The sequence below is a fragment of the Oncorhynchus keta genome, chromosome 14, assembly GCF_023373465.1.
Source record: "Oncorhynchus keta strain PuntledgeMale-10-30-2019 chromosome 14, Oket_V2, whole genome shotgun sequence".
NCBI lineage: Eukaryota > Metazoa > Chordata > Actinopteri > Salmoniformes > Salmonidae > Oncorhynchus > Oncorhynchus keta.
This window is the reverse complement of record NC_068434.1, coordinates 21,674,455-21,778,094: the sequence shown is the minus strand read 5'-3', so window position 1 is coordinate 21,778,094 and position 103,640 is coordinate 21,674,455. Positions and strand designations below refer to the sequence as shown.

General features: G+C 42.2%; 2 protein-coding genes and 1 pseudogene across 4 annotated transcripts; 2 read left to right on the top strand and 1 right to left on the bottom strand.

Annotated features, from left to right (window-relative positions):
- The first annotated feature begins 31,370 nt into the window (after positions 1–31,370).
- LOC118392976 (transmembrane channel-like protein 2-B) lies at positions 31,371–52,729 on the top strand. Of its 3 annotated transcripts, XM_035785062.2 has the most exons (20): positions 31,371–31,512; positions 32,034–32,075; positions 32,555–33,065; positions 34,487–34,636; positions 35,065–35,155; positions 37,558–37,639; positions 37,741–37,847; positions 38,011–38,109; positions 40,696–40,838; positions 40,952–41,099; positions 41,343–41,537; positions 41,951–42,130; positions 42,328–42,486; positions 42,705–42,833; positions 43,261–43,328; positions 43,426–43,665; positions 43,753–43,878; positions 44,079–44,157; positions 44,321–44,447; positions 49,398–52,727. In XM_035785062.2, the coding sequence occupies exons 1-20, from the start codon at positions 31,467–31,469 to the stop codon at positions 49,625–49,627; spliced, it is 2,952 nt and encodes a 983-aa protein (XP_035640955.2). In that variant the 5' UTR covers positions 31,371–31,466; the 3' UTR covers positions 49,628–52,727. The 3 variants fall into 3 exon arrangements, with proteins under 3 accessions (XP_035640955.2, XP_035640952.2, XP_052317255.1); XM_035785059.2 differs by having other exon boundaries at positions 43,426–43,878; XM_052461295.1 differs by lacking the exon at positions 32,034–32,075 and having other exon boundaries at positions 43,426–43,878; positions 49,398–52,729.
- Positions 52,730–60,405: 7,676 nt separating this feature from the next.
- LOC118394210 (cytochrome P450 1A1) lies at positions 60,406–66,888 on the top strand. Its single transcript, XM_035787436.2, has 6 exons — positions 60,406–61,318; positions 62,974–63,097; positions 63,484–63,573; positions 64,411–64,534; positions 64,679–64,765; positions 65,610–66,888. Exons 1-6 carry the CDS (start codon positions 60,458–60,460, stop codon positions 65,890–65,892), a joined length of 1,569 nt encoding a protein of 522 aa, XP_035643329.1. The 5' UTR covers positions 60,406–60,457; the 3' UTR covers positions 65,893–66,888.
- Positions 66,889–79,274: 12,386 nt separating this feature from the next.
- Positions 79,275–97,842, bottom strand: LOC118394040 (uncharacterized; annotated as a pseudogene).
- Positions 97,843–103,640: the final 5,798 nt, after the last annotated feature.

The following is a 103,640-nucleotide window of genomic DNA, read 5'->3' as shown; positions in this document are numbered from 1 at the left end:
CACACATACACAGAGGGAGATACACACACACAGAGGGAGATAGACACACACACAGCATGTCTGGCGTCTGTGTATAACACTGTTGATCACACACACACACACAAACAGAGGGAGATACACACACACACACACACACACACACACACACACACACACACACACACACACACACACACACACACACACACACACACACACACACACACACACACACACACACACACACACACACACACACACACACACAGACACACACACACACACACACACACACACACACACACACACACACACACACACACACACACACACACACACACACACACACACACACACACACACACACACACACACACACACACACACACACACACACACACAGAGGGAGATACACACACATTGTGGTAGACACACATACACAGATGGAGATACACACATAGAGGTAGATACACACACAGAGGGAGATACACACACACATACACACACACATACAGAGGGAGATACACACATAGAAGTAGACACACACACACAGCATGTCTGTCTAGCGTCTGTGTATAACACTGTTGATCAAGAGGTTGGTGAAATGGCAGCTTAACCATGTTGTGTTGTGCACAATAAGCTCTTTACTGCACAGGACAAATGCCACTGCCACAACAGTTCATCCACACCCCACTCTGTCTATGCAGCCTCAGTCTGAGAGGGGTTATAGGTGGTGGGGACACACTAAAGGAGGTGCAGAAAGGTTTCAATATGTTTAATCAGATTACAGAGGGGGTCTGTTCATTTTGATCATTGGCCTTATGAGGGAGAGCTTGATTTTTATAACTAAGGTGTTCTCCAGTGCATTTTCCATTCAAGTTTTTTTAATTCTTGCACAACAAAAAGGTTAGACATTCCTTGTTATGACAAAAGAAAAGAAGAGAGCGCTTGTAAGAGTGAGAGAGAGAGAGAGAGAGAGAGAGAGAGAGAGAGAGAGAGAGAGAGAGAGAGAGAGAGAGATAGCCAGTGAGTACATGTGCTTGTGAAAGAGAGATGAGTAAAGAGAGGGGAGGGGGATACAATTATATCTGAATGGAATGTGATTTGCTGACTCGGCACCACTTGATCTCCCTCTCTCCCTCTCTCTCGCTCTCCCTCTCTCCCTCTCCCTCTCCCTCTCCATCTCTCTCCTCTCCATCTCTCTCTCCTCTCCATCTCTCTCTCCCTCTCTCTCTCTCTCTCTCTCCCTCTCCCTCTCCCTCTCTCTCTCTCTCTCTCTCTCTCTCTCCCTCTCTCCCTCTCCCTCTCCATCTCCCTCTCCCTCTCCCTCTCCTCTCCCTCTCCCCTCTCCCTCTCCATCTCTCATCTCTCTCTCTCTCTCTCTCTCTCTCTCTCTCTCTCTCTCTCTCTCTCTCTCTCTCTCCCTCTCTCTCTCTCCATCTCTCTCTCTCTCTCCCTCTCTCCCTCTCTCCCTCTCTCTCTCCTCTCCCTCTCCCTCTCCATCTCTCTCTCTCCCTCTCTCTCTCTCTCTCTCTCTCTCTCCTCTCCCTCTCCATCTCTCTCCCTCTCTCCCTCTCCCTCTCCCTCTCTCTCTCTCTCTCTCTCTCTCTCTCTCTCTCCTAGAAACAAACAGCAGAGTTTGTTTGCCGCTGGGCTGAAACCCTCCCTGCTCTTTCATGCTTAGTGTCAACAACTCCTTAGCACAGCATTCCACAGTGAAAGGTCACTGGTTATGAGGTCCCTAACACACAAATAAACACTGGCACACACACAGACTCACGCATCAGCCCGACACTGCTTTAAAGGCAAAAAAAATGGAAGAAAATGGACCGAACCAGGGAAGGACGATCTTTCAGTTGTGTGCCCTAATGAACACCAACCTGTTTTCTTTTAATCTGTGTACACCACACACCACCTTTTTCTGTTGAAGTTTATTCAAGAAAGAGAAAGTCAGTAAGATAGTTCAAAGTTGTTCTTCCCCCTTCCAAGGAATCGATATGTCCTTTTCAGAAAAACTAGACTGGTTGTAATCCAACCAAGAGTTTACTCTGTTAGAGTTAAGTGTCTGTTTGGGAAAATGCCTAAAGGGTAAACTATTCCCTGTAACACATCTGTTGACACTTTTAACTCCTTGAATCAGTCCACTGATGACTGCATTTTGTTTTCTATTGATCTCACTAAGATGCAATATTCAAAATTCACAATATTGACTCTCTGTGTCGTTGTGATGGATTCTATTGCCACTGTGACCCATGTCATGAGATATATGAGGATAACAGACAGCTAATCTGTGTGAAATCTGTTGTTTGAATCAATAACTACATTCATTATGCAGTGATCACTACCCCCTTAACCCGCTTATATGATCTAATGATTCACAATTTATCACTTGCTCGCTTACACACACACACACACACACACACACACACACACACACACACACACACACACACACACACTTGATGTATAGTAAAAATAAAGAAAAACCCTTGAATGTGTAGCTGTGTCCAAACATTTGACTGGTACTGTATGTATGTGTGTTTTGTATTTGGCTAAGGTCATGGGGGTTGTTGTGGGATAAAGGGCTAAAGGGCTCAGGTTGCATTGAGGACCCCACTCAACCTCTCCCCTATGTTTGTAGCTAAGTTGACCTGCACACAATCTCTCCAACCAGTGTAATATAAGACAAACGTTTTAGCCTACATACTCATGCAACATCATAGTACGGTCCAGAGGTGTATCTTACAAAGCACAAAACAGTAGGTTACATACGAAGTTCAGGGATAGGTTCTTTGTTCTATCATATCTACATTCAAAACAATAGGTATTTGTACAGTGAAGCGAAAATATTAAATGTCTCTCTATACTCCAGTATTTTGGATTTAAGATAAAATGTTTCATATGAGGCGATAGTACAGTGTAATGACGGGTGAGTGAAATGAGTGAGGAGTCAGATGCAGAGAGCGAAATGAACGGGAAAACGCTTTATTATCCTTCAAATCGTAACAGGTCCAAAACATGGGTGAATGCCCAAAACACTGGCGCTAAACCAGCCCAAAACACTGGCGCTAAACCAGCCCAAAACACTGGCGCTAAACCAGCCCAAAACACTGGCGCTAAACCAGCCCAAAACACTGGCGCTAAACCAGCCCAAAACCGAGACGCACACTGGCCAGCGAAAAACCCAAAACCAAAACACGATACATCACCAAACGTAACAACCAACAAGCCGGCACAAACACCAGCGGGCAAAGCGAACTTAAATAACACCCATCCCAAAACCCCAACGAGGAACAGGTGAAAACAATTAGACAAAAACAAACGAAAAGGAAAGAGTGATCGGTGGCAGCTAATAGACCGCCGAGCGCCACCCGAGCAGGAAGGGGAGCCACCTTCGGTGGTATTCGTGGCATACAGATTGTCACCTTTTTTGTTGTATTTTCATACATACAGTACCAGTCAAAAGTCTGGACACACCTACTCATTCCAGGGTTTTTCTTTATTTTTACTATGTTCGACATTGTAGAATAATAGAGAAGACATCAAAACTATGAAATAACACAGACGGAATCATGTACAGTAGTAACCAAACAGTGTTAACATTTTAACGACAGTCCATCATTACTTTAAGACATGAAGGTCATTCAATCCGGAATTTTTAAAGAACTTTTAAAGTTTCTTCAAGTGCAGTTGCGAAAACCATCAAGCACTATGATGAAACTGGCTCTCACGAGGACCCCCACAGGAAAGTAAGACCCAGAGTTACCTCTGCTGCAGAGGATAAGTTCATTCGAGTTACCAGCCTCAGAAATTGCATCCCACATAAATGCTTCACAGAGTTCAAGTAACAGACACATCTCAACATCAACTGTTCAGAGAAGACTGAGTGAATCAGGTGATATGCCATCCCATCTGGTTTGCGCTTAGTGGGACTGTCATTTGTTTTTCAACAGGACAATGACCCAACACACCTCCAGGCTGTGTACGGGCTATTTGTCCAAGAAGGAGAGTGATCGAGTGCTGCATCAGATGACCTGGCCTCCACAATCACAATCAATCAATATTTATATGTATTTTAGTTGTCTCAATATTTGTAGAATGGCTGCTGGAGGTATTGACATATGGCATTGTGTCCATGTCAGGAAACACTCTCATCTCTGCTGTCCACTCTTATTGCCTACACCCATGTCACACGACACTGTGCACTCCTTGGTCCACCTCTCACGACCTATGTCCCGAATTACCACCGGATTAACAGGGATCTCTGACTGTCTGCATCTGAGAGGGAGGGAAGAACGGAGGTAGGGAGGAGGAGAGACAGAGAGAGAGAGAGAGAGAGAGAGAGAGAGAGAGAGAGAGAGAGAGAGAGAGAGAGAGAGAGAGAGAGAACGGAGGTAGGGAGAAGGAGAGAGAGAGCGAGAGAGAGAAGAAAAGGAGGGAGAGAGCTAGGGTGGGTGGTATGTGAAGGGATGAAGTAAAGTGACCAACATGGACAGGAGTCGCGGTAGATCTCTGTCACCTACCAATTAATTTGTTTCCTGTTTTCTATTGTTTGATATAATATTATTGTTTGAATATAATATTATTGTTTGATTATAATATTATAAAGACGACTACCAGATCTATGTTTTGATGAAGAGGACACAGTTATTGACTATGATGTGAGGCAGGAGAGGGCAAAAGATGAGGAGAGAAAGAAAGAGAGGGGCAGAAAGAAAATAATAAATGGAAGGAATTGGAGGACAGACTAGAAAGAGCGGAGAGTAAGAAAAGAGGAATAAGGAGGGGAAATGGAAAGGGGAGAGGATGAGAGGCAGGAAGAAGTAAAGAATGATTTAGTTGCCAAAAATACAAAGAATTTCAGGAATGAAAGAACCAGAAAACTGGCGCAAGAAGAGATGGAGGTTGTAGGAGAGGAGGATGGGGATGCGAGGGGAAGAGGGAAAAAGATGATAAAAAGAAGGGAAAAGGGAGCTTGTTTAGGATGTTGGAGAAGCACATAGTAACCCAGAGCATTGTGTATGGGGCAAAAATAATTATGGTTATTTCAATTGTACCAGTACCAGTAACTGTACATTTTCCTGCCTCATATTTCACAGGGTGTCCCAGGTGTTTGTGGAGAAATATGAGGGATCTCTTGGGAAAGGAAAGTGCAGAAAGCTGTATGCGTATAAAGGCATGGTGTGGGGGGAGGACAGAGTCCTCGGTTGGTGACAACCCACTGGGCACACACTGGTTGAACCAACGTTGTTTCCATGTAATTTCAATTAAATTACGTTGCACCAACGTGGAATAGATGTTGAATTGACGTCTGTGCCCGGTGGGAAGGACATTAATTTGTCGATACTTGGACCAAAGTTTTATGTGTTCTTTATTGCGTGACATATTACAGTTTTTCTCAATTGCTAAAACACTAAAACCCATTGGCTGAACAATGTTTTCAGTTGCCTGGACTCATTTAGTTAATTATGCAGTCTGTTGTCAATACCTTAAACAATTTCATATGGTAAAACACAATTTGCAAATCTCACTTAGACTTTTCAGCAAAACTCTAAACACATTCTCATTCTCAAAACACATTCTGCACTCTCATGCACATGTCATCCATACTGGTAAACACAAGTGGCAACAATCAAATACAAATAGAGAACCCATGTCATTGATTGAACACAATCACTCAAATTTGATTTAACCTGTTTCAAATGATGCGACACAACCAATATAAGCCAGTTCAGAGAGCAAACAGGTTGTTGAAGGTGGGAAGGAGAAAGTCTGAGAATGGATAGAAGAAACAATGTGAGAGGACGAGGATGAGTGCGTATGCGAGGTGGGCGATGAGGAGGAAGAGGAGGAGGAGGGCAAGAAAGAGGAAGAGGAGGACGAAGAGGAAGACAAAGAGTGGAAATATCTGCTGAAATTCGAGCAACAGTTATAGACCATGTTCTTGTCCATGAACTGACAATGAGGGAAGCAGGACTTAGAGTGCAACCCAATTTGAGCCGATTTTCTGTGTCCACCATAGTAAGGACATTCAGAGAAGAGAACAGGTACAGGATACTACTGTATTTTTGTAATTGCAAATTTACTGTACTACACTATATTCAGCTGTTTCAATAGACATTTGTAAAGTTAATCACTGTATGTATTGTACTGCATTAATATGTTTTGCAACTGCACAACTACTTTTTGTAGAATTGCAAGGCTGCCACATGCAGGTGGAAGGACAGCTATATTCACTCGGGAGCAAGAGGCCGTTATAGTTGGCATGGTCCTTCAAAATAATGCAATACGACTCAGAGAAATCCAGGAACGAGTGATACAAGACAACACACACTTCCAGGGAATCGACAGTGTGAGCATTTCCACAATTGACCGTGTCCTCCATCGTAACAGGATGCGAATGAAACAAGTATACAGAGTACCTTTTGAGCGCAACTCACCAAGGGTGAAAGATCTGCGAGTTCAGTATGTGCAAGTAAGTGTACATTCAGAAACATTTACTGTAATCCAGATTGTCTACAGTACTAACACATACTATGTGAATGACATTACACTTCAGTACATACAATGTATGTAAATCAGAAGCCTAATTGTACTCTACAGTATAGCACTGTCTCTGTACGACTTACAAAATCCTACATACAGTATATTGTATTTCTACACAGACAATATTTGACTTGGAATCCTTGGACAGACCCCATGAGTTCATCTTTGTCGATGAAGCAGGCTTCAATCTAACAAAGAGGAGAAGGAGAGGCCGAAACATGATTGGACAGCGGGCCATTGTTGAAGTCCCTGGTCAACGAGGTGACAATGTCACAATCTGTGCTACTATAAGCAACCATGGTGTTCTACATCATCATGTTACACTCGGGCTATATAACACCCAGCACCTTCTAAGATTTTTTGCCAATCTAAGAAATATTTTATTTGAGCAGCAGGTTCAAGAGCAGCAGGGTCATGAACTAAATGAGAATCCTATTCACACCTATGTGATAGTGTGGGACAATGTCGGTTTCCACCGAGCTGCTCAGGTAAGGGAATGGTTTAACATCAATGGGCAGTTTATGAACTTGTCCCTCCATACTCGCCTTTAATGAATCCGATTGAGGAGTTTTTCTCCTCTTGGAGATGGAAAGTGTATGATAGACAACCCTACACCAGAGTAAATCTGCTGCAAGCCATGGATTTAGCCTGTGGTGATATAGGTGAGGAATCATGTCAGGGCTGGATACGACACACAAGAGGCTTCTTCCCCCGTTGCCTCAGGAGGGACAATATAGCTTGTGATGTCGATGAAGTGCTCTGGCCTGATCCAGCCCAAAGACAAGAAGAAGCACATTGATCACATGTTTACTCTTTTGATTTTTGTCCCTTTTAGTATTGTATACTGTAGTACAGTGCATTGCAGGCTGTATACTGTAGTACAGTGCATTGCAGGCTGTATACTGTAGTACAGTGCATTGCAGGCTGTATACTGTACAATGGACAAATTGTATGGCCCTGAACATTGTACTTTCCATTTATTAACAGCACAATATATTTTGACTGGTTGCAGGTTCATATCAACAAAGACCAAGAATTACAGGACAAGGACAAGTTTGTGAGATGCAGGGTACAGTACTGTAAAAATAGGGGTACAAGGAGGAGGAAGAACAAAAAACAAAATTGCAAAGAGCAAAGCAGAGTAGTAATTTCTGATCAATTTTGAGCAACTATGATAGAACATGTTTTCGTTCATCAAAAGACAATGACGGAAAAATATGAATATTTTTTTAGATTAAAAATGTACTTCTCCCTAAGAATTATATGTTTTGAACAATGTGTTTTCTATTTTTCGGTGTATTGTTTACTGACTGCTTGAGAGTGTATATCATGTTGATCACTTTGTTTATGATTTGAGAGCAGGGTTTGATTTTGAACACAGGTAAAACTGTTTTGAGGCGAATGTTTAATTTTGCGAGAGGAGTCAGAGGTTATTTATATAGTGGTTGAAGATGAGGTTTTGTGTTTAATGTTTTCAGGAAATGGAGCAAGGTTTCAGAAATTGTGTTTTAGCAATTGAGAAAAACTGTAATGCTACCAGTTATCTATGATCCTTTATAACACAATTATAGTCAGCAGACCTTTGTGGGATCTAATTCATGACATTGCTAGTTTTGCTGTTAGAAATGTGTTAAGTTTCAGCGGGACTTTGAAAATGTAAAAACTGCCATGTAAAAAATGTCTCTTACCTCTCCCTGTCTTTGGTATCCTTGCAAGGTTTTGTTTGTCCTCCCTGAATGTAATTTTGTTTCAACTTCCCTTAGCACACACTTACATCTGTTCCTCACGTCTGACAACAATTTTGGCTCCTAATTTATCCCTTGTTTCAACCTCCTAATTTGGGTATCACTTTGTTGAGGGTCCTCTTGCCGACCTCCTTGGAGTCTTTGCAAGTCACTCTGTGAACCCCTGCTTTAACTCATTCTCCTCAGTGGGAAGAAACACAGCCTGAAGGCCATTTTGGCTCCTTGGTTGCCTCCTACTTCATATTCCTGAGGTGAATGTATGGAATCAACATTATCCTGTTTGGCCTGTTTGGTCATGGTGCCAGAGGTAAGAGGCTGATGTTAGGCCTGGTCATGGTGCCAGAGGTAAGAGGCTGATGTTAGTCCTGGTCATGGTGCCAGAGGTAAGAGGCTGATGTTAGGCCTGGTCATGGTGCCAGAGGTAAGAGGCTGATGTTAGGCCTGGTCATGGTGCCAGAGGTAAGAGGCTGATGTTAGGCCTGGTCATGGTGCCAGAGGTAAGAGGCTGATGTTAGGCCTGGTCATGGCGCCAGAGGTAAGAGGCTGATGTTAGGCCTGGTCATGGTGCCAGAGGTAAGAGGCTGATGTTAGGCCTGGTCATGGCGCCAGAGGTAAGAGGCTGATGTTAGGCCTGGTTATGGTGCCAGAGGTAAGAGGCTGATGTTAGGCCTGGTCATGGCGCCAGAGGTAAGAGGCTGATGTTAGGCCTGGTTATGGTGCCAGAGGTAAGAGGCTGATGTTAGGCCTGGTTATGGTTACAAAGCTAAGAGGCTGATGTTAGGCCTGGTCATGGTGCCAGAGGTATGAGCACACTTCATCTTCAACTCAGAATTGGGGCCAGTATTTGAAAATAAGGATGGTCCAACTTGGGTCATCATGGAGTTACAGTCAAGCCTTCCAACTTCTCCTGTATCACTCTTGTGCTCCCCACAGCCCAAGAACCTTGGAACCCATGTTTTGAATCCCATTGTCAAAAACTCCCTTAAATCTGGTCCCAATTCCTTCTCCCATTAACATATTATAATTTCTTCCCAGCGTCACAGATTGACATATTGATCCAATTCTGGCATAGGAATGGTCTGGTGACCTATTTGTCGATAACACATTAGTATCATGCGATACTCTGATGGTTGACCATAATATTCCCAATACCCACTTTTTTTTAGATACCTGCAAACTCGCAGCTTCGCCAAAACATATTTCCCTTCATTTCCACTCAAGCCCACTAAGTGGCCAGTTTGGAGGTGCTTAGATCTTAACCCGTATCTGAAGGGCACAATCTCCAGATTATATGACATAATACAAAACATTGATCAGCCTTCCTTTGCAAATAAAACATCCGCATGGGATCACGACATGGGTGGCGAGCTACCTGATGATATATGTCAGACACAGTATTAAACGTATCCACACCTCATCATTTTGCATAAGGCATGGTCTCCTTCAGTTCAAAGTTTTGTACTGTCTCCATTACTCAAATGACAGATTGGCAAAAATATATCCAAATGTTGACCCCAAGTGTTTGAGATGCCACCAGAGTCCAGAGACTGCGGGACACGTTTTGGTCATGCCAATCTTTGAGTGGCTTCTGGGACCCCATTTTTGAGGCACTCTCACATATGTGTAATACAACTGTTAGCCCCAACCCATTCACTCCCATTTTTGGGGTACTTCCCCTAGACCAGAATGCTACCGCACATCAGGCGAATGCAATAGCATCATTGCTAGCTCGCCGCCTTGTCCTCTTTCACTGGAAATCTGTAAAGCCGTCCTCCTTGCAATGGGTCAAGGAGGTCATATCATCTCTGCCTCTTTTTACATTTTTTATTTTATTTCACCTTTATTTAACCAGGTAGGCCAGTTGATAAAACGTTTTCATCAACAACTGCGACGTGGCCAAGATAAAGCAAAGCAGTGTAACAAAAACAACAACACAGAGTTACACATAAACAAACATACAGTCAATAACACAAAATAAAATAAAAATCGAAAAATCTATGTACAGTGTGTACAAATGTAGAAGAGTAGGGAGGTAGGCTATAAATAGGCCCTTGAGGCGAAAATAATTACAATTTAGCATTAATACTGGAGTGATAGATGTGCAGATGATGTTGTGCACGTAGAGATACTGGTGTGCAAAAGAGCAAGAGGGTAAGTAATAATATGGGGATGAGGTAGTCGGGTGTGCTATTTACAGATGGGCTATGTACAGGTACAGTGATCTGTAAGCTGCTCAGACAGCTGATGCTTAAAGTTAGAGAGGGAGATATAAGACTCCACCTTCAGAGATTTTTGCAATTCGTTCCAGTCATTGGCAGCAGAGAACTGTAAGGAAAGGCGGCCAAAGGAAGTGTTGGCTTTGGGGGTGACCAGTGAAATATACCTGCTGGAGCGCATGCTACGGGTGGGTGTTGCTATGGTGACCAGTGAGCTGAGATTAAGCGGGGCTTTACCTAGCAAAGACTTATCTGAATTTTTTTTTTTTTTTTAAATAGATGACCTGGAGCCAGTGGGTTTGGCGACGGATATGTGGTGAGGTCCAGCCAACGAGAGCATACAGGTCGCAGTGGTGGGTAATATATGGGGCTTTGGTGATAAAACAGATGGCACTGTGATAGACTGCATCCAGTTTGCTGAGAAGAGTGTTGGGGTCTATTTTGTAAATGACATCGCCAAAGTCAAGGATCGTTTTACGAGGGTATGTTTGGCGACATGAGTGAAGGAGGCTTTGTTGTGAAATAGGAAGCCGATTCTAGATTTAATTTTGGATTGGAGATGCTTAATGTGAGTCTGAAAGGAGAGTTTACAGTCTAACCAGACACCTAGCTATTATAGTTGTCCACATATTCTAGTTCAGCACCTTCAAGAGTAGTGATGCTAGTTGGGCGGGAGGGTGCGGGCAGCAATCGGTTGAAGAGCAGGGAGGTGTTGAGGGATGGGAGGGAGGTGGAGGTGGAGGGAGGGGTAGAGGGAGGGGTGGAGGTGTGGAGAGAGGGCTAGAGGGAGGGAAGGATAGATGGGAGAATGAGGGGTTGGGTGGAGGGATGGGAGGGAGGGAGGGGTGGAGGGATGGGAGGGAGGTGTGGAAGGAGGGGTGGAGGGGTGGAGGTGTGGAGGGAGGGGTGGAAGTGTGGAGGGAGGGGTGGAGGTGTGGAGGGAGGTGTGGAGGGAGGTGTGGAGGGAGGGGTGGAGGGATGGGAGGGAGGGGTGGAGGTGTGGGAGGGAGGAGTAGAGGGATGGATGGGAGGGAGGGGTGGAGGGAGGGGTGGAGGTGTGGAGGGAGGGGTGGAGGAAGGGAGGGGTGGAGGGAGTGGAGGGAGGGGTGCAGGGATGGGAGGGAGGTGTGGAGGAAGGGATGGAGGGAGGGGTGGAGGTGTGGAGGGAGGGGTGGAGTTGTGGAGGAAGGGGTAGAAGGAGGGGTGGAGGTGTGGAGAGAGGGGTGGCGGGAAGGATAGATGGGGAATGAGGGTTTGGGGTTGTACTGTTTTTATGTTCTCATATCTGAAAATCTATAAATAAAGTAAAAAATATATCATAATTGGGCCCAGTTTTTTGTGTGACTTGGGTGTGGACATGATATAAACCACATTTCCTCACATTTGATAATACAGAGACATTTAGTATAAAATATTTTATATGTATTTATAAATGAGGCCCCAGGCTTTTGAAGCACCTCAAGGACCTACAGATACTGTAACTCTAACTTGATTGATTTCTGTCTCTGATGGGCAGGCTGTATGGTAGCATGCCCAGAAAGACTGTCACTAGTGTGGAGGAAGCCAAAGCCATAGACTTTGCTGTGTTATGGGACTTTGGGCGTCATTCATAATTTTTTTCACTTGTGTAACGTTACCACTAACCTGACTCTTTTAATGTGTGTTCACCACACAGTGCGCATGCTTTGTTTTTTAAGTTGTCGAGAAGTTGTTACTACTAATTGAAATCTGAATCATAATTGTTTGTCCCAGGGCTACGCCCAGTATTCTGTACCCTTCTATATATGGCTAATACAACAGCCAGCGCACCATCGGCTGGCTCAAGTTCGGCATTCCCCTCTCCTACTTCCTGGTTGCCATGGGAACTGTGGCCTACAGCTACATGGCGGTGATAAGGAAGTGAGTACCTTTATGATTACTGCTCTCACTGGTCCTCAAAGTGGTCCTCAAAAATAAAACAAATGTACTCATTAAAATAATATATTTAATGAAAACATGTCATCAATCATTTTATTAAATGTTGGCAACCATTTAGCCTAATTATAAAATGGGTTGTTTGGATGCTGGATGCTGATTGGTTGATAACAAGGAGTTGTCCGTGATAATCCCTGGGTAATGCCTGTTTACAGTTCATTTTGAATGATTAATGCAAAATGTTCTTACATGTCTCTGTGTTTGAGTGTACATTCATTTATTAATGTATAGAGAGCAATAGTGGCTTTTTGTAGGCACTAACTCCACCATGGTTCGTTGGACAAGGCCTATGGGAAAACATTTTTTGTAGGGTTTTTGGATAAAAGCCCAAAATAAGGTCGGTGGTAAACACAGGTTTAGGAGATCTTATACGTTTTGTGCTATGCGATCATTTGAATCAGCTAACATCACTTTTTGTGAATTTTGAAGCATTTATGTGATTTTAAAAAGCACATAAATCACAAAAAGTCTTCATAATTCATAAAGATCATATTAACTGACTGATATTTTCTCATAGAACAAAACGTATAAGATCTCCTAAACCCGTGTTAACCTCAGACCTTATTTTCAATGTATATCCCAAATTGAAAGTGGTACTCAGTAATGTGTTGTTTTGGATTTTCCCCAAAAATAACACTTTGTGTTCAGGACAAAAAGTAAATCGATTTGTCACATTTTTTCCAGTATTTTGTGCCTTGTTGCAAACAGGATGCATGTTTTGGAATATTTTTATTCTGTACAGGCTTCCTTCTTTTCACACTGCCAATTAGGTTAGTATTGTGGAGTAACTACAATGTTGTTCATCCATTCTCAGTTTTCTCCTGTTTCAGTCATTCAACTCTGTAACTGTTTTAAAGTCACAGTAACAGGACGCCTGTATCTTTGTAGTGACTGGGTGTATTGATATACCATCCAAAGTGTAATTAATAACTCCACCATGCTCAAAGGGATATTCAATGTCTGCTGTTTTATTTTGACCCATCTACCAATAGCTGGCCTTCTTTGTGACGCATTGGAAAACCTCCCTGGTTTTTGTGGTTGAACCTGTCTTTGAAATTCACTGCTTGACTGAGGGACTTTACAATTATCTGTATGTGTGGGGTACAGAGGGGAGGTAGTCATTCAAAAATCATGTTAAACACTATTATTGCACACAGAGTCCAAGCAACTTATTTTGTGACTTGTTAAACTAATGTTTACTCCTTAACTTATTTAGCCTTGTCATACAGATGGGTTGAAAAGTTATTGACTCAAGACATTTCAGCTTTTCATTTTTTATTAATTTGTAAAGTACAGATACCCCAAAAACGACTTAAGTAGTACTTTAAAGTATTTTTACTTTAGTACTTTACACCTCTGGTTGAGACTGCATGTGTCAATGTACCTGAGATGCTGGGCCGTCATGTGCTGTAACGTTTCCTAGGAGAAGGTGTTCAAGGCGTCAGGCTCCATCAACTTCTACATGGCTTTGCTACTGGTCACCCTCTTCTGCTCAACGCTGCCGCCATCTATACCATAGTCACCATCCCCCCTCTTTCCACTGTGGCCCCTTCAGGTAACAGAGAAACACCTGTATTCTGTATATGACAAGACACACATGTAAACATGCACGCACACTCACACACACACACACACTTGCACGCACGCACGCACGCACGCACGCACGCACGCACGCACACACACACACACACACACACACACACACACACACACACACACACACACACACACACTTGCACGCACGCACGCACGCACGCACGCACACACACACACACACACACACACACACACACACACACACACACACACACACACACACACACACACACACACACACACACACACACACACACACACACACACACACACACACACACATCTGATTTCCCAGCCTGGTTTGGAAGGTGTTCAGCTACACCTCCAACCCTGGCCTGGTGCTGCCTTTCCTGCTGCTCATGGTTTGAGTAGTCAGGGCTATTGCTTCACATGGCAGTCCCCAGGCTATAGAGTGTCTACCTATTCTATGTGGAATATATACAAGATGCAATATAAAAAATAATATTTGGTGTTTGTTTCCCCCCCCCCACACACAGAGTTATGCCATTTATTTCAGCAGTCCACATCCAGAAGCTACAAACAAGCCAACCAGGAGTTAAGAAAGAAACTTCAAACTGGTAGTCTTAATAAAAAGGTTCTCACACTGTCTTTATCTATTTTAGCCAGTGTTTGTGGTACTTGCACTGACATAGTCTGTCCACCAGAGAGCAGCAACTGCCAGAGTATTTCATTTCACTGTTCCATAACAAGGGTCCCACAGTTTACCTGCATGCAGTTTACATTATCTGAAAATATAGTTTATAGTTTACCAAGTTACCAATTACTTCACTCTGGAAGAAGTTAAAGCTACCCTTAAGAAAAATATAGTTTAATTAACTGAAGTTACTTTGAATGTCATAGACTACAAATTGCAAGAACCGAACACAAAAACGTTTCAAGTGAGAATTAGGCAGGTCTGATGGCGAAAAATATAGGAAATTCTTGCCTACTTCCCTCATATTTTATTTTTGCCAAAAAGTAGTGTGTAGTTCCAGTAGTTACAGCTACACCCCTACATGGCAAACAAGTAATTAACTTCTGAAAACACTACCTAGATTTTAATTGAGTTAAACTACCACCAAGCTACTGCAAAATGTAGTTAAATTACTAGTTGAACGGTATGACAGTATATCTAAACTACAATATTACAAATATCAAAAACATAAGCAAGAGGCAGACAAGTAGCATTTTGACATATATTTTTTTAGGTGGGGAATTGGAGGAAGTTATGGAACCACAGCCACTGGGTAAACACGTGATGTGTTCCCTGTAATATTGGTCATAAAGTTTGGTGCCATTCCTGTACAGTAGCTGCTTTTGCTCTCCAGCAAAATAAAGAGAGCAAGAAGAAGAGTAAAATAGCAGCCCTGAAAGGAGGCTTGAAAAGCTGGGTTAGAATCGCCACGGCGACAGAGAAACAACAATGCCTCAGCAATCTCATAGGGGTGAAAAGAATAGCAGTGGACAAGTCATAATACCCATAAAAACATGGAAATGGTTCCAATGGTTTTTCCACCATTCATTTTTCACATTGTGAATTCAGCAAAAAATGTGAATTCATTGTGTGTTTGGTGTAGGCTTACCTTGGCGTGACATTTTGATAGCTGTGTAATTCTCTCTCAGACACGGTGACTATTATAAATATATTTGCCTCAATTTACTTGCAAATATTCGTAATGCTAATTGTTGATAAAAGTTCCCTTGTCTGACAGAGATTTGCATGGTTATCAAAACATCACGCCAGGGTAAGCCCGCACAAAACACAGACCTTACATGAAGTAGTTCTAAAATCCCAGATGGAAAAATTAATTGTGAAAAAATGCTTAATTAGCGGTTTTGTATTTGCTTCTGAAACTTTGATTCACACCAAGTTATTACATAATTCATGTTCTCTCCTTTCTTCTCCTCTGTTTCTTTCTAAGGAGATAGAGGAGAAAATGAGGATGGAGAAAGAGCGGCTATCATATTCCCCCTCCTGCCACCAGATCCACAGAATGCCTGGGACCCTACCAGGTAATCAACTGCAACCAGCACGCAGAGTTCAGAGGGTCCCAAACTCACAGAGACACTTACAGAGTATGACTGCTGTCACAAATGTGGAAATGGCAAGTACTTTATAGAGACACACACACACACACACACACACACGCACACCAGCCCTGCATTCTCTGATGTCAGAGACAGAAAGTATAAGACACTTAAAGTGACTTTAAAATCAGCAACCTGTTCTCAGAGCATTTCGTATTATTATGTACATAAATCCATGACATTCCATTTAGTATGATATGTATTAATTTGTGGATGTCCATCGTCCATTTTGTATGATATGTTACGAATTACATTTCGTATGATATGTTGCGAATTGCAATTTGTACAATATGCTACGGATTTTCAAAACATATGATATTTATTTTTTATTTTTTATTTAACCTTAATTACATGTTACAAATTCCAATTTGTTTTTGCTAACGTTAGCTAGGTGGCTAGGTGGCGAATGCTAACGTTAACTAAATGGATAATGTTAGCTAGGCTAGGGGTTAGGGTTAGGGGCTGGGTTAAGGTTAGGGTTAGCTAAAAGGGTTAAGGTTATGGTTAGGGGAAGGGTTAGCTAACATGCTAAGTAGTTGCAAAGTAGCTAAAAAGTAGTTTAAAAATGGCTAATTTGTTAAAATCCACCCCAAAATCTCTAACTCTGTTGTAATTAGTGGCCTTACCAATAGTGAGTTGGATAATGAACTCTCTGAATATCTCAAAACTCATGGGTCAATCAGTCGTTTTTTCCGTGTGGATGACCCAATGTCTGAGTTCCACAAACACATGATACGGCACATCTAAGAAATTGTTAGAACCCATATTGCTTCTCAACTACAAGAGCCCTAGCCAAGTTGATGTTGTCTACCATGTGAAGGCTTTAGCTAGTGTACACCCGCGCTGCAAGTAGTGGCGCCACCAAGAGCTATCTCCAGGAACTGCAGACAATTTCCAAGTTGAGTGATCAACCTTTTGACGAGGTACTTCAAGAGGAATCATCCAAACTTAGTAAATCTGCCATATCTCCCTTGCCTGACAAAACTCCAAACCATTATACCGAGACAGATCCTGAATCAGAAGACTTAGCACCTGCACAACTGTATGAGAGCGGAACCCTGCCACACTCTGCTCTGCCTACAACCCAAAATCTGACCAATCCCATCTCATCACCAGTTACTCAACCGGCTGATGTAAAAATTAAATAAACATTTACTGTAAGTGACGCCAACCCCCCTGATGTGCAAATGGTCGTTGTTAGGAATGAGGAAGCTACGTTCCATCACCATGCATCGTCAAGACTCAGAGCATTCTCTGGTAGATCTCCGCATCCAAACAATGAAGCTGATTTTGACACCTGGGGTGCTAATGTAGAACTCATCTTAAGTGACCCTGGCATGTCAGACCTTCATCGTAGTAGAAGAATCCTTGATAGTCTTCTGCCACCAGCTGCAGACCTTACAAAGCATTTGAGTCATCAAGCATCAGCCACTGATTACCTTCAGCTGTTGGCCCAAGATGTCAATGTCTGTGGAGGAGAAGATTAAGATCTGTGACCGCTGTGTGCGACGTAAAACCCTGCCAGAGAAAGCTGCACCTCTAGTTAGCATTAAGACCAGCAGGCCTTTGGAGCTAGTATGCATGGACTTCCTTTCTTTGGAGCCTGATCGTAGTAACACAATGGATATACTGGTAATTACAGATCATTTTACCAAGTACGCAGTGGCCATACTGATTCCCAACCAGAAAGCCTGCACCGTTGCAAGGTCTCTCTGGGACCACTGTCATGAACCGGCTCAAAGCCCGTAACAAAAGGGAGACAACGTGGAGATAAGGAGTAACAAAACATATATTTATTAAATAAAGTAAACTAAGTACAGTATACAATGGTGTGTGTAATCAGTAGCGTAAGTGAGTGTTTTGCATGCATGAATGTGATAATGCAGGGTGTTGAAAGGTGCCAAAGCAAACAACCAAAAGGCCACCAAAGATACACAATAACATCTGTAAAGGTGTCTGCATGGAGAGAGTCTCTTCCTAGAATGGGGAAGTGATGTATTTATCCTGGGACACACCGGGCCCAGGTGTTTCCCATGTAGCTGACGACCCTCCCAACTCCGCCCACCGGCATCCTAATAAGGAAACAAGAACAAAGAGAGAATACGGCAGACAGAGTGGGAGTGTCGTCACACCACTTCATTGTGCATTACGGCTTTCCCGAGTGCCTCCACAGCGACCAAGGTCCTGATTTTGAATCATGAACAATCAAAGAACTGTGTGAGATTGCTGGAATCAAGAAAGTGAGAACAACGCCATATCATCCAAGAGGAAATCCTGTTGAGCGTTTTAACAGGACGCTACTCCAGATGCTTGGTACTCTGAGCATGCATGACAAAACTCACTGGCGTGACTTCGATAAACCACTTGTACATGCATACAACTGCACAAAGAATGAGGTCACCGGCTACACTCCATATGAACTCATGTTCGGGAGACAACCTAGACCACCGGTTGACATAACCTTCAATCTACCTGTTGATGACCAGAAGAAATTGCATTCACAGTGTGTGCAAGACTTGGAGAGTCACCTGGAAGAAAGCTACGGGATAGCCACCGGGAACGCTCTCAAAACAGCTGACCGAAACAAAGCCAGACTTTACAGGCATGTCACAGAGTCCACCCTTGATGTTGGTGACAGAGTTCTTGTGAGAAATGTTAAACTGAGAGGGAAACATACGTTGGCTGATAAGTGGGAAACTGACATTTAGAGTATGTAGTCACCAAATGTGCAAGTGATATACCAGTATGTACAGTCAAGCCTGAGAACAAGGATGGTCCACTGCACCTTGACCTTTTACTGCCTTGTGGATTCTTGTCTGCGACTACACCTGAAAACCAGGTTAAGTCGCAGCACATCCGAAAACCTCACACATGCCTTCATCCAGGTGCTGATGTGACCGAAGAGGATGAGACACATTCAGTTTCTGATGACGACTTCTGAGTTGAAAAACCGAAAAGTCAAGAGCCTGTTAGGTATACCAAGGTCTATGATACTAACATGTTGAGTAACCCTCCTTGTCTTTCCATCGAGGAAGAGCCTGATGAAGTTACAGCAGACCAAGAAGTCCTTGCAGAAGAAGATGGAACAGTACATCAGACTGACAACTTACCTGAAGAACCTGAAACACCTGACAGTGAGACAAACAACTTACCTGACTACCTACCTACTAACTTACAAGACTACCTACCTAAACAAGACAACTTAATTGAACATTCTGCAGATCCTCTCGAATAAGTTTCTCTCATCATAGACAAAGAGTTACCTGTTTTCCCTGATGTCTGAAAGTGCTGAAGAGACAAATAACACAAGGGATAATGTCCCTGTTGAACACGCTCCAGTTGACAAAATAATAGTAAATAGCAATATGAGGAAACTGCCAGCACTGTCCTGCGTTCTTTCAGGCAGCAAGAGACCAGAAATGCTTCAGTACTCTCAGTTTGGAAACCCCCTATCCTTTGTTATTCAGTCCTTATTCAAAGGGTTAAATGCAGCCCTCACAAGTTCACTGATTGGATTTGATCACTCAGAAGTTAAACAAAAAGTTTTCCCCGTGTAAGCACATCAAGTGACCATGCAGCCAACAAGATGATGCAGCGGGACGTGCTTATCTTCAAGAAGGGAGGGTGTAACGCAGGTCAACTACTGTTGAATACTTATCGTTACTAGTGAGATACCAGTAACCAATCATATTATACTGTATTGCTATTGATATGTTTAAGTCGATAGCTATTACAAATCAGCTGTCAGAAGCAGCATGACGAGCAGTTTATTTTGAGCCAATCAAAATAGTGGCTTCGGGACAAGTCTCTGAATGTCCTTGAGTGACCCAGCCAGAGCCCGGACTTGAACCTGATTGAACATCTCTGGAGAGACCTGAAAATAGCTTGGCAGCAATGCTCCCCATCCAACCTGACAAGCTGGAGAGGATCTGCAGAGAAGAATGGGAGAAATTCCCCAAATACAAGTGTGCCAAGCTTGTAGCGTCGTAGCCAAGAAGACTTAAGGCTGTAATCACTGCCAAATGTTTTTCAACAAAGTACTGAGTAAAGGGTCTGAATATTTATGTAAAAGTTATATTTTTGTTTTTTGTTTTTAATACATTTGCAAAAAATTCTAAAAACCTGTTTTTGCTTTGTCATTATAGGGTATTGGGTGTAGATTGAGGAGGGGAAAAACAAAGCTTTAATGTGACAAAATGTGGAAAAAGTCAAGGGGTCTGAATACTTTCTAAATGCACTGTATTATGCCTGCTCAATCTTGCTCACTCAGAGAGATAATTTAGGCTCAAGATGTCAACCCTGTTAGGTTCCACCCTGTTAGGATTAGGCACCTAACAACTTGGAAAATGTACCCAAAAAACATTTTGCCCAAACTCAGGTTTCTGATAGAATACAAAGAAATAAAACATATTTTGAGGTCCAAATGGCACCGCATTGTAGGAACGACCTGGCAAATGAACACATGTAAAAAAACAAAATGCACAATTGAAAAAGAAATGCTGCATACAACCCACAATTCTATGCAAAATGAGAATTGTTGTTCAATGTTTTGTTTATCAATACATGATTGTGTTTCTATCTCCGGCCTTGGTATAGCCTCTGAGATGAAATACCTTTAAAACTTCAATTAATAGAATGGGGTGTTTATTTGCTTAAATCACTGAACACAACAGGCGCTTATTTTGGGGATCCTGAGTGGCTCAGCGGTCTAAGGTACTGCATCTCAGTGTTTAGACTGCTAATCTTTACTAATGACATGCCACTGCCTTTGAGTAAAGCCAGAGTGTCTATGTATGCGGATGACTCAACACTATACACGTCAGCTACTACATTGACTGAAATGACTGCAACACATAACAAGGAGTTGCAGTTAGTTTCAGAGCGGGTGGCAAGAAATAGGTTAGCCCTAAATATTTCTAAAACTAAAAGCATTGTATTTTGGACAAATCATTCACTAAACCCTAAACCTCAACAAAATCTTGGAATAAATAATGTGGAAATTAAGCAAGTTGATATGACTCAACTGCTTGGTGTAACCCTGGATTGTAAACTGCCATGGTCAAAACATATTGATACAACAGTAGCTAAGATGGGGAGAAGTATGTTCATCCTAAATAAAGTGTTGCTCTACTTTCTTAAAACCTCTTCAGGATTACCCTCTTTTTTCAATTTTCGCCTAAAATGACATACCCAAGTCTAACTGCCTGTAGCTCAGGCCCGGAAGCAAGGATATGCATATTCTTGGTACCACTTGAAAAGAAACGATTTGAAACGTATGTAATTGTGAAAGGAATGTAGGAGAATATAACACAATGGATCTGGTAAAAGATAATACAAAAGAAAAAAACAACCGTTCTTTTGTATTTCTTTTGTACCATCATCTTTGAAATGCAAGAGAAAGGCAATAATGTATTATTAATGTAACATTTAGTGTCAAGACTGCCCAAATGTACCTTAATAACTTTTCATGTTCAAAATTGTGCACTCTCCTCAAACAATAGCATGGTGTTATGTCACTGTAATAGCTACTGTAAATTGGACAGTGCAGTTAGATGAACAATAATGTAAGCTTTCTGCCAATATCAGATATGTCTATGTCCTGGGAATTTTTTTATATACATTTTTTTATTTCACCTTTATTTTATTAGGTAGGCCAGTTGAGAACAAGTTCTCATTTACAACTGCAACTTGGCCAAGATAAAGCAAAGCAGTGTGACACAAACAACAACACAGAGTTACACATGGAATGAACAAACGTACAGTCAATAACACAATGTAAAAATTCTATATACAGTGAGTGTAAATGAAGTAATATTAGGGAGGTAAGGCAATAAACAGGCCATAGTGGCGAAGTAATTACAATTTAGCAATTAAACACTGGAGTGATAGATGTGCAAAAGATGAATGTGCAAGTAGAGATACTGGGGTGCAAAGGAGCAAAATAATAAACAACAATATGGGGATCAGGTAGTTGGATGAGCTATTTGCAGATGGGCTATGTACAGGTGTAGTGATCTGTGAGCTGCTCTGACAGCTGATGCTCAAATTTAGTGAGGGAGATATGAGTCTCCAGCGTCAGTGATTTTTGCAATTCGTTCCAGTCATTGGCAGCAGAGAACTGTAAGGAAAGGCATGGTGACCAGTGAGCTGAGATAAGGTGGGGTTTTACCTAGCAAAGACTTTCGATGACCTGGAGCCAGTGGGTTTGGCGACGAATATGAAGCAAGGGCATTTAAGTTGGAGGCCATGGAATGAGAGTTGTATGGCATTGAAGCTCATCTGGAGGTTTGTTAACACAGTGTCCAAAGAAGGGCCAGAAGTATACAGAATGGTGTCGTCTGCATAGAGGTGGATCAGGGAATCACCAGCAGAAAGAGCGACATCTTTGATATATACAGAGAAAAGAGTCGGCCCGAGAATTGAACCCTGTGACACCCCCATAGAGACTGCCAGAGATCCGGACAACAGGCCCTCCGATTTGACACACTGAACTCGGTCTGAGAAGTAGTTGGTGAACCAGGTGAGGCAGTCATTTGAGAAACCAAGGCTGTTGAGTCTGCCGATAAGAATGTGGTGATTGACAGAGTAGAAAGCCTTGGCCAGGTCGATGAATACGGCTGCACAGTATTGTCTTTTATCGATGGCGGTTATGATATCGTTTAGGACCTTGAGCGTGGCTGATGTTGGGTGACGTGATATGTCAGAGAATGACAGGCACTGATATTTCTCTCACACGTTTTTTTGCTCAATTGGATATTATCAGAGGCTGTGTGTAGAATTTCATACATTCTCAACAGGTCCGTGAAAAGTAGTTGTAAAGAACTTCTGGTGAATGGAACCATGATCCCCAGATCAAGTGGTCCTGGAAAAAGCATGTTGACCTTCTCAATCAAACCATAATGATCTGGAACGACTTTTAGAGACCAATCCACTGACTTCAACGAACACTGGCAAACACCGTAGTTTTTTCCCTGCTCGTTGTCATCATCCTCATCATCCACATCATCCTCATCATCATCAGTACTTGATAGATACTGTCCTTAATAATAAAGAATATAATCGTACACACAGTAACTAATTTCCCCCTGTAAATATGCTTTGCTGTCCTCTTTGACCTTACAGGGAACATAAGTCACTGTGTGTACTGTTCAGCTACAGTGGCGTCTTGAAGGGAACTTGAGAAGGACAGAGGGTGGGAGAAGAAGAGCTACCCAGAGGAGGAGGGATATAGAGGGGCTTGGGTTTCAGCATCATGCCCTTATAATTGCAGGAAGTGTGGCGTTAGCTGTGTTAACTACATAGAGCCCATGTCTCTGGTTACCTTGCATTATTCACCAGGTCAGCCCTGAGAATGAAATTAGGCTCTGGCATTTCAGCCACACTGGCACACTACTGCTGTACCACCCCAGCCCTAGCCCCAGCCACCTCCCCAACCCGCACGCTACTGTCCTAGCGTTATGGCAATAACATTACAAACACCTTGTGATTACTGATTGCTTCAAAATGTAAGCTGCATTTGCTACTGAGACATAAGACATATGCAATAGGCTGTATAGTAGACAGCGCTAGAACACACAAACTGAGCAAGTAGACGGCAATAAAACACCACAAATTGAAACACTTTCTATCATCCCACCCAAGTCTGAATAGGCTTAATCAGTTACAACCTAGGCCTACATAGATTTATTCATAGCCAAGGTTTAAGATTTTTTTCAGTTTGTAACGCTCAAAATTACACCTTCTTTAAATTATAGATGAACACAATTTGATGTTCTTTGGGTCCATGTTAATGCAAAACCACAGAAAACAAAAACTACATTTTTAAGGTCTGGAAACGGTTAGATTTTTGAGTGTAATTCCCCTTGAATTGTTTGCCTAGTGAGAGAGGACTGTGTTTGCCAGGGACAGGATATCCGAACAATGACCGCATGGTTCTCGATTACCGGATATCTCAATGTTATAGTACTACAGACAGGCATCACTTATTAACCACCTGCAATGAAGGGCACTGATTTCTCTCTCCCACCTTGCCACCAGTCAACTTTATTTTCTTGCCCAATTTGATATTATCAGAAGTTGTGTGTAGAATTGTATACATTCTCAACAGGTCCATGACTCAACAGGTCCATGAATAGTAGTTGTGAAGAACTTCTGGTAAATGTAACATTGGTCTCCAGATCAACTAGTCCAGGAAAGCATTTTCAACTTCTCAATCGAATCATAATGAACCATGATCCAACTCGGGAGTTGGAACCACTTTTAGAGATCAATCCGCAGACTTCAACAAATACTGGCAAACACCTTACTTTGTTTCCCACCCATCATCATCATCATCATCATCATCATCATCATCATCATCATCATCATCATCATCATCATCATCATCATCATCATCATCATCATCATCATCAGTACTTGATAGATACTGTCCTTAATAATAAAGAATAGAATTGTAAACACAGTAACTAATTTCCCCCTGTAAATATGCTTTGCTGTCCTCTTTGACCTTACAGGGTGCATAAGTCACTGTGTGTACTGTTCAGCTACAGTGGCGTCTTGAAGGGAACTTGAGAAGGACAGAGGGTGGGAGAAGAAGAGCTACCCAGAGGAGGAGGGATACAGAGGGGCTTGGGTTTCAGCATCACACCCTCATAGTTCCAGGAAGTGTGGCGGTTCCAGGAGTTTTTTCAAGATGGGGGTCACGGAGATGGTCGACAACTTACACGTTCCAACCGACTTTGCTTTCTTGTGACTTTTCTCATGTTTATCCTTACTTCTTTTGCAGAGAAAACTCACACCATTATCACCTATGACCGTCAAGTTCTTTTAAACTATTGTTATTTCTTGTGTTACTATTTAAAATGTGTATTTGCACATGTTCTTTTTAACTATGCATTGTTGGGAAAGGGCTCCTAAGTAAGCATTTCACGGTAAAGTCTACACTTGTTGTATTCGGTGCATGTGACAAATACAATTTGATGCCATTTGATTTGATTTGAAGAAGTGTGGCAGTTGCCATTCATCATTCACCAAGTCAGCCCTGACATGTCACCATAACTCAAGGTGTTATAAAAAAAATGCATATCCTCATACTCATAGCATTAACTGAAAATAATGTTCACGACCACAAATAACGATAACTGTGGCAATCCTGTTTTTATAAATGTGGATATCGACTTTGCCACTTCAGCATGCTTTGTGGCACAGTTGATGCCACGCAGGGACTAACTGTCCCTGCCTGTGTCATTACACTACGATCAGAGCCGGTTGCAGACAATGATCAGCTAGGTAGAAATCAGCTAGGAGAAATCAGCTAGGTAGAAATCAGCTAGGTAGAAATCAGATTTTCAACATTTTTATGCTATATTTATAATTCTATAAAATATATGCAATTCATTTTAGGATAGGATACCAACTTCGGGCGCTTCAACATCATGGTTTCCTTTTTAACACCACAATCAAATAGACTATGTCAATCTCTAAAAAAAATCTGAAAATATGCCTGCATCCTTTCCTACCTTGTAGGCCAACCCAGTTTCGAAGGCTTGACAACCTCCAAATGTCATTACACTTTTAGATGTTTTGTAACAGATGTCTCTTTCCATTCATCCAATGGCCGCTGCACAGTCTGGATGCTGGACTTATATTTTGGACGAACGTGAGCAGGTAGCCTACAGGAGACTTTTGAAGTAGCCTAATTGGATTAAAACGTTGTGATTGGTTTTGTGTTTATGGCACAAAATTGTAATACATTTTAAATGTAAAATTACAACTATTTGAGCTATTGAAGTATTAGGTTCTAGGTGCGATTGGAATAGCCAATCGTATTCAGCCTTCCTGAATAACTGGGCCTGCTGTCAGCATATGTGGCCACATTATTATAGGATGACTTGGGAAAATTATGATCTGAAACAGACAACGCATCTCAGTATCAGAACTTAAAATACAGCCAGACTGGCCTGCTACTGTACCTTTCTCGACCTTATAAACTATTGAGAGTACTGTAGACCCACAACTGATCCAAATGGAATGAAATATTCAAATGACATTTACACTACAGTTTACAGCTTAGAGACACTTTTTGTACTCACTTGAAAACAATAATGTAATTATTCATTGCAGTGTGGTGTTGTAGGGTAGTCTTGTCTAGATAGGATAATTGCATTGTCCCAAAAGAAGATCAACAGGGAAGCTGTTTGAGCTGCGTGTCTCGTCTTCACTGTTCTTTCATTCCCAATGACACACCTGGTCTCTCTGCTTATATTGAAAATTGATGCAACTTGAATGATTTTATGTCTGGTATGATGCTAATTATACTATCGCAGATTTTGGCAAATTAGTGTCTGATATGCCCCCTCATAAGGATTTTTTAGGCCTATTATTAGGCAACATATGCAGCCTTAACATCAAGAAACTCTGTATACATCTGTCGGTGTGTCTCTGTTTTCTACCTCGACAGCAATTGTCATGTGTTCATCTGGATGCAATTGAACTGTCTGTGTCTAGAATCACATTGTTATGTAGATAGGACTGGGTCCTGATTGGATAGGTCAGAGTGTCTGCTCTTTTTTTAAACCATGTCATCTCATGGGCTGAGAGGAAGATGCAAGGCAGGCAGGGGAAAGGAGGGTTAACTCAAGGCTTATTAAGGGCGCTAGGGGGTGCTTGTGGATCAAGGATCAAAACACAATTTAATAACTTATTTCCCAACATGATTTTAATTCAAACAAACTAATAAATCCAATTAAAATTAAACAAGATAAAAGATAAAGATATTAATAAGAAGCAATGGTCTTTTAAAACAATCTTCACTATGCAATCACATTCTTGGTCCTCATCATCCATATTTAACTCAGCTCCCTTGCAATCCTCGCTCACTTTGGCTTTGTGAGTTCAGCAGCTGGTGCTCGCATCAGCAGAACTTTATTTATTTGGTAGCCAACATTTTGCTACATCGGCCTCAGTAGTTTTTTTTTTTTTCTTAGCACCAACTTTTGATATTTTTCTGTTCATTTTGGCAACTTCCATAGGAATATAAACTGGCTCACTGATGACGCTTTCAACGTTTTGGTAGGGGGGCTGTTCCCCACTGTATAGGCCCAATAGAGAAAGCTGATAGATGAAGTCAACAGATTAAAAGGGATAGCCTAGGCTACTACAAAAAAATACAGGCCAATGGCCCGCCGGCTCCGTCACTCTCTTTTCCCCAAAATTCTTTCAATTTCGCCCACCCACCTAAAAATAGGTCTAGCCCATCTGTCATCTGCTAAATCTGAATATAAGCACACTTGGAGGATTAACCTAAATTATCTCCCCATGAAGCATGTTGTGTGAGTGAATGTGCGAATGCATTGTGTATTCTTCATTTACAAGCTTACTTAACACTTCATAGAATTTTTTGAGAATTTTTATTTCACCTTTCCTCCTGGCTACCCCAACCCCCGGCCAACAGCTCCGCACCCCACGCAGCTACTTGCCCGAGCCTCCCCAGCTTCTCCTTCACCCAAATCCAGAAAGCAGATGTTCTGAAAGAGCTTCAAAACCTCGACCCATACAAATCAGCTGGGCTAGACAATCTGGAGCCTATCTTTCTAAAATTATCCGCCTCCATTGTTGCAACCCCTATTACCAGTCTGTTCAACCTCTCTTTTGTATCGTCCGAGATCCCTAAAGATTGGAAAGCTGCCGCGGTCATCCCCCTCGTCAAAGGGGGCGACACTCTAGACACAAACTGTTATAGACCTATATCCATCCTGCCCTGCCTTTCTAAAGTCTTCGAAAGAAACGTTAATAAACAGATCACTGATCATTTCGAATCCCACCGTACCTTCTCTGCTTTGCAATCCGGTTTCCGAGCTGGTCACGGGTGCACCTCAGCCACGCTCAAGGTACTAAACAATATCATAACTGCCATCGATAAAAGACAGTACTGTGCAGCCGTCTTCATCGACCTGGCCAAGGCTTTCGACTCTGTCAATCACCGTATTCTTATTGGCAGACTCAATAGCCTTGGTTTCTCAAATGACTGCCTCGCCTGGTTCACCAAGTACTTCTCTGACAGAGTTCAGTGTGTCAAATCGGAGGGCCTGTTGTCCAGACCTCTGGCAGTCTCTATGGTGGTACCACAGGGTTCAATTCTCGGGCCGACTCTTTCCTCTGTATACATCAACGATGTTGCTCTTGCTGCTGGTGATTCCCCGATCCACCTCTATGCAGACGACACCATTCTGTATACATCTGGCCCTTCTTTGGACACTGTGTTAACTAACCTCCAAACGAACTTCAATGCCATACAACACTCCTTCCGTCGCCTCCAACTGCTCTTAAACGCTAGTAAAACCAAATGCATGCTTTTCAACCGTTCGCTGCCCACACCCGCCCGCCCGACTTGCATCACTACTCTGGACGGTTCTGACCTAGAATATGTGGACAACTACAAATACCTAGGTGTCTGGCTAGACTGTAAGCTCTCCTTCCAGACTCGTATTAACTTCTTATGGCTAGGCTCTACAACATTCCGCTGAAAAGGCAGCGTGTGAAATTCTAAATATTTTTTAGAAACATGTAACTTTCACACATTAACAAGTGCAATACACCAAATGAAAGATAAACTTCTTGTTAATCTACCCATCATGTCCGATTTCAAAAGGTTTTACAGCGAAAGCACAACATATGATTATGTTAGGTCAGAGCCAAGTCATAAAAACACGCACAGCCATTTTTCCAGCCAAAGAGAGGAGTCACAAAAAGCAGAAATATAGATCAAAATGAATCACTAACCTTTGATGATCTTCATCAGATGACACTCATAGGACATCATGTTACACAATACATGTATGTTTTGTTTGATAAAGTGCATATTTATATCCAAAAATCTCAGTTTACATTGGCGTGTTACGTTCAGTAATCTTTTGCTTCCAAAACATCCAGTGATTTTGCAGAGAGCCACATCAATTTCCAGAAATACTCATAATAAACATTGATAAAAGATACAAGTGTTATTCACAGAATTAAAGATAGGCTTCTCCTTAATGCAACTGCTGTGTCAGATTTGTTTTTAAATGTACGGAAAAAGCACACCATGCAATAATCTACGGCGCTCAGAGACCAAACCAGCCAAAGAAATATCCGTCATGTTGTGTCAACATTAGTCAGAAATAACATAATAAATATACCTTTGATGATATTCATCAGAATACACTCCCAGGAATTCCAGTTCCACAATAAATGTTTGATTTGTTCGATAAAGTTAATAATTTATGTCCAAATTCCTCCTTGTTTTTAGCGCGTTCAGCCCAGTAATCCATCTTCATGAGGTGTGAGCACTAGGTCCAGATGAAAAGTCCAAATGTTCCGTTACAGTCCGTAGAAACATGTCAAACGATGTATAGAATCAATCTTTAGGATGTTTTTAACATAAATCTTCAATAATGTTCCAACCGGAGAATTCCTTTGTCTGTAGAAAAGCAATGGAATGCGAGGTAACTCTCACATGAACAAGCATCATGAGCTTGTGGTACTGTGCCAGACCACTGATTCAAAGAGCCCATATGAGCCCCACCTTTACAGTAGAAGCTTCTAAAAAGTTTCTAAAGACGGTTGACATCTAGTGGAAACCTTAGGATGTGCAATTTGACCCCATAGACACTGTGTATTCAATAGGCCAAGCGTTGAAAAACTACAAACCTCAGATTTCCCACTTCCTGGTTGGATTTATCTCAGGTTTTAACCTGCCATATGAGTTATGTTATACTCACAGACATCATTCAAACAGTTTTAGAAACTTCAGAGTGTTTTCTATTAGCAACTGGGACTGAGTAGCAGGCAGTTTACTCTGGACACGCTTTTATCCAAACGTGAATATGCTGCCCTCTATCCCAAACAGGTTTTAACATCTCCAATCCAAAATCAAATCTAGAATCGGCTTTCTATTTTGCAACAAAGCCTCCTTCACTCATGCTGCCAAACTCGTAAAACTGACTATCCTACCGATCCTCGACTTTGGCGAGGATTTGTCATCTACTTTACTTAGCAAACTGGATGCAGTCTATCACAGTGCCATCCGTTTTGTTACCAAATCCCTTTATACCACCCACACTGCGACCTGTATGCTCTCGTTGGCTGGCCCTCGATACATATTCATCGCCAAACCCACTGGCTCCAGGTCATCTATAAGTCTTTGCTAGGTAAAGCTCCGCCTTATCTCAGCTCACTGGTCACCATTGCAACACCCGCCCGTAGCACGCGCTCCAGCAGGTATATCTCACTGGTCATCCCCAAAGCCAACAACTCCTTTGGCCGCCTTTCCTGCAAAAATCGCTGACACTGGAGACTTATATTTCCCTCACTAATTTTAAACATCAGCTATCTGAGCAGCTAACCAATCGCTGCAGCTATACATAGTTAATCTCTAAATAGCCCACCCAATCTACCTACCTCATCCCCATATTGTTTCTATTTACTTTTCTGCTCTTTTGCACACCAGTATCACTACTTGCACATCATCATCTGCTCATCTATCACTCCAGTGTTAATCTGCTAAATTGTAATTACTTTGCTACTATGGCCTATTTATTGCCTTACCCCCTCATGCCATTTGCACCCACAGTATATAGACTTTACTTTTTATCTATTGTGTTATTGACGCTTGTTCATTCCATGTGTAACTCTGTGTTGTTTGTGTCGCACTGCTTTGCTTTATCTTGGCCAGGTCGCAGTTGTAAATGAGAACTTGTTCTCAACTAGCTTGCCTGGTTAAATAAAGGTGAATTTAAAAAAAAAATGTACAAATAAAAAATAAAAAATAGTGCTCTGGTTTAACATTTCAGGGTAAGAGTTACGTACGTACATGATGGAATTTATTGGTGTGAGTTTTCCAACTGTTGGTCAAAAATATTTATTGCTGCAAAACAGGTGAATAATGGTTTAAATGTACACATTAAGGCACTAAATCAATTGTCTAGGTGTGTGAGTATAAGTGCTTGTGTGTGTGTGTGGGAGTGTATTGTATCTGTGTCTACATACATGCTGTAAGTCAGAGATCAACTGCCTTTTTGATTGACACACTTTTTGTACCACTTTATTGTCCCTTTAGATTTAGTCTTTCTTCTTCGGTACTAAATATTATAATCTCTTGAGCAATATCATTGGTGGTTGTCAGGGAGACAGCAAGTCTAGTAGCCCAAACACTGGTGCACCTGTCAGAGTGTGTGAGTACCTGCACAGGTGTGACAGCTGCCTGCTTACCTGAGATCTACATGGCCTGAGAGGGAGAGAGCAGGCTGAACTGAAGAGCTTAATAAGAGGACAACACTGAGCCAAAATGCCTCCTCGGAAGAAAACTGACATTGCAATTAAAATGGAAGAGGGTGGGTAGGATTTATCCTTTTTGTTTTCCAGAGTGGAAATATTTATTCTTTTTGGATTTCTCTTGACTTCTGAAGAGTATTCAGTTTTTCTCTTTCTTTGATGTGTTTGTAGTAAATATGGAACAGATGTACTACTAATGATCTTACTTTGAGCCAGTTTTCTACAACGCGAAAATAATTCTGCATGAACAAGAAATGTCAATTATTATGTGGATTATAATTCATTTACATTTTTGAAGGAGTTGATACATTTTTCATTAGGTCAAATCAAGTCTGAAATTTCTAAGTGGAAATTACAAACATTAAAATACTTTTTAAACCTCAAATACACTACAAGTTAGCACTTCTCAGCAACAAAAGAGTGCTCAAATTAAGATCCTATCTGTAGATGTACTATAACATGGAACATACATCCATACTCTTAAACATGAAACAGTAAGTTTGTGAGATTTTCATGGTTCAAAGACAAAGTACAATATTTGTAGAGCTTTTGACTGACAATGTATATATATATTTTATAGTGGGAATGGATATCGATGGAGAGTTAGACAGTGGGCGTGAGGGTAAGTCATAAGGAGGAGAAAGTGTTTGATGTGTGTGTGTTTATGTGTGTTTGAGCTTACCTGTTTGTTTAATTGTCCAACAATGGTGGCTGGAGTCTTTGACAATTTTTAGGGCCTTCCTCTGACACCGCCTGGTTGGCAGAAAGCTTGGCCCCAGTGATGTACTGGGCCATACACACCACCCTCTGTAGCGCCTTGTGGTTGGATGCCGAGCAGTGCCCTCGATGGTGCAACTGTAGAACGTTTTGAGGATCTGAGGACCCATGCCAAACCTTTTCAGTCTCCTGAGGGGAATAGGCATTATCGTGCCCTCTACCCAACTGTCTTGCGTTTACCCTCCATTACACCATTGGCAATAACCATGGGGAGGCTGGCAACCTGGCTGATTTAGATGTTTGTTTAATTGTTCAGGTTTTAATGTCATTTGTGTGTGTGTGTGTGTGTGTGTGTGTGTGTGTGTGTGTGTGTGTGTGTCTCAGATGAGGTCAGGTGGAGAGACAGAAACAGGAAAGTCAAACTTTCTCCACAAGCTGGGGGACGGAATGGCAAACAGGCCACCAGCGAGGAGGAAGAGGAGGAGGAGGACGAGGCACAGAGGAAGAGGGCTCATAAGAAAAAGGCCAAGGTCCAAGACAGCGAGGAAGAGGATGAGGAAGATGAGGCACAGAGGAAGAGGGCTCATAAGAAGAAGGCCAAGGTCCAGGACAGCGAGGAAGAGGATGAGGAAGAGGAGAAGAGCGTCAAGCGGAAAGGCCCAAAGGCTGCAGGCAGAAATAAAAAGGCAGTCAAGCAGGTGAGTGAGGAGGAGAGTGAGGAGGAAGAACGAGGGAAGAAAAGGAAAGGCAGAAAATCGACTAGCAAGAACCAGAAAGAAGGGCAGAATAAGGAGAAGAAGAGCGATGCTAAAGGGAAAAGTGACGCCAAAGGCAAAGGAGTGAAGGACAAAGGGAACGAGAAAGACAAGAAAAAGAAGAACGCAAAGTACAGCAGGTGCAGTATCCTTTGAGAGGGCCATCTCTCTCACATATCTCCATGCTCCACACACCATCATGTATGAAGGAGGAGTCTGACAGACTCTGTTCAGATATGCCCCTTCAATGTATTGATTAATTAGTTCAGGGAGTTGAGTCATGAAAATGGGTTATAGGGTTGCACAAAAGTGTTACAAAATGCTACGACAATGACCTTAGCTCACTATTTGTGAGCTCCCCTCATCTAGCTACACACAATATCCCATAATGAAAAAGCAAAAACAGGCTTTTAGAATTTTTTACAAATTTATAAAAAACAACAACAACTGAAATATCACATTTGCATAAGTATTCAGACCCTTTACTCAGTACTTTGTTGAAGCAAATTTGGCAGTGATTACAGACTCGAGTCTTCTTGGGTATGATGCTACAAGTGTGGCACACCTGTATTTGGATAGTTTCCCCCATTCTTCTCTGCAGATCCTATCAAGCTCTGTCATGTTGGATGGTGAGTGTCGCTGCAAAGCTACTTTCAGTTCTCTCCAGAGATGTTAGATTGTGTTCAAGTCCGGACTCTGGCTGGGCTACTCAAGGACATTCAGAGACTTGTCCCTACTCCTGCATTGTCTTGGCTGTGTGCTTAGGGTCGTTGTCCTGTTGGAAGGTGAACCTTCGCCCCAGTCTGAGGTCCTGAGCACTCTGAAGCAAGTTTTCATCAAGGATCTCTCTGTACTTTGCTCTTTTCATCTTTCCTTCGATCCTGACTAGTCTCCAAGTCCCTACCACTGAAAAACATCCCCACAGCATGATGCTGCCACCACTGTGCTTCACGGTAGGGATGGTGACAGGTTTCCTCAAGACGTGACACTTGGCATTCAGGCCAAAGAGTTCAATCTTGGTTTCATCAGACCAGAGAATCTTGTTTCTCATGATCTGAGAGTCCTTTTTGGTAAACTCCAAGTGGGCTGTCATGTGCCTTTTACTGAGGAGTGGCTTTTGTCTTGCCACTCTACCATAAAGGCCTGATTGGTGGAGTTTTGCAGAGATGGTTGTCCTTCTGTAAGGTTCTCCCATCTCCACAGAGGAACTCTGGAGCTCTGTCAGAGTGATTTGACTTGCATGTGTCCCCTCTTGTCCCCTCATTTCAATTAAATTAAATTAAATTACATTTAAGGGCTTTATTGGCATGGGAAACATATGCTTACATTGCCAAAGCAATGTTCTCTTTTTGTATTTTCTGTTGGTCTGCCAGATGCGTTTCAACATAATGTGACAAGTTCAAAGTGTATACCATGATAATTGGGCACTGTGTAAAGCCTCTGGCCATACTGCCCACTCTTAGCAAAGACAGTCTGACCGGAACTATAACTCTACTCTGGTTGACACATGGTTGACCCTGACTTGACCCCTGGCCCTGGTAACAGCTCTTTCTTCTGATAGCTCTTCTTCTTCGGGCGAGTCAGAGGACGAGGATTCTCTGTCAGAAGGGGAGATTGCTGCTCAGAAGGAAGAGATGGAGGAGAAGAAGAAGCTGATCGCCACTCTAAGGAACAAACCGTGGCGCATGAAGAGGAGGCTTAAACTCCTCAAGTAAACAAAATGGCCACCATCATGTGTATTCCTCCACTGATTTCCCATTGGCTGATTGCCTTCACATAGGGACTTGCTCTTGCTGTGCTGTTTTCTCTTTTTTCTATAACTACAGTACTTTGCACATTCCTTAAGGCTTACACAATAACTAATGTAGTACTTGTGGTGTCATCTTATTTATTTTTAAATTAAATTAAAATATAATTGTGCCTTTGATGCTACATTGCCTGATCAAATGTCAATTTATTTTGTGAAATACTTTAATTACTTTATGGAATGACAAAGTAGATAGATTGTCCATTACCCTTTGCTGATTGATGTTCTTTGACCAGCTTCTCACTGATTTATTGGTGGGTGGTTTATCAAACCAGTGATTGATACTTTTTGTTGGTTGATGAGTCATTATTTTTTGTGGGTTTGAATTGTAGGGAATGCCAGGCGTTTGTGGAGAAGTTTGAAGGGGCTCTGGGAAAGGGCAAAGGGAGGAAGCTCTACGCCTACAAAGTCATAATGGCTAAGGTAACTTTTCCTAGGCCAAGTGTTAACTTTACAACTGAGTCCACAGTCTTAAAGATGAGTTATGTCCTACTGAATCTTTATGAATAATTCAAACAAATTATGTATTTATGTTAAGACTTAAGTTAGCTGCCCGGTGACGCGAGCCTACCAGACGAGCTAAATTACTTCTATGCTTGCCTCGAGGCAAGCAACACTGAAGCGTGCATGAGAGCATCAGCTATTCCGGATGACTGTGTGATTAGGCTCTCCATAGCTGATGTGAGTAAATCCTTTAAACAGGTCAACATTCACAAGGCCGCAGGGCCAGACGGATTACCAGGACATGAAATCCGAGCATGAGCTGACCAACTGGCAAGTGTCTTCACTGACATTTTCAACCTGTCCCTGACTGAGTCTGTAATATCAACATGTTTCAAGAGGATCAACATAGTCCCTGTCCCCAAGAACACTAAGGTAACCTGACTAAATGACTACCAACCCATAGCACTCACTTCTGTAGCCATGGAGTGATTTGAAAGGCTGGTCATGGCTCACATGAACACCATTATCCCAGAAACCCTAGACCCACTCCAATTTGCATACCGCCCCAACAGATCAACACCATAGTGCCCTCAAAGCTCATCACTAAGCTAAGGACTAAACAGCTCCCTCTGAAACTGGATCCTGGACTTCCTGATTGGCCTCCCCCAGGTGGGGAATAGGTAACCTAGTGATTAGAGCATTGGGCCAGTAACTGAAAGGTTGCTGGCTCAGTACCCCGAGCTGACAAAGTAGAAATCTTACATTCTGCCCCTGAACAAGGCAGTTAACCCACTGTTCCCCGGTAGGCCGTCATTGTAAATAAGAATTTGTTCTTAACTGGCTTGCATAGTTAAATAAAGGTTAAACATAAAAATAAATAAAAAACAACACATCTGCCACGCTGATCCTCAACACGGGGACCACTCAGGTGTCAACCTCTCCCTCAACATTATCAAGACAAAGGAGATGATTGTGGACTACAGGAAAAAGAGGACTGAGCACACCCCCATTCTCATCGAAGGGGCTGTTGTGGAGCAGTTTGAGAGCTTCAAGTTCCTTGGTGTCCAAATCACCAGCAAACTAACATGGGCCAAGCACACGAAGACAGTCATGAAGAGGGCACGACAAAGCCTATTTCCCCTCAGGAGAATGAACAGATTTGGCATGGGTCCTCAGATCCTCAAAAAGTTCTACAGCTGCACCATCGAGAGCATCCTAACTCGTTGCATCACCGCCTGGTATGGCAACTGCTCAGCCTCCGGCCGCAAGGCACTACAGAGGGTAGTGCGTATTGCCCAGTACATCGCCGGGGCAAGTTTCCTGCCATCCAGGACCTCTATACCAGGAGTTGTCAGGGGAAGGCCCTAAACATAGTCAAAGACTCCAGCCACCCTAGTCATAGACTGTTCTCTCTACTACCGCACTGCAAGCGGTACTGGAGAGCCAAGTCTAGGTCCAAAAGGCTTCTTAAGAGCTTCTATCCCCAAGCCATGAGTCTGCTGAACAGCTAACCAAATGGCTACACTGACTATTTGCATTGCCCCTCCCCCCCTCTTTTTACGCTGCTGCTATTCTCTGTTTATTATCTATGCATAGTCACTTTAACTTTACTTACATGTACATATTACCTCAATTACCTCGACTAACCTGTGCCCCCGCACGTTGACTCTGTACCAGTACCCCTTGTATATAGCCTCGCTACTGTTATTTTACTGCTGCTCTTATTTGCTATTTATTTTTTTACGTATCTATTATTTACTTAACACTTATTTTTCTTAAAACTACATTGTTGGTTAAGGGCTTGTAAGTAATTGTACTGTAAGATCTACACCTGTTATTTGATATGGCATGTAAAATACACATTTAACCCTCTAGAGTCTAAGCCCTGTGTAAATGAGGGGAGGGGGATGGGGGAAGGGGTGACGGGGGTCTACAATAACATACGGCATTGTTTTAAGATGGTTATACCAACGATCATTTAGCTATTTATTTGTTGTTTTTTAAATTAAAAATATATGTATGTATTGGATGAAACATTGAAAAAACATTATCGAAAGGAAGTATGTTCTGATGTTTCGGGATGTCACATGGTCTGACAAACACCATCTCTGCCACCTTTCACTGAAGATGCGGAACGGTTATATCGGCAGATGTGGGGGATTGAGATGCAGCTCCTGCAAAAACTGATATCTCTAGCTTAAAGAGATGGGGATTTTTTGATAATGTTAATTTGATTTCCGCTGGAGCACAGAAATTGTAGGCTAAGGGTTAAATCATAAGTGCACCATAATCTTCATGATTTTTTCTTATCAAGACCTACACAGTACGTATGTGATAAACTTCTATTTTCAAATATTCTCTCTTAACCTTTTTTGTTTCAGAAAATGATCAAGTTCAACCGTGACTTTGACAATTTCAAAACAGCCTGTATTCCATGGGAAAGAAAGATTAAAGAGGTTGAGAGTGGGTACCATTATTTAAAGCTATGAGTTTCTGTCTTGTTCATGTAATGTAGTTCTATCTATTCATTATGTAACTTTTGGAGTTTGAACTCTAACCCTCAGGTCACTTTGGGTCATCTGTGGCTTCCTACTTCATCTTCTTGCGGTGGATGTACGGTCTAAACCTGGTCCTGTTTGGGTTAATGTTTGGTCTTGTTGTTCTCCCAGAGGTGAGCAGCTTTTTAACCTTTAAGCACATAGTCCATTGTCTTGCAAAATATTTGCAGTACATTTGGTCAGCATATGGAGAGATATCTTAGGAGGGACTCACTGTCTCATTCTTACAGTCTTTTCCCCACTTCCCTTTCATTTTTCCTTTCTTTCTGTCTGGAGGTGATGATGGGTCTTCCGCATGGGTCTATACCCAGGAAAACTGTTCCCAGAGCGCAGCAGGCCAAAGCCATGGACTACTCCGTCCTACTTGATTTTGGAGTGAGGATCTTTGGAGTGATGCCATATTTAAGCACCTTGTTAAGTTTACTTAAGGTTCAGGTTTACTTCATATGATTGTACATATGAAACAAACATACATAAAATGTGATGTCATACAGTACTTTTAAATTACTGGTAAAAAAAGGGTAAAAAGTAGATTTTTAAGACATTAGGGGTCATACATGTTCATGAATAACAGCATCATATTGCATTGTACCTGCAATGTAATTAAACACCCACACCGGAAAAAATCCACTGTTTCAAGCTGAAAGACGATGGCCAGAGCTTACCCATGATGTTGCACAGCGATTTAAGTCAATAAGCCATCGTTTTATTTTCAGCCTATGTTGAGTTTCAGGGCTGGGTTTTACTTGAATGTTACCACCCACCAGCGTGGCATTATTTATTAATCAGAAACAGCTGCAAAGTTATTCCTCTTCGCGACTGAGCTGAACCAAACAGCCTTGTGTCCACTTGGCTGCCTGAGCCAAGGAGCAAATTAAAATAGGCGGTGCAAATGTATGTTTTTGCAAGTCTACTTTTAAAAATATTTTTTCTGAAAATTATCATAATCCATTGAATAATTTGTCCATTTTCACTTTTCTTTGGTGGTCTATATAAACAACGAAACAAAACAAATATATATATATATATATATAATACCATTTATAAAATGGTTATATATACAGAACCAGTCAAATGTTTGGAAACACCTACTCATTCAAGGGTTTTCATTATTTTTTACAATTTTCTACATTTTAGAAAAATAGTGAAGCCATCAAAAATATGAAATAACACATATGGAATCATGTAGTAACCAAAAATGTGTTAAACAATTAAAAATATATTTGATATTAGTTATTATTCAAAGTAGCCACCCAATGCCTTGATGACAGCTTTGCACACTCTTGGCATTTTCTCAACCAGCTTCATGAGGTAGTCACCTGGAATGCATTTCACTTATCAGGTGTGCCTTGTTAAAAGTTAATTTGTGGAATTTCTTTCCATCTTAATGCATTTCAGCCAATCAGTTGTGTTGTGATAAGCTAGGGTGGTATACAGAAGATAGCCCTATTTGGTAAAAGACCAAGTTCATATTATGGCAAGAACAGCTCAAATAAGAAAAGAGAAATGACAGTCCATCATTACTTTAAGACATGAAGGTCATTCAACCCGGAATTTTTCAAGAACTTTTAAAGTTTCTTCAAGTGCAGTTGCAAAAACCATCAAGAACTATGATAAAACTGTCTCTCATGAGGACCGCCACAGGAAAGGAAGACCCAGAGTTACCTCTGCTGCAGAGGATACGTTCACTAGAGTTAACAGCACCTCAGATTGCAGCCCAAGTAAATGCTTCACAGAGTTCAAGTAACAGACACATCACAACATCAACTGTTCAGAGGAGACTGAATGAATCAGGCCTTCATGGTCGAATTGCTGCAAAGAACCACTACTAAAGGACACCAATAAGAAGAGGAGACTTGCTTGGGCCAACAAACATGAACAATGGACATTAGACCGGTGGAAATCTGTCCTTTGGTCTGATGAGTTGAAATTTGATATTTTTGGTTCCAACTGCCGTGTCTTTGTGAGACGCAGAGTAGGTGAACGGATGATCTCCGCATGTGTGGTTCCCACCATGAAGCATGGAGGAGGTGGTGTGATGGTGCTTTTCTGGTGATGCTGTCAGTGATTTATTTAGAATTCAAGGCACACTTGACCAGCATGGCTACAACAGCATTCTGCAGTAATACGCCATCCCATCTGGTTTGTGCTTAATGGGACTATCATTTGTTTTTCAACAGGACAATGACCAACACACCTCCAGGATGTGTAAGGGCTATTTGAGCAAGAAGGAGAGTGATGGAGTGTTGTGTTAGATGACCTGGCCTCCACAATCACCCGACCTCAACCCAATTGAGATGGTTTGGGATGAGTTGGACCGCAGAGTGAAGGAAAAGCAGCCAACAAGTGCTCAGCATATGTGGGAACTCCTTTAAGACTGTTGAAAAATCATTCCAGGTGAAGCTGGTTGAGAGAATGCCAAGAGTGTGAAAAGTTGTCATCAAGGCCAAGCGTGGCTACTTTGAAGAATCTAAAATCTAAAATATATTTTGATTTGTTTAACACTTTTTTGGTTACTACATGATTCCATATGTATAATTTCATAGTTTTGATGTCTTCGCCCCCCCTCCCCCAATGATGAATGCTTTGATTGGTGTAATGATAGCTTGAACCCACACGTGTCTATTCAGATAATGCAAAGGAACCAGTAAAAGAACATTCAAGAAACTTATAGTTAGTTACATGTTACATGTCATTTGCAGCATGAATGATTATGAGCAAAGCTATTGTAGCCTATCATTTCAATGAATATGTATATTTCAATTTGTGAATATGTGTAAGTAGCCTTCATCATTCTTCGGACAGGAAATGGCATCGAAATAGTGGCTGCAACTTGTTATGGGTGGGTCCTTTAATAAAGTGTTACGCATTTTCAGTACATCAATTGTACTTGTCACTGTCAGCTTAATTTCAGATGAATGACTTGCATATGAACATGATTATTTTTCTTAATTTCACCAGGGCTACTGCAAGTACTCTGTTCTGTTCTATGGCTACTACAATGACGAACGTACCATCGGACTCCTCCAGTTCAGACTGCCACTGTCCTACCTACTGGTTGGTGTTGGTATCTTCGGCTATAGCCTGATGGTGGTCATTAGAACGTGGGTTAAACACACACACGTGAACATACACATATGCACACAGTAAATACATACTAATCCACATACACACAAACAGTATCCAAAATATTGATGCCAGCAACCCTCCCCCCCAGGATGGCCCGTAACTCGGATGAGGGAGGAGATGGTGGGGACGATGGACAGTTTACATTCACCTTTAAGATGTTCACCAGCTGGGATTACCTCATTGGGAACCCAGAGACAGCTGACAACAAGTATGCCTCCATCACCACCAGCTTTAAGGTAAACACAGCAGCAGCTAACACTTAGGCCTATCCATAGCTAATAGGCCGACCTCTTGGCACAAGATACTGTTGTTTATGCATAACTTTGTTCTACAAATATCCATTGCTCTTATCTTTAAAAATCTTCAATCTCCCAAGAATTATATACATGCAAAAATGTACTACATGTACGGGCCTAGACACTTACTATCTTCAACCATGGTATCCACTGTGTTTCTCACTAATTGACTGTTCTCGGTAGGAATCCATAGTAGACGAACAGGAGAACCAGAAGGATGAGAACGTCCACTTGCGGAGGTTCCTGCGGGTTCTAGCCAATCTTTTCATTCTCTGCAGCCTGGGGGGCAGTGGCTTCCTCATCTATTTTGTGGTCAAGAGGTCTCAGGACTTTGCAAAACTAGATCAGAATACGCTCTCCTGGTATGAAAAGAATGAGGCAGGTTGAGTTGTTATGATCAGATACATGCTGTGCTATGGTTCATCTAGTCAAAGGGAGTGAGCCAGAAATGTGCATTTGGTGTTTGTCCTGTTTTCTTCAGTTGTAGGTTGTTGTCCTATTATCTGGGTTGTCATGACAGTCAAACATTTATAAAATATATATATATATCATACCACACTTGGGTTACACTTAACTTTCATGAGTAAGCCACTAAAAATGATTACATGTTTATAAATGATATGAAACATGTTCTACATGTTTATGAATGTAATGCTTATAATGCTTATAATGCTAATACATCTTTATAAAGAAATACTAATTTAATAATAGTGTGTTCAGTATTTAATGGTTATTCATTAAAGTATTTTTTTAGTCTTCATCCTGGTGATTGGTTGTGTTTTACTTTTCAGGTGGAGGTTGTGATGTCACTGCTGGGGCTGGTGTGCCCCCCTCTCTTTGAGACTATCGCTGAGCTGGAGGAGTACCACCCTCGTATTGCCCTCAAGTGGCAGCTGGGCCGCATTTTTGCCCTGTTCCTTGGGAACCTCTACACCTTCCTGTTCGCCCTGTTTGATGATGTCAATGAAAAGGTACCAGACAATGTGTCAGTGTTATGTACCTGCAAATGCATGTTTGTGTGTTTATTCACCTGTATGTGTGTGTGTGTGTGTGTGTGTGTGTGTGTGTGTGTGTGTGTGTGTGTGTGTGTGTGTGTGTGTACATATTGTATAAATGTATATTTTACCTACTCACCTGAACCTGTCTTTGTGTGTTAACATGTGTACAGTTGGAACAAGAGAAGTACATTAAGAATGCCACTATCTGGGGTCTGAAGGAGTACTATGCCAACTACAGTACCTTCCACAACACTACTGACATCCCCCCTCCGGAGATCCCTCCTGCTGATGTCATCAGAGGGCCGTGCTGGGAGACCGACGTTGGCATAGTGAGGATTACCCGTGTTCTTCCTCCGTTTTCCCTTTATTACTAAACATAGCGGTGGCAGACCATCGTTTTTTATTATTTTGTTGTTCCTCCTGGGTTTTCCTCCAACTGACCTGGGCAGCCCATAAAGTTTCTGTCATTGTGCACCAGTGATGAGACTGAGGCTGTGTGGCATGCTGGGCGTTTCATGTTTAGTTTCCCTTCTGTGCTGCCTCCTAGGAGTTTGTGAAGCTCACCGTCTCTGACATCCAGGTGACATATCTGACCATCCTCATTGGTGACTTCCTGCGAGCCGTGATTGTGCGTTTCCTCAACTACTGCTGGTGCTGGGACCTGGAGGCTGGATTTGTACGTGCTATGCTTCCGAAGAATAACATAACTACTGTTCTACTGTGTGTGTGTTCCCATTCTATCGTAAGACATTTTGGTAGCACTTTACATTACAGTATGGGATAAAGTGGTAATAACATGTATGGTAGTATGGTAACAATGTATACTTACTCTCTATCAATACAATCCAGCACTACTATATTGCTCTTTACTTTGTTTTATCTTTGCTTATTGTATGTGTGAGAACAAGTAAACTTGATACCACACAGCAACATCTGGCACGATAGGTGATCCTTCGCATTCACCAAGACACAGGACTGCCCTGGGAAGTTAATTACTGAGAGAGAGAAAGAGGGAGAGAGAAAGGGGGGACAATGAACAGAATTATGTTTACATTATTTATCTCATGCATTGCACTATTTAAAATATTTATATGTGATTCTAGCCGTCTTATGGAGAGTTTGACATCAGCGGCAACGTGCTTGGATTGATCTTCAATCAAGGAATGATTTGGTGAGTAAATATGAGACATCACATAAACCATCAACACATTTCCAATCAACCTGTAAGTTGTGTTTATCACATATTTCTGTATCTGTGTTTGTTTCAGGATGGGTGCGTTCTACGCCCCTGGCCTGGTAGGGCTGAACGTCCTGCGTCTCCTCTCCTCCATGTACTACCAGTGTTGGGCCGTGATGAGCTGTAACGTTCCCCATGAGAGGGTCTTCAAGGCCTCCAAATCCAACAACTTCTACATGGGCCTCCTCCTCCTGGTGCTCTTCCTCAGCCTTCTGCCTGTGGTTTACACCATAATGACCCTGCCGCCCTCCTCTGACTGTGGCCCCTTCAGGTGTCTCTCATGCACACACACACACACACACACGCACGCACACATACACACTAGGCACACATCTAATGCTGGTCTCTTGTCTACTAGTGGAAGGGCGCAAATGTATGACATTGTCATGGAAACTATAGAGAAGGACCTACCAGCGTTCATTGGTAATATCTTCACCTACGCAACTAATCCTGGGCTGATCATACCAGCTATGCTGCTGATGGTGTATGTACACACACACACACACACACACACACACATACACATACACATACACACACACACACACACACACACACACACACACACACACACACACACACACACACACACGCACACACACACACACACTAAAGCAAACATGCATATGGTCCTAGTAACATACACATGCTCATCATATCAAGAGTTCTGTGATCCTGTGTCAGGTTGGCCATCTACTATCTGAATGCGACCTCCAAAAACTATCAAAATGCCAACCTGGAACTGAAGAGGAAGATGCAAATGGTAAATGACCATGAGCAACTGAGCTGCGGTCTCTCAGGACTTAAATCCTATACTGTAAATAATGGCATGTTATTCAGTACTGTTAAATGCATGTACGTAATGCTGAAGGGTGTGTAAATACGAATGCAGCAACATCAACAGTATAATCTGCGGTTGTGTTTAGGCTAGAGATGAGGAGAAGAACAGGAGGAACAACAAGGAGAGTACCAACCAGGTGATGCATGACCTGGTTGGCCTTCTTCCCAACCGTTCTCTAATCCCCCCTCCTGCTGAAGAAGCACCCCCACCAGGTCAGTTCACATAGCCTACTCTACCTTCCTAGCATCTCCACTCAGCACCACTTGGTGGTTGGATGTTTTTTTGGCATTAAGAAAAAAATGTGAACCCACTTCAAAGATCAATCAAAGAAACAGTTTGTTTTGAGTGAATTGTATCATAACATCGCTCCGAAGCAGAGCTGTCAAAAAGTATTCACACAATTGGACTTTTTCCACATTTTGTTGTGTTACAGCCTAAATTTAAAATGGATTAAATTGAGATTTTGTGTCACTGGCCTACACACAATACCCCATAATGTTAAAGAGCATTTATGTTTTACATTTTTTAAAGCAAATTAATTTATAACGAAAAGCTGAAATGTCTCACTTCAGTAAGTATTCAACCCCTTTGTTTTGGAAAGCCTAAATCAATTCAGGAGTAAACATTTGCTTAACAAGTAACATAATAAGTTGCATGGACTCACTCTCTGTGCAATAATAATGTTTAACATGATTTTTGAATGACTACCTCATCTCTGTACCCCACACATACAATTATCTGTAAGGTCTCTAAGTGGAGCAGTGAATTTCAAACTCAGATTAAACCCCAAAGACCAGGAAGGTTTTCCAATGCCTCGCAAAGAAGGACAGGTATTGGTAGATTAGTACAAATAAAAAGCAGATGTTGAATATTTTGAGAATGTTGAAGTTATTAATTACACTTTCGATGGTGTATCATTACACCCAGTCTCTACAAACATGCAGGCGTCCTTCCTAACTCAGTTGCCGGAGAGGAAGACTGATTGGTGGAGTGCTGCAGAGACGGTTGTCCTTCTGGAAGCTTCCCCCATCTCCACAGAGGAACTCTGGAGCTCTGTCAGAGTGACCATCGGGTTCTTGGTCACCTCCCTGACCAAAGCCCTTCTACCCCAATTGCTCAGTTTGGGCGGGCGGCCAGCTCTAGGAAGAGTCTTGGTGGTTCCAAACTTTTTCCATTTTGGAATGATGGAGGCCACTGTGTTCTTGGGCACCTTCAATGCAGAAGAAATGTTTTGGTACCCTTCCCCAGATCTCTGCCTCGACACAATCCTCTTTCGAAGATTTTCGGACAATTCCTTCGACCTCATGGCTTGGTCTTTACTCTGACATGCACTGTCAACTGTGGAACCTTATATAGACAGGTGTGTGCCTTTCCAAATCATGTCCAATCAATTGAGTTTACCACAGGTGGACACCCATCAAATTGTAGAAACAGAATGCACCTGAGCTCAATTTCGAGTCTCATAGCAAAGGGTCTGAATACTTATTTAAATAAGGTGTTTCTGTTTTGTTTTTTTACAAATTTGCAAAAATGTCTAAAAACCTGTTTTCACTTTGTCATTATGGGGTATTGTGTGTAGATTGCTGAGGATTTTTTTTTTATTTAAGCAATTTTAGAATAAGCTGTAATTTAACAAAATGTAGAAAAGGTCAAGGGGTCTGAATACTTTCTGAAGGCACTGTATGCCTTGCCACCGTGATATATAGGCCTAAGCTCGAGAAAGTAAGAAGACACAGAGGGAGAATGAATTCAACAACACCTTTTGTTTAATCACAAAAAGGAGCGCAACATCGTTCAGGTGGAGTCCACAATGCATATGCATATTGCATGTTACAAAAAGTTACATGGCCTACAGGATGGTCAATCAAGTTAATGTTTCCGACATTTTCAGACTACTAAACAACTATTGATTTAGAACAGAGTTATCACAAGTCGCAAAGAATATAGCACTATTTCAACTTCAACATCATCAATCAAATCACTTATGCTTAGTCTAATACAGTGACAACTAGATTCCCAAAACAATTTAGTCCAATCAATGTAAGTTAAATATCAGGTGGCTGTCCAAGTTACTGATTTGTGTGTGTGTGTGTGCATAAGTAGAAAAAACATGTTGACTCACCTAACTTGTTGAGAAATGCCAACGCCATCCTCCTTTCCTTCATATTGGCAAAACTATCTATTACCCTGTCAAACAGGACAGGACACACTTTTAGTTCATGTTGTCCTAGACTCCCTGACTAAAATGCTTGCTCGCAAGCCTAACTTTATTTAATGAGAAAAGATGAGCCAGCTAGTTAACATTAGCTTACTGCATCTAGCTACATATTGAACTTCTATCCTCTCAGGCCAGGGGCATAATGTATAATTTTATAGTTTGTTCCCAATCGCCGTTATAATCATTGGCCATTATGGAGAATTAAGTAAAACTACAAGTCCAAATCTCTATCTCCATCCATGGCTAATTTAGGAAAGTGCCAATTTGAACTAGCTAGCTATCCACCAGAGTACAACAACACAACGAGATGCAACAATTCAAGTTTTTTCTGTCAATGATGTTTGGCTTTTGATGTTTTACATTTGTAATATGATTGGTGTGAAGCCAAATCCAAACGGATTTCCCATGACACTTTTTTTTGGTGCGCCAAGACCGTTCACAGTTGAGTTTGCTCAGTTTAGCTAAATGCTGATTGGCTATTGAGTTTATTTAGTTTCTTTTATTTTTACAGGGACAGTGCACATTAATCAACGTTTCAGTAAAAGTGCCGGTTTTAGCCAGCTGGCTAATTTTCAACCACAGTCCCTGGGCAGGTTATTAAAAACAATTACAATATAGACAATCCTTGAGCAGTGAGCACATGCAGAGCAACATAGGACAAGCAAGACATAGCATACAGACAGAGCAACATAGAACAAGCAAGATGTAGCATACAGACAGAGCAACATAGAACAAAAAGCAGCAAGACAAAATTCATAAAAGCAACAAAGTGTTTCCACACCTCACAAGCTACAGACAACAGACAACATGGAAAGCGGCAACACACAGCTAGGGACCATGTTCACAAATCTGATTGACCTTTAGCCATGTCTTCATGCATTTTGGGAAAGTGTGATATGTGGTGCAGTTATGTGTGTCTGATGGCAGTGTATTCCAGACATGGGAAGCTCTCACAGAGAAAGCAGATTTACTAAAGGTGCTTTTCCTTAAGGGAACTATACAGTCACCTCTCATGGCAGACCTTGTGGATCTGAGACACCTGAAACCCCACCTCTTTAAGGAATACCTAGGATAGGATAAAGTAATCCTTCTCACCCCCCTTAAAAGATTTAGATGCACTATTGTAAAGTGGCTGTTCCACTGGATGTCATAAGGTGAATGCACCAATTTGTAAGTCGCTCTGGATAAGAGCGTCTGCTAAATGACTTAAATGTAAAATGTAAATGTAATCTGCAGCCGTATGTTTGGGTTTTCTGTTTAACAAAAATGTGTTGGTGACCTTAGTAATGGGGCCAATGAGTGACTCTTTGTAGTTTTTAAGAAAGGTAGAGTCCAGCCCAAACACATATTTGGCTTTAGAGTTCTTTAGTGAGCTAATCACCTTGTTCACCTTTGTCTCAGAAACCTCCCTTATGATGAAGACATGTTGAGTGTAATTTACTAGCACTGAGCCCAAGAAACCAGTGGAGGGGTTCTGTGTTAGTACCCTGACAGAGTCAATAAAGTAGGAATTGAAGGCTATTGCTATTTTGACTGCATCCCGTGTTACATTGTTATTCATCATGATTTCTAGTCTTTTTGCAGTGTTACTATGGTCTTTCCCTGTTAACTTGTTTAGCTTCACCAATTATGTTATTAAAAAGGTTTGTCTTGGCCTGTCCGATTTCTTTCATCACCTTATTTCTCAACATGGTAAACCTACATCTGTCATGCTCTAATTTGGATCTTAGGGCTATTTTTAGAGCATAATATCGTTCTTTCATCAATTTCTAGATTTCTCCATTTAGCCAAGGAAGAGTGTTAGTGAACAGGTAGTTTAAAAGTTTCCAATAAATGTTGGACTTGTATTTGTTACGCCTAAGCGGTTCAGTGGAATAGGGAGCGAGGTAGACTTTGTGTCCTGTCCGCTCCCGTGGAATGGTGAACCAATGTGTTTGGTGTTGATATTCTCCGGTAGTAGACTGATTGTGTCATCCCAGCAAGGACGCACTGACATTATCACTAGAGCAGCTAAATAACTGACAATCATGGCAAAGTACTGGAGATAAAACACATAATTGCTCTTTAACTCTTTGCATGAGTTACTTAGCTGGGGTCGGCGTACACCTGATGTTTTACATAAAATAACAGCATTCGTATGAGAAGCGGCACCTGCCGCACCACTCTGTCTTCCGTCCGCCATTATCCGCCATTATTAGTTTATACTTTTTTAATCAAGGGAGGCCACATGCTTGCTGGCTTCCCTTGCATTCAATGCTACTGGTGGCAACAATATCCTACTCTTTTTGACCTGACAGCATCAGATAGATGTGCTACACGTACAGAGACAAAGGGGAGATGTTTGCTCGCTTGGATGCTTTCTCCGATGAGATACATTCAGCCAATTACGAATTGAAGGGAAATTCTGAAACACAGAGAAACAAAAGGTACATCATTTAATTTTTGTATTTGTTCATTTTGGTGGTGGCTGCATTATGTTATGGGTATGCTTGTCATTGGCAAGGACTAGGGAGTTAAAATTAAAATAAAAAATACATGGAATAGAGCCAAGCACAGGCAAAATCCTATAGGAAAACCTGGTTCAGTCTGCTTTCCAACAGACACTGGGAGACAAATTAACATTAAAGCATGGCAATAACCTAAAAAACAAGGCCAAATATACACTGCTGGAGTTGCTTACCAAGACAACATTGAATGTTCCTGAGTGGCCTAATTACAGTTTTGACTTAAATCAGCTTGAAACTCTATGGCAAGTAGGGTTTTTTTCTCTTTTTTTAATGCAAAAAAATCTAAGAACATGTTTTCACTTTTTCATTTTGGGGTATTATGTGTAGGTGGGTAAGAAAAATATATATTTGATCCATTTTGAATTCAGGTTGTAACACAATAATATGTGGAATAAGTAGCTGTACATCCACCCCGTTTTTCTCTTTTGCTTTTTCAGACAACATGAGCGAGAAGGGCAGCAAATTTCCCAAGGTGGCAAAACGTCCAGGAGCAGCTGACAATGTCAAGGGGGTTAACCTTCAGAAGGATGTTTCATTGGCTGCACCAAACTCCCAAGCGGCTGTGACCCGCCCCCCAGGCCCAAGGGGGCCGCCTGGAAACGCCAGAGGACCACCCCCAGGGCCGGGAAGGGGCAGAGGGAGGGGTGCACCTCCTCCTAAATGCTAATTAGGTGAAAAACAGGGTGCTAAGATGTCCACACCACCCTCACGACTCCTGTTGCGGGCCGGGATATCTTTCGTTCGCGCAGTGCACACCAGCCAAGTTCGCCAGGTGCATAGTGTTTCCTCCGACACATTGGTGCGGCTGGCTTCCGGGTTGGATGTGCGCTGTGTTAAGAAGCAGTGCGGCTTGGTTGGGTTGTGTTTCGGAGGACGCATGGCTTTCGACCTTCATCTCTCCTGAGCCCGTACGGGAGTTGTAGCGATGAGACAAGATAGTAATTACTAACAATTGGATACCACGAAATTGGGGAGAAAATGGGGTAAAATTAAATAAAAAATAAAAAATATATATTTTGTGAAAGCATGATTTTCAGAAATGTTAATTTAATTAAATATAACTGCATCTGAACGATTATTTGTGAGTAAAAACTACAACAATGGAAATTGTTTAATTTACACCATATTCATAATATTTCTATCAACTTAAGAATTCTACGTTTTTGCAACAACTTGCCATTTGGTTCCGTTTGTAGAGGATTGTGGGGAATTCAAATTTGTTAGAATTTATAATACTTTTACACAATGTTGTATGCGTGTTTGAAGTATATTTCTACATTAGTGTTAAAGTTGAAACGCTCAAATCAACATGCAACATTGATTTACATGGCGATGTTGGGTAACCTTGTTGAACATGATGTTCTGAAAATGCTTTTAGAACTTAATATTATACTTTTTTCCCAACGCCTAGCACAAGGGCCGTTCCATGTCATTTCAGCAACACATGACACCCACCATCTCAGATTGTCCTGTCGTTAGAAACAGATAAGATTAACATTCCTGCAACATTATTTGGTTGAAATATAATTAGATCTCTGAGAAATTAAGCTAATTGATTGCACCCAAATTGGCCATTTTAATTGATAGGATTCATATAATATTCAATAAATATAGTACCTTACACCCGATTTGGACAAATAAGTAAGACATGAGGAATCCAAATAAATTGTCAAAAGCCACCCACGCACCCTCCACACCAATCCCACCCTAACAATGAGTATACAGTATCAGTTCTCTATGCCTGACAAGTAGTATGGAGCTGCGGCTTGGAGTATTGTTTCTTCATCCTATGTAATGTTTTCTCTGTGATTTTGGTTCTCTGTGATTTTGAAGTTTTTTTCCCTTGTTTCCGAGAAAGTAGTAATTGAAGTTGTTACATCCTGATTTTACCAGGTGCTGACCTAGGAGAGGCTAGCTAACGAGCTGGGCTAGAAACACCTGGCTAAACTAGTATTCAGTTGATGTTAGCTAGCTATCTAGGTGTCTGTTCTAAAAGAGTTAGCTACAGACATGTAGGGTTGTTAACAGTGCCCACTAATATCAAATCAATTGCAGCTAGTAAATCCTGCACTGTAGCGAGCTATTCCGGTAATGTCACTAGCTAATCACACAGCACAGTTGTTTATCAAACAGCACAGTTGATCTTTTTTTGTACATTTATAGTTCATGCCATGTTACCTGGCTAGACATAAACAGAATAGTCTTCTAAAAAGGCACTTATTTTAATATTTGTTTTATTAGTATCCTTGAAAACATTCTCAAGGCTACTAACGTGCATTGTAACATAAATATTAGTTTTCAGCAGTTGTAAAGGGTAATGTTGTGGGGAAATTCTTGCACAGGGACACTCAAAGTCAATCTTAAATTAATCATTATTTATTGTCAGCACACTGGAGAGGTTCCAACCAACTCAATGAACCATAGCACACATGTCAATCAGGAGCTCTTCATCAGCAGACCCAGCAGTTGTTTTATATACGCTATACACAGACAAGTTATATTTGCATGATTTAGCATAATTCATTCATCAATACCGTTTTTTTTCATTCATGCGATCGACCAATTCTGTTTCATAATATGTGACAGACCAACACCTCACGAGGCTTCTCCTCTCTAAGCTGAGACCTTGAAACTGAGATATCTTTCGTTTGTTCTCAAAACAAGATCTGGGTGTACTGCCAAATTTCAGCTGCTGATAAGATGATTTGTTCAGTCAACCACTTGCATGAACACAGAAATTGGTTTATAGAACAGAACATGAATAGAACACAGAAATTGTAACGGCTTTCTTCCTGGGAAAGAGAGGACCAAAGCGCAGCGTGGTGAGTGTTATAATATAATAATATATATATGCTATTTAGCAGAGTGTTCATCTTCTTTAATAATAAATCCCAATTGAACACTTCAAATTACAAAACAACAAATGTGAAAACCGAAAACAGTCCTATCTGTTGCATAGACACAAAGACAGGAAACAATCACCCACAAACCCCAACACAAAACAAGCTACCTAAATATGGTTCCCAATTAGAGAAAATTATTAACACCTGCCTCTGATTGAGAACCATATCAGGCCAAATACAGAAACAGACAAACTAGACACACAACATAGAATGCCCACCCAGCTCACGTCCTGACCAACACTAAAACAAGGAAAACACACAAGAACTATGGTCAGAACGTGACAGAAATTAGTTGTACAAAAGGCACAAACATTAAAATTCCCATTACATTCCATCCTCTTATCACTATGTGCGATATTAATAATTACATTTTAACCTAGTCAAAATATAAAACCCAGTTGTTTAACTTGCTCATCAGCTCAGTGTTCCATATAATGTGTACAGGTTAAGGGTTTAAATGACCTTACCCTCAACTTGTTAAAATAAAACAACCTTCAATCAATACTCAGTGTCCGCGTCTACAGGGGGAAATGGGGGCTCATCCAGAATTGGCTTCTAACTGTTTCACCATCCTCTGGAAGAGTAGAAAACAAGATAGCTGCCAAAATCCTATCAGCCAGAGAGGCACATAAACTTACAACATGTTAAGGAGGTGCTACTCTCAGATAGTAGCATTGTTTGCTTTTGCCAAAAAGTCTTTATGAAATCTGACATGTTGGCTGGATTCACAACAAGTGTAGCTTTAATTTTCTATCTTACATGTGTGATTTCATGAAAGTTTGATCTTTATAGTAATTTATTCGAATTTGGCGCTCTGCATTTTCCCTGGCTTTTGGCCAGGTGGGACGCTCGTGTCCCACATATCCCAGAGAGGTTAAACAAAGAGAGAAAACATATTTCAACCCTGCAGGCGCAACACAAAACGCAGAAATAAAAATATATGTCATGCCTTCTTTGACGAGCTTCTTCTGTTGGCACTCCAATATGTCCCATAAACATGACAACTGGTCCTTTTGTTCGATTAATTCCGTCGATATATATCCAACATGTCCATTTATTTGGCGCATTTGATCCAGAAAAACACCGGTTCCAACTTACGCAACATGACTACAAAATATCTCAAAAGTTACCTGTAAACTTTGCCAAAACATTTCAAACTACTTTTGTAATACAAACTTAGGTAAATAATAAATCAAATTTAAGACTGAATGATCTGTGTTCAATACAGGAAGAAAACCTTTCTGGTCACGCGCCTTTAACAAACAGTACACTTGAAGTGACCCTCGTTTTGAACAGGGATACTTCTTCATTACACAAAGGAAAAACCTCAACCAATTTCTAAAGACTGGTGACATCCAGTGGAAGTGGTAGGAACTGCAAGAATGTGCTTTAGAAATCTGGATTTCCGAAGAAATTAATTGAAAAGAGAGTGACCTAAAAAAAAGATCTGAATGGGTTTTCCTCTGGGTTTCACCTGCTACATAAGTTCTGTTAAACTCACAGACATTATTCAAACAGTTCTAGAAACTTCAGAGTGTTGTCTATCCAAATCTACTTATAATATGCATATATTATCTTCTGGGGATGAGAAGCAGGCAGTTGAATTTGGGCATGCATTTCATCCGGACGTGAAAATACTGCCCTCTGTCACCAAGAAGTTAATAACATTTCACAGGGAAGAGAGAGAGAACACATGTTATAACAGTTTCACACCAACCTTGCTAAGAATGAGATTGGGGCAAGGTTAGCCCAAGCTACAATCTAGTGTCTCTCTTCACATATTTAGGGCACAGCTCTGTCTCTAGAAGCCTTGCCTTTCCAAATCATAATTGTAATTATTGATATATTATCCAACCCAAATTTAGAATGACAGTCCTTAGTGCTTCACGTTGGTTCTATCCCTTTAATTTAAGACCCTCACTTTTCTCATCACTTGTGGTAATGACACATTGACAGATTGTGCAGTGTGCAGACCTCCACAATCAACCTGATACCCTAAATAAACAATTTTGGTCAAGCCTAAATCAATTACGGGCACGGTTGACCACCCCCCTCGGTCCCCTGCACTCATCCTTCCTGGCATTTCTTCATGTTTTTCTTCAGATAGTGTTTCAGTTTGTCCTTTTAAGTGGATGGCCCTTGATAATGTCTCTCACCTGAGCCGCCACTGTCCTTTACAGTCCATTGTGTCTTTGTCCATTTTCCTATGAGTACACCAGCCGCATGAAAGACGTTTCGACTGGATCTCTCTCCATGCTCACTCCACATGCACCCCATGTTGCACTCCTGAGAGAAAAATCAGTTGATAACTTTGACTTCTGTGTACAGGTTGTTGGCTTCGACTCAGGTCTCACTGTAAAAGTGGTGAAGGACCATGCTGAATGCCATTTACTGCATCTTTAGCCGGTTAGAGGCGGTGTTGAGGTTCACACTGTTCATCGGCCGAATTATCTTCCATGCATCTAGATATCATCTGCTTTCACCATTCGCCATAACATCAAGAGATGACAGACCAGAACAACAGTTTAGTTTTGAATAACAACACACAGTTGAAGCACCCCCCCTCCCAAATTGGCTTATACTCCCCCTATCACCTTGGAGATCTCACTGAGGCATTACAGGTCATTGAATTAGAGGGCTAATTTTTAGGGGAAAATCCTGACCATCCAGCAGACCCAAACTGGTGAGACTTGTTATTGAAGCAGGACATAAACAAAGTAAAGAAAACAACAACAGCAATACACATATATCATTCGAGATGGGGGAAAACTTCAATTCATTTGAAGTAACTTTCATCCATTACCAACATTTCTTTTTCCCTTTTACAGGCAAGAATGTGAATAAAATCAATTTACATATTTACCAAAGGGCCCCAGGGGACCGGTAATTCCCCCTTTGGACACATGACTCACATCATGAATCACGTGTCTGAAAAAACAACAACACTGGCCGTTGAATCAAAAATAAACAAATGAGAATAAATCAAATCGAAATATCTATTGATAAATCCATCAGGAAATAATTGTATCCCATAAGGTAATGGTAAAATAGACTAGAGACAGCTTTCTCTCTCTGTCCTTCTTGCAGTTCGAATCACACATAGGACTATTGATAAATTATAAACATCTTCTTAATTATTTGTTTTTACATAGCCCATAAAAAAACGTATCCTGTCTTCCTAGTAGGGGTGATCAGGCCTCACCAGGGAGTCAGAACAGAGGTCAGAGGTCAGTCAGCCTTTTTAAGTGAGAGTTTGTTTCCCTGTAACTCAGACGTTATTTAAAGATATTTCAAACATTTCAAACATTGTGTGTATCAGGTTTACATTGGGTTTTTCAGTACATTTCTTCTAATCAAGAGAATGTACATGTACGCAACGAAAACTCTGACAATAGAAACTTTCAGTTGTATACAGCATCCTTTCTAACCCGTGAAAAACCCACTAAAACAAAATAAAAAGACCCCATACTCCTAAATCAAACAGAGTACGAACCACTAACAAATATACATTAACGGGTGGGTTGTGTGTGGATGCTGGCATGTGTGTGGCAAAAATTGTAGGGTAAACACAAACAACATGGCCAGGCCTTGCTTCATTTTGGAGGACCCTTAAAACTTTTAACTGCTCTCCCAAGTCACCTGCCACAGGAAGTCATTTCAAAGGGAGAGATACAGAATCATTGATAAACATGAAAAGAAAACTTGGTAGCGGACATTCCATCAGTCCTGGAAGAAATCAAATAAACATGTACTTAGTTTTCACTGTGCTACATTTTAATCAGTCCTAAAAATTCTTAATCATGAATCGAATTTACTGCTCTCTTGTAAATCTTAATCTTTTTGACCTTAATCTTTTTTGCGTTGACATACAATTATTTACAAACTGTCCCAAATTTCCCCACTGTGCCTCTCACAGCCTTTTTGAGTTCAGTGTGTACTGGCAGCGATCTATTGTTCCGCAGGAATGCTATCTCTAATCCAAACAACAGATGACGTAAACACGAGAGCAATGGACCATGCCTTGAAGAGTGAGCAGCCTCTAATTTGATATCAGGCCCAATGCTCAATCCCTCTGTTTTACTCCTTCAAATTACTAAATGATTACATTATTGGATTGCTATCTGAAAGCCAATAACCAGTCTTTGTTACTTTCACTAGTCTCCATCTGTCTCCAATCTGTTTTCTTCAACTAGGACTCCCTTCTTCCCAATGGGAATACCTCATCACTACTGCTTAAACACACAGATCACTCTCAAACAACATTTAGCTTTTCGCCCTATTGCAAGGGTTAAGACAAATCAAAAACAAACATGATAACTTTCTCCATATTGGATAGCATTGTTTTCATTTTAGTATACCTTCAAAAAGTGACTCTATATTGTTATTTCCAATCTATGTTGGATATTCTTCAATATTTATTAAATGTCTATTATTTTAAGATTTATATGTAATTCCTTGGAGGGATCATTTTGTATTAACTGGGTTGCACTGTCTCCGTCCCCAGGAGATGTCGCACTTGGTCCATAATAAATTTGACACCTGAGATAACAGGTGCAGTATCCATTTTGCCTACTCACGAATTGGTTTAGAATGTCATCATTTGGGATATTTAAAAAACTCCATCGGGAGTACAATAGACTGGAGCCTTTTAAGTTTAGTTAACAGAAAATCATGTTCAACATTAATTGGTTCTATTTGACAGGGTATGGTTGTATTTCAAAATGCATTACCAGGGTGGATGAAATCTTCTAAGCGTTTATTAGCTCTATTGGTTAGGGGTAGGTCAATGCCTTAAATCTTATAATTTCTCAAATATTCCATAAAGGGACCACTCTGAACATTCTTCAGAATACTTTGTCTCTCAGAACCAAGACCAAGATGTAGACAGCTAGAGTCCCAGATGTTTATTGACCCAAACAGGGGGCAGGCAAAAGACAGGTCAAAGGCAGGCAGAGGTCCGTAATCCAGGGCAAAATCAATAAGGTACAGAACAGCAGGCAGGCTTGGGCTCAGGACAGGCAGAAACAGGAGACAAAGGGCTGTGAGACATAGGTTTATTCCCAGAGACATGAAAAGTGGAATGGACACGGATGGTATGGGGCAACAGAAGAGAAACAGCAGAGGGGCTAATGATCTTGGAGATGGTGAAAGAGACAATGAAGCAGGGGTGAAGTTTGCGGGACTCCACCAGGCCGTTGGACTGGTGGTAGAACCCGGAGGACAGGCTAGCCGACAACCCAATGAGTGTGCAGAATGCCTTCCAGAACCGGGACGAGAACTGAGGACCCTGGTCGTAGACCACATCCACTGGCAGTCCATGGATCCGGATTACGTGCTGGCCAGTTCGTACTATCACGTTTCAGGTAAGACCCAGATGCAGACCGTGTCGAAGTAACAAAAGATTATTACTAGTACAGGGGCAGGCAAAACGACAGGTCAAGGGCAGGCAGAGGTCAGTAATCCAGATAGGATGCAAAAGGTCCAGAACGGTAGGCAGTTTCAGGGTAGAGTGGAAGAATGGTCAAAAGGCAGAATGGTCAAAACCGGGAAAAGCTAGTAAACAGGAACTAGAACAGACAGGAGCAAGGGGATAAATGCCGGTAGGTTTCACAAAACAAAACGAACTGGCAATAGACATATAGAGATCAGAGGTATAAATACACTGGGGATAATGGGGAAATTAGACGACACCTGGAGGGGGGTGGAGACGAGCACAAAGACAGGTGAAACAGATCAGGGTGTGACACCTTAGGTGTAAAATAGTAAATAATGCTACTTCTCAGAAAGTTGGAAACTGTCAAAAGGAGTAAAACTATCGGCATATCTATTTATTATAGCCATCGAAATGTTAGCTATTAAAATCAGATCCAACAACAATATCAAGAGATTAGAAATACATGGCTTAAAAACAAAGATTATTCATGTTTTCTTTTAAATCCACAACTTGGATCCCTCCACAGCTTCATAGAGGATCTAGATAAATGTTCTAACCTCTCTGGATTACAACCAAATGATGGTAAGTGTACTTACTATATTTCATATTGGGTCACAAAAAAATACAACTTTTACATTGTCATGTAGTTTACCAATAAAATGGTGTGATTGTGATGTGGATATACTTGGTATACATATCCCGAAAGAAAGAAATGATCTCATTCAAAACATTTTAATAGAAAGTTAGCAAAAATAGATAAGATCTTGCTACCGTGGAAAGGCAAATAACTTTCTATTTGTTTTTAAAAAATCACCCTGATAAACTCTTTAGTCATATCCTAGTTTAACAATTTGCTTATGGTCTTGCCTCCACCTAGTGAACAGTTTTTAAAATTATATGAGAAAAAAAAGATTCCATTTTATTTGGAATGGCAAGCCAGACAAAATTAAACGTGCCTATTTATATAATGACTATGAACTCGGAGGGCATTGGTCCTCTCACTAAAGGCATCAGTCATACAAAAGTTATACTTAAATCCAAACTTGTTCTCTACAAAATTTGTAAGAATGTCTCACCCTTTGTTCAAGAAAGACCTTTTCCCCTATATTCAGTTTACAACCTCTCACTATCAAATAATCTCCCAAATATTGCTATTTTTAAAACAATCCATAGAAAGTTGGTTGCAATTTCAATTTAATCCACCAATAAAGACAGACAAATAATACAAAAATATTGTGTTTAAACTCAAATATACTAATTGATTTAAAAAAAACATTATTCTTTGAAATTTTTAAAAAAAAAGGTATAATCTTCACAAATTATATCATAATTATAACTGGTGGAGTTATGTCATACTGTACATGCAGCAAACAAAACAAATGGAAATGTCTGCTCTACCCAAAATTACAACCAACTAATTGCAGCATTACTGGAAAAATGGAAGAGGAAAGTGGACAGGGGAAAAGGTAAGGAACTTGGCCCTGCATTAAACACCATAATTGGTTAAAGAAAATCATGATCATTAAGAAAGTATACCAGCTTAATTTAAATACCCAAAAAAATTCACAGCCATGCCACATAGATTGCAAAATATTTGGGACGACGCCGGATTTCAAACTTAGGATTTGTAAATTATTATATAAAATTTTTGCAACCAATAGAATGTTATTTATATGGGGGATACAACCTTCCCAGCTATGCAGATTTTGCTGCAAAGAGGCAGAATCATTAGATCATTTTGGTACTGTCCATATGCAGCTTTGGTCACAGGTCCAGGAATCGCTGAAGAATTGCAATATTTACAGTGCCTTGCAAAAGTACTTGGCCCCCTTGAACTTTGCGACCTTTTGCCACATTTCAGGCTTCAAACATAAAGATATAAAACTGTATTTTTTTGTGAAGAATCAACAACAAGTGGGACACAATCATGAAGTGGAACAACATTTATTGGATATTTCAAACTTTTTTAACAAATCAAAAACTGAAAATATTTAGATTAAGGCTGTAACGTAACAAAATGTGGAACAAGGGTCGGTGTCTGAATACTTTCCGAATGCACTTTATGGTCCAATTCCCTTGTGGCATATCTATGCCTGAATATCCTGTCTGTGGAAGTGGGAGAGAGAAGAGGGAGAGAGAGGAGGTTAAAGGGGAGGGGAAAATATGAAGACAGGTTTAATGGAGGGGGAGAGACAGAGGGAGAGGTTGAAGAAGGTAGGTGGAAAGAGAGAGATAGACAGGAGGGAAAAAGGGATTAAAAAGAGAGAGACAGAGCAAGAGAGGAGTGTATCTTTTCTGTGAGGCCTTTCTCTATGTATCCATATTGTGATGCTAATCTTCTCCCATTGAATGCAATGTTTTCACTTAGGCATCAACTCCTTAAAGCTCATATTTTCCCATTGACTGCAATTTATTGACATAAGATTAAATTGGTTGATGCTTATCTTTTCCCATTGGAAGCAATGTACTGAGATAAACATCCTCCCTGGTGAGACTCATCTTTTTCCATTAACTGCATTGTATTGAGGAATTTATTGAGGTATATTGAGGTATTTATCTTTTTGCAAAAATGTGCCAGGGTGACATTTTCAGGCTGATAATGGGCTGGGATGCTCGATCAAGCTCTGTGGAGTTGTTCAATTGAATGCTCACCAGTTTGCAGCGACTGCTTAAATAGGCTGATCTTGTCGCTGCCTCTCTTGGCACTTGGCCCTGCCTAGCGCCAGTCCTCTTGCAAAGTGTATCCAGTTTTGCGTCCTCCGGCAATTTGCATTGCGGTAGGTCAAACTGAACTCATTAGAAGAGTCTCCAACTTAAGAGAACTTTCACTGCTTGCGTCTGGTGAGTAACATATCATTCATTGTCTTTTGGTTGTTATCAAATTTATGCATTGACTACTTGTTCAACAAAAGTAGGCTACATGTTGGTAGTTCATTGGGAGATACCACATTATTTTCTTATTTCCATAAAATCATAGATTCTTATTTCTGTGAAATGAAAACCTAAACAGTTGTGTTCTCATACAGGACTAATCTGAACAGATTATCTTTCTTTCATGTTTATGAAAGTGATAAAGTATTTGTTTTCACTCTCTCTTCCAGATTCTAGTTTGTGTCTTAGTGCTTCTGTCCTGGCTGGCTCTCAGCTCTCAGACGGCAATATGAGGCTGACATTTTGGATATTCCCCAAGGATGGCCTCAGTATGTCCCTCTCCGGAGTCACCATGGCTCTCTGTACCCTCACCCTGCTTCTAGTGGCTCTCAGGGGCCGCAAGCGAGAGGGTGCGGGACACCCCAAAGGCACCCTGCCACCGGGGCCGACCCCCTGGCCCCTAGTGGGTAACCTGTTCCAGATGGGCGACCAGATACACCTGTCCCTGACGCAGCTCCGGCTGCAGTACGGAGACGTCTTCCAGATGCGTATGGGCTCCCTTGTTGTGGTGGTGCTTAGCGGCTATGCCACCATTAGGCAGGCGCTGGTTCGGCAGGGCGAGGCTTTCGCTGGACGCCCTGACCTCTTCACCTTCTCTGCCGTGGCCAATGGCACCAGCATGACCTTCAGTGAGAAGTATGGCCCCGCCTGGGTGCTCCACAAGAAGCTCTGCAAGAACGCCCTACGCTCCTTCTCGCAGGCAGAGTCGCGGGGTCCCGACACCACCTGTATTCTAGAGGAGCACGTGTGCGCTGAGGCAGCTGGGATGGTGGAGGCCATTTGGGAGCTATCAGAGGCGAGCGAGGGGCTAGGTCTGGACCCTGTGGTCCCGCTGGTTACGTCGGTGGCCAATGTGGTGTGTGCTCTGTGTTTCGGGAAGAGGTATGACTACAATGACAAAGAGTTCCTCACTATTGTGCACATCAACAACAAGGTGTTGCGGATCTTCGCTGCAGGCAACATGGCCGACTTCTTCCCTGTGTTCCGCTACCTGCCGAGCCCGTCCCTGCGTAAGATGGTCCAGCACATCAGCAGAATGAACAGCTTCATGGAACACAACATCGAGGAGCACCTGGAGACCTTTGACAAGGTTTGAGCCACACCTGGGTCATGCAAATTAGAGCACGCCACAGAAAACATTTATATACTTTTTCAGTGGAAAATTTAAAATTAGTCCTTTTCGGGACAAGTCCATGTAGTCCCTCCCTGTTTCAGTATTCTTCTGTTTGGTGTTTAATGAACAGACCCTGAAAGCCGTCTGATAATATTGCAATGTATGATAAGATATCCAACTGACATTTAACCGTTCTACTGTTACAGCTTGAGGTAGAGGTAAGATATATTTATACATGTGCTATTAAAACTATTGCCTAGAGGCATATATTCTGTAATGTGTATTCACTGAAACAGAAAGTTGACGTAATCCTTTTTGCAGACATCAACTTGTAGAGAAATCTCTATTATAATATGACATTTAGGCTGAACTTGGTAGATAAGTAAACTGTTACAAAGATATGATCTGTGCAATCAGATTCTGGTACAGAGGCACAGAAAACCAGCCAGTCATTGAGGGATCTGTTTCAGTGCTAGAGGGATAGACAGAGAGAAGGAATAATGCAGGGGGAAAGAAAGGAAGAGATGGGATAGAGGGAGATATAGCGTGAGCAGAGGTAGATTAGGTAGAAAGGAAAGTTCCTTTTTGGAAAGCATGTTTTTGCTTGTGATTTTATGTTACATATAACAGTTTGTATATTACAGTAGGGAATACATTGAACAGATAATTATTTGAAATATTGAAATAGTTTAGCTACAATATAAGAGCCCTATACTCTAGGTAGGAGGACAGGCCAGACCAGGCTTATATATATCGGGTGAGGCTAAAGTGAACCCTTGTTCTCGCGCAGGGACTAAAATGCTCGCACGCTCTCTTTAATAAGGAATTATCAATCTGGTGGAAGACACATGCTCACACGTTTTCTAGAAGATGCTGTCATTTACTGTCAGTCTCACTCTCACAATTTGATGGTACATTTGATTGGCGGGTTGTATGTTAGGGTTTTGTGAATTTGAAAGGATTACATTTGATTTGAAATCAGTATTTGGAATATGACACAGATATAACCTGGAGTGGCTAGGTTAGGACTCCCCCTGCACATGTATACACTTACTTAGAGAGACATAACATATAAGCCTTATTATTAGACATTATAAGGGCTCATACAGTACCAGCCAAAAGTTTGGACACACCTACTCATTCAAGGGTTTTTCTTTATTTTTACTATTTTCTACATTGCAGAATAATAGCAAAGACATAAAAACTACAAAATAACACATGGAATCATGTGGTAACCCCAAAAGTGTTCAACTGTACACAGTACTACATGGAACTCTATTCCACATCAGGTAAGATTTAAAAAACGATAAAAATACACCTTATGGAACAGCGGGGAACAGGCACACAAGTGCTAGCATACGCACTCTACACACATGTACATTATAGTATGGTGGTATCATACATTTTGTATTGTAGATATGTAGTGGTGTAATACTGTTATATGATGTACTGTTTTATCTTTTGTTTTCTATGCAATGTAAATGTCTTAATGTGTTTGAAACACAGGAAGAGTAGCTGCTGCCTTGGTAGCAGATAATGGTGATCCCTAATAAATACAACAAAGCTGCAGGTATTAAGTAGAGTGTAAAGTAAAGTGTTAACTAAAGCTGTGATGATGTGTGTGTTTCCAGGACTGTATACGTGACATCACAGATGCTCTGATTGCCCTCTGTGAGGATCGGCAAGAGGATGAAGACACCGCAGTGCTGTCCAACTCCCAGATCATACACACTGTCATCGACATCTTTGGAGCAGGTGAGAGAGATGGAACAGAGAAGTTTGGCAACAAATGATTTGAAGCTCTGCTTATAAACAGCATATTAACACTAGGCTATTACACAGTACGTTCATTCTTGACAAAAAGTTTATAAACAGACCTTGGTATTATGGCTATTTCAGGGCTGTGGCTGTAGTATGTGGCTGTAGTATGTGGCTGTAGTATGTTTGCTGAGACTCGATTTCCAAATCCAGATGTCTTTTTCTTCTGGACGATCACCATTCCCAGCAGTGATGGGTTGAACAATACGTTTGAACAGACCAACTCTAGAGCAACTTAATTCATTTGGCGTTCATAGCATAGATACGACGGTGATAAGGACGATTGTAACTAACGTTACATATGAGTTTTTTTTACATTACAGGATTCGATACCATCATAGCTGGTTTACAGTGGAGCCTCTTATACCTCATCAAGTTTCCTGACATCCAGGTCAAAATACACCAGGAGATTGGTACTGTACATCCTCTGTGTTGTAATAATTCTTCCTGTATGACTGAACAGTACTTTTCCTATGGAAAAGTGTAATACTGTACAGTCTGCCCTTGTAGCGCTAAATGGACTTCTTGTCTCTTTATACTTAGTCTCTTTGTACGCCTGCTTGTGTGTCTGCTTTAGTTGTTAAGAATAATCACTTTGTTTTATAAAAATAGGTGAGAGTTCAGGTGTTTTATGAATGTGAGTACTTCCTGTGTTGTCAAATAGCACATCCTAATGAGCAGAGTCTCCTACAGTACCAGCCAGTTTGCCAGATTGATAGGCCGTCTGTGCAGTTCCACACAATGATCTAATCTTTGAGAGACGTGTCCCCCCACCCTACCCCCCCATTCCGTCCTCAATGGCTAGAGACCATTGCTCGCCATGGTAACACGCAAAAGGTCATGAATTCACCAACGCCGGAGCTATTTTTGAAGTGGGCTGAGAAAACTGGTACAGTATGTTCAGTAAGCACGATTCATTCACAGAGACAGAGAGAGAGAAAAGAGAGAGAGATTTTGGATACTTGGACAGTCTACTCTGACAGGAACAAAGGGGATCACACGCAGGGGTATTGCACCATACGAGAATCAAGCCACACAAATCATCCCCTTACTTGTGAATGGAAATGTAAGACTAGATGGCAATAATCCAATCGTCTTTCTTTCTTCCTTGGTCTCACTTTTTCTGATTGCCTCTGTAATGTCGCTGATCCTTTTCTCTTTTTTTTCCACTTTCAGGTACATTATTTTCTTGTCACTTTCTTCGAGGTATTTTGATTGCGACTGTATGTTTTTGCCTTTCTCTGGTTCAGACGACCACATTGGCCCAGCCAGACTACCTCGGTTTGAAGACAAGCCCAAGATGCCTTTTACTGAGTCCTTCTTATATGAGGTGTTCCGTCACACATCCTATGTCCCTTTCACCATACCACACTGGTGAGGCTCTGATAACAGTCACAGTAACAATTTGTAATAATCTGCATGGTGCCTGTCTGTTAGCATGTTCAGGTCAAAGCGTTATATCTGGGAAAGTTGATATTTACACAGTCTTCCCCTCCCCCATGCTTTTCATCCCTTAAGCACCACACAAAACATCACACTCAATGGATACTTCATTCCAAAGGACACCTGTGTCTTCATCAATCAGTATCAGGTTAATCACGACATGTGAGTGTTATCTGTATGTGTTTTAAAGCACACATCTCAATTTATGTTACATTTGAGTCCTTTGTGCAGTGTTGGGGAAGTTACTCTGAAAGTATAGCTGGCCAAGTTACCAATTACTTCAGAATGGAAGAGGTTAAGCTACAGTAAAGCTACCCTTAAGAAACATATTGTTTAGTTAACTGAAATTACTTTGGAAAAGTAGTTCACTACATCCAAACTACTTCGTGAAGATTTATCATATCTAAATCTGAAATGTCATAGACTACAAATTGCAAGAACAGATCACTCTGGAGTCAGATTTGATCTGATTTTAGATGTTAACAGATTGTGTAATTTAGCCTATTAAACAAAAAAACTATATTTTAAGTGAGAATTTAACAGGTCTGATATTGAAAAAGAAAGAAAATGTTTGCCTAATTCCATTCTCTTTAAAAAAAAAAGTAGTGTGTAGTTCCAGTAGTTATAGCTACACCACTACATGGTAAAAAAGTAAATAACTGCTGAAAACACTACCTAGATTTGAATTGAGTTCAACTACCACCAAGCTACTGCAAAATGTAGTTAAATTACTGGTTGAACTACATGTAGTTCACTCCTCCCCAACACTGAGGAGGTGACATCACCTTTTGGAGATGTCAGCTCTCTCACAATCTATTTGCATGTGTTCAACTGGTCTTGGTCATGTCCACTAGGCACCAACCAGCAGGGAAGGACAAAAGTGAGGGATTGACTTATCTGGACTCATTTTTGTTTCCAAGTTACGAAACGTTTTCCTTTGTGTGCTCTAATGAACACAACCCTGTTGTGGTTGTGAATGGTTGGCTGTCATTTTCCTCATTTGTAGAGATCTGTGGGGTGACCCAGACGTGTTCCGCCCCGAGCGCTTCCTGGGTAAAGAGGGACTGCTCAACAAAGACCTGACAGAGAAGGTCATGATCTTCGGGATGGGGAAAAGGCGTTGCCTGGGTGATGGGTTCGCCCGGTTGGAGATGTTTGTTTTCCTGACCACACTGCTCCATCGGCTGTGTATCGAGAATGTTCCAGGACAGGAGCTGGACCTCAGTACCGACTTTGGGCTGACCATGAAGCCCCGCCCCTACAGGATCAGTGTCTCGTCACGCCTCTAGATCCGTCCTGTCCGTTAAGCCATACGGCACCAACTACAATAAGGTTACAACTGGCTTGACTGGGCAAGACCTTGCCCACATCATCATAACGCACAGAAACCATGGATACTCAGACACCAAAACATATTTACTATACAGACTAAACACAACATCTTTACCTGGCAGTGGTGTCATTACCACTGTAAACACAAACACAGTTCCTAGCTGTGAAGAGTCAAGACAGAGTTAAGGCGGTACAAAGTGTGCAATAGTATTAAAGTAGCCATAACCAAGGATTTGTTCACATCCATGTCCTCATTGGTCATCAAATGGATTGATATTTCCCTAGAAGTTGTTAAGATTTTAGTTTAAGTTTGTTATATGGTTATTCCTTGTTAGTTTTTGTTTTATTTTGGTCACAATCACTGGCATTCTCTCCAGAATTAAATTTTGAATCTTTATTTAACTAGGCAAGTCAGTTAAGAACAAATTGTTACTTAACTGCCTTGTTCAGGGGTAGAATAATCGATTTTTACCTTATCAGCTCGGGGATTCGATCCAGCAACCTTTCGGTTACTGGCCCAATTCCTCTAATCACTAGGCTACCCAGATTGAATACAGTTGTATAAACTCAAGTAATTTATAAATCAATTACATTAATTCCAATTTGAACTGGTTTAATGTGAAGGCTCCATGCCGTCTCTTACATGATAGATCCTGTTACAGTATATGAGCCATAGGAGAAACTAATGAGCATGATTGGAATGAAGAATGGACTCAACTCAACTTTAGACCACTTTCAAGGTGAACATATCAGAAAAAAATTACTTTCAATTCAATTTGGACAAAGAAAGGCTCTCAAACATTTAATCCTAAGTGAGTTTTAACCACATTCCTCAGGCCTCATTATAGAGGCAGCAGTGGCGACCTGTTTAGCTAAAAAAAAGAAGGTTATTTTGGCATTAATACGTGTCACATATCAGTTTGCAAACAATGTAAAAAAAAATTGAGTTAATAAAGTCGAATACAAACATGGTCTCTTTATTGCTTTCTTGAGTAAAGTGTAACAGTATAATTTTAAACCGTCCCCTCGCCCATACCTGGGCGCGAACCAGGGACCTTCTGCACACATCAACAACAGTCACCCACGAAGCATCGTTACCCATTGCTCCACAAAAGCCACGGCCCTTGCAGAGCAAGGGGAACTACTACTTCAAGGTCTCAGAGCAAGTGACGTAACCGATTGAAACGCTATTTAGCGCGCACCGCTAACTAAGCTAGCCGTTTCACATCCGTTACACTAGCATCTCCAAAATGTAGGTGTTTCAGCCTAGCTCAGTGGTTTCTGTGGTGGAGGGTAGCCAGTGGAAAATACAGAGCGTAGGGTTTGGTAATCTTCTCGAGTTGGGCCGTGTTTGGCTCAGTGTTCTGTCAATCATGGGGACACTACGTCACCACAAAATCTACAGGGAGAGCTTGAAAGTTCAAGCCCCCTTGGGTGATGCCATCTATTTACAGATGAGCTATGTACAGGTGTAGTGATCTGTGAGCTGCTCTGACAGCTGGTGTTTAAAGCTAGTGAGGAAGGTAAGAGTCTCCAGCTTCAGAGATTTTTGCAGTTCGTTCCAGTCATTGGCAGCAGAGAATTGGAAGGAGAGGCGGCCAAAGTAAGAATTGGCTTTGGGGGATGACCAGTGACATTTACCTGCTGGAGCCCGTGCTACAGGTGGGTGCTGCTATGTTGACCAGTGAGCTGAGAGAAGGCAGGGCTTTACCTAGCAGAGACTTGTAGATGACCTGGAGCCAGTGGGTTTGGCGATGAGTATGAAGCGAGGGCCAGCCAACGAGATCATACAGGTTGCAGTGGTGGGTTGTATATGGGGCTTTGGTGACAAAACAGATGGCACTGTGATAGACTGCATCCAATTTGTTGAGTAGAGTGTTAGAGGCTATTTTGTAAATGACATCGCCGAAGTCGAGGATTGGTAGGATGGTCAGTTTTACGAGGGTATGTTTGGCAGCATGAGTGAAAGATGTTTTGTTGAATTTTGGATTGGAGATGTTTAATGTGAGTCTGGAAGGAGAGTTTACAGTCTAACCACACACCTAGGTATTTGTAGTTGTCCACATATTCAAAGTCAGAACTGTCCAGAGTAGTGATGCTGGACGGGCGGGCAGGTGTGGGCAGCGATCGGTTGAAGAGCATGCACTTAGTTTTACTTGCATTTAAGAGCAGTTGGAGGCCATGGAAGGAGAGTTGTATGGCATTGAAACTCATCTGGAGGTTTGTTAACACAGTGTCCAACGAATGGCCAGAGTTACACAGAATGGTGTTGTCTGCATAGAGGTGGATCAAATAATCACCATCAGCGAGAGCGATATCAATGATGTATACAGAGAAGAGAGTCTGCCGAGAATTGAACCCTGTGGCACCCCCCATTGAGACTGCCAGAGGTCCGGACAACAGGTTATTGAAATTCTCAATTATTGTGGATTTATCGGTAGTGACAGTGTTTCCTAGCCTCAGTGCAGTGGGCAGCTGGGAGGAGGTACTCTTATTCTCCATGGACTTTACAGTGTCCCAGAACTTTTTTGAGTTTGTACTACAGGATGCAAATTTCTGTTTGAAAAAGCTAGCCTTAGCTTTCCTAACTGCCTGTGCATATTGGTTCCTAAACCTCCCTAAAAAGTTGCATATCACGGGGGATATTCGATGTTAATGCAGTACGCCACAGGATGTTTTCTGGAGTGAACCAAGGGCTTTATCTATTCCTAGTTCTAAAATTTTTGAATGGAGCATGCTTATTTAAGATGGTGAGGAAAGCACTTTTAAGAATATCCAGGCATCCTCTACTGACGGGATGAGGTCAATGTCATTCTAGGATAGGTCAATTAGAATGGCCTGCTCGCAGAAGTGTTTTAGGGAGCGTTTGACAGTGATGAGGGGTGGTCGTTTGACCGCAGACCCATTACGGATGCTGCCACCACCATGCTTCACCGTAGCAATGGTGCCAGGTTTCCTCCAGACGTGACGCTTGTCATTCAGGCCAAAGTGTTTCATCTTGGTTTCATCAGACCAGAGAATCTTTTTTCTCATGGTCTGAGAGTTTTTAGGTACCTTTAAGCAAACTCCAAGCCGGCAGTCATATGCCTTTTACTGAGGAGTGGCTTCCGTCTGGCCACTCTACCATAATGGCCTGATTGGTGGAGTGCTGCAGAGATGGGTGTCCTTCTGGAAGGTTCTCCCATTTTTACAGAGGAACTGTAGAGCTCTGTCATAGTGACCATCAAATTCTTGGTCACCTCCCTGACCAAGGCCCTTTTTCCCTGATTGCTCATTTCTAGGAAGAGTCTTGGTGGTTCCAAACTTCTTCCATTTAAGAATGATGGAGGTCACTGTGTTCTTGGGGACCTTCAATGCTGCAGACATTTTTTGGTAAACTTCCCCAGATTTGTGCCTTGACACAATGCTGTCTCAGAGCTCTATGAACAATTCTTTCGACCTCATGACTTAGTGTTTGCTCTGACAATGTAATAAGATGGCGCCTACAGAGAGGGCTACCGTGCTTCTAGCTCATAGGAAACTTTGCAGTATTTTGTTTTTATGTGTTTTTCTTACATTATTTACCACAGGAGGACTCCAATGAAGAAGTTGTAGAAACATCTCAAGGATGATCAATGGAAACAGGATGCACCTGAGCTCAATTTCGAATCTCATAGCAAAGGGTCTGAATACTTATGTAAATACATTTTGCAAACATGTAAAAAATAAATGTGCTAACATTTATAAAAACCTGTTTTCACTTTGTCATTATGAGCTATTGTGTGTAGATTGATGAGGAAAAACAATGATTTAATCAATTTTAGAATAAGGCTGTAACGTAACAAAATGTGGAAAAAGTCAAGGGGTCTGGATACTTTCCGAAGGCACTGTATAGATAGAAATGTATCAATGCTCATTGGCCATTGGACATGAACATTACACAACAAGTTGGAAATCACAAATTCAACAAAGAGTGGTTTGTAAGGAATCAGTGGCTAACTGCAAGCATTTCAAAGCAATCCCTCTTTCGCTTCCCTTGCCTGCTATTTGGTCTGGTCCATGTCTGGGTTTAAGGGTCTCTTTTCCAAGCATAAAAGGATAAACATTCACATGAAACACAATGGGCCAGAAAAGGTTGAATACATTGGCCATGCTGGTATTGGCCAAGACAGTATTACTTCTGCCGCATTCAAAACAACTGGAAACTTGGAACGGGGAAATCTTAGACTTCAGTGAGTTCAAGACATCTGTGAACTCTGGAAAAAAACCTCTCTCTGACTAGGAAAATACGTTTTGAATCGTCATCCAACTCGGAATTCCACATCGGGAACTCTGGCCTCTTTCTAGAGCTCCGAGCTGGAGAACACTGACGTCATGATTTGACCTTGTTATTTTCCAGAGTTCCCAGTTGAAAGCACGATACATCTAGAGAATGCCAGACTTTGATGACAAAGTTTTATGACAAAATTTGCCCACAAGGAGGACTGCCGCCGCACCACCTTCCTTTTCAAGTGAGCACAGAACTGTAAGTCCATAAATGTCTTGTATGCTTCTGCATAAATAATGTATTATTCCAGGGAGATATGTATACTGTAGCTAAGAAAGTAATACTAAGTGTATGTTGTGTATTAAGCGGTTTCCCCCTCATACTATAATTTAGCTTACTGTTCTCACTTGGTGGTGCACATGTAGCCTATAGCTCGTTTTAGAGAAATGTCATCATCAAATATTGTAAGAGCTTTCATTGTCTGCTTATATGCCCCCTTTATTTATCATACAGTTCTGACTTGGTGTACAGGTAGAATACCGTAAGAACGCCCCATGTTCTGAAATCTGTCTCTGTACATTTCAAAGTGCAGAACAAATAGTTATTTTTACTATGTCTGTCTTAGCTCACTCATTAATGTCTTAATCAAAATTACAGATCATTGCTCCCTTATGCCATGGTACATAGATTGTACAACTCCATTGTCAGTGGAAACCCCATATGTTTAAGCAAGTCAGCCATATCAGCAAATGAGGCTGAATTAACTGTTTCACTGCCAGATAAGGCACCGCTGATAGCCAGATGTAGCCGGGTAAGAATTCAATCCATGGTGCTTAAAATGAAGCTCTGCTGTTGGGACAGCTTTATGTAGACCCTATCAGTTTGTCACCTTCATAGTGCAATTCATGTTTTGTGGCTTTGCTGGCATGCATCCAAAACAAAAATGTTGAGTTTGCCCCACCAAGATTTACAAGATTTACATGCTAAAATGCCACTGAGAGGCAAATCGGGATATGCAACTTGATCTTATAACAAACACTCACATTGGCCAACAGCCATGCTCTCTGAACTGCAGATGTACAAGCATGGCTTGTATGTACAAGTTCGTGTTCAACATTATATGGTGAACATTCCATTGAGGTTGTGCAAAGAGTGCATTCGGAAAGTATTCAGACCCCTTGACTTTTTCTCCATTTTGTTCCTCGTCAAGCTACACAATACCCCATAATGACAAAGCAAAAAAGGCTTTTTAGTTTTTTTTCAAATGTATAGAAAATCAACCTGAAATCAGTTACATAAGTATTCAGACCCTTTACTCAATACTTTGGAGCACCTTTGACAGCGATTGCAGCCTCGAGTCTTCTTGGGTACAATGCTACAAGCTTGGCACACATTTATTTGGGGAGTTTCTGGTCTCTCCAGAGATGTTTGATCGGGTTCAAGTCCGGGCTCTGGCTGGGCAACTCAAGGACATTCCGAGCCGAGGCAACTCCTGCGTTGTCTTGGCTGTGCAAATCGGGGTTGTTTTCCTATTGGAAGGTGAACCTCAAATTAAAATCAGTTTATTTGTCACGTGCGCTGACTACAACTGGTGTAGAACTTACAGTGAAATGATTACTTACAAGCCCTAACCAACAGTGCAATTTAAGTAAAGAGGTATTAGGTAAACAATAAGCAAAATAACAGTGGCGAGGCTATATTCAGGGGGTACCGGTTAGTCGTGCTTATTGAGGTAATATGCATAGTGAAGTGACTATGCATAGACTATAAACAGAGTAGCAGCTGTGTAAAAGAGGGGTCGGTGGGGGGGACAATGCAAATAGTCTGGGCAGCCATTTGATTACCTGTTCGGGAGTCTTATGGCTTGGGGGTAAAAGCTGCTGAGAAGCCTTTTGGTCCTAGACTTGGCGCTTCGGTCCTCTGACACCGCCTGGTGTAGAGGTCCTGGATGGCAGGCAGCTTAGCCCCAGTAATGTACTGGGCCGTACCCCTCGGTAGTGCCTTGTTGTTGGAGGTCGAGCAGTTTCCGTACCAGGCAGTGATGCAACCAGTCAGGATGCTCTCGGTGTTGCAGCTTTAGAAACTTTTGAGGACCCATGCCAAATCTTTTCTAAGGGGGAATGGGTTTTGTCGTTTCCTCTTCATGACTGTCTTGGTGTGTTTGGACCATTCTAGTTTGTTGGTGATGTGGACACCAAGGAACTTGACGCTCTCAACCTGCTCAACAAAAGCCCCGTCGATGAGAATGGGGGCGTGCTTGGTCCTCTTTCTTTTGTGGTCCACAATTATCTCCTTTGTATTGATTACGTTGAGGGATGGGTTGTTATTCTGGCACAACCCGAACAGGTCTCTGACCTCCTCCCTATAGGCTGTCTCGTCATTGTCGGTGATCAGGCCTACCACTGTTGTGTTGTCTGCAAAATGAATGATGGTGTTTGAGTCGTGCCTGACCATGCAGTCGTGGGTGACCAGGGAGTACAGGAGGGGACTGGGCACGCACCCCTGAGGGGTTCCAGTGTTGAGGATCAGCGTGGCAGATGTGTTGCTACCCATCTTCACTACCAGGGGCGGCCTGTCAGGAAGTCCAGGATCCAGTTGCAGAGGGAGGTGTTTAGTCCTAGGGTACTTAGCTTAGTGATGCGCTTTGAGGGCACTATGGTGTTGAACGCCGTGCTGTAGACAATGAATAGCCTTCTCACATAAGTGTTCCTTTTGCGCAAAGTGGAAAGGGCAGTGTGGAGTGCAATAGAGATTGGATCTGTTGGGGAGGTATGCAAATTGGAGTGAGTCCAGGGTTTCTGGGATAATGGCATTAATGTGGGCCATTACCAGCCTTTCAAAGCACTTCATGGCTATGGATGTGAGTGCTACAGGTCTGTAGTCATGTAGGCAGATTACCTCAGTCCCTGTGCCCAAGAGCACTATGGTGGTCTGCTTGACATTAGACTCAATCAGGGACTTGTTGAAAATATCAGAGACACCTGTCAGTTGGTCAGCACATGCCTGCAAGAGCATGGAGAGCATGCTCACACAGTCATCCGGAGCAGGCGACGCTCTCGTGCATGCCTCATTGTTGCTTGCCTCGACGTGAGCCTAGAAGTGATTTTTAACTCATCTGGTAGGCTCGTGTCATTGGGAAGCTCGCGGCTGTGCTTCCCTTTGTAGTCTGTAATCATTTTCAGGCCCTGCCACATCCGATGAGCGTCTGAGCCGATGTAGTACGATTCAATCTTAGACCTGTATTGGCGCTTTGCCTGTTTGATATGTTGTCGGAGGGCATAGCAGGATTTCTTATAAGCTTCCGAGTCCCGCACCTTGAAAGTGGCAGCTCTACCCTTTAGCTCAGTGTGGATGTTGCCTGTAATCCATGGCTTCTGGTTGGGGTATGTACGTACAGTCACTGTGGGGACGACATCCTCAATGCACTTATTGATGAAGCCAGTGACTGATGTGGTGTACTCAATGCCATCGGAAGAATCCCGGAACATTTTCCAGTCTGTGATAGCAAAACAGTTCTGTAGTTTAGCATCTGCTTCTACTGACCACTTTTTTTATAGGCCGAGTCACTGGTGCTTTCTGCTTAATTTTTTTCTTGTAAGCAGGAATCAAGAGGATATAATTAAGGTCAGATTTGCCAAATGGAGGGAGAGCTTTGTTTGTGTCTGTGTGTGGAGTAAAGGTAATCTAGAATTTTGTTTTCCTCTGGTTGCGCATTTAACATGCTGATAGAAATTAGGTAAACTGATTAAGTTTCCCTGCATTAAAGTCCCCGGATACTAGGAACTCCGCCTCTGGGTGAGCGGTTTCCTGTTTGGTTATTTCGTTATACAGCTGACTCAGTGCCGTCTTAGTGCCAGCGTCCACCTGTGGTGGTAAATAAACAGCAACGAAAAAAATAGATCAACTCTCTTGGAAAATAGTGTGGTCTGCAGCTTATCATGAGATACTCTACTTCAGGAGAGCAAAATCAAGAGACTTCCTTAGCTTACATGAACCAGCTGTTTACAAATATACACAGACCGCCCCCCCTTCGTCTTACCGGAGTGTGCTATTCTATCTAGCCGGTGCAGCGTATATCCCGCTCACTGAATGTTTTCCATGTCGTCCTTCAGCCACGATTCGGTGAAACATAAGACATTATAGTTTTTGATGTCATGTTGGTAGGATATTCGTGATCGTACCTCATCTAATTTATTGTACGTTGGCAAGTCATATTGATGCTAATGGCAGATTTCCCATTCGCCGTTTTCGGATCCTTACGAGGCACCCCGCCCTGTGTCCTCTACTTGCGTCTCTTGCCAATGACTGGGATTTTGGCTTTGTCGGGTATCTGAAACACATCCCGTGAGTCCTGCTTGTTGAAGATAAAATCTTTGTCTAATCCGAGGTGACTGCTCACTGTCCTGGATTGCAGAAGTTATTTTTTTTTGCCGTAAGACACAGTGGCAGAAACATTATGTACAAAAATAAGTTACAAATAACGTGAAAAAAACAAAACATAAATGGCACAATCGGTTAGGTGCCTGTAAAACGGCTGCCATTTCTTCTGGCGCCATCTTGTTCTACCTTCACCCCAGTCTGAGGTCCTGATCGCTCTGGAGCATGGTTTTCATCAAGGATTGCACTGTACTTTGCTCCGTTCATCTTTCCCTCTCTCCTAACCAGTCTCCCAGTCCCTGCCGGTGGAAAAACGTCCCCACAGCATGATGCTGCCAACACCATGCTTCACTGTAGGGATGGTGCCAGGTTTCCTCCAGACGTGACGCTTGGAATTCAGGCCAAATAGTTCAATCTTGGTTTCATCACACCAGAGAATCTTGTTCCTCATGGTCTGAGAGTCTTTAGCCCACTTGGAGTTTGCCAAAAGGCACATGGCTCTGCTATTTACAGAGAAGTGGATTCTGTCTGGCCACCCTAAGATAAAAGGCCTTATTGGTGGAGTGCTGCAGAGATGGTTCTCCTTCTGGAAGATTCTCCCAACTCCACAGAGGGACTCTGGAGATCTGTCCGTGACCGTCGGGTTCTTGGTCACCTGTCTGACCAAGGCCCTTCTCCCCTGATTGCTCAGTATGTGTCCTGGCGACCAGCTTTAGGAAGAGTCTTGGTGGTTCCATACTACTTCCATTTAAGAATGATGGAGGCTACGGTGTTCTTGAGGACCTTCAATGCTGCAGACATTTTTTGCTACCCCCAGATCGGTGCCTCAACACAATACTGTCTAGGAGCTAAGGACAATTCCTTCGACCTCATGTTTTTTTTTCATCTGACATGCACTGTCAACTGTGGGACCTTATATAGACAAGTGAGTGCCTTTCCAAATCATGTCCAATCTATTGAATTGACCACAGGTGAACTCCAATCAATTTCTAGAAACATCAAGGATGATCAATGGAAACAGGATGCACCGGAGTTAAATTTAGAGTCTCATAGAAAAGGGTCTGAATACTTATGTAAATAAGGCATTTCTGTTTTAATACAATTGCAAAATTGTCTAAATCTGTGTAGATTGAGTTATTTTTTTAAATGTAATGCCTTCTAGATTAAGGCTGAAACGTAACAATGTGGAAAAAGTGACGGGAATGTACGGTAACATTCTGAACAAACAAAATTCCAACTCAATGTATGAAAAGTTTTTTAAAAACAACTTTGGTATACCAATCTTGTTCATAACCTTAGGGAACAAAATTACCTTGCTACACTCACAACAGTAGACAAGCCCATTTTGGATTTGAATTTGTAACTTTATTGACACCTGCTGGGACATATTGTGTGTATGTACAGTATAACACCAGAAGAGAAAACCACAGAAAGAAATGAGTAAAAGAGAAACCAGTGGTAACAGTTTCAGAAAAGGCCAGTTCGTACCCAATCCACTCCCCACCCACCCCTCCTCCTGTTGCCTGTTCCGAATGCTCATTTTATTGGACTCCCCGTCGTTCTCAAAACCAACATGACAGGGCCTTTGCGTGTTTGAGTGTGACCCTGTCTGTTCCCTGCTATGGGATCTGACTGCGTGACAGTGGCTGGCCATGGGCAGCTCAGTGCGGGCCTCTACCTGCCAAGCGAATGCTAATGCACTTCACACTGAATGATTTTCCCACAATAGAAGCAAACACTGGCCAAGTGACTTCCTAATTGCCACACTGGTCCTCCGGAGGCCCCTGTGGGCCACATTCTGCTGCACAGGGGCTCCCATTAACACCCTGCACGCAATGCCCCCCTGCCATAAACCTTGCCCCCAGCCAGACAGTAGACATACAATACATACTGTACACACGCTCAGACATGCTCACACACACACGCATGCACACACAAACACAGTACACATAGGTCCAATCCCAATTGGACCCGTAAGCCCTATGCACGAGTGGAGAGCTGAGAGGATTTGACAGGTGTAATGAAGAGCTCCACCTTGCCCTCTAACAGGCTTGGTGGACATTTCATCATATTGCGCCTTACACTGATCAAATCCTCTCACTATACATCATGCAAAGAAAAACCCAAGAAAGAGTTGCCTTTTCAGACAAAACCATGATACTATGCGGAATGGTTACCTATGTTCTGCATACTACAGTTGATCCATTTCCTGGGGCTCCAGCCAGGTAATGATGAAGAGATGTGAATTCAGCATTTTGTACGCATATGGGCATGGACCATTTAAAAAAAAAAAATTCTTATAGGTGAGTGTGTTTTATAGGTGTGTGTTGTTGTCTAGGTCTTTGGTCCCGGTGTGTTTGGTAAATATCTCTCACATGAGGGAGATTAGCATGGTCAGGGGTCCAGAAACATAATTACAAATAATTCTCCCGCTCGAAGCCAAAACGGTTATATTATCGGCCTAAAACGTAATAATTTCAAACCTTGACATTTGTATATGATCACATATCTCTCTTATGTGTGGGAATGCTTTGGAACAGATTTCTAAAATGGTTTGCTAGTGTTATTACAGTCTTATGTCAAACAATAAATCAAATTTATAATAAAAAAACAACCCCGGGATGCCAGTTGGGCAACCCTGCTATAGGGCAGCTCTGATGACATCTCCCAGAGCACTCAGACTTGTTAATGGAGCTATCCTCTTATAGAAAGAGCGGGAATGGAGGGAGGAACAGAGGGAGCGAGAGAAAGACAGGAGTATTCAACAATGATATCCATGTTGGGAAATTTTATATATATATATGGTACTAAACAATAAAGTTTGGACACCTACTCATTCAAGGGGTTTTCTTTATTTTTACAATTTTCTACAAATCATAAAGTAACCAAAAAAAATGTTAAACAAATCAACATTTTCTATTCTTCAAAGTAGCCACCCTTTGTCTTGACAGCTTTGCACACTCTTGGCTTCTCTCAAACAGCTTCACCTGGAATGCTTTTCCAAAAGTCTTGAAGGAGTTCCCACATGCTGAGCACTTGTTGGCTGCTTTTCCTTCACTCTGAGGTCGGGTGATTGTGGAGGCCAGATCATCTGATGCAGCACTACATCACTCTCCTTCTTGGTCAAATAGCCCTTACACAGCCTGGAGGTGTATTTGGTCATTGTCCAGTTGAAAAACAAATCATAGTCCCACTAATCGCAAACCAAAGGGGATGGCGTAATCACTGCAGAATGCTGTGGCAGCCATGCTGGTTAAGTGTGCCTTGAATTCTAAATAAATCAGTGACAGTGTCACCAGCAAAGCACCCACACGCCATCACACCTCCTCCTCCATGCTTCACAGTGCAGAGATCATCCGTTCATCTACTTTGCATCTCACAAAGACACGGCGGTTGGAAACAATCTCAAATTTGGACTCATCAGACCAAAGGACAGATTTCCACCGGTCTAATGTCCATTGCTCATGTTTCTTGGCCCAAGCAAGTCTCTTCTTATTGGTGTCCTTTTAGTGGTGGTTTCTTTGCAGCAATTCGACCATGAAGGCCTGATTCATGCAGTCTCCTCTGAACAGTGTCTGTTACTTCAACTCTGTGAAGCATTTATTTGGGATGCAATTTCTGAGGCTGGTAACAATTAACTTATCCTCTGCTGCAGAAGTAACTCTGGGTCTTCCTTTCCTGCGGCCGTCCTCATGAGAGCCAGTTTCATCATAGCACTTGATGGGTTTTGCGACTGCAGGTTCTTGAAATGTTCCGGATCGACTGACCTTCATGTCTTAAAATAATGGACTGTCATTTATTTTTGCTTATTTGAGCTGTTCTTGCCATATTATAAAATTGGTCTTTACCAAATAGGGCTATCTTCTGTATAACAACCCTACCTTGTCAGGACACAACTGATTGGCTTAAACACATGAAGAAGGGAATTAATTCCACAAATGTAATTTTAACAAGGCACACGTGTTAATTGAAATGGATTACAGTTGACTAACTCATGAAGCTGGTTAAGAGAATGCCAAGAGTGTGCAATCTATATGTACATAAGTATGTGGACACCCCTTTAAATTAGTGGCCACAACCATTGCTGACAGGTGTACAAAATCGAGCACATAGCCATGCAATCTCCATAACCAAACATTGGCAGTAGAATGGCCTTACTAAAGAGCCCAGTGACTTTCAATGTGGCACCGTCATAGGATGCCACCTTTCCAACAAGTCAGTTCATCAAATTTCTGCCCTGCTAGAGCTTTCCCGGGATAACTGAAGAGTGTGCAAAGCTGTCAAGGCAAAAGGTGGCTACTTTGAAGAATCTCAAATATTAAATATATTTGGATTTGTTTCACACTTTATTAGGTACTACAGGTTTCAAAATGTGTTATTTCATAGTTTTGATGTTTTCACTATTATTCTACAATGTAGAAAATAGTACATAAAGAAAACCCCTAATGAGTAGGTGTCCAAACTTTTGACTGGTACTGTACATATTTATTTCCTGTTTACGTTATTCCTATTTTCTGATTGTATCATATTTTCTGTGCAAAACAGTATTATGACATGAGGTAGAATTAAGAAGGATGGTATCAGGGTTGTGAGAGCCAGTCATTGTGCTAAAACCCCACGATCTACTCTTACATATGCCTTGCTTGGCAGCTATCACTCTCTGAGCCCGGGTCTATAATGATGTACCTACTATTCACTCACTCTGACTAAACCAATTTAACAGGGCCCCTTTGAAATGGGGTGCAGGCGTTTGGGTGTACTGGTGACTGCGATATGGCGGTTGGCGCAGGCCTGCTGAAACATGGTGAAGAGCTCCCCGGTGCTGGGGACCTCCTTTGTCTCTGCTCCCTGGGCAAACACAAGCCCCTTTCTGTTCCTCTTCATCTCCGCCCGCCTACTCAGGACCTTGGTCCACTCCCAAAGAGGTCCTGGAGCCATTATACAGCTCCAACATGTAGGGAGAGAGTAGCACGAAGAGGAGATGAGAAAGGAGATGAGGAAGAGGGGGGAGAGTAGCACGAAGAGGAGAGGAGAAAGGAGACGAGGAAGAGGGGGGGAAGGAGAGAGTAGCACGAAGAGGAGAGGAGAAAGGAGATGAGGAAGAGGAAGGAGAGAGTAGCACGAAGAGGAGAGGAGAAAGGAGACGAGGAAGAGGGGGGGAAGGAGAGAGTAGCACGAAGAGGAGAGGAGAAAGGAGACGAGGAAGAGGGGGGAAGGAGAGAGTAGCACGAAGAGGAGAGGAGAAAGGAGACGAGGAAGAGGGGGGGAAGGAGAGATTTGAAAAAAATTGATGTCTTTATGTTTACGTTAAGGTGTATTTTGCTTCTTGTTGCCGATGTACAATAGGGAAATAGTTTCTCCTCGCTCAGTGAGACTTCTCAGCCCTCACGTTAAAGTCAAACTTGGTGGCATTCTCCTGGAGGATGTCAAATATGGCGCTGAACGCTCTCAGCATGCATGATGCCTGGGCTTCTCTGGTCTCGGTCACCCACCATGGTGAATGTCTTTCCGTAGCCTGTCTGAATGTACGCAATGATACACACGTTGTAGCCGTCGATGGCTGACTGGATCAGGCTGGAAACATGACTGGTTCAAACAGGTATGCTTAATGTCCTCGAGCTACTGTGGGCCAGTGAAAACAATGGCAACAATCAAGAGCAGGGGGTTGGGTTTAGTTAAACAACAACGTACAAGAAGAACAAAATTCTCAATTGAAAAAAATACCTTTGAGTACATTTCCAGTTCCACCACCTCAACTGAACCCATTCAACCACTGCTTAAGCTCAAGCAATCAGTGTTCAGAGCTGTATTTTGTGACAGACTTGCTGAATCTGCGATGGGGGTAAAGAGGTTAGGGATGGGCTTTGGCAGAGGCTTTCCTCCTTTCTTGTTTCCTTTAGTTCACTTTTAACCAATAAAATGTTAAGATTGGCAGCATCACATGTTGGTGTTTTGGAACACATCTTCCTGGGAGCTCTCACCGCTGAATACCCGGTGGAACTGGAACTCTTGGCCCCCTTGGTGTTTCCACGGTAACAGAGTAATCGTCCAGATGCTCCACGGCAATGGCCCCTCACCGAGCTGGCTTGGCCTGGCTCATTGGTCGTATCCGACAGAACACCAACATGTAATCTGCACCACGACAAAGCAACTGCAAAGGTCAAGCGACCCCACACTGTACAGTACTGAAGTTGCGCCTAAGCTTAAACTCAGCTGAAATAGTCTTTGGGCACATAGAAGACCTGCGTTCAAACCTAGTCGGTCTCAATGATAATTACATTTCATGTCCTCCACCATGTTGTAGTATTTCTTCCTCATTGTCAACTCTGAAGTGTAGTTCTCCACGACTTTCCTATTCTCCTCTCACCTGTTTTAGCTCTAGGAAGAGTCTTGGTGGTTCCAAACCTCTTGCATTTAAGAATGATTGAGGCCAAGGTGTTCTTGAAGACCTTTAAAGCTGCACAATCCTGTCTCAGATCTCTACGGACAATTCCTTCGACCTCATGGTTTTTGCTCTGACATGCACTGTTAACTGTGGGACCTTAAATATACAGGTGTGTTCCTTTCCAAATCATGTCCAATCAATTGAAATTACCACAGGTGGATGTATAAACATCTCAAAGAATGATCAATGGAAACAGGATGCACCTGAGCTCAATTTCAAGTCTCATAGCAAAGGGTCTGAATACTTAAGTAAATAAGGTATATCTGTTTTTTATTTTCTAAAAACCTGTTTTGGTTTTGTCATTGTCGGCTATTGTGTGTAGATTGAGGGGGGATAAGGCTGTAACGTATCAAAATGTGGGGGAAATCAAGGTGTCTAAATACTTTCCATTACGGTATACTACCATAACTTTAATGTTAATTTCCCCCAGATCTTCTCTGACATATGAATGTCACTTTATCTGCGTAATGCAGTTCAGCTGACTCAGGGGATGTAGATCTGGACTTATGCAAATAAGGTATCTGTTTTTATTTTTAATACATTTGCTAAAATATAAAAAATATATCAACCTGTTTCAGCTTTGTCATTATTTGGTATTGTGTGTAGATTGATGAAAAAAATGTGTATTTAATCCATTTTACAATAAGGTTGTAACATAACAATGTGCATTTAATCCATTTTACAATAAGGTTGTAACATAAATGTATTTAATCCATTTTACAATAAGGTTGTAACATAAATGTATTTAATCCATTTTACAATAAGGATGTAACATAACAAAACACTTACATTACCAGAGAGAGAAGGGCTGGAACCAACTCTGATACAGTCCAAAGCCTTCCGGGAAATCTCACATTCCCTCAGTGTCTCCAGTAGCAAAAACACATTAGATGCTCATCAGATGGGTCCAACCAGTGGTACAGAACATTATTCACTCAATAACAAGAGGCACCATATCCATATAATTTAGCCCATATCTAAAGGGTACTATGTACTATAGGGGTTAGCTATGGTCTCTTTAGTGCTTCCACACAGGTTTCCATTCAAAAGGTTGTTGGTTCGAAACTTACCGCAACCCTTAGCCTAACCGTAGCTTCATGTCCATATCCTGGTTCAACCCTCATCCTACCCTCAACTCTAATCCTAACCGTAGCTTCATGTCCATATCCTGGTTCAACCCTCATCCTACCCTCAACTCTAATCCTAACCGTAGCTTCATGTCCATATCCTGGTTCAACCCTCATCCTACCCTCAACTCTAATCCTAACTGTAGCTTCATGTCCATATCCTGGTTCAACCCTCATCCTACCCTCAACTCTAATCCTAACTGTAGCTTCATGTCCATATCCTGGTTCAACCCTCATCCTACCCTCAACTCTAATCCTAACTGTAGCTTCATGTCCATATCCTGGTTCAACTCTCATCCTACCCTCAACTCTAATCCTAACTGTAGCTTCATGTCCATATCCTGGTTCAACCCTCAACTCTAATCCTAACTGTAGCTTCATGTCCATATCCTGGTTCAACCCTTATCCTACCCTCAACTCTAATCCTAACTGTAGCTTCATGTCCATATCCTGGTTCAACCCTTATCCTACCCTCAACTCTAATCCTAACTGTAGCTTCATGTCCATATCCTGGTTCAACCCTTATCCTACCCTCAACTCTAATCCTAACTGTAGCTTCATGTCCATATCACGGTTCAACACTAACCTTAGCCTCAACTCTAATCCTAACTGTAGCTTCATGTCCATATCCTGGTTCAACCCTCATCCTACCCTCAACTCTAATCCTAACTGTAGCTTCATGTCCATATCCTGGTTCAAACCTTATCCTACCCTCAACTCTAATCCTAACTGTAGCTTCATGTCCATATCCTGGTTCAACCCTCATCCTACCCTCAACACTAATCCTAACTGTAGCTTCATGTCCATATCCTGGTTCAACCCTCATCCTACCCTCAACTCTAATCCTAACTGTAGCTTCATGTCCATATCACGGTTCAACACTAACCTTAGCCTCAACCCTAACCAATTTGGACTACTTGCCTAAGCACAACCACATTTTTTCTTCCCTTGAGGCAGAGATGCCCTAAGAACAAGATTGAATAATGAAGATTCCATGGCTGGAAAGGAAGCTACAGTAAGTCAAAGACATTTTCATCGGATGGAAATCAGCATTGTAGTTCGTATACTGACCATTCTGGGTCAGGATTGTCCTCCTCTTTGCAATTGTGGTCATCTGCTGTCATATTATATTAAAAATGTTCCATTCTAGTTATATAACATTCTAGTTATCCAGAGTGACTTTCAGTTAGTGCATTCATCTTAAGATGGCTAGGTGGGCCAACCAGATTTCACAGTTCTAGTGAGTACATTTTTTCTTAATAAAGTAGTTGTGACATATAGTCAAGCTTCTCTCTTACTTGGGGCAAGGCCACACGGTTCTCCTCACGGTTCTTTAATTAAGGGCCAGTTTTCCAGACAATAATTAAACCTAGACCTGGACTAAAAAGCATTCACAAAGGAGATTTTCCATTGAAATCACGTTTTAGTCCAGGACAAGGACTATGTCTGGGAAACTGGCCCTCAAGCAGTGCTCCTTCCTTTTTTTCTTTCCATAGCTTCAATGATGATAATAAATATCAGTGCTATATCGTCAATGCTGGTGCCCTGGGGCTTTAGTTCTGGATTTCCGAGATTAGGTACTTTTTAAAAGACACTGTATAATGGAGACATTTCAAGACTGCCTCACCTTCTCAATGATAGTGCAGAGCAGGCCAGCCCATGGGGGCTAAAGCCCCAACCTCAACTGTTACATGTTGCTGACAAAATTCCAAGGGGATAGGACCAAAAAAGTTCAGGACACCTTCCTGACTTGAATGATGGAATTCATGTTCCACTTTTAAATAATACAAATTCAAATGAACAAATCACACCTGTCGTTTTACAAGATATTAACCTCAGTAACAGTTAAACATTTCAATTTGGAAGGCACTTCATCTGTTACATTATGTGTCAAGTCTCAAAATCAGACAAACAAATGCAAATGGAATATAATTAAGCACGCCTCTCCATTCTTTTGTATGAAATCGTGCAAATTACAAACATATGGCAGTGCGTGTCGGGATAGCACTTCGCTCTGAAGCCTGCAGCATTGCAGGATCTCGGTCGAAGTGTCTGAGGGTCTAATTAGACCCTACAATCAAAATTGTCACTCCCTTAGCTTTGGGACACTTGTTCAGGTGGTGGAGGCACACGTGTACGCTCAAATGTAGGGCCGAGGGGTGAGGAGAAGGGGTGGATTTGGGTTTTAGCCCCTCTCTCCAGTATATACTCTCCTTCAACTTCTCTTGGCGGGCTTGGGCCCCCTCCAGAGGCAGCATTGTGTCACTGCACCCCTATGGACCACAAAGCCTGCTCAGTGCTCAAAGTCCCAACCCCACTACATTGAATACTTATGGTAGAAATTGCCAGTAACCACAGATCAAGGATCAGATTACTCTACCCCCAATCCTTACCATCACAATTAGGGCAACAAAAGCAATTTGGGGGAACTTCTAGCAAATCTCCATGAAACTGAATACCTGATTACAATGGAAAACATTTACACTGAGTGTACCAAACATTAAGAACACCTGCTCTTTCCATGAGATAACTTTCACCTGGATTCACCTGGTCAGTCTATGATCTCGTATTGAGGTCACTTGTTAAATCCACTTCAATCAATGTACATGAAGGGGAGGAAGCAGGTTAAAGAATGATTTTTTGAGACGTGGATTGTGTGTGTGCCATTAATACGGTGAATGGGCAAGACAAAAGACGCTTTCAACACCTTGTATAGTCCATGCCCCGATTGAGGCTGTTCTGAGGGTCAAAACTCAATATTAGGATGGTGTTCCTAATGTTTTGTACACTCAGTGAAAATTCTGGATTCTCACGTGTGCTCACTAATATATCTACTTTGTTATATCTTGATTTCTTGTTAATTTTGGGGTATTATTTGTGTATTTGTCAGACATTCTACTGCACAGTTGGAGCAAGTAACATAAGCATTCTACTGCACTTGCAATAACACCTACAAATCTGTGTACGTGACTATTTGATTTAAGATCATCAGTCAACTGATAATATACCAGGACAAAGGTTAATGACTCATATACACACACAAAGTGTGCACAGCAGCATGACAGCACAGATTACATAGTGATAAAGACTGATAAATCACAAACACCAGTTAATTCTAACCTGATCTGCACGCACACACACACACACACACCTCTAGGCAGGAGGAGCCATAGACATGTGAGTAAAGAGGAGAACACAACACTATCTCTATCAATGAACTCACTGTTTCTTTTCCCACGTCAACATCAGGCCTGTCCATGAGTCACACGTCTGACAATTTTAACCCTTCTCTGTACATTGCATTATGATTACTGCTGTTGAACTCAAAACTCTACTATGTGGCTTGACAGAAATGCTAAACACTTACAGTACATTCAGAAAAGTATTCAGACCCCATTAATTCTTCCGCATTTTTGGATTTTATTTATTTTTTGCCCTCATCTACACACAATTCCCCATAATGACAAAGCAAAAACAGGCTTTTAGAAATGTTTGAAAATGTATTAAAAGAAATATACAAATGAAATATCACATTTACTTGAGGATTCAGACCCTTTACTCAGTACTTTGTTGAAGGACCTTTGGCAGCGATTAGAGCCTTGAGTCTTCTTGTGTATGATGCTATAAGCTTGGCACATCCGTATTTGGGGAGTACCTCCCATTATTCTCTGCAGATCCTCTCAAGCTCTGTCAGGTTGGATGGGGAGCGTCGCTGCACAGCTATTTTCAGGTCTCTCCAGAGAAGTTTGATCGGGTTCAAGTCCGGACTCTTGTCTTGACTGTGTGCTTAGGGTCGTTGTCCTGTTGGAAGGTGAACTGTTGCCCCAGTCTGAGGTCCTGAGCGCTCTAGAGCATGGTTTTCATCATGGATCTCTCTGTACTTTGCTCCGTTCATCTTTCCCTTGATCCTGACTAGTCTCCCAGTCCCTGCTGCTGAAAAACATCCCCACAGCATGATGCTGCCACCACCATGCTTCACCGTAGGGATGGTGCCAGGTTTCCTCCAGACGTGATGCTTGGCATTCAAGCCAAAGAGTTCAATCTTGGTTTTATCAGACCAGAGAATTTTGTTTCTCATGGTCTGAGAGTCCTTTAAGTGCCTTTTGGCAAACTCTAAGCGGGCTGTCATGTACCTTTTACTGACAGGTGTGTGCCTTTCCAAATCATGTCCAATCAATTGAATTTGTCACAGGTGGACTCCAATCAAGTTGTAGAAATATCTCAAGGATGATTAATGGAAACAGGATGCACCGGAGCTCAATTTCGAGTCTCATAGCAAAGGTTCTGAATATGATGTATTTTTACAATTTTTTATTTTCTAAAAACCTGTTTTGGCTTTGTCATTGTGGGCTATTGTGTGTAGATTGATGAGGGGGGGAAAAACAAGGCTGTAACGTAACAAAATGTGTGAAAAATCAAGACGTCTGAATACTTTCCGAATGCACTGTATACTACCAAAAAAACTCATAGTAATGTTAATTTCCCCCAGATCTTCTCTGACATATGAATGTCACTGTATCTGCGTAATGCAGTTCAGCTGACTCGTAGGGGATGTGGATCTGGACCTCCATGACCCCTCTGTTTCCAGCCCGAGGGCAGAGATTCAGAGATGCTTGTCAGCGGTAAAGAATCCACACACAGTCTAACAAAATACACAAAATCTTCCTCATCCTGACTCTTCAGTCAAACCTTTCCTAAGAATTCTAGAAAATGTCATAGTTTCATTTCCACCCACTCGCTCCCTAATTCTCTCTACACCAAAATATACCAATCCTCTCCAACACACTCCCTTTGCTACTCCCATAGAAATAGAGGGACTAGAATGGACTTTTCCGTTCAAATCACCGCTCTGTGAAGGGTGAACCTGTGGCCATATTGAGTGTAAAGCCGAAACGTCTATGTACACTATCAAATCAAAAGTGTGCCGAATACAACAGGTGTTCACCTTACAGTGAAATGCTTACTTACAGGCTCTAACCTATGGCGCGAAAAAAAGGTGTGTGTGTGTGTGTGTGTGTGTAGGTAAGTAAAGAAATAAAACAACAGTAAAAAGACATTTGAAAAAAGAGTAGCGAGGCTACATACAGACACTGGTTAGTCGGGCTGATTGAGGTAGTATATACATGACTGTATAGTTAGTGACTGCATATATGATAAACAGAGAGTAGCAGCAGCGTAAAAATAGGGGTTGGGGGGGTGGCACACAATGCAAATAGTCCGGGTAACCATTTGATGACCTGTTCAGGAGTCTTATGGGGGTTAAAACTATTGAGAAGCCTTTTTGTCCTAGACTTGGCACTCCGGTACCGCTTGCAATGCGGTAGTAGAGAGAACAGTCTATGACTGGGGTGGCTGGAGTCTTTGACAATCTTTAGGGCTTTCCTTTGACATCACCTGGTGTAGAGGTCCTGGATGGCAGGCAGCTTTGCCCCAGTGATGTACTGGGCCGTACGCACTAATCTCTGAAGTGCCATGCGGTCGGAGGCCGAGCAATTGCCGTACCAGGCAGTGATGTAACTGGTCAGGATGCTCTCGATGTTGCAGCTGTAGAACCTTTTGAGGATCTCAGGACCCATGCCAAATCTTTTTAGTTTCCTGAGGGGGAATAGGCTTTGTCGTGCCCTCTTCACGGCTGTCTTGGTGTGTGGACACCAAGGAATTTGAAGCTCTCAACCTGCTCCACTACAGCCCGTCGATGAGAATGGGGACGTGCTCGGTGCTCCTTTTCCTGTAGTCCACAATCATCTCCTTTGTCTTGGTTACGTTCAGGGATAGGTTGTTATTCTGGCACCACCCGGCCAGGTCTCTGACCTCCTCCCTATAGGCTGTCTCGTCGTTGTCGGTGATCAGGCCTACCACTGTTGTGTCGTCAGCAAAATGAATGATGGTGTTGGAGTCGTGCCTGGCCATGCAGTCGTGGGTGAACAGGGAGTACAGGAGGGGACTGAGCACGCACCCCTGGGGAGCTCTAGTGTTGAGGATCAGCGTTGCAGATGTGTTGCTACCTACTCTCACCACCTGGGGGAGGCCTGTCAGGAAGTCCAGGATCCAGTTGCAGAGGGAGGTGTTTAGTCCCAGGATCCTTAGCTTGGTGATGAGCTTTGAGGGTACTATGGTGTTGAACGCTGAGCTGTAGTCAATGAACAGCATTCTCACAAAGGTGTTCCTTTTGTCCAGGTGGGAAAGGACAGTGTGGAGTGCAATAGAGATTGCATCATCTGTGGATCTGTTTGGGCGGTATGCAAATTGGATTGGGTCTAGGGTTTCTGGGATAATGGTGTTGATGTGAGCCATTATCAGTTTTTTAAAGCACTTCATGGCTACGGACGTGAGTGCTACGGGTCTGCTACGGGTTTGTGCTACGGGTCTGTTTACTGCTATCCCTGATGCAGTAAAAAAATATACAGTACCAGTCAAAAGGTTGGACACACTTACTCATTCACAAGGGTTTTTCTTTATTTTTTACTCTTTTCTACATAGTATAATAATATTTCATAATAGACATCAAAACTATGAAATAACACCTAGGGAATCATGTAGTTACCAAAAAAGTGTTAAACAAATCCAAATATGTTTTATATTTGAGATTCCTCAAAGTAGCCACCCTTTGCTTTGATGACAGCTTTGTAAACTCATGGGACTCTCTCAACCAGCTTCAAAACTTTTTCAACAGTCTTGAAGTTCCCACATATGCTGAGAATTTGTTCGCTGCTTTTTCTTCACTCCAACCCAAACCATCTCAATTGGGTTGAGGTTGGGTGATTGTGGAGGCCAGGTAATCTGATGCAGCACCATCACTTTTCTTTCTGGCGAAATAGCCCTTACACAGCCTGCAGGTGTGTTTGGGGTCATTGTCCTGTTGAAAAACAAATGCTAGTCCCAAACCTGATGGGATGGTGTATCACTCACTGCACAATGTTGTGGTAGCCTTGCTTGTTAAGCACACCTTGAATTCTAAATAAATCACTGACAGTGTCACCAGCAAAGCACCCCCACACTATCACACCTCCTCCTCCATGCTTCACAGTAGGAACCACACATGCAGAGATCATCCGTTCACCTACTCTGCATCTCCCAAAGACACAGCGGTTGGAACCAAAAATCTAAGTCTAATGCCAGTCTAATGTCCATTGCTTGTGTCTCTTAGCCCAAGCAAGTCTCTTCCTCTTATTGGTGTCCTTTAGTAGTGGTTCCTTTGCAGCAATTTGACCATGAAGGCCTGATTCCTGCAGTCTCCTCTGAACAGTTGATGTTGAGATGTGTCTGTTACTTGAACTGTTACTTGAACATTCATTTTGGCTGCAATCCGAGGTGCAGTTAACTCCAATGAACTTGTCCACTGCAGCAGAGGTAACTCTGGGTCTTCCGTTCCTGCGGCCGTCCTCATGAAAGCCAGTTTCATCATAGTACTTGATGGTTTTTGTGACTGCTCTTGAAGAAACTTTCAAAGTGTTCCGGATTGGGGTGGCTACTTTGAAGAATCTCAAATATAAAATAGATTTTGATTTGTTGATCACTTATTTGGTTACTACATGATTCCATATGTTATTTCATAGTTTTTATGTGTTCACTATTATTCTACAATGTAGAAAATCTGTTAACTTTACCGAGAGCGAAGCAGCCAATATATCAAGGTGACAGCTAAAGCCAAACAAACAGATTTTATACAAATATTATACAAACTAAATGAATCCTTACACTTAGCTAACTCTCCCAATTTCACACACAGGAGTTGGAAGCAGCAGCTGAGGGATCAAACAATTGTAAAGTAGGGAATTCCATACATGCGCAGAAGGTTCGACGTCCGATGTTTTCAGCAACTCAGCCACTACAAAGGTATTTATATGGTCACCGCTCACCCTGCTTCTCTTTATACAGCACCTTTCTCCACAGTCCCACCTCCTGGCTCTTCTCTGCAGTCAGCACTAATCCAGCGGCAAAATGCAGCCCACCACTTCAACAACAATACTTAGTTGTCATGGATCCCCCCCAGTACTGCTGCTCATTCCGTGCACCAGCTCCAGAGGTCTAGGTCACCAGCCTTCTAGGCTTCACTGAACTGGATTCATTACCACCAACCCCGGACTGCCTTGTCTCATTACACACACCTGGTTCCCATTCCCCCTGATTAGTATGTTATATACAGTATGTGCCCTCTGTTCCCCATAGTCCTTGTCGGTTATTGTTACCATGTCCGTTGGTCCTGTGAGTACCTGTGCTGTTGTATCAGCTTCCATGCTACGTTTTATTGTGGACTTATTTTACGGATCTCGTCCCGTGTATTATTTAGAGGTTTACACCTCACTCTTTTGTTTGGGTGTAGTAAATAAAAATTAAGTATTCTTGCACCTGTCTCCAATCATTAGACAATGTGACAGAATAACCGACCCATCTAATGGAGACGGGGAAAGGCCGAGCTGGCAACCATCGTAGGGACAGATGAGCATCACCAGAACTCTCTCTCCAGACTCGGCAGTGCCATGGACAGTATACTGGCAACCTTCCTGCGTTTAGAGGGGAATGTGTAGTCCCTCCAGTCTCCAGCACTGGTTCCGGCACCAGCCCCCACACCACAACCTGGCTCTGTCTCATCTGAGCCAGCCCGCGGAATACCTCTGTCCCTCCCGGAATGCTTTGACGGTGCGCCAGCGAGAAGCAAGGGATTCCTTCTGCAATGCGACCTGTACATCGCTTGCTACGCCCGAGGCTGTCTCCGGTAGCGACAGTGACCGGACGGTCCTGGACTGGGGCGCTGTGGTCTGTGAAATGGGAGGACCCGAGGTCGAGTCCTACGAGACCTTCACTCTCCTCTTCAACTAGGTGTTTGATCATCCTGTGGAGGGCTGAGAGGGGGTGAGCACTATGTGTCGGAGAAGTGTATCAATAAACGGCTACATAGTCAGGCAAAAATTCTGCGGTTACCATTTTGTTGTATTGAGGAAGTGAATCAGCAAAGGACTGCTCAGACAGGTAAAACCCTGTATAATACCGCTTTTCTGTGTCGAGGAAGGGTAATCAGAGAAGGGATGAATTTGCAGGTCGCTTAGGGAAAGCGTAAGATGTGTGTAAAAGGGAGTGTGAAAGTCTTCTGTCATTGGTGGAGAAGGGGTCACGCACCTCTCCTGGATCGCTGCTTAAGAGTAAGGTGGGTACAGATAAGAACCCCTCAATTTACCATTCGGAGATGGTGGCGTAAACCAGGAGAAAGAATAACGTTTAAAACAACTGATTAAACAGTGGTGGGCACAGGAAATAGAAATAATAGAAATGTGGGCAGGGGAATTCCGGTTATGGACTTGCCATCCGGACATAAATGATTAAAAATATAAAAAAGTGATGGCAGAACAGAATGAAAATAGGGAACAAAGAATAGAACGGACACTATAAGAAGCTAAAGGGATAAAAACATATTGTTGGGAAAATGATTCGAATACGAGGATTATTAGAATACAAAAACACAATTTAGCAGCGGAAAATAAAATTCCTTAAGAAACTGGACAGAAAAAAAACGGAATCTATAGAAGAGGTCAAATAAAATAAAGTGAATGTCTAGACTAGGGCAATGAATTAAGAGCCAAACAAAACAAAGAATACCCCGTTGCAAGATAATGTTCTATCAGGGTCAAGGAAATAAAATAAAAGTTGTTAAAATAGAAGTGGAAGTGTTTATGCAACGAGAGAATAGGTATCTAAATAAAGAGATGGAAAAAGCAACTGATGCTGGGTGCAGCTCAGAAGTTAGAAAATATAACGTGACCTGGATAGAGGAAATAGGGTGTGGTCTAGTCACCCAGAGCTTAAACGGAACTGTTGGAAGATACTTATTCAAAGCAGAGAGAGAGTGGTTTTAGGAATTAGACAGTAGGGTGAATTGGATCTACATTAGAGGAACTAGCACAATCAAGGAAATGACATTTTGTGTTAGTATCCATAGACGTTTAAGTAAAGCCTTGGCTGAGATTGGGAGAAGAGCAGGAGTTTGGGAGGGAAAGGAATAACCAGACAACAAAGAAAAGAAACAGAAGTTGAAATGTCAGTAGCACTGAGATAAGTAGTGGATAACAAATAGAAGATTAATGATACTTAAAACACAGACTGTTACTAGATTAAAATTAAGGAAAATATCGGTAACGATAAAACCAAGGCTGGCCGTAGGGAGACCAAGAAAACAAGCGGTCAAAATTAATAAAATGTCAGTAGAAGTCCTGAGCAGCAGGTATCCCCTATGCAGGGATGAATTTACTAAAATATCTCAAATGGGAACAGCGCACCAAGAAAATGGGTACGAGATGGCTAGAAGGAGGAACGTTTGATGTCACGGTGTGTGAGGAAATGGAGACGCTGATAAAAAAATATAAGACTAGTGACACAGGGAAGACGAAAGAGGACAAGAAAGAAAGAGGTACTGAGGAGAAGGGTTGTTGAAAGGTATAAAGACAGCTAGAGGAATGTTGAAGAAAGACAACGAAAAGTCAGACAGGAAGGTGGAATGGTTTTTAAAAAAACTCCACCATACACCAGTGAGCCATAGCCCCTGGTGTCGGGAGTGGTGGAAATAAAGGGCGAAAGAGGTGGAATAGGAGAGGAAGACTCCCTCTAAGGTCAAATAAAAGGACATGGAAAGGACAGGGGAGACTGAGCAAGGTGCAGGAAGGAACCCAGAAAAGTTTAACTGTTATGAATCATTAAGTGAGGCCTGCAGGTAAAAAAAGATGAATATGAAGAATCACTGGAAGATGACATAATAGCTGAAATGGATGCAAAAAGCAAGAGTGGACGGAGAAATAAGAAGGTTAGAAAAACTCTTAATTGAAAAAGGGGAGAGAAAAAGAAAAAGAGCGAAAAGAACAGGCGTGTAGGGAACAAGATGGGGAGAGCGGAGAAGATAGCCAGTTTTATGGAAATGGTCTATGGCAGGGAAAGAGAAAAAAAAGAGAGCTGTGGAGTAGGAGGAAGATGAAAGAACCTGAAAGATATGGTGCACAATGTCCAATTTTGATAAAAGGTACTCAAGGGCACTATTTCCCATGGGGCTCACAGGACCTGGAAGGGTTGGTTGCCCGCCTACCTGATCTCCATGATGGAGCGGATAAATGGATTAGGACCTTTGAAGAACAAACCATGGGGAAGCTACTGGCTGTGGGGGATCTGAAGGCACTGCTGGCGAGTGTAGTGGGAGTGGCAAAGATGGAGGATGTACCGAGGTCCAGTAACCTGAACGAGGCAACAGGGACTACACTGGAAGATGGAATAGACTTTGACTTGACTTTTGATGTGTTCAGAGGAGGACCCACTGATGATAACTCTGTTCCGAAACTCAGAAATAGAAGCCATGCCCCAGCCAGTGAGAAGCAGGCTGGAGGACGTGGTGGGACTGACTTCAAAATCACATCATTCTGTGTCACATCATTCTGTGACCATGTAATCCATGCAGTGGAAAAATAAAGAAAGGATGAACAAAGACAAGGAACAAGCTAAATACATTCAGAGGAAGCCAACACAGCTCCAGCTGGAAGAACTAACAAAAAGGAAAAAAGAAAGTCCAAGCTCCAGTGACAGCCCCGGTGCCTGAAGCAGGAACAATGGCTGCAGTCTCCCCTGGAGGACTACAACCGCCTCCTGTCCAGCAGGCCCAAGTACAACCCACACCACCAGTAGTGAATGTGTATGCACAGCAACCCCAACAATGGAATAACGACAATAGGCAACAAAGACTTCCCAAAATAATCAGAGAGGAGGAAACAGGGGCCCGCAGGGACCACCTGGGATATGTTGGGGATGCCAACAGCCAGGACACACTAGAGGAAATTGTCCTATTAACCCCTGGCAACAACAGGGGAACAGGAACCAAAATAATTGGAAACAGACCAGAGGAGGCTGGCAACAAAATCAGAAGAAACCACAGGGCCCTGTGAACCCATGGGCGGAGCCTAATCAGGGATACTAGGAGTGCCCGGAGAATCCTACAGGGGAGGTTCAGTTCCCAGTGATAACCACAAGAGCTGATCAAGAACTTATGCTGCAGGTTCAAATAGAGAACAGAGGCACACCCATGATGATAGATACTGAAGCCACTTCAAATTATGCCTCTTCTCCCCATGTCTGGTAAATGTGCCAAAACTATATGTTTCTCGGGACAAAAACAGCTAATTCCAATGGCAGCTCCAATCCGTTTAACAGCTGATGATAAATCAGTGACACTTCCTAGTGTCAGAACATACCCCAATTAATTAATTAATTAGAGCGATTAGAATTGGAGTAAAAAGCATATGTAAGACAATTAACTGCTAAGCATGAATTTATTTATCTCCAAGAAAAAGAGTGAAAACCTGAACCAGGACAAGAGGTTCCCGGACCCATGATTCCAGGAGATCGGGTCTACATCAGAGTATTCTGGAAGTGGAACGAGTCAAGGCGAGAGGGTCCCTACAATGTGGTCCTAGTGACACAAACAGCCATACAGGAGGAAGGAAGCACTACGTAGTACCATCTAAACCACTGCACCAGAGTTCCAGAAGGGATCTATGAGCGAGCCATGAGAAAGCAGAGGATTCTGATCCACCAGGCAGGAGCCAGGAGGAAACAGAAGGAGAGTCAAGCCATGAAGAAGCAGAGGATACTGATACACCAGGCAGGAGCCTGGAGGAAACAGAAGGAGAAGAGGACCAAGTAGCAACTCCCACAAGCCAACAGAAGGAGAAGAGGACCAAGTAGCAACTCCCACAAGCCAACAGACACTCTCTCCTGAAGGTCCAGAGAGTCAAGAGATGGGGACGAGTGACATGCATGTTGCTCCTGATGGCATACCTACTCTGGCAGATACCCCAGACGGGGGCACTGGCCAAGGGGGCAGAGAAACAACAAGAAATAAAGAGGAGGTTGACTTCCCTGCCATCGACTTCTCTGCCCTCTCATGGTCCCTTCAGTCTTCCAAGCCTTTATTAACAAAGTATTTTGGGACATGCTGGGATGAGGCATAGTGGTTTATATCGACAACATTTTGGTCTATTCTGCTGACCGCGCCCAGCATGTCTCGTTAGTCAGGTCTGTACTGGGAAGACTGTTGGAGCATGATCTATATGTTAACCAAGAGAAGTGTTCGTTTTTCCAGTGGTCCGTGTCCTTTTTGGGCTAGCTCATATCCACAGAGGGAGTGGAGCTGGAGGAACAACGCATCAGCGCAGTCAGATCATGACCCATCCCCAACTCAATGAAAGCAGTTCAGCGATTCCTGGGGTTCGCCAACTATTTCCGGTTCATCCTGGTTGCACCTCTTACTTCCCTGCTGAGAGGAGGTCCCCAGCGGCTTCGTTGGACGGCGGAGGTGGAGAGGGTGTTTGAGACACTGAAGACACGCTTCACCACTGCTCCCGTGCTGACACACCGGAACCCCTCCAAAGCTGCGGCCCTGCGACTTCTACTCCAAGCAGCTGGGACCCGCCCAGAGGAACTACGACATCGGGGACCGGGAACTCTTGGAGGTCAAGAAGGTTCTGTCTCCTTGTCCAGGTGTTTGTTGTGTACTACCCGGCATGGCCGGTGGTGCTTGGCCTCCTCCCTCAGGTCAGGGAAACTCCCAGGCAACTCCTCCAGAACTGTCAATGTCACGGGGGAGTTGTCCACCTGCGAGAAACCCACTTACACCTCAGGACATAGCGACCGGGCTGTCGTCTTCCAAACACCTGAGTAAAATACAACACAGGCTACTGTATACACCAACAATAGACTAGAGACTGGGAGAAGAAGGGATGTGAGGACAACATAGAGATGCCTAATGACGTGGACAAAGCAGACAGCGCAGGTCATTGATAGTTTATATCAGGGGCGCAGCTTTAACTGGGGACGGGGGGACCCTCCTACATTCTGAAATTGAAACAAAAATGTCCCCCCCCCCCAGTTTTATCATTGGAATGTGATGCAAAGCGGTAAAACGGTGTGCTTTAGGACCATGCGGATGCTTCAGAGCAGTCGGGAGGCTGTTTGGAGTGTTTATCCGACTGGATAAAAAATAATAACAAGATGTCTCCCCCACTTCTAAAACCAAAGTTGCGCCCCGCCCCTGTACTCCCTGTTCACCCACGACTGCGTGGCCATGCACGCCTCCAACTCAACCATCAAGTTTGCAGACGATACAACAGTTGTGGGCTTGATTACCAACAACGACGAGACAGCCTACAGGGAGGAGGTGAGGGCACTCAGAGTGTGGTGTCAGGAAAACAACCTCCCACTCAATGTCAACAAAAAAAGTAGATGATCGTGAACATCAGGAAACAGCAGAGGAAGCACCCCCCTATCCACATTGAAGGGACAACAGTGGAGAAGGTGGAAAGTTTTAAGTTCCTCGGCGTACACATCACAGATAAACTGAAATGGTCCACCCACACAGACAGTGTGATGAAAAAGGCACGACAGCGCCTCTTCAACTTCAGGAGGCTGAAGAAATTTGGCTTGGCACCCAAAACCCTGACAAACTTTTACAGATGTACAATCGAGAGCATCCTGTTGGGTTGTATCACAGCCTGGTACGGCAACTGCACAGCCCACAACCACAAGGCTCTCCAGAGGGTGGTGCAGTCTGCACAACGCATCATCGGGGGCAAACTACCTGCCCTCCATGACACCTACAGCACCCGATGTCACAGGAAGGCCAAAAAGATCATCAAGGACAACAACCACCCGAGCCACTGCCTGTTCACACCGCTACCATCCAGAAGGCGAGGTCAGTACAGGTGCATCAAAGCTGGGACCGAGAGACTGAAAAACAGCTTCTATCTCAAGGCCATCAGAATGCTAAACAGCAATCACTAACTCAGAGAGGCTGCTGCCTACATTGAGACCCAATCACTGGCCACTTTAATAAATGGATCACTAGTCACATTAAACAATGAAAACTTAAATAATGCCACTTTAATCATGTTTACATATCTTACTCATATCTTACTCATATCACATGGTATAAAATACAGGGTATACATCTATTGCACCTTGCCTATGCCGCTCGGCCATCGCTCATCCATATACTTATATGTACACATTCTCATTCACCCCTTTAGATTTGTGTGTCTTAGGTAGTTGTTGGGGAATTGTTAGATGACTTGTTAGATATTACTGCACTGTCGGAACTAGAAGCACAAGCATTTCACTACACTTGCGTTAACATCTGAAAACCATGTGTATGTGACCAATACAATTTGTTTTGATTTGCCTTATGACTAGACTAGGGTTAGCAGTTGATGTTATTCTTTAACAAAACAGACCCCAAAGAAAATCAGGGGGAGGAAAATAGGTTTATTTAACTAGGACAAATCATGCTTGGAAGTAAATGGTCATTCTCCCCTGTCCTCAGTGATGCTTTCCAGTGATTCTCTCCTGTGAACAAATGGACAGGATGTAGTTTATAACCCAGCCCTAACCTGTGGTTGACCAATTAGAATTCCTTGCAATAAAACTGGGGCCAATGGCCAAATAACAAGTATCCTATTTCAGACTCAATAAATATATAGTCAAATTCCTATCATGTCTCTGCATAAATCCCCTATTACATAAAAAAACACTATTTCCATTGATCGTTAGTACTCTATTGACTCTCGCCCTCTTGACCTCTCGTACTCTGTCTCTGCATTGTGTATTTATCTTTGAAATATTCTCATACTAGTTACAACTCCCTCTGAATGTGTTTGTGCATGCACACGTGTTTGTGAGTTGGCGGCATACTTACGTTGTTTTGATGGCAGGGCGAGAGAGCAGTGCCTCACTACTTCGTTCCCCAGAAACTTCAGTGACACGTTCTCAGTTCACGAAGAGTTAACGTACATGATGTATTGGTGTGTGCATGTATGATTGTTTGAACCCTGTCTAAAGCAGCAGAAAATGTATAAAGGTAGATTCATAGCAAAACAACATGCAATGCCTATTATACAAAGACCATAATTTGATTACGCGACACACTCACACCCTTCATAACCTTAGCAACTCTCTGTGTGTGTGTGTGTGTGTGTGTGTGTGTGTATATACAAGACAGGAGTTTACACTACCTGTTTGTGTGTCTATGCAGCAACAACAAAAAATAGCATCACAAGTTAATCAAGCTCAAAGCATTCTGGAAATGTCCAACAGCTCACAGAGCACATTCCCCCAGTGAATGGAGCACATGTGTCGATCTCACCAGCTAGCCTAAGCTACTTTACACTGAGGTTGGTCCAGACCATATAAGATTGCATGCTGTGTCCTAGAGAGGCTCTTCGGATATGCATAATATTCCAGTCATGGAGTTCTCTCCATATCATTTAGCGTAATACTTACAGTTACACTATCTGTATGCTCAAAGTGATTCACATTCTAACACTATGCAATAGGACACTTTCAAATATTATCATCAATAACCTACACAGCTTAATAATTTTGATCTGTTCTTGTAGGCCTACTGACTCAACTACGGTATGAGATACGTTCACACATTTATCTTATTAATGACATTAAGCTAAATGAAGCGTCACAATAAAAACAAACAATCAAATCAAATATTACTGCTCGTTTTTCTGGGGACACAAACTCCGAACACTCTTTAAATATTAAACTTTAAGATGGGGTTTTACCACTTTGGTATTAGCTCGCCGCGTTCGCTGCAGAGGACCAACTCCAAACAATCATCAGGTTTCCAGTGTGTGAGTTAGAGATTGTAACTAGACTAAATGAAAAATCTGTTGATGTGCCCTTGAGCAAGGCACTTTACCCTATTTGCTCTAGATAAGAGCATCTGCTAAAATGTAGAATCAGGATTTTATTAATTATCATCTAAAAGGCTAAACTGATCCAAGATCTGAGATGCTTTATGAATAGTAACTTTCGCCAACTTTGTTATTGTTGTTGCTGTGGTTGTTGTCATGCCAAACAGCAGCAGAGTTGTCCAGAGCAGAAATAGAGTGTGACCTGGCTAACAGGAAGGTCAGATGACTATTAGTGACTTACTTTAAAACCACAATCTGAAAGATTTGCAGTAATCAAGTTTTTCTGGTCAGGTCACATGGCCAGGAAAAAACGTATGAAACCACCCATGCGCCATCTAAAGACCTGAATTGAAAGGCAAAAAGGGAGCATCAGCAAAGCATCTGGTATAACCCAGATGCCCTAAACCCCATACTTATGCCTTTTTAATTAACAATCTGACTTGGCAGGAAATGACTAATAGCATCCCTGCTTCTGCTTCCACTACCCAAAATACCCAGAGGACATCCATAGCCTGGCAGACAAGATACAGACCTGTCAGTCAGTCAGTCGCCAGTCACTCACTAACTCACTGACAGTTGACAATGCACGCCAGGCACACATACATATATAAACATGTTGTATTTCCATACACACTGAGTATACAAAACATTGGTCCACCACCTAAAGGACATACAGTCAACTTGACACAACTGTGGGAGGCATTGGAGTTAACATGGGCCAGCATACCTGTGGAACTCTTTCAACACATTGTAGAGTCCATGATCCGATGAACTGAGGCTGTCCAAGGGCAAAAGGTGGGTGCAATATTAGGACGGATTAGGACGGTGTTCCTAATGTTTGATATACTCAGTGTACACACTGGATAGGTGCAGTGAAATGTGTTGTTTTACAGGATCATAGTAGTGGTACAGCGCCCCTGGAGCACATTAAGGTTAAGTGCCTTGCTCAAAGGCACATCAACAGATTTTCACTTTGTCGGCTTGGGTACTCAAACCAGCAACCTTGCGGTTACTGGCGCTAAAATTTTAACCACTAGGCTCCCTGCCTCCCTTTCCAGGGATCTAGCAAGTAAGAGTGCCACAAAACTCTCCAAGGGCCACAGCTATGGGATGTTGTGTTTAGCAGGCCATCATCGTCCTGACTGCCTCTGGAATCTCAGTCTTATCCTCTTTGATTGAAAGTTATTTCACTTATCTCAGTTATCTCTGATTCAGTCTTGTTACTCAGAGAGACAGAGCTTCTAACAACAACCCTGCTGAAATAACTGGTCATTATAACTGATCATTGACAATTTTGTCTTCAGTAATGATTCTCAAACGGCATATTCTGAATCGGTTTGATAGGTTATTAATATCTTTTGTTTTCATGGAGTCCATTAAGCCATGACACAAGTAACCAAGTAATTTTGATGATGAAATAGGTAGACCAGGGATGGGCAACTACAGTCCTCAGGGGCCGGAGTGATGTTACACTTTTTCTCCATCCCTAGCAAACACAGCTGATTAAACTAATGTTATTCTAAACTGAAGATCATGATTAGTTGATTATTGGAGTCAGGTGTGTTATCTGGAGCTGGGACAAGTGTGACACCAATCAGGCCCCCGAGGACTGGAGCTCCCCATCGCTGAAGTGGACTATAATAAAGTGCACATTTTGAAGAGATTGTAGCCTAATCTTTCTGGGTAACTTGTCCAAACATCTCCATTTGGTGAAGCATGGAATGTTCAAACAAGTTGAGCAGGTAGCTTACAGGTTGTCAGGTCCCAGACAGTCTTGTGGTGTTGACAACCGCAGGAATTAGCTAGTCAACCATATCCTTGAGGCACTCTTTACTGTCAGCATCAAAGAAGGATCTCTAGAGCAGTGTTTCCCAACGCCAGTCCCCCAACTTCACACATTTTTGTTGTAGACCCAGACAAACTCACCTGATTCAAATTGTCAACTAATCATCAAGCCCTGAATGAGTTGAATCAACTGAGTTTTTCTGGAGTTACAACAAAATGGTGTGGTGTTGGGGGACTGGAGAACAGGAGTTGGAAATCATTGCTTGCACAGTCAAGGATGATAGGCTTACAGCAAAGATAATTAGGGGTGTTTGGTTTTTACGTACACCATAGACCTGAGATTACATAACCATTGTGGCAAAGTAGGCTCAATCAGATCAGTGGACAGTGACTGCTGGTTTCCTGCTACAGGTGTGGATGGACAGTCATTCATCATGCACAGGAATACATGAATTGCACTATAACGGTGACAAACCGTTAGGGCCTACATAAAGCTGTCCCAACAGCAGAGTCCCAACACCTTACCACTGCTACACTCGGCTATCAGCGGAGCCGTGTCTGGCAGCGAAACAGTTCATTCAGCCTCATTTACTGCCTTTAAAAAAAACATGGCTGACATATATGGCTGACTTGCTTAAACAAATGGGGTTTCTACTGACAATTGAGATGTACAAACTATGGCTTAAAGGGACAACAAGCGGATAAGAGGCAATCTGTCATTTCAATTAAGACATTAATGAGCGAGGTAGGACAGACGTAGTCAATAATACTAATTGTTCAGCACTTTTGAAATGTACAGTGACAGAATTCAGAGCATGGTCCACTCATTGTTGAATTTGCGATATCCAACTAGTTGTGTAATGTTTATGTTCCATAGGGTGGCGCGCAATTTGCCCAGTGTCGTCCGGGGTAGGCCGTCATTGTAAATAAGAATTTGTTTTTAACTGACTTGCCTAGTTAAATAAAAGGTTAAATTTAAAAAATGTAAATGTGCAATGGCCGATGAGCACCGATACGTTTTATCTATAATTTATCTTCATATGACAAGGATTAAAAAGGATTTGCCAGTAGATTGTCAACTTGATTGATGATGATGACTACTAGCTAAGATTTTGAAAGTATGACGTTGACATGATCAGTCCAATCAAAGCTACTGTAGATATAAAGTGATTTGAGTGATTTGACGTCCTTTTATCTGTGGCCAATGATCTTGACCCTTCTTGGATGGGCACTGTAACTCTATGGCAGCACCCAAGGGGCTTGCATTTCGAGCTCTACCCTTAGATTTGGCGGTGACATAGTGTCCTGATGAGTAACAGAACATTCAGCCAATCACAGCAGAACTAGAAAACATTATCAACCCCAGCGCTCCATATTTTCCGCTGGCTTGCCCCACCAGCACAGAAAACACTGAGCTAGGCTGCAACACCTGCATTTTGGAGCTGCCTTACCCAAGAAAGCAAAAAAGAGACCATGTTTGTATGCGGCTTTATTAACTCAATGTATATATATTTTTTTACATAGTTTGAAAACTGATATGTGACCCGTATTAATGGCAAAATAACATGCAAAGCAGGCAACCCCCCCCAATGTGGGGCTAAAAATGTGGGGCTCAGTGGCGACCACCCTGAAGCACTGTGTAGTATGTACTGCACTGTAACTGCAAAATAACTACAGTTGAACTGCAGTTTAATTACAAAATAACGGCACTACTACAGTTACAAAAGTGAGGATGCAGTAAATGTTAATTGATCTTTTGCTGGTGGGCGTAGGGAGGTGTGGCCCTTATTTTGTCCAATGAGGTATTTTCAGAAAATATATCTGTCCATTAAGGATCAATCTGGGATTCAACAACAAAGTGGATACCCCACCACTTTTTGGTAAACAGCTGAGGGGGTGGAGAAATGTGTCCACTTTCAAATTCATAGACAGAGAAATGGATGCAAGGACTGACCATCCACAGCTGTGCCTCTGGAATCTCGGTCTTTTCCTCTTTGATTGTAACTGCCAATGAAAGTTATTTCACTTTATCTCTGATAGTCTTGTTACTCAGGGTGACAGAGTTTCTCACAACAACCCTGCTAAGATAACTGATTACTATAAAATATTACAAAATATATACAATTTGGTTGATAACAAAAAAACATCCTTTCTGAATTTAAAATCATCCAATAATGAATCATCTACAATATTACATGTAATCAGTTTCTCCAACCCCTGTTATGTGCATGCATTGAAAAGGTTGTAGCCTACTCTTTCTGAGTAACGTGTACAAACATCTCCATTGTATGAAGCATGGAATGTTGAAACAAGTTGGAGAGGCAGCTTACGGTTAGTGTCAGGTCCCAGACAGTCTTGTGGCCATGACAACCACAGGAGATAGCTAGTAAACCACACCCTTGAGCCACTCTTTACCACCAGCCTCAAAGGAGGATCTCTGGGAATCACTGTTCACATTGTCATGGATGATAGGCCTACATTAAAGATAACCAGGTGTGTTTGGTTTTACATACACCATAGACCTGAGAGGATGTAACAATTGTGGTTATCAAGAACCTAAAAGGGTTATTTGGCTGTCCCCATAGGAGAACCCTTTGTAGAACCCTTTTTGGTACCAGGTAGAACCATTTTGGATTCCATGTCAGAGGGAACCCAAAAGGGTTGTAACTGGAACCAAAAAGGGTTCTCCTGTGGGGACAGCCGAACCCTTTTGGAACCCTTTTTTGTACGAGTGTAGGCTCAAGCAGATCTGTGGGCGGTGTCTGCCGGTTGCCTGCTACAGGTGTGGTGCAGGTGTGGATGGACAGTCAGTCATCATGCAATGGAATGTGAGGTGTTTTCAATGAGGCAAAGCAGAACCTAAAAGGTTGGAACCAAAATGGTTCTACCTAGTACCAAAGAGAAATGAAAAGGGGTGGTTTCCTCTCACTAATCTATAGAGATGTATCAAAACAAACAAATATGTAGTTAACTCTTAAAAAAACATTGACAGAGGCAG

What these genes read in the sequence shown, in the direction of transcription:
- LOC118394210 (XM_035787436.2), top strand. Translation starts at nt 60,458, where the DNA reads ATGAGGCTGACATTTTGGATATTCCCCAAGGATGGCCTCAGTATGTCC. An exon ending in CAAAATACACCAGGAGATTG is followed by an intron (nt 63,574 to 64,410) that starts GTACTGTACATC and finishes TCTCTGGTTCAG; the next exon opens with ACGACCACATTGGCCCAGCC. An exon ending in TATCAGGTTAATCACGACAT is followed by an intron (nt 64,766 to 65,609) that starts GTGAGTGTTATC and finishes CCTCATTTGTAG; the next exon opens with AGATCTGTGGGGTGACCCAG.
- LOC118392976 (XM_035785059.2), top strand. Translation starts at nt 31,467, where the DNA reads ATGCCTCCTCGGAAGAAAACTGACATTGCAATTAAAATGGAAGAGG. An exon ending in AGGAGGCTTAAACTCCTCAA is followed by an intron (nt 34,637 to 35,064) that starts GTAAACAAAATG and finishes TTTGAATTGTAG; the next exon opens with GGAATGCCAGGCGTTTGTGG. An exon ending in ACAAAGTCATAATGGCTAAG is followed by an intron (nt 35,156 to 37,557) that starts GTAACTTTTCCT and finishes TTTTTGTTTCAG; the next exon opens with AAAATGATCAAGTTCAACCG.